The sequence below is a fragment of the Pseudonaja textilis genome, chromosome Z, assembly GCF_049901715.1.
Source record: "Pseudonaja textilis isolate UNSWEBS1 chromosome Z, rPseTex1.2, whole genome shotgun sequence".
Lineage (NCBI taxonomy): Eukaryota > Metazoa > Chordata > Lepidosauria > Squamata > Elapidae > Pseudonaja > Pseudonaja textilis.
Window position 1 is genome coordinate 39,315,879 of NC_142008.1, and position 144,179 is coordinate 39,460,057.

A 144,179-nucleotide genomic window follows, 5' to 3' on the forward strand; every position below is an offset into this window, starting at 1 on the left:
ACCTGAGTCTAAACTTATTAGAATCTGTGCCTCAACAATGGACATAGAACCCAAAGTGAGCAAAACCAACTAAAAAATTCTCAGATTGCCACAAAGGCTAACATATTCATTATAACATACACTTTGTCAATTTTTACATAAAATCTTTTGAAATATTCTGTTGCTTCTGATACAATTTAAGCAATGTTTATATTAGGGACATTAAAACATCGAGGATCTTCTTAGATTGCATTTCAATTTTTCATCTTTACAGTGCTTGTTCTGAAAACAGATGGGGCCAATATATGGCCACAGACTGCTTGTCCAAGAGCAGTTCCCTCTCTGGATTCCTTTGTCAAATCTAGAGAATGTTTATCTACTTATTTTAGTATTTAGTATTTATTTGATTTGTCAATCGCTTACAAGATACAGGTATAAGAATAAACATAGTTTTGAATACATGAGATAGATACTTATAAGAAAAATAAAAAGAAACCAGAGGACAGGGACGGTAGGCACGATTGGTCCGCTTATGCACAGCCCCTACAGGCCTCTTAGGAAGGGGATGAGGTCAATAGTAGACAGTCTAAGGTTAAAGTTTTGGGGGTTTGGGGAAGAAACCACAGAGTCAGGTAGAGAGTATTCCAAACATTGACCACTCTGTTGCTGAAGTCATATTTCCTGCAATCAAGTTTGGTGCGATTAACTTTGAGTTTGTATCTATTGTTTGCTCTTGTATTGTTATGGTTGAAGCTGAAGTACTCATTGACAGGTAGGACATTGCACTGTATGATTTTATATACTATATTTAGATCGGACCAGAGGCGGCGCAGTTCTAGGTTGTCTAGGTCTAGAATTTCAAGTCTGGTGGCATAAGGTATTCAGCAACAAGTAGAGGAGTGGAGAACTCTTCTTGTGAATATTTCTGGACTTTTTCAACTGTGTTAATATCAGATATGTAATGTGGGTTCCAGACTGATGAGCTGTATTTGAGTATTGGTCTAGCAAATGTTTTGTATGCTCTAGTTAGTAGTGTGGTATTACCAGAGAAGAAGCTACATTGGATTAGATTAACAACTCTTAATGCCTTTTTGGCTATGTAGTTACAGTGAGCTCTAGCACTTAGATCATTAGAGATGAGTACTCCAAGGTCCTTGACAAAGTTTGGAGCCTCAACAAGGTCTTGATTATTTAGCTTGTATTTTATTTTCTGATTTTTTTTGCCGATGTGTAAGACAGAGCATTTATTTGTTAAGATTTTATGTTGTCACTTGATTGACCATTCTGATACATAGTCAAGGTCTTTTTGGAGGGTAGTAGTATTGTCTGTGGTGTTGAATAGCTTTACATCATCAGTGAAGAGAATGCAGCTGCTCTTAATATGATCATAGAGGTCATTTATGTAGAGTATGAAGAGAGTTGGTCCTAGAACACTGCCTTGGGGGACACCACTGTTGACAGGTACAACATTTGATAGGACGCTCCCAAGTTTGAACATTTGTTGTCTATTTGACAGGAATGCTTTTATCCAGTTATGTAGGTGTCCAGAGATACCATAGGATTTTAGTTTTAGTAGTAGTTTGTTGTGTACCACTGAATCAAAGGCTTTACAGAAGTCTATGTAGATTGCGTCTATTGCTTTGCCCTGATCGAGTTGTGTAGTCCACATGTTTTTGCAGTGTAAGAGTTGTAGATTGCAGGATATATTTTTTCTGAAACCAAATTATTTATTAGAGTGTAGGTTGTTTGTCTCTAAGTGGAGGATAATGGATTGATTAATAATTGATTCCATGACTTTACAACTGATGCAGCATAAGGAGATTGGTCTGTAATTTTCAACTAGGCTGGGGTCTCCCTTTTTGAAGATGGGGATGACTGTGGCTTGTGGCCATAGTTTTGGCAAGGAGATGGTCCCAAAATATTTTTCAAAGATTATGCTTAGAGGTTCGGCTATGGCAGTGGATAGCTTTTTAAAAAAGTAGGCACATATTCCGTCTGGTCCAATAGATAGGGATGGTTTTAGGTTGCGTAGTGTTTTTTCAACATTGTCTTATGTAAAATCAATATGTTTTAGATCATTGTAGTTTTCTGTGGTTCGACTAGGAAATACTGGGCTTGATCCATTGCTGTTTACAAATACTGAGCCAAAGAATGTATTAAAGAGATTTGCTTTGATGGTGTCGGCATTGCAGTCTTTGCTATTAGGTCCATTCAGGGGTGGGATGGACCTTGAGACTTTTAGTTTGTTGTTTACAAAATTGTAGAAAGCACAGGTGGAATTTGTGCGTAGATTTAATGTGATAATTAGTGCATTCAGTTTTTATCTGGTGGCATAGATTTTTGTATCGGCTTTTGAAGGTGGCAACGTGACCAGATTTGTTTTTCTGCCAAAGTGATCTCTTTTTGGACTGAAGCTTCCTTATTGTAATGGGTAATCTGTTTTTCCTGGTTTTGGGAGTTGTTACTGGTACATATAGTTTGGTGGCTCTTTTGATTTCTAGTAAGAATATGTTATAATGGTCTTCAACAGTATCGCATCCAGTGAATAGAAATTGCCAATTAAAGGAAGAGAGATTGTTGATTATAGGATCGTAGTTGTCTTTTTTGAAGTTACAACTGGGGATTGTCGCTGTGATGATTATTGTGTGGATGTATGTTGAGACAGAAGTCAATCATGTTGTGGTCACTGTTGGAAAAAGATTCTTTAATTTGTATTCCATAAATTGAATTCAAACTTTTGCAGAAGATGAGATCGAGGCAGTTGTTAAGCCTAGTATTGTTGGTTACTAGTTGTTCCAGTTATCATTTATCACTTATCATTTAGCCTTACCTGCATCAGCTGAATGCAGAGATAGACCTACACCTATGTGATATGAACATAGTTTAAATGCAAGTTTACACATAAGGACCTACAATACATATAATTAGGGAGTACAATTTAAAAAGTACAATTAAAAATTAATCAGTAGGTAATCCATGGATTTCTTGAATAGCAATAGACTTATATATCACTTTACAGTGCTTTATAGCCCTCTCTAAGCAGTTAAAGAGTCAGCATATTGCCTCCAGCAATCTGGGCCCTCATTGAATGTCAATTGCTTGCTTTTCCTCTCTGTACCACCACTGTAGTCTGTTTCTTTCAGGTTGTATAAATCCCTTGTGTGCTACATTTTGATATTTCAGGCAAAAATGCAACTGCTGTGGGGATCCAAAATCTTATCTAGCTATCAGTTTGAGAGGAGTCCATATTATTCTACCAAGGGGACAAAGGCTGTTCTGAAGCAATTTTCTTGAGTGCCACTTTCCAGTCGTGTTTTTAATGAAGGCATTTTTTGAAAATAGCAAAAACTAAACTAATGGTACATATGGCTCACTTTTATACTGATATTGATATTCATCTATTGTTAATACATTAAATCCTTTCCTACAAACTGTAAAATGTGCACACTTTATACTCACATGTGCCATCTATCAAAAGTACGTAACTACTACGGTTATCATATGGTGTAGTTTCACCATATTATGCTCCTTGGGAATTCTAGCAGATACATTGTCCAAATGCATTTAGTCTGGAGGACACCTTCATAGTAAGGTTTAGGATAGAACCTCTTATGTTGAAGGAGTCAATTGGAGAGCCCCAAAGAAATGTCAAAAGAATTACATTGGATTTATATTTAGATGCTGAAACTACATGTTATTCCTATTTCTTTATATATTTATTGTTGTAAATCTAAATGAATGGGGCAAGTTGCCATTAATATCACCCTGGATTTTCTATTTAATGGAACAAAAATATCAGCTTTTAATATTCATATTTTATATATTTTACATTTTTAATATTTATGGGTTTATTTTAATTATATTTTTGGTTTTCCGTTTTCCTTGGTTTGATCTAATGAAAGAGGCATAATTTTTTAAAAAAATCACCATGCATGTGAGCAACAGCCGTCTGAAATGGCTGAATGACAAATTTAGTAAATACTTTCCTAGGATTATTTGAGCAAGGTGAAAATGGGAGTTAGAAGCTTTTGCATCCCAGCTATTAGCTCAGCAGGTAACCATTTTCACTTAAAGATACTATTATCACTGGAAATTATGATAGAAAGTCCCTTATTTGTAATGGTTTTAATAAACTACTGTAGATCAGTGTTTCTTAATCTCAAGAATTTTAAAATGTATGAATTTCAACTCCCAGTATTTTTCAGCCAACTAGAGTTGAATTCCACGTATCTTGCTGAGGTTAAGAAACACTAAACTACTCATCTCTAATGATCTAAGTGCTAGAGCCCACTGTAACTACATAATCAAAAAGCCATTAAGAGTTGTTAACCTCATCCTATGTAGCTTCTTCTCTGATAATACCACACTACTAACTAGAGCATACAAAACATTTGCTAGACCAATACTCAAATACAGCTCATCAGTCTGGAACCCACATTACGTATCTGATATTAACACAGTTGAGAAAGTCCAGAAATATTTCACAAGAAGAGTTCTCTACTCCCCTACTTGTTGCTGAATACCTTATGCCACCAGACTTGAAATTCTAGACCTAGACAACCTAGAACTACGCCGCCTTCAGTCCGATCTAAGTATAGTATATAAAATCATACATTGCAATGTCCTACCTGTCAATGAATACTTCAGTTTCAATCATAACAATACAAGAGCACACAACAGATACAAACTCAAGGTTAACCACCCCAAACTTGATTGCAGGAAATAGACTTCAGCAACAGAGTGGTCAATGTCTGGAATACTCTACCTGACTCTGTGGTTTCTTCCCCAAACTCCAAAAAACCTTAACCTTAGACTGTCTACTATTGACGTCACCCCTTTCCTAAGAGGTCTGTGGGGGGTGTGCATAAGCGCACCAACATGCCTACCACTCCTGTCCTATTGATTCTTTTTATTTTTCCTATTTGTATCCATTTCATGTATTCATAACTATGTTTATACTTATAACTATATCTTGTAAGCGATTGACAAATCAAATAAATAAAAATAAACAGGTATGTATGAATTAATCATTCATCAATCAATCATAACCAGTTTCTACTCCAAAAAAAAAAAAAAAATGTAAGATAGAAGGAATAAAAATAAAGCAGACTTTTTAAAAGGTCTGTCATCCCATAATCTTCTGAGTGTTTTATAGAAATTCACAATATACAGGTACACAATACACAGATTCAGATTCTGGACAATTTTCCATTGTTCTTTTAAAAAAAAGACATTTATTCTCAATACATCATGGGATATAAAGAGAATGATCAGTCCAGTTATACATTGACTTTTCATGCCTAAGTTGGATCTAGAATTCAAAGTCTTCTGGTTTTTACTCTGGTCATTTAATCATAGACCAAACTGGCAATGATATCATATACAAGTGATTTCTTGTTCATGGGTAGGGGATATAGATCTTGGTGAGAATAATGAAGTATTTCAACAATTAGAAACAGAACATGAGTTTATTTTAAAAATGTTTCCAGGTTTTTTTAAAATCAAATCAAAAATCAACAGAATATATTTAACTATACCAGCATTCTCATTTAAATTCTCAAATGAACAGTAGAAAAAGTAAAACTAATGTAATGATATATTGTAAATAAGATGTGAAATATTCGATAGTGTTATCCTTTTTCTATACCATGGCAAGATAACTGGTATTTTTAAAAGTCCCTTCTTACTGAATCGGACAATAGCTTTTTTTAAAAAAGCTGAAAAAGTAAAATTGGGGGCACCATTTTCTGTGGTAGGTGTATTTCTTTTGCTTCTGTTTTTCAATGAAGAATATAAAATGTGCAGACTACATGCCATTTCAATGGGGAAGATAAAGAAATTGCTTAGCTTGGTTCTTTATTATGGTCACTGAGGTGACAGAATGAAACTCTGTCATTAGCTAGCTGATAGGTATGTTTCATACAGCTGTTACTCTTTGCATCAAAAGAGTTTTTCATTGTGCTAAAAAAACACATTAGCTTCTATTTCCAAATCCCAACACAAGCACAGAAGATCAAAAAGACCAAATAGAAATATTCTTTTTTTAAAAAAAACACTGGAACATGTGAGTAAAATGGAAAGTAAACAACTCTTGTCTTAAATATGCCTATTTAACTTTGAGTGTAATTACCTAATGGACATTTTTAGCTGACGGAAATCTGCAGGACATTGCACAGCTTGTTGAGGCTGGCCAATAGGCTAAAACATACTGCTTTAAATAAAGTAAATCAGAGCTACTGAGTGTTTAAAACTAATCTGTTTACAAACCAGCACAGCTGGACAGGCCTTGGCAACTTCCTATTAAAGAAAAGAATCCGCTTTTATGGGCATCTGGTTGTTTCTGAAAGGGCAGTTTAACCTTGTACTGCTGCTTCAAAGAAAGATCAAAAGCATTTATTACTTCTTTTCAGGACCTAATGACCAATATATTAAACTTTTTTGGTACCATGTTTGTATGACATTTTTCTGTATGTTCAATTACGTGCTTAATTTTTAAGGTAAAGACTGCAGTATAAATTTAAAGTATGCAATCTAAATGGCTAGAAACCTTTGCCAGAGTTAGACTTGTTTAAAAATTGACCTAAACTAAGTTATCTTTCATCTCTGTATCAGACTACTGTAGTAAAAGAGAATGCAACATTTAATAGCCCAGAGTCTTGGTTTTATGCATATTTATTTTATGAAATGAATATCTCATCTCTCATCTTGTATTTAAGAATCTTTTAGATTATTTTAGAATCTAAAAGCTTCCTTCATGTGTACTTGCTTGGTCCAAGATCTTTATCTCTATATAATAATGTGCCTGGAATCTGGACTGCTCTTTGTTTCACGATATGTTTTTTCTGCTCCTTTCTCTTTCAAGAAACTATACCAGAATTGAGTTGTATGATGTCCTGAGATCCTGCTGATGACAGGAACTCAATTTAATTGATCCAAGGCAAGTAACTGGAAAGTAATTATGATTCACTAGACAATATTGGGCTAAATTGGCAAATAGCCAGGCTATCATAAAGCAAATTATACTATAATGCTGTGAAGTTCAAATATTCTCCACCACCAGTTTAAGAAGCTCATTTCAACCATTTCATTTCACCTTGAGGTTGAAGTTCAATTTAACTTAGATTCATATCAACTTGAATGTGATGTCCTTCCTGATTGAAACATATATGAAATTGGGTTGAAATGAAAACAAGCATTACTACTGTAACAATCTGAAAAAGAGTTATTGTTATTCAAGGCACTTACAACTGCTGGTTCTATGGATACAGTATACGATTTTTTTAAAAGATATCAAACTCAATTTGCACTGTCCAGTACTGCTTAATGACACTTAGTGTGAAATATAGCAGAACCATGTGTGTGTGTGTGTGTGTGTGTGTGTGTGTGTGTGTGTACACATTTGCACATTTTATACTGGTCTGATCTAGATTTTTCAAGTATGATTACAAGACAAAGGAAAACAATGCCAAGTCCTGCAAATATTGTATATTTTCCCCCCTTCTCCACACTAAATTGCATTGCAGTGTAGGTGAAGAAGCATAATTCTGGTTTTTCATAATTGTAAAAAAAATCAGAGAAATACTAATATCAAAATATTGCTGAATCATATGCAAACATAACTTATCATGCAATCTTTGTGGGAAGTTTACTTAATGATACATTATTCACAAATTACATCTCTATTGAAAAAGAAAAAAGACAAAAACTTGCTCTTACTCATATCTGAACAAGTTTTCCCATGTATCTTTTATTTTCCTTTGAGGGGTCAGAGATAATTTCTTAACAAGTTCTCACTGATCTTTCCATTCTTTTGGCTCACAGCAGATTGAGTATCAGCCATTTCCCTGCCTGTCAGAGCTATACAGTAAGTGTCCCCTTGTCTGTTCAGTCATATAATATGCAAAACAGTCAGATAAACAAATGTCAGCTCAAGTGGAAACCTGGAGAGCTACATTAGGTCATAAAAGCAGAATTTAACCAACCACCAGGGCCCTGGCAATAAAACTACAAAAACCACACTGTGCTGCCAAAAACAGAGCCTCAGGGGGCTTCTGTCAAATCTGGACATATTGGCACAAGGATTTGATATCTCAGATTGCAGTCCTAGTTGGAAAGACTTTTTTCTTTTTCTGTCTGATTCACAGAATAGCCCACGTGTGTTCTCTTGCAGTAAAGAAAAAAAATAGTAAGCATCAGCTTTCTTTGTTTCAGTAGAGCAAGAGATGTAGTCTCAAAAAAGTGGGTTTTTTAAAAGTACCCTTCTATATATGCTTTAAATCTTACATACTGTTTCTAAAGAGATTACTCCTAGATAAGCAGAACAGAATTGTAGTCTTATTTATAAAAGTCCCAGTATATATAACTTTCTAATATATGTAATCCTTGATTTATAATCATTAATTTAATGACTGTTTGAAGTTACCACAGCACTGAAAAAAGTGACTCATGACCATTTTTCACACTTACAACATGTTATTATCCCCATAGTCAGTTATCCAAATTCAGACATTGGGCAACTGGCTCATATTTATGATGGCTGCAGTGTCCTAGGGTCATATGATCCCTTTTTCAATCTTTTGATGAGCAAAGTCAATGGGGAAGCCATTATCAATCATGTTACTAACTAAACAACTGCAGCAATACTTAACAAGAAAGTGTGGCAAGTGTGGCAAGAAAGATCATAAAATGAGACAAGTCACTTAACAACCATCTTACTTAGCAACAGAAATTTGGGTTCAATTAGTTGAGGACTACCTGTATATCATTAATTGTTTATGAATAACCATTCATGTTAAATGAATGAAAATCACTATTAAAGCTGTATAAAGTACATAAATTTAAAATATAGACTTTATGCACAGGAAACATATATTTTGTTTGTATTGAATTAGAATCTGGAAATGTTTACTTTTAGATATGAAATTATTCTGAACAACAAAGTATATTTTGAAAGCTTGGTTGTCCATTCTTCCATAGAGTACATGAAACATTCTTTCCAGTAAGATATATAGTATTAATGCAGCAATTACTATATACAAAGCCAATAATTTAATGTTTAAGAAAAATTTAATTAAAATAATACAAGTTGAAATGGAACCTGAAATTGATTCATTCTGGCACAAATCATTTTCCAAAACTGAGCTTTACAATATTGCTTCAAAGTATGAAGGAATGATCTAACCTGCTAGTTACATTTCTAATATTTAGATAATGAATTATTTGTTTTAGCAATATAATAATGAATGTATTAATATAACAAGAGATCTTACTGTGTTTGCCCCAAAATAAGGTCGGGTCTTATATTAATTTTTGTTCCAAAAGACGACATTAGGTCTTATTTTCAGGAAATACCATTCTAAATGCATCCGTCTGGCTGACAATCTTAACTGAGGCTTATTTTCGGGGAAGGGCTTACATTATGAGCACCCTGAAAAATCATGATAGGGCTTATTTTCAGGGAAATAGGGTATTTCGATTTACTTTAAATATCACATTTGGACTATTCTTCTTCAACTGAAATTCCAGTTGCTGCGTATCTGTTATTGCATCTAAATTCTTTATCCATGCAATCATACAATTTTTGACTTTTTGGTTTCCAAATCATACACTATCAACAATTTATAAATAATACTTTTATTATGTCGTTTATTTGAAGATAATGAAACCAGTCAGTTGAACTAGACTATTGTGTCTCAAAAGACACAATGGTCTAATTATTAACAATCAAATCTTGCAATCTAACCTATTATCTATCTACCGAGTAAATTTCTTTACAAAGCAGGCAAGAGGAAACATACTTATTTCTTTTCTTATATTTATCCTTGGCATTCAATACCTTCCTTATTATTTCATGATCTTTAATAGTTTCTCTTTGCATTAGATATATTTATGCAGGCTGCCTGAAAGTCACTGTTTATATAAAGGTAACCAAAGCATGGGATAATTATCTTTTCTATGCTGGCTTTCCCTTTTGAGAGATTGATTTAACAAGAACTTAAGCAACTTAATAATTTCTATGTAAAATTTTAATTGAATGGTGAAAATGTGAACTTTCTTTGATTATATACCACATATTTTGGATTTGCTTTGTTTTATTTCTTTCTTGATTTTGTTCAGTTACTATGATTTTAAAATTGTACAGCTTCCTTGCTAAATAATGCTATTTATCAAGTGTGGTTGATAGGTGGTTATCAATATCATGAATAGTTTGAAGTGCTGAAGCTGTTAAATTGTTGATACCTCATAAGAAATTCTCAAATAAGAACCACAACCACAATATTTAAGACCATTCCAATGATATACAGTACTTGGTATCTCTTGGTATCAGATTCGTTTCCAAATTATATCTCTTCTCCACCTGAAATCTAAATGTAATACACATGCAGATTTAACTGTACTCTTAACTCTCCTGTAGGATATAGACCACATAATCCCTACCTTCATTTATAATCGGTCTCTTTTTTTCAGATGTTCAACAGTCATGTGAAACGAGAGTGACTGACTAAAGATCCTTTCTGGTTTTGAATTTGAATGACATATCCTTGATCTTCCCTCTATGTAATAGTTCCCCATATGTCATGTTGAAAAAGCAAGAAAATATTTGCAGAGGTTTATTCTATTCCCAGATAATATAATCTTTCTCAACTCTAGTGGAATGGTTGCTGTAATTCAGCAACTGATGAGTTCACCTTTATTTTCTGTAAGATTAGGTACATTTTCTAATTACTGGTTAGTTACTCACAAAAGCCTAGCTTTTTCTAGGAACTCAAGACTTAACAAGTAGACATAACTTAATTAACTCTGACTGTGTTATATTATTTGCAAGAAGATGAAGAGAAATGAAAAATCTTTTCTTTAATTCCATCTACGAAATTCAGTTGTCAAAGCATACTTTTTACTCTAGATATCAAGAAATAAACAACATGGTTAAAGAAATTGCAGAAATAAGGACTAAGATTTGAAACCTTCAATATAGTTTTATATATTTAATAAATCATGTGCTTCTGTTATGATACAATTTTTGATAAATTATAAAATCAGACACAAGAGTGATAAATCTATTACAGAAATGTTCTATTTTCTGAGTGGTAGCCATTTTAAGTATTAATTTCACAATTTAGTTTAGGTTTCAAAGAGCTGTTAAGAGATTAAAGTCATCCAGTACACATTTTTATAATATGACATGCTTAAAAAAAACTTCAGAAACTAATTGCTCACAAAATGTATAAAACTTCAGACAGAAATAAAACCATATTCTCTACACTGGGATAAACAAGATGGCATCTCCAGATATTTAACATAACAATTCACACAATTTGAAACCACTATCATGCTCAAAACAATTTTGTTGCTTTAAATTATGGATTACAGCCCCTTTTTCTGAAAGTGACTGCCAGCCAACAGAATACTTTGCAAATTTTATCTGCTGATTTATTTAAACTTGCCATCTACACAAACTGCTTTCGTAATTAAGTAATGACAAGGGGATTTTTTTGTTTACATATTCCATTCCCCTTTAATTCTGCCTATAGGGCCATATAAAACATTGTGTGATGTTATACTAGGTAAAGCACTGAAATATCATTTTTTTCCTAGCATTAGTTGGTGTTCATATATCAACACTAATATTTGGGCTTTTTCAGTTTTTGTTCACCTACTTTTTCTTTAGGTAGAAAGAAAGGAAAGGTAGATAGGAAAAAGTCCTATTGCCACAAAACTGATGGGTGTTTCAATTACTAAATCGTGCAATTGCCTATATTGACCTGGGACGGAAACACAGAACAGAACTCAAAGAAATTTATGTGAGTAAACATCCCAATTTACTTATTAGTGGACATAATAAGACTATTTTTTTTCATGTTAAACTGTTTAGCAACAAAATCTATGCTATGTAACTAACTGCAATTATCCCAAGAAGGCTTCATAGCCATTTCTTTTAATGAAACAGTAATATATATCAGGATTTTTTTCTGGCTCTATTCCACCAAATGGCTTTGGAAATTTTTTTCAAACTCCAGAAAAAAAAAATGTTGACTGGAAGACAAACTCTTAATATACTATTTGTAGTTTTTGTTTTTTTTATCATACCACTGTAGAAAATTAAGCACTTAAACTTTATTTCACGTTTATAGCTGATTGTGTAGAATGCCTAATTATAAAAAAAAAAAAAGAAACAATCCCACGTAGTGCTTGGGAAATGAAACCTAGTACTCCAATCTAGTAAGGAATCCACTCCATGAAAAGTAAGTCATCTACCTCTGTTCTAAGTACCTTTAATTAACAGGCTGTATTTCCCCCTTATAGCCTTGTCTATCAAAATGAAAGAGGAAGCTTCACCCATTTCATATTTCTAGCATTCTTAGTTGGAACATTTTGACTGCTTACTGTCCAGTATGTTCTATGTGTTTATGTGCGGTCTTTATCAAATCTGCCCTATCATCTGTCAGATCTACAGAACCAGCAGAGAACTTTCTTCAGTCTTTTTGACTCTATATTTTAAATTACCCAGCAAATTTTCTGCTGCCATATTGTTCATTTTGACCACACATAAACCCTCACAAGAGTGATCTGAAATCAGCTGAATAATTATAGCTAATTATAAAAAGGATTATATAAAAATGTATTACTTCAGTTCTAGGACAAATACTAGTTTTAGGACTCATGGTGACAGTAACAAAAAATGGGGAACATGTTCTAAAGGGATCCAATTCTGTTGGTAATTCATTACATTTTTATAGGAGTATTCATAATTTGTAGGTTGATCAATTGCCCTGTTAAAAGCTATGGTGATCAGGCAATTCTGATAAATGTTTATTATTTCTCTTCATGCAGAGTTTCAAGAATTACTGTAACAATAAAGAATGGTCTTATATATTCTCTATCATAGTTATCCACTTTAATAGTTTTGACTGCATTCTTAACAAACCAAAATTGAAATTTAATAACACACCAATCAACAGATCTTTACACTATGTGTTCTTGTTTAGGCAAGACAGGTCTTTAATTCTCTTATGTAGTTTTCAAATGCATTTTTATTGGTAGGACCATGCATAGAATCTGATCATAATAAAAGCAAGAGAATACCCCCTCACAATAAGCCCATATATTTCTTCTTGTGATCATTACCTTAGATTTCAAAGGATTTATTTATTTAGATGTATAATAATACAAAGATATCTGCATGTCAGTAAAGGAACTAATCATGAATGTTGAAAAGATGACAAAAATAAAAATATATAAAATTAGGCTATTGAGGAAAAAATGTGAAACATGTTATTTTTATTATGCTATTTTTACTATGACTTTCCAAAACCATAAGCACCAGATTTCAAATAAATTGCAACCATTAATTAATACAGATTTTTATCATTAATTCTTGATTATAATAATTTTGTTTTAAAGTAAATTGGAATATTACTTAGGAAGTTCAGGATCTCTTTAACCATTATACTTATTCAGTTCAGAAAAACTGTTCCCAAACTAGAAGCCATGTCCATTTTGCAATCCAACTTAAAATTCACCCCAAATTCGTAACAAGTTTAGAAAAGGATTATTTGGAAGTAGGTAAGTAAATAGAAATATACTGAGTTTTCTTTAAATCTTGCTACTGCACTTTTTAAAAAGCAAGATATATAAATTATTAAAAAGAATTCCACAGTATTTGAAATGATAGGAAACCTTGGAGTTAGCTGTGACTTTAGAATACAGAAGATGGGTGAGATCATGATTAAATTTAATCTTTGATTAAACTCATGTATTTATTGATTAATCTGAAAGAGGCTCTAAATACATATTTTTTTAAACAATGTCTCTAGTTAAAAGTCAATAGAGATTTCACAAGTTTTCTTCTTCCCGTAAAAACTGGAATACGGATGAGAAGTCTTTTTGGGCATAACCCTTGGCACACATGATCCTGTAAATCTGATGGGCTAGGGATCCAAGTGGGACTGGAGATTTAGTGTTGGTGGCAGAAATCTGGGCCAAGCCAAGATCCTAAAAATAAGGAAAATATTTTGAGTGAGAGAAGAAAAAAAACATGTATTCATTACAGAGTAATATATATTACCAAATAGGATAGTAATATTGAGGTCCACCATTCCTTAGAAAATTATTTTAAAATGCATGAAAGGACTTAAGTTCAATATGTAGCTAGAAAAATTCCTACTAAAAAATTGAAAACCTTGCTCATGGCCACTTCTATATTAGATGAAATGAAATATATTAGTTGGATGAAAACGAAATTAGATTAGTTGGATTACTGAAATGAATTCTACGTGGGGATACTTCTGAAGACAATCAGATGTGCAAACTAATCCAGAATGCAGTGGTGCATACAGTTTTTGGTACCTTGTAGTTTGTCCAAGTTATTTTCATGTGAGTTGCACTGGCCCCTGGGTGCTTTCTGCATTGAATTCAACATGCTGCTTATCATATTTAAAACTGTATATGGCATTATTTGCCAGATTACCTTGCCTTCAGAATAATGGCACATCCTATTATGTCAGACAGAATGGATATACTCCATGTCCTTTCCCTTAATGTTAGTAGATATGTGCCTTTTTTGTAGAAAGCCCAGCTTAGAATAGCTTCCAACCAGAGATATGTCTAGCTTTCCAGAAGGCAATGGAAACTTGAATTCGCTAGTTCTAACTATGCCATTTTATCATTTCTAGAGAAAGCTGGAATAATGAACATATCTCTGAAGGAAAGCAATGTGATTGTCAGCTTCAAGGTAAATCAGACTAGGAATCCAATGTCATGTAAGCTAATACCACTTTTATTGTAAAACTACAGTAACTGTCTTTATCTTTGTGAGAACCAGGGAGAGGCTTGTCTGAGATGTTTATTCGGGTTGCATTCTTATCCTTAACCCAATCCTCTTTTACTTAACTATTGTTTTGATAGAAGCTCTTCGGAAAACCAGCAGAAAATCTACAGAAGACTAGCATGACAAACTTTACCCAGTTAGATCCCATGGAATTTAAGTTAAGACTTGTAATATCAAAATGGAGTAAATTTTCTCATGTTGAATGTGTTCAGAAATTAGGTTGGTGTAGCAAAACATTCCCATAATTGCTATGTATCATCAATATATCTGTATGTATGTGTGTGTATATCTATCTATCTATCTATCTATCTATCTATCTATCTATCTATCTATCTATCTATCTATCTATCTATCTATCTATCTATCCACACAGAGATATACATACATAATACATACACATGAAGATCCATTACTATGATCATTTTCTTTTTTTAAAAACGGTAATTTTTCAACATTCTCTAATGAGAATGAATTGCACTAATACTGGATATTTTTGTGTATATGAGATATACTAAGCAGAATAATGATGGGCCACAAAATATAAAGAAATAGATATTAATTCATCTTAAGTATGTCAGCATAGTGGAGAAAATTCTACATATTAACTTGAAGTTCAGAAGGAAATACTCAAAGGAAACATTTGTTTGAAAAAAGCAACTCTGTTTATTACACAATATGTATTATTTTTGTATAGATATAGATACATACCTTAGCCATAAGGGTTGTTCCAAAGCCACCTTGATAATTATTAGCAGAAGGTACCCCATCCATTACTCCTGGCACAGGGTTGTATGTATCACTTGACCAACAACGGCCTGAACTCATATTTAAGATTTTGGCCAGAAGCTTTGGGTCAAGCCCTAACCTGTCAAAGGTCAAAAGAAGAGAAGTGTTCATGTCAAAATTCACATGTCATGAATGACTTCTTTTTATATGTTGACACTATGTTGTCATTTCTCTACATTCATTGGGAGACTTGAAAAATGATCTAGAGGGATGATATTGAGAGGAAGAATCTTCTTTAAATTAAAGGTCATCAATCCTCCATACTGGTCATGCATGTTATTAGATGAATTGCCAGACACAAAATAAAGATTCTTCAGAATTAATAGCTCCCTTTGGTCATTCTATATAAGAAAATATGATTCAAAATATATTGTCAGAAGCATAAGCTACTATATTAAGACAAAGGGAAATTCTCCTACAGTAAGCTTCCTTTTATCAAACAGTTATTATATTCAGATGTTCAAGAAATAAGTCTCTGTTACATATGTTCCCTATCTATTCAGAGACATGCATTACAGTTCTGGGTCAACTGCTGAGGTTACAGATCCTAATAAAACAAAACTTGTCCAAGCAGAAACATCATTTGTTCTATTGCTCTAACCAACTGATGGCATAAACCCCAGAGCAGTTGAAACAGACTGAAAATATAGTGAAAAATATTTCAGCAGATTAGGCTATTCTTTTTTTAAACAATCAGGCATGATGGTGGCTATCAGCTTAACTGTGTGCAATTTCATACGAATTATACTTCCTATAATGAAAAGCAAGAACATTTTGAAATTGAAATATAACCAACTATACAAATGTAAACATTTTTAAAGATGGATATAAAAATAATTATAGAAAGGAAATGGAATAGGATGCAATTGAATATATAAACTTGGGAGGAAAGTAAATTAATTAGGAGCTTATTTCTAAATCTACACATTTATAATTTACTTCACAAAAAAGCAATGCATTCATATCATTAATGTGATATAGTAACGAATGGAAGTTACAATGAAAACTTCTTCCACTATTATACTGCTTGAAACAAAATAATGCCCTTTTCATTTTAAAAGATGGATTTTTCAGTGACTATGTTTATAGGATGCCATATAAGAAGCAGCAAAGCTGAAACACTAGAACAATAAATTATATTACCCCTTATTCTAACAATTTATTTTTCTACCTTAAATGTACTTATCGCTTGATTTCCAATTATTCTTTCCAACAGAAAGAATATTAATTATACCTTGTTGCTATTGTTCATAATGAATGATATTGTTCATTGAATTGTTCATTTACAACAATTATCAATATAAAATATAAAGAAAGTCACGATCCATAAGGAAAAATAAACACTATGCAGAAAATTTCGGTCATTGTCCCTATCTGTTCTGAAAAACATTCTGAAAAGAAATCACTTCTGGAATTTCTTTCAAAAGAGAGAATTTCAGTGAATTGAGTGGAACATGGTATTCTCATGCTTTTTATATTATAATGTAGTTGAAGAGTATGCTTGTATATTACTGTTCATTATAATCTAAATAGTCTGAAGCTTCCCTTGCAGGTCATTCTTCAATTAATTCCCCAAAGAAAACATTTCTTCCATTGGCCCTTTTCATATTGGAAAGCCATAGAGATACAGTATGACAGAAAGATCTATAGCAGATAATATCAACAGTAGTAGTGTTCTTCACTACTGCTACATATTTACTAAATAAAAGTCATCACCATTAAATACTTCATTAAAAAAAAATCAGAGAATAAAATAGAAGTCTTCTTTATAGAAAACTTTTCAGAAATTGCAAGACAGATATAAAAGCTCTTTATCAAATGTCAGAAATGTTCCAGGAAATCCTTCCTTGTGTAAGAAAATTCAATGAATGAAGCACTAGATTTGGCAAAGTTTCTTCCCCTTCTTCATTCTGATAAATAGAATTCTGAAAGTAATCCTTGTGAAGATTATCTAAATGAATAGGAAGTATGTGCTAGTCTTGATGGATATACCTTTCAAGAACACATTGAAATGGACTAGTGCATGTGAAATGCAGTCTTAAATGTTCAGTTCCAGTAACACAAAACAGATGCCAAGTTAAGGATGGATCCCACAAAAGGAGTCTTATCTTAAATGTATATAACACCACAATGCCTGTAAATGGCTTCCTGTTTACATTTTATTTATTTATTTAATTTATTGACTGCCTGGCTCCAAAATGCTCTGCACTTAATAATTTATTAAACTTGTATGGCGTCAAACTTCTAATGACTCCATATCAACACAGTTCAAGGATCTCACAAAATTAGAAATATCTAGATACCCATAGTTAGATTAATGGAATATAGACTTGAATGCTAACAACAACACTTGGAGATATCAGGATGCTTTTACTCAAGTTTGCAAGTTCAGAATTTAACTGTTTGGGCATTATATTTTTCCCCAGAACCAAATTCTATTGTAAAAAGATTTAAGACACCAAAGACTCTTTACTGAATTTCAGGACTTAGCAACATTATTTCCAAGATCAACAAAATATATATATATAAGTCTGTCAATAATGCTTGTAAACTCCATATTTTTACTGAGTTTTAAAGAAGGATATGTTCCATGACATGATCAGATCTCATGTTAAATTTGGATTTATTTTTCTGAGATTTTGTATAAGATTGAAATCTTATGAGATTTCACAGGATAGGAATCTCATGAGATTTTGTTAATTGGAGAGGGAGGAACAAAATATACCTAAACCATATGTGAAATCATGCAATATACCAATACATTCTGTGCACAGTCTAAAGTTCAGAGTACAGTGAAGCCCTCACTAGAAATATGTAGTCCTCAGCCAAACAATATCCCAGGTACACTTTTATAAGTGAGGTTAATTTACACTTGAAAATAACAGGATGATCTAGATATAGTCAATATATTTCTAATATTTGTTTCTAGAAGAAAAGGTCAAAAATAAAATCACCCAATGCAGTTTCCTTCAAGATATTCAAGACCCTTCTTCTTCTCCGTCCCCCTCCCTTTTATCTCTTGTAGCAAGTATATCATTAAAAGGAGCAAGTTGGAGATGTTTTGCATTTTATCTTTCTGAGGATTCATCTACTGGTGCGTAGATAACTGACAGCTAGAATTAGACACATATAAATCTGTTATTGCAGAAGTCCTCTGTCTTCCACTGTGCCCATAGCTGGTAATGGTTTGAAAGCAGATAGAATATACCGTAATTGCCATTCAGTAAGTCTATCCTCAAAAGTCATGCTTCAGTGGAGAAGACTGAGTTTCCATTTGAAATCAACAAATTAATCCAAGACAGGTATCTGAAAGGGCAAGCTTAATAGGAAGCAGCTACGGGGCTCTCAACCATGATAAAATGTTATTGCTGTTTCCCTGTAAATTGGTTCAGAACATAGAATACTTTCTGCATAAGAGCTCTATTCCTGTTCAAGAGATATACTGCTCAAACTATCAAAACAATGACAGTCTGTCAATCTACATAATAACTTGCCATTGGACATGGCAACAGCATGAGCATGCACACATACATTTTGCAACTGCCAAGGTATTCCACATTTTGGCGTGAGGAGAGAGAGTCTGGAGAGAAAGTAGGAATTGGGACACAAAATCAACACTCACCTTTTAAATGCTTCACAGGACAATTTCCCCCCTCCTTCAAGCTTCATGTTTTAGTTGTAAAATGTCAAAAAGCATGAAACACCAGATAAATGCAGAAGTGACCAGGTTCAGACATTTGTGTTAGGATAAGGCTTGTTTTAATCATGGGTGGTTTAATAAGCAACAACTGGATTATTTTGAAAAGAGTTATATGGACTCATGCAATACCTTAGCCCAAATTAAACAATCTTTTAATAGGTTGTTAGCATAATGTAGGAATTTAAATATTATGATTTAAAGTACAATATGGATTATTCAATAGATTATTCAACAGAATTTAATTTGACTGTGTTTATGTCTTTATGCTAGTTACTTCATAGCAAACTTTTGATGATTAAGAGACATAATTCATACATTGGGGGCAGGAGGGAGGAGAAACAATGAAGGTAACCATAGTGAAAACTGAATATATCACATATAAATAGGCAGGTCTACAATTTTCTTTTTAATATATTTTTGAAGGAGATAGGAAATTCTATTTTCTGTGTTTGTTCAAATTTTCTACTTTAGACATGCCCTATCTCAAAATGATGGAAGCAATATCAAAACAATGAATCAAAATTTTTATTGTAAACTGCCCAAAATTTAGATGAGACAGGCAGTATAGAAATGTGGTGGATGGATGGATGGATAGATGGATGGATAGACAAACCGAGATAATAGATAGATTAAATGTATATTATTTACAATGCCATCCACCTGAAGTGCAGGCCATCCACAGTAAAGAACTAAGCAGTAGTAAAAATCATTTTAAAAAGAATAAGATTAATATATACTAATATATTTATAATATCAGTGAAAATACTAAAAAAATTATCATAGGCAATGGTAAAGGTATTTTCTTATTTTACACAAATTTTTATTAAAATAAGACAGATCATAATTCAAACTATTTATATATACTTATACGCCTTAATTTCTGCCAGACATGAGCAGCAGAAAATATGTTGGAGTATCGTAGAAGGTTCACAGAATTATAAAAGAAAGCATGCTAAATAAAGATTCATGGTTAACTATAAACAGGAAGCTGAACTGCTTAAACAGATAATAGTATGTTGTGACTTGGAGGTCTGAGCCTGCCTTGTTAGAAGATACAGACTTAAGCAATGAGGAAGAGAGGGATCTGGCCTCGAGGTTTGAGCCTGCTTTGCTGGAGGACACAGACTTGAGCCAGGAGGAAGAGGAGGATTTGGATCTGAGGTTTGAGCTTGCTTTGCTGGAGGATTCGGAATCATCTTCCTCCCCAGGCCCTTCCTCCCTGGTTGTGCCTCAGGTGTCGGCAGATAATCAGGAGAGCGTAGCGGAGCCTCTGGCTGAGGATCAAACTGAGGAATGTTGGTTTGATGCAAGGCAAAGACGTAGACATAGACATGAAATGCAACGTAAAAGGAAATGTCAAATCAGGGACTGAGGTGAGAGACTGACACGCCCCTCAGGAGATAAAAGAGGGCATGTTAGCCCTGAATCCTCGTTTGGGACAGCTTGTTTATTTGTGATAGAAGCTTTGACAAATTCTCTGTGTGCCGTTTGCCTTTGATTTATGGTCTTGTCTTGTTATCGGACTTGGCAGGCAGCTTTTGGAAGACTGCCAAGGACTTCTCCAGCCAAAGGAATTTAACTCTGTCGTTCCTGGTCCTATCTGTTTATTTATATTCCTTTGGAAACTTGGACTCTCACCCCGTGGACACAGGTGAGACAGAACATTTTTGTCCCGAACCTTGCAAACACCATCTTCTGAACAAGATGGATAAACAACAACAGTAGCAACAGCAGCAGCAGCAGATTAATCAACTTTTAAATGATAACCAGGTTTTGCAGCAGCAAGTTACTCAGCTGGTAAACCAACTTACGCTGCTGCAAGCTCATGCTGCTCCTCTTGCCCCTCCCCACAGCCAGGTGGCTGTGCCGGATAAGTTCTCTGGGCAGCCTGAAATGTTCCCGGATTTCATGGGACAGTGCCAACTGTTTATGGCTCTGAGGCCCGAGCATTTTCCTGATGACCGGGCTCAGGTGGGGTTTGTTTTCAGCCTTTTGTCAGGCCCGGCTGTCAGGTGGGCCACTTCTTTGTTGGTGCAGGATAGTCCCTTGCTAACGGACTATCAGGGGTTTTGGCATCACCTGAGACTCATGTATGAGGACCCCATACGGGCTCAGACAGCAACCAGACGCCTGAAGGAACTTCGCCAGGAGAAACGCCCATTGCAGGAGTTCATTTCAGAGTTTCGACTGCTCTGCTTGGACTCTGCGTGGAATGTGGCGACTTAAATGGACGCTTTCCAAGATGGTCTGTTGGAGGACATACAAGACGAGTTGGTGCACGTGGAGCCGGCCCTGACCCTCGATGCTCTGGTGGTGCAATGTTTGCGCATTGATGCCCGGCTTCAACGGCGCAAGACTAGACGCCCAGTTCCAGAGCAGCCATCCACCTCAAGGCCACAACATCCTGTACAACCAGCGCCCCAGGTCTCCCACAGTGCTGTGGCCAGGGCCGAGGAGCCGATGGAGTTGGGTGCGGTCCGACCTCATTTGATGGCCCAAGAACGTACCCGGAGACTTCAAGGAGGCTTATGCCTGTATTGTGGGGGGCCTGGACATTTTGCGAATTCCTGCCCTGGTAAACGACGGGGGGCACGCAAACCAGTGCCCGAATCTAACCTTATACAGTCGGGAAACGGGGCAGGCCCGGCCTCGGGGAAACCCTAGGTCGGGCAGGTATTAACCAACTGCCCGAAGTAGTTTCTTGCAGTCCCGGTCAGAGGGCATTCCTGCAGTTGCATTGGTGGACTCGGGGGCTACTACCAGTTTCATGGACCAGGCCTTTGCAACTCATTTTGACGTCCCTTTGGTTGCGGTGGAGCCTCCAATCAAGGTGGAAACGATTGATGGGCGGAAACTTCGTGCTGGGCCCATTCGTTTCGCTACCCAGCCGTTGCGCCTAGCTATTGGGGACCATGAGGAGGTGATTAGTTTTTACATCACTGCGGACCTCCATCTCCCCTTGGTCCTTGGTATGGCCTGGCTACAGTTACACGATCCTCTGGTGGCTTGGGCGCAGAACACCATTTCGTTCCCGAGCCACCAGTGCGTGGATCATTTACGACACACCTGTGCTAGCCAGGACATTGCCGCCCTGCCACCTCCGTACCTCCTGAATTCTCTGATTCGTCGATGTATTTAGCGAGAAGGAGGCAGATCGGTTACCTCCGCATCGACCCTATGACTGTCCTGTGGACCTTCTATCTGATGCCCCACTACCCATGGGACTCCTGTATTCTATGTCTGAGCCCGAATTGGCCACCCTTCGTGATTTCTTAGACAAGAATTTGGCCAGGGGGTTTATTCGGCCATCGTCATCCCCTCTTTCTGCTCCCGTTCTTTACATTAAAAAGAAGATGGGAGATTTGCACTTGTGCTGCGACTACCACTGGTTGAACGCCATTACGGTGAAGAATAGTTATCCCCTGCCGCTCATTCCAGAATTGATGGAGTGGTTGCGGGAGGCCACTATTTTCACCAAGCTTCGAGGGGCCTACAACCTGGTGTGGATGCGAGAGGGGGTTGAATGGAAGACGGCGTTTGGCATCCGATACGGTCATTTTGAATACACCGTAATGCCATTCGGATTGACCAACGCTCCCGCAGTCTTCCAGCACCTGATGAATGATGTGTTCCAGGACATGCTCGATTGGTTCGTGGTAGTGTACCTGGTGACATTTTAATTTATTCCAGGTCTAGGGACAGCCACCTTCAACATGTTCATTTGGTTTTACAGCATCTTTGGGAGCATTAACTCTATGTGAAGCTGGAGAAATGCCTCTTTTTCCAGACTTCCATAGAGTTCTTAGGGCACATCATCTCTCCCGAAGGCATTGCCATGGACCCGCATAAGGTGGAGGCTTTGTGTAGTTGGGAACCAGCTCGTTGAGTGAAAGATGTTCAACATCTCTTGGGGTTCTCTAATTATTATCGGACCTTATCCCGGGTTTTGCCAAGCTGACGGATCCCATCACTCAACTCTTTAGAAAGAAGGTCCCGTTCCAGTGGGGGCACCTGCGGCAACAGGCCTTTGAAGCTCTCAAGAAGGCCCTTGTCGCAGAACTTATCCTGAGGCATCCTGATCCACATCGTCCGTTTGTGGTGAAGAGGGCTGCGTCCAACGTGGCTATTGGGGCTGTGTTGTTGCAAGCCCCAGCGGATAGCACCCCTCTTTTTCTCTGCGCTTACTATTCTTGGAAAGTCACTCCTTCCGAGCGCAACTATACTATCTGGGAGAAAGAGTTGCTGGCTATCAAGGCTGCGTTTGAGACCTGGCGACATCACCTTGAGGGGGCTCGGCACAAGGTGGAGGTTCAGATGGACCATCGTAATTTGAAGCACTTGTCCACTGCGAGGAAGTTGAACCAGCGACAGATTCGGTGGTCGTTGTTCTTTGCTCGGTTCATCTTTTTTGTGACTTATATCCCCAGTGGTCAGAACCGGAGAGCAGATGCCCTGTCCTGTAAACCAGAGTATCTTTGTCCCGAGGACCCTCTTCCTCCACGTACGATGCTGCCACTGGAATCTTTGGCCGTTATCCAAGAACCCGTGGATTTGAGGACTCGGATACGAGAGGCGCAGCATTTAGACGCTTGGTCGCAGCAGAGCATGGAGGAAATTGGACCTGACTCCCCATGGACTCTGGAGGAGGGCTTACTACGACATAGGGCCAATTGTATGTGCCAACAAGGACACTTAGAGCCCTCATCGTGACTCAATGTCATGACAACCCTGCTGCCGGCCATTTTGGATTCTTTAAGACACTTCATCTGGTCACACGGACTTTTTGGTGGCCTCGAGTCCGGCATGATGTCTATGCTTATGTCGTGTCCTGCGTACAGTGCAGGCAAGCGAAAGCCGCAACGGGTGCGCCTCCTGGTCTTCTTCAATCACTGCCAACTCCGGACAGACCATGGGGGAAATTTCCATGGACTTTTTAACGCATTTGCCCTCTTCGTCGGGGTATACGATGGTACTCGTGTTGGTTGATATGTCAACTAAGATGGCCCACTTTATCCCCTGTCGGAAGTTACCATCGGTTTGCACTACTGCCCAGTTATTCTTACAACACATGTTCCGTCTGCATGATCTGCTGGACAGGGTAGTTTCGGATCGCGGTGTCCAGTTTACCGCTCAATTCTGGAAGAGCCTAATGACCGCGGTGCAAGTGCAGGTGTGCTTGGCGTCGCCGCACCATCCGGAGACTGATGGTGGGATGGAGAAGGTGATTGGCATTCTCGCCCAATATTTAAGATGTTTTGTTAACCACCGACAGAATGATTGGGTGACTTATCTCCCTTTGGCAGAATTTGCCTTCAATAACTGTCAGCACACCTCCACTCACATGACACCTTTTTACGCGAATGTGGGTTTCCATCCGAGGTTTTTCCCATTGTCGATCTTGGATTCCCTGGTTCCCGAGACGCGGGACTTTTTGTCGGAACTGCATTCGGTTCATCAATTGGTTTCACAGCAATTGGAACGGGCTAAGGCAGACTACAAAAGGTTCGTGGATCGTTCTCATCGGGCGACGCCTCCGTTGGCTGTGGGAGACAGGGTGCGGTTATCCACGAAACATCTATGGGTCGACCGTCCGGTCAAGAAGTTGGACCATCGCTTCATCGGTCCCTTCCCTATCAAGGCAGACATCAATCCCGTTGCATATCGGCTCACCCTACCACGCTCTATGCGCATTCATCCTGTCTTCCACCGTTCCCTTCTGGTTCCTGACGCCCTATTGTGTACTCTCTGTTCCACTGCTGGTATGATTTCTCCATCTGTACCCGGCGATGATTCCGCTGCTGACGACATGGTGGTCGGCATTAGGGGTTCTCGCTGGTTGAAAGGATTATTTCAATATTTCGTCGAGCGGCTAGGGGATGGACCGGAAGCTCTTTCCTGGGTAGATGATTCCATGATTCAAGCCTCGGACCTTATCCGGAGATTCCATGTGCAGTTTCCATTGAAACTGCATCCGGATCGTCAGACTCGGGGGAAAGGCCCTGTGGTGAGGGATAGTGTTGTGACTCGGAGATCTGAGCCTGCCTTGTTAGAAGATACAGACTTAAGCAACGAGGAAGAGAGGGATTTGGCCTCGAGGTTTGTGCCTGCTTTGCTGGAGGACACAGACTTGAGCCAGGAGGAAGAGGAGGATTTGGCTCTGAGGTTTGAGCCTGCTTTGCTGGAGGATTCGGAATAATCTTCCTCCCCAGGACCTTTCTCCCTGGTTGTGCCTCAGGTGTCGACAGATAATCAGGAGAGCGTAGCGGAGCCTCTGGCTGAGGATCAAACTGAGGAATGTTGGTTTGATGCAAGGCAAAGACGTAGACATAGATGTGAAATGCAACGTAAAAGGAAATGTCAAATCAGGGACTGATATGAGAGACTGACACACCCCTCAGGAAATAAAAGGGGGCGTGTTAGCTCTGAATCCTCGTTCGGGACAACTTGTTTATTTGGGATAGAAGCTTTGACAAATTCTCTGTGTGCCGTTTGCCTTTGATTTATGGTCTTGTCTTGTTATTGGACTTGGCAGGCAGCTTTTGGAAGACTGCCAAGGACTTCTCCAGCCAAAGGAATTTAACTCTGTCGTTCTCGGTCCTGTCTGTTTATTTATATTCCTTTGGAAACTTGGACTCTCACCTCATGGTCACAGGTGAGACAGAACAATAGTATATCTGAGAATCTCTTTCTGTTTGTTGGAAAATTGCTCTAAAATGGCCACTGGGGTCCACTTCTGCAAGTGTAGCCCCATATAGAGTGTACTACAGTAGTTCAAATTGAGGAGGATCAGAGGATGAATGATTGAAGAGCTTCCTGACCCAGGAAAGTTTGCAGCTTGTACACACACAAAGTAGAGCAAAGGCCCTCCTAGCCATGATTGCTTGAGGAGGATCTCCAGATTATACACTGTATCTATCTGGGGCATCCAAGACCAAAGAGAAGAACCCCAAATGACAAAAGTCCGCTACCCACAGCCTTTCTATCTCAACCTGGGTTCAGTTGGAGCCGCTTCCCCATCTAGAGCAATGCCGTCTCCAAGCACTATAAAAGAATATCCACAGCATCACTTAGTTCATCCAAATTGGAGATGTACAATTGGGTATTGTCAACACACTGATACCTCAAACTGTCGTAATGGATGATCTGTGTCAATGTAATGGTATGTAGTAAGGAAGTAGATTCCCAGGAGGCAGAGATACATTCCAGAGGAGTGATAGGTAACTATGTCTGGATGTTACATGTGAGAGAAAGAGGGTTAAGACAGCCCCTCCCTACTTTAGATTGTAGATGAAGACCATACAGTCTTAAGTCTGGAAAGTTTTGGTCTATAGGTGTGAAAACAAAGAACTCAGTTGGAAAAATTATAATGTATCATTCTTGGTTTTTGGGCCCAACACCAGCAGCCTCATGTATATGTTAAAAAGGAGTGGGAAGAGCACAGAGGTCTGTGGCACCCCTCAAAAGAGGGCCACAGACTGGACTTCTTCCTATCAACAGTTTGGGACTGGCTTCGGAAAAATGAGGTGAAGCTGCACAAAACTGTGTTGTTGGATGGGCAGATAGAGGCCTTGGCTGAAGGGCTTTGCTCTATTCTGCCTGGTTCACTAGTTACAACTTTTCCTATAGCAGGAGGACATTACCAGACATAGCAATGTGCTGTATCTGTATGAATGTGTTACTGCTTTTTTCCCTTATATTCCATGTCTTGTGTATGTGTGCAACTGGAAAGCACAAGGTGAGTTGCATGTGGCTGAGTCAAACTACCAGAAAAAAAAGATAAATTAGGAGATAATTTTCTGGAATGTTTTCTTCTTCAGCCCCAAGTCATTTTTTAACTTGGTATTTATTTTGTCAGGTTCTCCCACCATGCCAAATTTGGTTTTGTTATGTTTTATTTTTAAAGTTACTCTGCTGAAAGACAGTTCTAAACCCTTTCCTGAATTACTTTCCACTATTCTGTTATATTGAAAAAAATACAAAAGGAAAGTTGCTATATTGCATAGTGAAATGACAATTCCTAGAATAATTTTTATTTGAAAGAATGCTTCTGAGAGCCAAGTGGGCCACAGCATCATCCTTAGAAAATAAACATGGAGGGTGGTTACAGCTTAATGCATTGTTTAGAAGTATATCTATCCACTTGCCCAGAAAAATCACAGAAGTGGCAGCATGAATATTGCTGTTGATTAGGGAAAAGAATATAACTAGTAGTATTCTGATAAAATATTATATTAGCACTTGGTGGATTTCCCCCCTCCAAATGACTTTTTTTTCTGGACACATCTCCAGCATATTCTCAAAATTCTAAATGTACGTGTTATGTTGTGGCATGTAATTATGATTATTTTTATAATCTAAAATTTATCTCACAGAAGAATGCAGCAATGCAAATATGATATTGGAAGTTCTTTTGTTTAAAGCAGCTTCTGAACCAGGAAATTAGGAAATGATGAGACAGCCACACCAGTTTCACCAGTTTGTCTTTTGCCAAAGTTGGGATATTGGCTGAACCTACTTTGCAACAGCTGAGATTTTAAAAGCACCAGAAAATACTCTAAAGGGGAACTAGGAAAAATATGGGAACAAAGAGGCAATTTGAGCCCTATATACAGGTAATCTTCAATTTATGACTATAATTTGTTACTAAGCAAGGCAGTTGTTAAATGAATTGTGCCTCATTTCCTGACCTTTTCTCACAGTTGTCAATTAAGTGGATCATACCCATCTGGCTTTCCCCATTGACTTGGCTTATCAGAAGCTGGCTGGGAAGGTTATAAAAGATGATCACATGGCCCCAGGACAGTGCAGTTGTCATGAATACATGCCAGTTGATCATGTGGACATGGAAATGCTGCAACAGTTGTAAGTAGGAAAAATAGTCATGACTCACTTTTTTTCAGGATTGTTGTAACTTTGAATGGTCACTAAACGAATGGTTGCTAGTCGAGAACTACCTGTAAATAACTTCTTACTCTGGATTAATGGAGCCAGAGGGGACTATTTACTACTTTACTATAAGTTGCCATAACTCAGATATAGATATTCTCTTTACAATTATTTGTTCAGTGACTGTTCAAAGTGCTGAAAAAATACACCTACAAGTCCTGAAATTTACAATCGTTGCAGTGGCTTCATGGTCATGGGATAAATGTCTGGCTGTTTGGTAGCTATCCACACTTAATGAACACAAAGGCACATCAATTCTCTCCATCCCCATCAATACCCTTTTAGCTTTCTGCACTCTGTGGCCCTTGCTGTCTTAGCTGATCTTTACTGCCTTTTTACTCTAACTGGTGACCAAGCATACCTGGTCTGGCAGTTTGTTGATGCAGTTATTGATCACACTGGGTCTTTCAGAGGCCACGTGCTTGAATTGGATGCAACATACAAAGCCTCATGAGACAGTCACATGCAATTGCAAAAAGGCTGCACATTATTTGGAAAAAGTGTTGGGGCTTCCCAAGCCTTTGATGCTTCCCAGCGTGAAGGAGCTTTGCACCTCAGCCAGGCTGCAAGCCAGCTGTCAGCATTGAGGCCTATAGGGTCATAGGTACTGCAACTCCTGGGCTCCTTGCATGGCACACCAAAAAAGATCCCAAGCTGCTGTGTATTCTTTCCCTGACCTCCATGTGCTTATGCCACACACCTGCAACTTGCACCCAGGTTGCACTGCATGTCCTAGGACCTCCAGCACTCATCTTGGTTCACCTATGTTCCTTACCTGGGATATCTTCCACTTTCCAGTTAACAACCTGCATGTCTAGAGTTAATATACCAATCCAGAGTGCCAGGATTGCCATTGTTATGCAAAGTGGTCATATGATATCATGTGTTATGATTGCATTACTTAGTGATTAAAATTTTGTCTCAATTGTAGTCATAAGTTGAAGACTGCCAGTACAGAAATTACTTGCTGTTTAACCTGAAAGGCATAAGGATTTTACTAATATGTTGTTAACTTCCTGAATTACAAAGTGCTCTTGGAATACATTGCAGATGCAAATCAAACTGTTCTTTTAACTTTACAGGTTGCTAATAATTATGGATTTAAGAAAATAGTATACAATGCAACTAAAGAAATGGAACTACTAGAATTCAAAGACCATTCCACTATAGCTGAAGAGAATAGTATTATTAAATTATAAATATATCTACCCATTCATCTGTTTTGTTATAATCTTAATAACTTTAAGATCTTGGTAACTTCATTGACCATGTTTTCCATCGACCATAATTTTTTGCTCTATGAAGTGTTTTATTACACCAAAGGAAGGCAGGAAAAATTATTTTGAGCAAATCTTTCTTAAATTGTTTTATTATGCCAAATTCACCATAATTACTAGCTCTATAACCACATCAATTATTTTCTTGTTGATGGAGGTCATTTCCCCCCATTTTAAAGCAATTTCAATTTTAGTACCCAGTTTCAAATTCATAATCATTTCCCAATCTTTTTGTAGTAACAAAATTAACAGTGAAATGAAAACTGTGCATCAGATGATAATTATTTTATTTCACTGATAGTTTTTCTTCAAATTGTATCATTTGGATAATAAAGATAAACAAAATTATGTATTTACATAATTAAATCTTAAGATGTGTATATTTACAACTTAATTTTTAAAATTAAAAAACAATTCAAAAATAAATACCTACGAGTTCTATGGAGATACATCAAATTCTCCATAAACAAACTTCTGATTTTCTTTGTTCTGTCTATCAGAGCATCCTAAAACTGCGCTGAGATGTCCCAAGCTGTAAGTTGCATGATGGACATATTCATAAGACTCCTGTTCTTTTAATAGACGTTGTTCTGTAGTGAACAAGCGTTGCAGGATATAACCTTCACTTTTCAAAGGAATACTCTCCTAGCTCCATTTCCAGCACTTCCTGTTCTTATTCCCATATAAGACCTGTGAGGATCTGCCATTGGACAGAAATTTCACCATGTCATGGGTTCATGCAACAACTTTCAACTTTCACAGGCTAAAAGTATGTACTAGCTGCCATAATTTATTATATGCATCAGCAAATCTTATGCTGACAACTATATCACTCCCTTCTTTTAAAAACACAATGCGTTAAAACTGTGTTTTAAATATGAGCCTAAATATCCACAAAAGGTATAAATGCTATGTTATGTTTATAAGTGACAAAAATAATACATTACACTCTTCAAATTTTAAAATTAAAAAAGCACACATTAAAGATGAAAAAACAAAAATGATTCTAAAAAAGTCTAATTTAATTAAACAGTCTACTGACATAAACAGGACTGAACATGAATATAGTCATATGATAATTTATTCATTCCAGAAAGAATTTACTACAGAGAAATTCATACTTGCAAATACAATTTTCTTTTTTCAATCTTGTGAAAGCTCTATAAATTGTAACTGCTACATGAATTTTATTAGAGGAGAATTCTGTCACTTCAGAAACACAGTTGTCAGACTGAAAATAAATTGATAGCAGAAGGCTTCATTTCTCAGTGGGCTTTGAACTACTTGAAGAAAGTAGGTGAGTGCTCAACTTACTGGTATTCATGGGCATAAATGCACATTAAACTTTTTTCACTATTTTTCTAGCAAAGAACATTATCACATAGAGTGCTTTCTTAGAATTAGAGTAAGGTGCGGAATCAAAGTAGTTTTTCTAACATGGATCATTTGTATAACACCATTCTTTCTCCTCATTAAGGCCTACTATTGAATTCTGAACTTTAATTCATCCATGCTTCTCCTCAGCTGACACTACCATAAAAGAGGTATTTGGCATTTTACAATGAAAAACAATGACTGCATGGAAAATGCACATAAATTGGAAGAACTATTACTCAGTTTTGCAGAATGGAAAACATAGATTAGTTTTGTAGACTGGGAAATATAGATTAGAGATGTTAAGTTTTTATGTAATAAAAAGAAATACATTAGAAAAATTACAATCACTGGCATTGCAACAATTTCAACACAAGTGAATTCCAATGTGAAAATAACTGAGGAAAGCAGAATTTAGATTTCAGAAAAGATTCCTAGTGATATAGATAGGTTCTATAGCATGTGCGTCACCTAACACTGGGATGAATAATTAATCATTTAATTCATTCAGAATTTTAATAGACTGTTGAATTCAAAGCATTAATTTAGATAATGGAGAGGGAAAATACACCTCAAGTTAGAAAATTAAAATCAAGAAAGATCCTGCATGTTGCAGTAGCTGCAAACATCAATTAAGATTGCATATGAGGCTGTCAGATCTTTTAGTATTCTGTGCTAGCTGAACATTTTCTTTTATAGCTGACAATATGAGTTTCTACTTCAGTTAAATACATTGAAGTCATAGGTGATTGATTTTTTTTATTAAGCAAACTATGACTTAAAACTATGATACAGCTTTGCAATTCTCAATTACAGCAGCAGTAAACCATCTATGGGTTTTGTTATGGCTTGTTAAAGATACGTTTTCCTATCTTACAGATGCTCAATTTTAAAATGTAAATGGTACAGGATATTGATAAACCAATTAGCACTGATGCAAAGCAAATTCCTCTTTTATCTCAATTACAACATGACAACTTAATAGGTCAAGATAGTCTAACATCTGAGACAAGGGCAATTCAATAAAACAACTGCATCTTGATATGGTAATTAAAAAGAAATGTGAATCCATTATCCTGTCTTTTGGGTGCATGTCTGTTTCCATGTATTTATCACATTCATGTATCTTTTTAAATAAACAAACAAACAAACAAATAAAACCAAACCAGATATTTATTCTTTAGTATCAGACTTCACAGTGGTGGTAATGTGTTAGTCTCTAGCAAGTGGCTGAAAGGATGCACTTAAGTGTACTAAAATCATGCTGTGAAAATTCAGAGACACAAAAACTAGGGCCAAAATGTCCAACAACAAATTTCAAACTGAAATGTATATTATGTGTCTATATACAAATTTATATGAAGAAAAAGTAATTATTTTTTTCAAATATAACCAGCCTTTTAACAACAATATAACTTTTTAATTAAACACCCAAAAGTTGCTTTTAAGAGTAAGAACTTATTATAGCACGTTTCTTTTGGTACAGTCTGTTAAGTCTATGGTTCAGACTCTATATGGCCTGTGAGCTATGTTTTTTGGCTCAACTGGGTACCTGCTAAACCCTGATCTTGCATTCAAAAGATTGGTTCCTGATGAATTATAATACATGAATAAACAGTATGGGACCTAAACAGAGCTACATGTTTCATCTGATAATAAGAAAAAGGAGTTACTACACATGCCATATTTTCTGGTGTATAAGACACACACACACACACCCAAAAAGAGGGTGGAAATGTTTCTGCATCTTATACAGCGAATGTTCTGAAGCCCAGCCCACCCTTCGGTCCCCATCCTTCAGCCTCTGCCTCCCAGCAATTTGCCTTCTTGCAGCAAATAGCTTTGTCAGCTTCAGCACAGCCCGATTTAGCACAAGCAGCTGATTGTTGGTTGGATCTGCCTCCAGACAATCAGCTGTTTCAGGCTGCAAGGATTCAGGCAGCAATCACCTATTGCTGCCTCCGCATACACCATTTTTTGTTTCCAAATCCCATTTTTGGCTTTCATGTGCCCCATTTTCGGCCCGTTCCGATCCCCACCATCTGGAATGGGCTGAAAATGGGGCATGCGAAGGCTGAAAAGGGGCACACAGAGGGGGCAATAGGTAATGACAATCTCTGCAGCCTGAAACAGCTGATCGTCGGGAGGCCGATCGAATCGACAATCAGTTGCTTGTGCTAAATCAGGCTGTGCTGAAGCTGACCAGGCTGTTTGCTGAAGGAGGCAAATTGCTGGAAGGCAGAGGCAGTTTTTTTTTCTTGTTTTCCTCCCCAAAAGCTAGGTGCAACTTATACTTCGGAGCATATTCAAAAAAATACAGTATTCTATCAAAATACACTTCTATTTTGTAGCCCTGCAAAGAATGTCCCTGTTCATTAAAATTTCTAAGTTAACAATGGTTTTAAAAAAACATTAAATACTGAACTTGTGCTAAGTTTGCTACTCTAAATTTTTGAAACATTATTGTACCATTATAAAAGGGCCAGTCACTTAAATGTAATCAAAATAAAGCAAATGTAAAATTCAACACACCTGATTCCAAGATTCATGGTCTCAGCAGTTCCAATCATGCTGATGGCTAACAGCATATTATTGCAGATTTTTGCAGCCTGAAAATAAATGCAATAACTCATAAATTTCTCTACTTTACAAAAATGATCCATCAGGAACCTAATTTTATTAGAAACTAGTTAACCTAAGCTCTGATGCATCATCATTTTAGGAATATTTTCTTACCCAGACAGAGAAACAGAAAATCCAAGGGTGGAAAAAAAATTATGGGAGGAGAAGACTTCCACTATCCTACTGACATCCCTACTGTGCTTCTTTATGGGAAGCTGCCAGGGACCATTGGAATCCTACCTTCCTTCCCATTCCCTCCCCTTCTCTTCACCTGCCCTCCTCTTCTTCCTATAATTTAAAATTTTCATGTTGAATTCCATCATTATAGACTATACTCATTCTCAATTCTACACCATCTTAAGAATCCATGAAGTAATATGAATAAATTTGGGTTGTTGATTGAGGTCTGGCATTAAATGTTCAATATAAAGAAGGATTTTCCATTGCATAGTCACAGAAGGATTCTATTAATTCCTTGCTAGAAGGGTTATTGGCACCAAAGGATGTCACTTGGAAGATATAGTTGTATTGTCTGATATTTTTCTTGAACTAGTTTGCAACAGGTAAATTGAGGAGTTCATTAGGTAAGTTACAAATTGTCTGTCCTTTCCCTTAATACACAAAAATTGGCATTTTTGTCCAGGGACCAGGAAAGCATGAAAGTGAGGACAGATTTTGGCCATGGCACCAACATCAGCAGAAATATTACATAATGCAAGTCATGCATTTTGCTGTGCTCATTGTAGATATTGTAGCATTGAAGATTTTTTGCAAATTAGTGTTCGCCACATATTCTTGAGCTGAAATTTTCGTTCAACTTTTCTTGTGTCTTCATTCTTCCTTGTGATTTTAGAAATGTACAGCATGCTCATACTTCATTTCTCGTTTTCCTTGCCACATCCTTGAAGATAACTTTGATGTCATCTTTTGACCATGACGTCCCCCTCTTTTTCCCCATGACATAATTATGCTGATATTTCATTTTAATTTAATATTCCTGTCACAATGCTGTATGTTGTTGCTCTCACCAGAACAGTTTAGACTCCCTGCCAGATTTTCTATTGAGTTATAAGAAGCTGTTAAAAATAGGATCACATGACCTCCTGAGGGCTGGGATAGGACCAGTCTACCTGATCTCTAGCACCTGAAAGAAGGGTCGGTTTAGATTTAATTTCAGAGTAGGAAACAGTTGGAAAATGAAACAGAATGAGCAAAGATTAAAGTATAGTGACTACTATATTTGTCTGATATGAGAGAGAGATTCGGTTTCTACTTTATCACAGCACCTCACTTAGTGACTTTCTGCCCAACCTACTCCCAGGGTTATGAAGAAATGTAAGAGGTTGAAGCATTATATTTGTGCCTTGAATTCCTGAACAAAGATATGATATAAATACACGTACATGTTTGTGTGCCTGTGAAGGGAACAATAAAAATATACAAGATTTTCTATTGGCACCTTAAGGTTGTTGCTTCTTTTACGAGACACATGATGCATCTATTTGTTGATGTTGGATGGGGGAGGAAATAAGGGATAGCAAGAGTGGCTAGGAAACCATCACATTCAGAATGAAGATAATTTTACCAAACTGAAGATTATTTTAGTAAGATAATTTTACCACCAGCCCACAAGTGTAGCAACAGCCTGAAGCAGCCACAACTTTTCCAAATTTCATTTGTTCAGGACTCATGGATCACAGATTTTGGATGAACTATCTATGTCATCCCATCTGAGGCACTTCGGTACACTAATTATTTCTATATGAAGGACTTTTTTTCCCCCAGTTAATGCTAATAACAGCAAGATTTTTAATAATATATAGACGTTTTTGTTCCATAACCACTCTTATAGAGCACAGATTGACAATCTTTTGGGGGTCACATAAATGCTCACCTGCACTCAATTGCTACTTTTCATAGATTTGGGGAAGTTATGTGGTCTGGTTTTCAAAACAAAGTAGTTTTTAAAAATTCTATGTCACTTAAATTAACCAATAATACTCATTGAAACCACAACTATTATCTTTTTGTAAGGGCTGCCCAGTGCAAGAGATTTCCATGGGTTATCACTACTAAACATCTTAATTTAGAACCTTCTACATATGTCTTCAGCAGACTGAAGCCACTAATACTTGTATTATTTGGGCAGGTGAGGCATTTGTGTCGTGTCGTGTCTCATCCTGTTCTATTAAGCAATTTATTTTTCTTCTAATCTGCAGTGCTGGAATCCTTAATTCTTGCATTTGTTTTTAGAGTTTAGTAATACATTTCATAATCAAACAGAAGTATACAAATAATTAAATATTCAGTTGTACCAGTTTCTAGTAAAAACAGCTGTTCTGCGTTCAAAATGATTTGCAATTGGTGCAATTTTAAACAAAGAATACAAAAGCATTGTAATCGTCCCCATCTCAATGATGGAACCATTTACAAACCAGCCTAAAAAAAGTAGAGTTAGCAAGTCATAACAAAATAGTATTCATAAACTAAGTTGGGATGGATACCCTTTGGTTATTACAACTATGTTTAAAATGTTTTGGGGGACAAAGCCATAAAAGCAGTCGTATGATAACACAAAGCAGATACATACACAAGAACTTATTTTCTACCAGGTTTTAGACAATGTAGTTGGATAATATTCTAGGGGGAAATACACACACACACACACACACAAATTTGGTGCTGCATATGGCCTTGGGGTACAAATTTCCTACCTATTGAAAACCCAAGGAGTTGAAAATATTATGAGATTTGATGAAATGAGTTCAGTTGTATATAATAAAAGGGACTAAGTAAGGCAGAAAGAGTGCATTTTAGATGTAATGTTCCATATTTTTGTTCTGGTAACTTGGTTTATTTTTCATTTTATATTATTTCAGGTTGCTGAAGAAGACGGAGACTTTTTCTTATGACAAATTACTTTGCATAAACTTGATTTATGAAGTACTTTAGGATTTTCCTGTTTTTTATTCATTTAGAAATAGTGTGCTTTTCAGTAAATCTAAGCAAAATAATTTTTAAGATAAGTTAACATTCAGAATACAGATGAGTGACATGTAGCCCTCCAGAGGTTGCTGCACTCTAATTTTAACACAAACAATTTGATGGGTTTGAGTGGTTAATTTAAGTAGTTGCAATCAAACTTCTAGAATACCACATCTACATACCTACCTTCTAAACAACTAAATCACAAATACAACTGAAAGAAAAACAATGTGATACTTGCCCGCAGCACACTGAAAAAGACAAAAATGTCTGCAAGAAAATGCAAAACTGCATTTTGTATATGAAATTTGCACGTGAGTCCTACAAACTCACAAGAAAAGTTTCAGTTTTCTTACCTATGCTTCAGATAGGGTGGCATTTTAAACAGGGCTACAGTAGTATATCTTACTGGAAGTGGAGAGAGGATAGAACAAATGTCAATTAATTACCAGTTTAATGAAGAATTTCACTTATGAAAATAAATTTCAATAAGTTTGGAAGGTATCTGGCTTACGAAGCACATTAATTCAATGTGAATGGGGAGTACACTAAAGCTTATAACATGGCTAGGAATGATCTGCATTTACCTGTCCAGTTCCAACTTCTCCACAATAGACCACATTGGAACCCATACATGTGAGCAGCTCTTTTGCAGCATCAAATTCCTGCTCTACTCCCCCGACCATGAAGGTAAGATTTCCTGCACGAGCAGCTCCAACACCTACCATTAAGAATAACATAGTCATTAATGATTTTTAAGCTTCTTTTCATATCACTTGAATGTGAAACTTCCTTTGTGCTTATCATCTGTATAGGAATGAAATTAAACATTTGAAACTTCCTTTGTGCTTATCATCTGTATAGGAATGAAATTAAACAGCTCTCACTACTTCCTTTTCCAGTCCTATCCTGTATGTATTTATTTGTTCATCTTTGAATTCTCTGAGGCTTACAATGATATACATCTCTTCTGTTAGTATAATGGTCTCTTTCTCTCTATTCGAACACACACAAATACATGTATATGCATGCATACATGCATACACATTTACATACATACACACACACACAAAGTTGTGCATTATTTGTTGAGTTTTTAGAGGAAAAATACTAATTAGATAAAATATCATAATGTATATAAACTGGAGTTCAGTACAAAATAGTGATCCAAGATAGAGAATACATATTCTATAGCCACCACAAAAAAGTGTCAGGATATCTATAGATTAGGAATTAGTTTTTTAGTCTCAGAATTGAAATTAATGTCTTTATATCTATCGAACCATTGCTTTCCCACAAAGTTTCTGGATTCTAGCAACTTAAATAAGGATAGAAAATAGGGCTTTTTGATGTATCCAATGTAGTGTTAAATCACCAACATTCACAAACCTGCATAGAACTTTTCCAATCATTCTGAATCTAGATGTCATTCAATTATCTACTGCCAAAGGCATTGTTCTACTTCAAAGTGCTGCCAACCTCTTTCAAGCAATCCTTCTTAACCTGACAATGGAGTGTGAGAAGGAATAAGGTCAGATGAAAAGAACCTAAGATGATAGGCCTGCTGCAATAACAGTGCACAGTTGTCAACTGGCCCTCCTACAGAGAAATGAACAGCTCTCAGTCTGCTGAAGCACATAAGAGTCGATCTAAGATATGAACCTGGAGATAGACAAGCAGATATGGCTTGAGTCTTATAGTTGGCAATTTCCGGCTCTAATTAGGCTTTCATAGTATCAGTAATAAAACTAGTTTATCAAAGAACTGTGTACCTGAATCTTCTCTTGTTTGTCTTCACATTCAAGTAATGGTCTGGGTGAATGAAGCCTGATAGATAGTATGCAATTTCCAGAATTTTAAAGGAAGACCAACACAAGGTATGCTATTTGATGAAAATGCAGCATTTCAGCTTTGAATTTATCTTTATACTACATGCCTGTGTACTGTTTCTTTATTATAGATCTTGCTATAAACCCTCTTCCTATCTCAAGTTCAGTGGCTGAAGTATTTTTAGTTGTGGCATGCTATCATCAAGAGGGAAATGAATATACTGAGCAGGACTGGAAATGGAAGAAATGACATCTGCAAGGAGGAAAGTTTAATCTTATCTCTTTCTAAGTAATCAAACATAAAAAAACACTATTCAGCTCTGCTCACCAGATTCTCCATAAAGTACATTTTCCCTGTAGCCACTGGTCTTTTTCTGATCATAAGACATGGAGACATCAAATAGCATTGGTGACTTTCCATAACTAAGCTCCTTTTGCCTAGTCCTTGGGCAAAATCAGTCCAGATGTCCTCTTTCATATTATCTGGTAATGGTGTTTACTTTATAAAGATGCTACCCTAATAAAATTTTTCAATTCATTTTAAAGTTAATGGGAAACATTTTTTAATATATGTGACACAGACAGGAAGAGAGAAATAATGATAGCATTTATAGAATAATTGATCAAACTGTAGAATAAATGTTATGGGTGTCTAAGTGTCTATTTAACTATAAAAATACTAATATAGTGGTCTTTCGTTAGGTTGGTAACTCTCTCCCCCAATTTCATCCCCCCCCCCAAAAGACTGTCTATTTTACCAGTCAGAGGGGGGGGGAAGGTACAAGAATCACAGAAACTGAATGGAAAGGGATGGCCTTACAACAGGTTAATTAGAACCTAGTAGGTTGTTGACCTCTCAAAGATGATTCCTGCATACAAAATAGGATGTCCACATGGGAAGTATTACATTTTTTCCTATGGAAAACACTCCCATGGATAACTTTGCTCCCTCTTCAGGCAAACTCAGCAGCAGCCTGGCATTGAGAAGGGGATCTCATAAGAGTGACATATCTCCAACAAATGGTATGTGGGCTTTGTAATGTTCTCAGGAACATTAAGCAGAATTTTTAAAAGAACCATCAAATTGTATTTAAAATTAACATGTCAAGTATTTTAGCCAGTTTTAGGAACAAGTAAGCTTGTCAAATTTAATCATGGCAATCTGCTTATGTATTTTTTAAATAAAAGTCCACATTAAAAATAAATTGGAATGATTTCCTGATCCAATCTTAAGTCATACTGAGATCTGATTAATTTTAATATTAAAAAAGAAGTTACGTACATTCTACCTAAACTGTTTTCTTGGGAAGACAATATCCATAGGCCTCTTTTGAAATGGATTACAAACTTAATGTTTAGTCTAGTTTTGACCATATATTTGTTATAGGAAAAATCAAGAAATTGAGATAAATTTTAATTCTTTCCAATCTTATAAAAAAGAAAGTTAAAGTAGTTCTCTTTGCTATGGTTGTGGAAACAAAAAAAGCATATGATTGTTATAACACATTTGTAAACAGTTTATTAAAATTAGTATGACATTACTGTTTATAAATAACAACTTACTCCTTTCTAAGTGAAACTGCAATAATCCCATTACTTATCCAAACATTTTGCACAAGGAAATCAACAATGAAACATGAGATATTTAGAATTATGCTTGAGGAATTAATATGTAATATGGTCCAGATCTAATCCTTCATTACACATTACTATATGTCCATAAGGTTTTTTTAGATTTAAATGTGTGATGCCTTTCATTTTGTGCTGAAAAGAAGCATGCTACAGAACATGATTTAAAGGTTTTTCATTCTTCCATTAAATCATTAAGTGTACTAACATGTACTAATATATGGTTAAATGTTTTAAACAGTCTATCCTAAAATGAGATAAAGGAGAGGCTAAGGGGACCAGGCTGCTGGGTGTACTACCTTGAAAATGCAATTGTTTTAATCATTTTCTACAGATGCAGCCTCATAGGGTCTGCTGTCACAGGGACCATTTACGACTTGTTATGGTGTCTCTATTGTTCACCAAAGACATTCAGCTAAAAAGGTGACAGCTGGGACAGAAAGCTGCTACCCAAAAGAACAATATAATCCTGTGAAAAGTAATCAACAAATTTAAGAGTGTTAATTAACTTTACACTTTATCATGTTCAATTAGTTGTCTTTTCTCAGAAAAGATTGCCGTGCACAATTGGTTTAGAGCATGCCATGTTTGATTTGTAAGTGATCACTGTTTCGGTTTCAAAGTCGATATCAGCCACTCTCTTGGGTTTTGGTGACACAGATGAATGGTGCTACACATGTTTCAGAGGTGATTTGGTTTAATATAAAGTAGCACAACATAACCTCTTGTTAATATATGGTGGTTTCACACAGAAAAAAACCCAGCAGCTTATGCTCCTTCTCATCTGGGTATATGCAAATTTATTTTTTACACAAATACAAAAATGATGGCTCTCCCAACAATAAAATCAAAGTTAATTTTCCCCTGGAACAGAAAGCCTCTTAAATGAATAATTTTTCATCATTATTTCTTAGAGAAAAGTTTGGCTTTTTGGGACACATTTGAGATCACTTCTTCTCAGCAAGATTTCTAATTTGGTTGTATTATGTAGTATGCACAAACATGCTTTTTACATTACATATAATGTGTGCTACCTTTAATGGCAGCTGAAATAAATGTTACATACCTGCAGTAAGTGCTGCAGGCATAAATATGATGATGGTACAGTGGGATTTTTACATTTCTAGGATAAATTTTTAAGTCTAAAGTTCTTCTAAGAAATGATTATAGTCTCTTTCTACCTATTTCCTTTACTATGGTCTTGCTAATGGGACATGGGAAAACATGACAAAGTGATGATGTATTTTTAATGAACACCATAGCAGTTTTTCAGTAATGACAAGCAGGGTTGCAGATTATAATATTTCTCACTTCACTATTATACCCAAAACCTTAAAGGAAAAAGATATCTTCAGAGTTTGTACTAACACTGTGGAAATATGTTGTCATGTCATTAAAAAAGTCACTAGTTATTGCAATTAGCTGGGACACATTTATATTCCTAAATATAAATATAGAGTATTTATATACTCTAAAACAGTGCTGGAATTATCTACAGAGAAAAAAGTAGCCAGACGAATATTTCCATTATATCAAAATATATAAACACAGTAACATGCAATTATAATTGTTGATCAAATCTTTCTCCTGGGAAAAAAAAGTAAGTTTCCAATCAGAAAAAATAAATTCTGAAAGCTAACAATTGAATAAGTTAAAATTTTAAAGAAGAAAATTGTAGCATATTTCTACAAGACCTGTAGTGACAAAACGCAACATTAGATAGTATTACATTTCTGCAGATCTATAGAGAAAAAAGAGAAGCAGTCAATAGATCTTTAAATTGGGTAGCAATAACTATTCTTCTATCCCAAGTTGGCAGCTGCTACATTTTCAGGCTTGGTTCATTATTTTCCCATAATGACCATCAAGCTCCAGTCAACGTCAGATCACAACAACTGTCAGCAGCTCTTTTAATTAGCCTTCTTTGAATTCAGATAAATATCACAATGGCCCAACTTTTGCTGAAAGAGCAACACAGCACTGTAAACAATGAGCTATTCTGGCTTGAGATCTATCCACATGGAGAAGATGTCTAACGAGCTATGCTGTACAAGCAAATTTAATTAAATCCCAGATAAAAACAGCGAACATCACATTTCCAAAATGGTTCTCCGTTTTCAAAAATACTTATGTCTCAATCTCTTTTCAATAGAGATCTTTAAGTTACAATATATTGACAATTTCCCCCAAAAGTACAGTATATCTTTAAATCTAAATACTCATAAAATTTTCTTTTAAAAAGCATAATTATCAAAATTAATCAAAAAATGAAATATATTAATTTCATCTTGCTAATTCTGTTCCTTCTTAGAGATCATAATCTTCTACTGTATGATAAGTTCCCTTTCTTTGTGCTCATGCCATCAGAATAATGATTTCCTTACCAGTGGTGACCCAACTCAAATTACGACTGTGTCACCACCAAGACCTAGAGAAAACAAACATTTGCATAAAAGTATCAAAGGCAAAAAAAGAACATTATATGTAAGTTCGTGCATATGACAGATTCCGATGTTAAATTCACTGAAAGGTGCTGAAGCTTGACAATGTAGCCATATAAATTATTTGCAGTAATAATAGCACCAATATATTTTCTATTTTAAAAATTCCCTTTCTTACCAGTACTGGTGTTTCTCTGGGAATTCTGGGGCATTATCTACTCTATTATATAATTGCCACTGTAAAACACCAGCTTCTTAATGATGATAGGCTTCTATGTCACCAAGATTTTGTGTCCGGATATAAACAGTGCTGTAGGAAACCACCTACAAAGTAAAAGTGTAGCCAAATTTTTAGCAAGAACCAACCAGAATTTCATTATTGATTTTCTAAGTAAAAAATTCTGGAGTATATTGCTTTAAGTCCAGCACCATTTGGTGTATTTTGTATTCCAAGAATAATTTATATATGATTTAGATTACCATTTTGCAATGGGTAGCTCAAATAGGAAAGTGCCAGCTCTCATTATAAAACCACTGCTGCAGAATCCCTAAAAGCTGCATAAATGTGCACTCCTATTTTATACTTTTCCAGTATATTTTTCTAGTCTCAGGGGGGGAAATCTATGAGACACTTCAAAGAACTAGGGAATTTGCTTTGCAATCATTACACCATATAGCCTAAAAAACCATGAAACTTGTGATTCAGTACAGCGCTCATGGGAGGAAATTTCCTGACCCATGAGGAACAAGAATATAAGGATTTATGCTTCAAAATAAGGTGATGAGTGTTTGTAAGAGTTTAAGTATTTGAACTTGGCCATGGGCATAAGTGGGGGGAAAATGTAGAAAGGAAAGCCAACAAAGCTGCACGGGAAGTTAGTTGCATCTTGATCCCTGGAGACAGAAAACAGATCTAGGGAATGAAAAATTCCAAAATTAACACGAGACAAAAAAAATAATTCAGCAGACGAATCAACTCTTTATCTTTGTTCTAATCTATCCTAGTCATGTCAGATAATGGTAAAAAGAAATTGTAGCGCTTGAAGTTACTGGATAAGTAAAAGCCAAGAGAACTGGATATAAAATTATTTTGACTAGTAAAGAAAAAAAATCTGTCTGGACTAGAATAATATGCTATTTTAGAACTGTAGTCCTTTGTATCATGCCCTTGTTGGAGTCTGATTCTGAGGGGGGAGATTGAACAGCTGACAGGGAGTGTGAGTGTGGATCCGGTGCCTACGGAAGAAATGGAGGAAGGGCACTGTCTGGCTGGGCATTCAGAGGAAGACCCAGAGCCATCCCCTCTTCATTCTAGAGCACGCAGGAAGGAACAAAGAAGGGAGCAATGTGGCTTACGGGAGAGGAAAGGGCCTTGATCCCCTTCATGGGCTGCAGCTGGGAAGACTGTTTAAAAGGGCAAACTGCACATGGCAAAGTTGCTGGAAGCAAAGCAGGCATTATCTTTGTTGAGGATTATCTGGGTTTGGTGGATGCTGCGTTATTTTTTGAAAGCCTGTAATTTATCATCCTGGCCTGTCGTGTTAATTACTTCAGCATGGTTTGTGCTGGGTTTTTTATTTCTAATTGGTACGTTCCAAAAGGTCTTCACTCTGGTCCGTGCTTCCAGCAGGAACATGGACTGCTCCTATTGGCTGATGCCGTTTGACAGCTGACTATAAAAGGGAGCTGTCAAACGGCATCAGCCATTGCCCGCCAGCTGGCTGCCTTGTTAGCGCGGCAGTTGCGGCAACCCTTTATTGTTTCAATAAAGTTTAAAGCTGAAGTTGCTCCGCATTCACCTCAGTCATTCCACCTCTCACACTACACTAATTATCTTTACTTTGGGTTGTGACTGCATTTCTTCCCTTCGTAGATTGTTTTTGGAAGAGTCTGACCTCCAGCCAAGGATAACTAAACATTGGGGGCCAAGTTGGAGGCATTAAAGGGAATTTATCTACTTTGGTGACTTTGTTATTTTTGTGCCACACCCCGGGTCATCACACCTTTGTATTCCCCAATGTTGGAAGTTGATCCTAAAATAAGAAAAACCAAAATATTTTCAAGATTAGCAGAATTAAAATATATATTTCTCAAGATAAACATTACCAGTTAAAGCTGGTTAAACAAAAATATTTTAACAAACACATGCAGTCATCCAGAAATATTCAAGGACTAGATATATATGCATGTTGACAGCTTTAATATTTTTTTCAGCAGTACTTCTACAAATTATTTTAGCAGTACTTCAAGGATTTAGTAATAAGAGTGTCTGAAAGTGAAACTGATAGAAAAAAAATTACAATGTAAATCCAGGTAGTTCTTATCTAACAACCCTAATTGGGACTGGAGTTTCTATTGCTAAGTAATGAGGTGAAATACCACATGATTGCAATACTAAGCAATGGCAGGTAAGATAGTGTTAGTTGTGGTTGTTAGGTCAGGACCCGGCTATTATTAGCAAGGGCCTCATACTTCTCTTACCTTGTCATCTTTGCCTCAACTTCAATTCCCCCACTCATCAATTCTCTCTATCTCTTCCCTCAGCCCTTTCAGCCACCTAACCCTCTGCTCATTCACCGTTTTTATCCTTCTGCTACTGCTGCTGAAGCATGCCTGGCCCTTTGTGAGGTAGCTGCTGCCTTTAGAAGGTCTTTTTGAGTCCTTTGTAAGAATCAGAAGGATGCACCCCATCATCAGCAGGGAGAGAATGACAAATGGTTGGTGGATGGTGGTGGTGTGCAAAATGGCAGAGGGCAGGACAGAGTCCAGGACACCAAGAACAGTAGAATGCAGGGTGATCAAAAGAGCAGAGATGGGGAGGACACAGGCAGATGGGGGAATTGAAGTGTATCCTGTCTATGGAGATTTTCAGTCATCCATGTTATGGTTGTCCCAAAGGTGCTTTTTTTAAAAGAGACAACTGCACTTTCTGATTTTTCTTTTCAAAACAAGCGCATTCTGTGGTCATAAATGTGGGAGGCTGCCAAGAGCCCAAATTCCGATCATGTGACTGGGGGGGTGGGGAATACTGCAATAGCCATAATGTTGAGAACCAGGCAAAAACAACATTCATTCAGTGCCATTATACAACTCCTGCAAGTGGGAAGAACCTCACCTTATACTGCTTTTCACAAATTTTGAAGACATTTCCCATTCCTGATACTCATTTACCTTTCTGACCTGCCTTACACCTTTTCCCCTTAGCCAATGAATTACAAAGGAGGGATTGTTTGTTGTTTATTGAAAAAAGGCTTTGGAGAGCTGCATTTTATTAGATAGCTTGTTCTGCAATTTGTACATATGATCAATAGCATTGTTTGACAATAAATTTTGATGGTATTATTCACTTAAAATATGCAAGATTCATAGAAGTGCTTGTTTATCCAAAGCTTTCATTAGTTTAGGGAGCAGCCCTACCCTTTTTCTCATATAATAAGGCCGAGTCTTTTTTTTTTTTTGAGCCCTGAAAAAATGGCTAGGCTGTCTTTTCGGGGGTGACTTAATTTCTCCCCCCACTTGCATCTTTGGGCGGGAGGGCAGCGACGGCTTGGATGTTGACCTCGGCATTGGTGGGGCACTTCGTATCGGGGTCAACGCAGGCAGCACCATATCTGGGTGTGCAACAAAAATACTTCCTAACGGCAAGCCCCCCCACCATTCCCCCCCATTTCGCATGTTTTAATATAGGCCTTAATTTGGGGGGAGGGGCTTAATTTCATTTCATGCCTATAAAACATGCTGGGACTTCGTACTGGGGGAGGCCGTATTGTTGGAGAAACAGGGTATCATCTAACAGATATTCTCGTAAGCAACTGCAGTGTTCTTAATGAATTGTAACGGTTCACTAATTTCTTTTCTGAATCAACTTTTAAACCATTTTTGTGTGGGTCTGAATTCAACTGAGCTTACTAGCATTATGTATACTACCAAAGGCTTGTAAAATAATTTTTTCTTCACAGATGCTTACATAAGATTACTTGTCAAATTATCATACACAAAATTGTATTTTTATGAATGGAAATGCTTTAGTTCTATCTACTCAACTGGAAAAGAAAGAAGTTTTTATAGTCCAAACTTATTTAATTTGTGTATCTTTCCATATTAATTTTAATCACAATATTGAAAAATTCAAGTTATGGTTCATCATTTGAAATCCAATCTATCATTTCCATGTATCATACTGAAGATATTTTTTGTATCTACCCCATCATGTTTTTATTTTGTATCTATTTTATTACATTGTTTAAAAGTTCCTTTTATATCAAATGTTTTATTATATAAAAAAATCTAGTTTGTTGATAAGGTGAATGCTTTTTTTGCTGGGAACAGAATCAAGAGGGTAACAAAGTTAATTACTTTCCATAATAAGTAATTATGACTAGATAAGAGACTCTTTGGTAATGACCTACTATATGATTAAAGACCCACCTCTAAAGAAATATAATAATATATGAGCATAACTATATATGCAAAGTACATAGGACCTACTGCCTCACTTAACTTGTCAGTGAGTGATTAAATAGGAATTCATAATTAGGAAAGTCCACTGTGTAATTTATTACCTTTTTTGACAGTTCTGGTTCGTTAAAGGTTGATTACTAAAGACTGACCTCTAGTGGCAAAGTAATCTCTGATGGTAGTTTGCATTTCTTTATGGAGAAACAACTCCATATGGAGTTAGCATTTATCCCAGAGGGAGAATACAAATTGTTCAATCTGTATCTTTTCTACTGAGCAGTGAGATCAGTTTTTGATACTGCAGTCATTCAATGAAGGCATCAAGTGTATATTTCAAATAATTTTTAAAATCTATAAAATTGAGTCATATTGTTTGACTTCCAAATAATAACCGTTTTCCAAAATCCATCCATCCATCGTATCATAAGCAAACCAATTAAGGCTGTTAATTTGTTGTTGTCTTTGTTCAACATAACTTGCTATGAAGTCACATGTATATATAAAGCACATAAAATGTGCCCTTTGCTGATGGTACTATTTTTCTTTTACCTATTAGATTGAGCTTCAAACATCTACTTCATGCACTAGTTAAATATTACCAAGAAATTCTAGTACAAATCAACTCCAGTATGTCAAAACTAAAATTCTGGTTTTTGAAAAAAAGAATTTAAAAAAGTAGAGCCTAAAATTTCAATTTTATCTGATAACATGGAACATTTTAGTTATTTGTGTATTTTATTTAATCATGCCTATCCTGGCAACATAATTGCAGTGCAACACTTCTGATAGCAACATCTATACTATGATGGCCTTGCTTCAATATTTTTATTCAAAGGGAGATTTGTTCCTGCAGCAATATAAGTTTTTGATGAAAAAATTGCACCTCAAATTCTATATGGAGCTCCAATTTGGATTATATTTGCTAATACAAGCAGTCCTCAATCAGCAATGAGGAACCAGAATTTGCATCGTTAAGCAATGTCACCCTAAAATGCAATATCACAAGATTGCATTGTATAGTTTAAAATCCCTGTATTTTCCAAAGCTGTTGCTAATTGAGGACCTCTCTGCAACTCCCTAGCAGCTTCCAACAAGCAAGGTCAGTAGGAGATTCAGCAGGAAGTTGAAAGTCCTAGATGACTCGCAATCGGACTATTGGGTCTGCTGCCAGGTGCAGAAAAGTGTTTTGAGGGGTCAGTGTCCCATGGCATGAGAATGGTGCAGTCTTATAGGGGCTACTTCAGGTGGGGTGTGTATGAAGAGCTAGTGTGATATGACATGGGCGGCTGCTGTAAGGAGCCGGAGCAAGACCATCTTATGGAGGCTGAGGCAGAGTGCACAAGGAGCTGAAGAGGTATAGTGTGAGAGTGTCTGGCTTGTGCAGGAAATATAAGGGTATGACACAGCATAGTGCAAACATGGCGGGGCTTGTGGTGGCTGTTGTGGGATGCAGAAGGTTGTTCAAGTGGGTCAAGAGATATAGTATGAGTGCGGGGAGTTAGGATGGGTGGGTGGGTGGGGCAGACTTACCCAAGCAGTTTGCAACTTTCCCTGCCAACTTGATCACTGACTGTGGAAAACTGGCAGAGAAGGATGAAAATGATGATCAGGTGACTGCAGGATACTGCAACATCTCTTAAGTGCAAATTAAGCACCTGATTGTCATCACATGACCAGGGGGTGCTGGGACAGTCATAACTTTGAGCACCGAGTGTTAAGTACCACTTGTTTAACACCATCTAACTGAACGAGTGGTTGTTAACTGAGGACCCCCTGTAATAACATAGCAAACTACAGGTGAAACTTTAAAGATTTTTAAAAAGTATATTAAGGCATGTTCCAAATCGTTATTTTCCTGGAAAATGGGCAATGCCCTTTGAAAACAAAAGCTTAGCTAAAGACTATTAAGTTTTGTTACATATATACGTTTTAAAAACAAGGAAGGTTTGTTTCAGGAAATATCAAATGAATCTTTTGTAGATGTGTGGGACAGGTATTCAGCGATATACAACCAAAACAGAGCCGAAAATTTCCATTGCTAAGCAAGATAGATAGATAAATTTATTGTCATTGTACTCAGAAACCTGAGAACAACGAAATAAGGTGCTATAAGAAATAAGACAATTGCTAAGTGAGCATTTTATCACATTTCTTGCCCCAGGTGTTAAATGAATCATTGCAGTTGTTAAGTTAGAAGCACAGCTGTTAAATTACACTGACTTTCCCTTTGACTTTGTCGGAATTTGCAGAAGGTAATTGCATGACCCAGGTACACTGCAACCATCATAGATACAGGCCAGTTGCCAAATGTCTAAATTTTGATTACATGACAGTGGGGCTACTGCAATAGTTGTAAGTCTGAAAGATGGTCATAAGTCACATCTTTAGTTGCATTGGAACTTTGAATGGTTGTAAGTCGAGGACAACCAGTAAAAATAGATGGTCCATAAAATCAGTCAGGTATCGATTCTGGTAATTTATTTTCCAGAGCCATGACATCAGCATTTCATTATAATATACAAAGTTTATGGGATAATTCAATACAGGAATTAACGGCTAAAGCTAAAGCTCCATGCTCATCTATAGCTTTTGAAATTAATTACAGATATACATTACAGCTCCTTAAGTAACTTAATAGTTCATATTTAAGTAAATACAGAATAGTCTTTGTACCATCCAATAGGCTATATGGTAGATTTCAAAAACTTCCCATCTGTCAAAGATTTTATCTCTATAATGCTATTAACCTTGAAACAATGGGATCTATTTTATTGTACTGTGAGTAAGAGTCTTCAACAGAATATTATTTGGCCTAGTTTAAAATCAAAACCAGGAAGTGGTATTTCTGAATATGTCACCATTTTACTTATAGATGATAATCCAAAAATTACAGATGCAACAGCTGTATTTTTATCTTTTAGTAACACATCAATTTGTTAGGTTTTTTTTAAGTGTATTATGTAACATTCTTCAAATATTTTGTGTTTTATCTAAAGCCAAATTTTAGATTACATTTGTAATTTGCTATTTTATCCTTTTGCATAATAAATATATTTATTAATAAGTTAATAGTATACAGAATTATATGTTGGAAATCCAATGTAAGATATTGCAATATATATTCCCAATTTACTAAAAATTAACAAAAATTAATAGAAAATATAAAATTTATATTAATAAAATTAACAGAAAATTAATATTGTTAAATATTAAAAATTAATAGAAGTAAAATAACTTTGTATTTTCCAACCTAATTCTATTTAGCTTAAGACTTATTTGTATAAGTATTTATACAAATAATTCTTCATGCAAGAAAAGATTAGCTTGGTTTAACTAAAAGAATTGCTATTGATAAGGCAGTTCTGATGTGTTCTTAAAGATGGAAGCAAGATACAGATTCAATGTAAACAGACACTTGTTACTTTGGAGGTGTGCAAAACAGATGGGCAAAAGTTCCAGTTGTTTTTCATGATGATTTAATGCACTGGCTGAATAATGAGTGCTGCTTTCCACAGCAACCGAATCACCATTTAATACTATTATCCTACATTCATGACCCACCAGCATGAAATGTCAACCTGATTAATCTCAGCTCAACATGTCTGACCTCAGGAGAGAGAACGAAAGCCTGCTAGCAGAATATTGTTATTAATGATCACTCTTGTGTTCATTTCTGATGATCTCTCTTATCTAAAATAATGAAATTGGTAAAGGAAAACTCTAAATATATAACTGGTATTTTCTTTTAATTTTAATTAAGTGGTAACACAACATATTGTAGATACTGTAAATTAGTTTGAACACAATGGTTTGTGAATTATTACTCACTAAAACCAAATGCATGAAAATGTGAAAAAAAAACAGAACTGTAGCTAAAATTAAGAGTACCGTACATTTTTTCAGCTGAAGTTATCTCAATAACTCATTGTAAGTTATTTTGCACTAACTATAGTTAAATGGATGCTATCATGACAGTGAATATCCTACTACTTAGTCACTGTACAAGATCCAAAGTGAAGGGTACTTGTGCTCTCTGAGTCCAGTGGACATTTCATTAACCAAACGAAGTAACATTATCAGTGCATTGTAGCCTATAATTTGCATGAATATCACAAGAACTGAAGGTTTTTTTTCTTCTGTCTCTTGTCTGTCTATACAATTCAATCTACAAATAGCTCAGCTTTGTACTATGAGTGATAACAAGCTTCTTGATTTATATCTGGAAGTCTATTGGAAGGCATAATATTCATGAAATAATGGTATTATATGGGTATACCATACTGAAACCATAACTATCTGTTCCGCTACATTTTGGATCAATTGTGGCTTTGGAAGATGTTCAAGGGTAGATCACATTGCAAGGGTAGGAAATGACAATGGCACAAGTAGCCATGTCCAGGCTTTCTGGGAGATCCAGGAATGTACATAACTGGCAGACAAGGTAACAGTTTGACAAAGGTCTAGTTCATCACAGCTGTCACTTGGTCTTTAAACAGCAGTTGTGATCACAAGACAACACACCAATACAATACACCAATAGTGATCCTATAGAGAACAATGGTAGAAAGTTGCTAAAACTCTGAAGGGTCTTCTTCAGTTTTGTTTGGGTTAAACTAAAACGGATTTATCCTCATTTGGATCCCATAATACCAAACATTGAGAAAAACCCTGATGCATCTCTTGGTCATCCTGGATACTAGACATATAATTAGTACATGTATAATATCTAAGTGCATATCTGTGGCTTAATGTAGCTGTTAAATAGAAATGGCTATGGAATTTAGTAATAGAAGTAGAAAGAACGCAGAACTTTAAGGAACCCCACAAAGAAGGGTCTAAGGCTTAATGCTTTTCTATAGGAGGGGACGGTGACCCAGCACTTTAAGGAGGTTGTGGTCCACCCTCTTCTTAAGAAACCATCACTAGACTCCACCTGGATGGATAATTTCCGACCTTCTCCAATCTTCCCTTTTTGGGGAAGGTTGTTGAGAAGGTGGTCACGCAGCAGCTCCAGAGGTTTCTGGATGAAACGGATTATCTCGACCCCTAGTCAGGATTCAGACCTGGATTTGGGACAGTAACAGCATTGGTTGCACTTTTGGATGATCTCTGGTGGAAGCGGGATGGGGTAGTGCATGCATCCTTGCTCTACTTGACCTCTCGATGGCTTTTGATACCATTGACTATGGGATTCTCCTGAGGCAGCTTCAGGGGATGGGAGTGGGAGGCCTTGTGCTGTCTTGGTTCACTTCCTTCCTCTGCGGCCGCTCTCAGTCAGTGTTGATAGGAAGGGAAGAGATCCAACCCTCACCCACTGCTTTACAGGGTTCTGCAGGGCTTGGTACTTTCTCTGTTCCTGTTCAACATTTATATGAAGCCGCTGGGTGAGATCATCCATCATCCTGGACTGAGGTATTATCAATATGCTGATGATACTCAGCTGTATGTCTCGGCCCGTGGTGAATTAAGTATTGCTTGTCCTTTCTTTCACAATGCCTGGAGGCTGTTAGGGGCTGGATGGGGAGCAGCAGGTTGAAACTAAACCCTTGCAAGACTGAGTGGCTCTGGGTTTGGGGTTCATTGGCTCAGGGAGAATTACCACCTTTAGTCTTGGATGGGGTGGCACTATGCCAAACAGACCCTGTGCGTAATCTAGGGGTTTTTCTGGACTCACGACTCCTGTTCGAAGAGCAGGTGGCAGTTGTGGCCAGGAGGGCCTTTGCATAACTGAGGGTTGTGTACCAGTTATGCCCCTTCCTGGATCAGCAGTCCCAACTCACAGTCACTCATGCCCTGGTCACTTCCCGTCTTGATTATTGCAACACACTGTACATGGGGCTCGCTTGAAGAGCATCTGGAAGCTCCAGTTGGTGCAAAATGCAGCGGCCGCATGGTTTTGTGCAGACCCTGGTGTGCACGTTTTACCTCTCCTGCAGGAGCTGCATTGGTGGCCGATTCGCTTCTGGGTGCAATTCAAGGTGCTGGTTGTCACCTTTAAAGCCCTCCATGACTTGGGTCCGGGTTACTAAGGAAACATTTCTTGCCAGTCACATCTACCCAACCCATTAGAACGAGGAGGCAGGGAATGTTGCGGGTCCCACCCCTGTGAGAGATACTGTTAGGAATGTAAGTCACCTAATAGTTGGGTTGGAAAATAGATAAACCAGGGTAGACATTTTAATACTGTCTCTTTAAGAAAATGCTAAAACTGTAATTGGGTGTGGTTCCTCAAACGGCCATAAGATGGAGCCAGAAACCTGGCTTGTTCTTGTTCTGTTTTTCTGGAGAGTGTTGCCGTTCCTAATTGACTATTGACTGATCATAGGTCTTCTTGGATTTGATATAAGTCTGTTACTGAACTGTTTTTGATACTGGACTTTGTTATTGGATTATCCCTGGACTGAAAACTGACTGCTTTAACTGTGAATGACTTGGACTGCTTGTTGGACTTTGCTCAACCGTTTTTACTGGAAGTAAAAACCTACATTTTACTATACAGTGTATCTGTGTGCTAGTTGTGTGTTATTCTTCACCACTCTCACTACGTCTCCCTGTGTGCACTCATTCTCCTAACGGGGAATTACCTCAACAGATACACTTGGTGGGACCCAGAAGAAGGGCCTTCTCCGTGGTGGCTCCCTCTTTCTGGAATATCATTCCCCCAGAGATTAGAATGGCCCCCTCACTAATACTCTTCCAGAAGGCATTGAAGACCTGGTTTTGCCAGTGGGCCTGGGGAACCCAGAGAGGGGTAAAGCCCATCAAATGGATAGTGTGATCTGCTGTCATCAGGGCAGGGGAATGGGAGTTGGTTTTTGTTTTGTTTTTTTCTTTTCCCAAATTTGGTTCTATTGTACTTCACTAATTTATTTGATTCTTTTTGTTAGTTTTTTTGTTTTTTATTTTTTGTTTTAAATATGATTCTACATTGTGTAAGCTGCCTCAAGTCACCATGGGCGAATAGGCGGCAATATAAATTAAACAAATAAATAAATCTCTCCCCATTTACCAGTCCTTGTTGGAACTGTCTCAGTAGGAAACAGAAGAACCAATGTATCCCTTAATCCTAGCTCCTAGAGATATGGTACTATTCTTGGTAATATTGAAGACAGCTGAGACATCAAGGAATGTTATACACCCCAATATACAAATGAAATGAATGCAGTGATACATCTGGTTTGAAAGCTGATTGAAAAAGATTCAGTTAATTTGTTTCTTTTGCATTCTTGGAGCTGTAAACCAACTATCTTGTCAAAAACTTACACTAAAAGGAGAAGATTAGAGACAGGGTGATAATTGTCTAGAACCATTAGATCCAGAAATGGTTTCCTGGAGAAGGGATAAATTACTATTTCTTTAACAGCTGGTAATACCTCATGTTCCCTCAAGGATCAAAGCATATACCAACACCTGAGAGATCGTAAACAATCAGGAAAGTCATGAACCCAACAAACAAGTTACCAGACTTACAGTCCCCAAAACACTTCCTGCTTTATCAAGACTATAAGGCTTGAACTTTTCCCAGGTAACTATACTAATCTATATCTTGTCAACTCTGAGGGACCTAGACAGTCAGAGTCTAATTCAGAATGGATCTGAGCAACTTTCTGACAAATCTCTTGAGTAGTACCCACAGTGGCTCTGTAGATTTTCCTTGGGCCGAAAACGAATTAGATAACCCTGAAAGGACCTCTGGCTATCTATCTACATATGTGATAAAGAGTGGAAAAATAATTATGTTTTGCAGTGTTATTACAATGAAATAATCCTCAGTGAAGATCCTCATTTGTGTACTCCAGGTGTCTCTTCTGCCACTTCGCCTTAGTGAAGTTTCTCTCAAAATTAGAAGGCTTTGAATCCAAAGCAAATGTTGCACCTTCATTTTAAGCAGCAAGCAAATCCTCACTTAAAAGATTTATCGGAGTCTTAAGAATGATTCTAGGTTTTCTTTGGAATACAACAGAATCCACCAGGCACCTGCACAATATTATCTGATGTCTGTTAATACAGTACATGCTTTATCTTAAAGGTGCTTTTTCAGGAGGCAACTGGACTTTCTTGTTTTTTCTTTTGAAGGCGTTTCCCTTCTCATCCAAGAAGCTTCTTCAGCTCTGACAGGATAGTGGGAAATGTGCTTTAATAAAATCTATTCTTTTCATATTGCCCAAGTTTTCATGTTCTTTTGCTCAGGTGAATTTTTAAATATGTTTCCTGTTGGGTTTAGATCTTGTTTTCCAGTGTTAGAGCTTAAAAGAATTATTCTTAAAAAATTTTTTTTAAAAAGGTGGTAAAATACATGTTCTGCATGGAAACAACTTGAAGACAGAGCATTGCCATCTAGATTTGAGCACTAAAAAAGGTCCCAGCAATGAAAACATTATATAGATGTAAATCTTCATATCATTAAAAAGCAGAGGATTTATTGTCTATTGTAAAAGTCAGTCCTTCTGTTCAGCAAAGTATAATTATTCCCTCAAAGAATATAAGAACCAAGATTATAAGTAAAATATTAGGAATTCATGTTCATATCGATTGGCTAAGCTTCTAGAAGAGTAGTTTTACTGAACAACTTAAACAAATTGCTTTATTTGGCAAGCAGGGTTGCCAAATTTGCCCATTTTCAATAATCCCCAAGAATACTACACAGAACAGATGTCCTAAAAGTTAACTTTTAAAATGACTTATAAGAGGACAGTTTGAAAAATAATCACCACCACCAAAGAAAAGAATCTCAGTTCTAAACTTTGAAAACTATTTATGGTTAGTGTTTTTTACAATCTTATTCCACATCCAAGACTTTCATTTCCAAAACATGGAATTTACTGAAGAGTAATAATAAGGAGGTTAGAGAGGGAATAGTGTAGCTTGAAAATAAAACAGGCACTATATGGACTTCCAAAATCACATAATCCAAATTCAGCATGACTACAGATTATTCCAGAGCGCTGTAATTCTAAACCAGGGGTCCCCAACCACCGGTCCCTGGACCGGTACCGGTCCGTGGAACAATTTCTACCAGGCCGCCAGTTTGCTGGGCGCCGCCATCTTGTTTCGATGAAAAAGTGCTTCGGTGAGCTTTTCCAGGTAGAAAGCGGCGTTTAGGTGCTGAAAGAATCCTCGCCTAGTTTCATTGGGAAGGCAGCTTGAACAAAACTAAGGCGCGAGGATTCTTTCAGCACGCATGGCAAGGTTAGCCGAGCGACCGTCCCGAAGCCGTCGCGAAGCCCATCGACACAGGTACAAAGGAGGAGTTGAAGGTGGCAGGGAGAAGCAGGGGACGGCTGGCTGGCCGGTCGCTCGGCTCGCCTTGCCATGCGTGCTGATGCCGGTACCGGGCCGCGGATGATTTTGTGATGCCGGTACCGGGCTGCGGCACAAAAAAGGTTGGGGACCACTGTTCTAAACCACCTGGAAGTTATCGATTTAGGGACTTCTGCAATGCCGAAATCAAAGAACAGACACATAATAAATGACTGCACCAAAGAAACATATATTGATAGTTATAATCATTCGTTCAACTACTTTCGGAAATTACAACAGCACTCAATGAAGGGATTGATGACCTGTACCTGAGATAACAACTGCTGCAGCATCCCACAGTCATGTGCAGAAAATTCAGGTGCTTGGCAAACTACCCACCTTATGACCAACTAGCTGCCCCACCCACATATCTTCTCCCCCATTCTGCCCCAATAGATCCTTTGAGCCTACCTCCCATCTAGTAGGGTCCCCACAAGCCTTGGGCCTGCTTTCTGCCATAATTTACAACCATAATTTTGGGCTCATAATTTTGTAGTTGTAAATCAAGGACTATCTGTACACCACAAAGTTGGACTGCCTAATTTCCATTCTATCTGATAAAAAACAACATGCAGGCTTAACAATAAAAGATGCTCTCTACAAACAGAGATGGCACAAGATATTCTGCTAAATTATATAAGAAAAAAATTGATTTAAGCAGAAAGTACATCCTACTACTTTATAAGTTGCTTATATTATATTATCTGTTGGATTGGATAACAGAAATGTCCTTACTCCCCTGTCTGATATGGTGAACTGTCTTTGAATTCTCTATGTGATATAGATTAAAACACTGCATTAGAATGTTTTCTAACACAAACCAAATTGTCAAACTGATATCAGTTCTTGAAGAGTTAAAAACAACATATTTTAATTTAAATGTCTAAATTAACCTGTATTCAAATTGAGAATCTAAAATATCAATATACTAGCTTGATACTATGTGATTGGGCTTAGTTTTTGGGAAGGAAAATAAGGGGAAAATTCTGCCTCTACCTACCAGCATCCATCAGTATTCATCTGGCTAGCGTCCTGACAGTATGTGAGCGAGTTGAGGGCTGTTTGGAAAGTATTAGCTGTGTGAGCAAGAAGGAGACAGCAAGGAGCCTGGGCATGGCTTAGTTCAACTGTTCTGAACTAAAGCTGGTTGCTGCTGTGAAACTGAAACTGAAATTGAAACTCCTGTCCTGTGCTTATGTTTTGCATTTGGAACAGATTTCTTTTCAAGTGGGGAGGGGGAGTAGAACTCCTTAGCATCAGAATATGTTTATAATAATATACAAATGCTGATGCTAATGTATTATATGCAAATGCTAATGTATTATATGTTTATAATTATATACAAATGCAAAATATTAATGTTCTGATAGTCATTTTGAAAAATCCTTTCTTAGTGAGCACCTAGAAGCCAAGATATATGCCAAATTTTAAGTTTGTAGGCTTTACGGTTCTGGAGATTTTGTGATGATGCATGAGTGGTATTTCGCTTTTATATAGATTCTGCATATTTTTTCATTAAAATAATGAAAAATAAGAGGTACAAGACATTGTTGGTTTCCTGATTCTGTTTAATCTATACGTTTTCATGCTGACTTAGCAATAAAAAAGAAATGAAAACTATTGATGTGTTGTGGCTCCGGGCTTGGATTCAGCTCCTGTGACTGATATGAGTTCAAGTGAAGAGGTCATGGCAGAAAAATATGAGCCGGCCTGGCTTACTGATTGGACTGATAACCAGGATGAGGAGATGGATGTGACAAAGGATGACAGACCTGATGTATTAGAATTGTCAGGACCTTTGACCTCCTCTGGTTCCTTATCTGATCAACAGCCGGGAATGGCTGACAGGGAAGTTTTGAGAGAGTCTTCTAGTGGAGATGAGAACTTGGAAAATTTGTGGTTAAATGTAAAAAAATAGAAGATGGTTGAGAAGGCAAAATCAGCTGGAGCGAATGAGGAGAGCGAGTCAATAAATTAGCACGTTGCCTCAATGAATATAAAAGGACACAGCTGGGCTGGTACATTTTGCCAGGAACAAAATGACTATTTGAGTGAGGACGTTACAGCAAGAAGCTCTGAGACTGGAGATTTATTGCCAGGACTGGTTTGCCGGACAGAGTAAAGATTTATGCTGTGGTTTCTGCCAGCCGTTATCTTGTAAGACTTCTTTCCATTTGATTTAATTGAGAAACGGCTGCTTTCTGTTTTGTTCGTTTGAATTTTGAAGGGAAGTCATAACATTATTGTTCCTGGCCCAAACAAACCATCTTTAAAGCAAGATGGATTCAAATCAACTGCAGCGTTTGGTAGAGCAGCAACAACAACAAATTAATCAGCTACTGCAAAGCAGTGACGCTTCAGAATCAGGTAACACAATTGCTGAATTATGTTTCCAGCTTATCAAGCCCTGCTGCTGTTCCCCCTGCCCCTCCTGTGAGGAAAAGCCCAGTATCCATGCCGGAGAAATTTCTGGGCAAATGGACAGGTTTCCGGCATTTATGGGTCAATGCCAATTGTTTATCTCTCTGAGGCTTGAAGACTTCCCAACCGACCGGTCTAAAGTAGGATTTATGATCAGTTTATTAACTGGGCAGGCGGCTAATTGGGCTACTCCCTTGTTAGTTCAAGATAGCCCGTTGTTGAACAATTTCCAGGGTTTTCTCCAACAAATGAGAGCGATGTTTGAGAACCCAATTAAGATACAAACTGTGGACAGACGGTTACGGGACATTAATCAGGGGAGATTATACTCCATGTCGGAGCCCGAGTTGGTTGCACTCCGAGAGTTTTTGGATAAAAACTTAGCTCGGGGATTTATTCGACCCTCGTCGTCCCCTCTTTCGGCTCCCGTTCTTTATGTTAAGAAGAAGTCGGGAGAACTGTGTCTCTGTTGTGATTATAGACGACTAAACTCTATCACCGTGAGGAATAGCTATCCGGAATTGATGGAGCAGTTGCGGGAGGCTACTATCTTCACTAAACTCGATCTGCGTGGGGCTTACAACCTGGTTCGGATGTGCAAGGGGGATGAATGGAAGACGGCGTTTGGCACTCGTTATGGTCATTTCGAGTACACCGTCATGCCATTTGGTCTAACCAACGCTCCCGCTGTATTCCAGCATTTGATGAACGACATTTTTCGGGACAGGCTGGATCGGTTTGTCGTGGTGTATCTGGATGATATTTTAATCTACTCTCGGTCCAGGGATCACCACCTTCATCAGGTCCGTCAAGTGCTGCATCGTCTTCGGGAGCATAAGCTCTATGCGAAACTGGAGAAGTGTTTCTTTTTTCAGTCGTCGATAGAGTTTTTAGGGCACATCATTTCTCCCGAGGGCATTGCTATGGACCCTAAAAAGGTTGAGGCATTGTGTAGTTGGGAAGCCCTCGTCGAGTCAAGGACGTCCAACGCCTTTTAGGATTCGCCAACTACTATCGGACTTTATCCCGGACTTTGCTAAAGTAATGGACCCCATAACTCAGCTCCTCCGTAAGAAGGTCCCGTTTGTGTGGGGGCCCCGCAACAACAGGCTTTTGACATTTTAAAGAAAGCGTTTGTAGCCGAGCTGATATTGAGGCATCCTGATCTGAATCGTCTATTTGTGGTCGAGACAGATGCCTCTAATGTCACTATCGGAGCGGTACTGTTACAAGCTTCGAAGGATGGCGCGCCTCTTTTCCCATGCGCATACTATTCTAGGAAGCTCACAGCTTCAGAGCGCAACTACACCATCTGGGAAAAGGAGTTGTTGGCCATTAAGGCTGCTTTTGAGACCTGGAGACATCATTTAGAGGGGGCTCGGCACAAGGTAGAGGTTCGGACAGATCACCGAAACTTGGAACATTTGACCACAGCTAAGAAATTGAACCAACGTCAGATTCAGTGGTTGTTTTTTGCCAGGTTCAATTTCTCCGTTACTTATGTTCCGAGTGGACAGAATCGGAGGGCAGACGCGTTGTCTCGGAAGCCCGAGTATATCGGTCCCGAGGATCCTCTTCCTCTACGAACGGTGTTACCACCAGAATCCTTGGCCGTACTGCAAGATCCAGTAGACTTGCGGGCTCGCATACGAGAGGCGCAACAATTGGATGCGTGGACGCAGCAGAGACGGGGGGGGGGCCTTGGACCTGATTCTCCATAGTCCATTGAAGAGGACTTGCTCCGACATCGGGGTTTATTATACGTACCTACCAGGTCGTTGAGAGCTCTCATCATGACACAATGTCATGATAACCCCGCTGCTGGCCATTTTGGATTTTATAAAACCTTGCATTTGGTCACCCGGACTTTTTGGTGGCCTCGGGTTCGTCACGATGTGTTCTCTTACGCTGCTTCTTGCGTCCTTTGTAGGCAAGCGAAAGCGGCGTCGAGTGTAGGCAAGCGAAAGCGGCGTCGGGTGCGCCCCCTGGACTCCTCCAACCATTGCCGACTCCGGGCAGACCATGGGGAGCGATCTCCATGGACTTTCTCATGCATTTACCATCCTCATCGGGCTTCACGACGGTGCTCGTGGTAGTTGATATGCTGACTAAAATGGCTCATTTCATTCCCTGTCGGAGATTACCTTCATCCCGCACTACGGCTCAGCTATTTTTACAGCATATCTTTCGTCTGCATGGACTGCCAGATAGAATGGTTTCTGATCGTGGGGTTCAGTTTACTGCACAGTTTTGGAAACAGTTAATGGCAGCGCTACAAGTTCAGGTGTGCTTAGCGTCAGCGCACCATCCGGAAACTGATGGCGGGACTGAGAAGGTGACTGACATTCTTACCCAATATTTGAGGTGTTTTGTTAATCAGCGACAAAGCGATTGGGCGAAATACCTCCCATTGGCAGAATGCGCTTTTAATAACTCACAGCACACCTTCACTCGGGTAACGCCATTTTTCGCGAATGTAGGTTATCATCCGCGCTTCTTCCCATTAACTTGGATGGATTCACCGGTTCCTGAGACACAAGATTTTCTGGAGGAACTACAAGCGGTCCACCGTTTAGTAAGGCAACAACTTGAACGAGCGAAAGAGGACTATAAACGGTTTGCGGACCGGTCACGTCGAGCACCGCCTCCGTTAGCTGTGGGTGACAAGGTGTGGTTGTCCATGAAACACCTTCGGATCGATCGCCCAATTAGGAAATTGGACCATCGTTTCATCGGTCCATTCCTGATTGAGGCGGTTATCAACCCTGTGGCATACCGGCTCACCTTACCACGTTCCATGCGTATTCACACTGTATTCCATCACTCTCTTTTGGTTCCTGACTCCCCGGTCTGTCCTCTCCATGCTCCAGCTGGTACGACTTCCCCATCAACGCTCCGTGAGGAGGCGGAGGTTGATGACACGGTGGTCAGCGTTACTGATTCGCGTTGGCTCAAGGGTCGTTTCCAGTATTTAGTCGGGAGGAGAGTGGATGACTCGGAAATTTGCTCATGGACGGAGGCGTCTGCAGTTCATGCTCCAGACATCATTCGGGACTTTCATGAATGTTTCCCTTCGAAACCGCATCCGGATCGTCAGACCCGGGGGAAGGGCCCTGCGGTGAGGGATAGTGTTGTGGCTCCGGGCTTGGATTCAGCTCCTGTGACTGATATGAGTTCAAGTGAAGAGGTCATGGCAGAAAAATATGAGCCGGCCTGGCTTACTGATTGGACTGATAACCAGGATGAGGAGATGGACGTGACAAAGGACGACAGACCTGATGCATTAGAATTGTCAGGACCTTTGACCTCCTCTGGTTCCTTATCTGATCAACAGCCGGGAATGGCTGACAGGGAAGTTTTGAGAGAGTCTTCTAGTGGAGATGAGAACTTGGAAAATTTGTGGTTAAATGTAAAAAATAGAAGACGGTTGAGAAGGCAAAATCAGCTGGAGCGAATGAGGAGAGCGAGTCAGTAAATTAGCACGTTGCCTCAATGAGTATAAAAGGACACAGCTGGGCTGGTACATTTTGCCAGGAACAAAATGACTATTTGAGTGAGGACGTTACAGCAAGAAGCTCTGAGACTGGAGATTTATTGCCAGGACTGGTTTGCCGGACAGAGTAAAGATTTATGCTGTGGTTTCTGCCAGCCGTTATCTTGTAAGACTTCTTTCCATTTGATTTAATTGAGAAACGGCTGCTTTCTGTTTTGTTCGTTTGAATTTTGAAGGGGAGTCATAACATTGATGTATATATAAATCCAAGTGGAAAAGGATTACAAATAAAATTATGGAAGTTTCTATAGATTAGGCAACATTTTAAACATTTAAAAAACATTTTAAATCACATAGACAAATGTTCTGAAAGTACTTAATTTCCATTTGGAAGTTGATGAATGGAATGGGATAATCATTTATGCAAGCAACAGCTTTATTAGCAATAGCACTTAGATTTATATACTGCTTCATAGTGCTTCACAGCCCTCCTCAGTGGTTTACAGAATCAGCATATTGCCCACAACAACCACCTTGAGCCTGGTGAGACCAAACTGCCAAAGTGCTGGCAGCTGGTGATCAGCAGAAGTAGCCTGCAGTACTGCAATCCAACCACTGCGCCACTTACTACCTGTAATTTCGCAGGAAAGTTGTATAAAGTTTTACTTGGATGGAGCCTATTATATCATTTACACATTACCATATAATAAGGGACCTTGTTAATACTATCTAATAAGGGACCTTGCAGTCCTAGTGGATGATCACTTAATCATGAGCCATCAGTGTGCGACAGCAGCCAAAAAAGCTAATACAATCCTACAAAACAAAACAAGGATTGTGGGGGCATGATAGCAGTATTCCAGTATTTGAGAGTCTGAAACAAACAAGAGCAGGTCAATTTATTTTCCAAAGCATCTGAAGGCAAGACAAAAAACAATAGATGAAATTAATCAAGGAGAGAAGCAACCTGGAATTATGGAGAAACTTCATAACCATGAGAACAATTAACTAGTAGAACAGCTTGCCTTCAGAAGTTGTAGATACTTCATCACCAGAGATTTTTAAGAAAAGACTGGATAGCCACCTGTCTGAAATGGTATCAAGTTTTTTTTTTTAAGTTTGCAGAGCAAATACTAAAACTCAAACAATTTGGGTGCTTGTAATTTGCTTGTTAGATTTCACTAATTATAGTTCTCTATTGAGTTTATTATATACATCTAATTAAAAACACTGTATATTGATACAATTATAACTTACATGTTACATGTCACTGGAGAAAGCAATTATGCTTGGGTAAGTTAGAGGTAGAAGGCCACCAAAGAACACAACGGTTAGACACCATCAAAGCTGACACCAGCCTGAGCATAGAACACACTCCAAAGAAGTAGTGCAAAATCGGAAGGCATGGAGAGACCTGGCTCACAAAATAGCCAAAAGTTGATATGACTGAATAGATAACATCATCAATGTTACATCATCATCAAAAATACATAATGGCCATATTACTTCTGAAAGCATGCCAAGGATGTTAGATGATTCCCTGTAAGTATTTTTGTGTAAACAAGAGAAGAGAGGGAAATTTCCTCACTTTGCAGGATTAGAGGAAAGCTTCTCAACTTGCAAGAATCTCTTTGTAGACTCAAACATGACACATTACAGGTAGTCCTTGACTTACAACTATAACTGAGTCAAACATTTATGTCGCTAAGTGAAACATTTGTTAAGTGAGTTAGTCCCATTTTATGACTTTTCTTGCCACATTTGTTAAACGAATCACTGCAGTTGTTAAATTAGTAACACAGTTGTAAAGTGAATCTGGTTTCACCATTGATTTTGCTTGTCCGAAGGTCACAAAAGGTGATCACATGAGTCCAGGACATTGCAACCATCATAAATGTGAATCATTTGCCAAGCATCCAAATGTAAATCATGTGACCATGGGGATGCTGCAATGATCATAAGTGTAAAAAATGGTCTTAAGTCACTTTTTTCAGTGCTGTTGTAACTTCAAACAGTCACTAAGTGAACTGTTGTAAGTCAAGGGCTATCTGTATTTGGTGGTAAAATGAAAAAAGAAGTCTCAAGCAGTTCTTCTTATTTGTATCAAGAAAAGTGATTAAGAACTTTTCTTATCCACTCATTATCATGGGTGATAATCCTTTTGGGATGACACATCATACTTACTTCCTTACTTAACTTTCTGCACTTTTTAAACACATTTCAAATGAAAAGAAATAATAATCTGCATACCTCACAGTGAACTACTCGCCTACAGCATTAACTTAGTTTCAATAATATTTGGATGATCCAAATGTTCTTGAACAATAAAAATAGAAATACATCCCCCAGCCTTAAGAAGGACAAAAGTAATCAAGGACAGCACAAGTGATGCTTATTATTCTAATAGAACTATGCTTCTTACTATTTATCTACCTTCTCTGACAGCTATTTTGTGAGACTATCCACAACATATCCTGATAATTACAAGTGGGTCAGTATCTACAGCATTGTTATAAACAATTTAATACACTATAACTGAAAACATTTTCTTGATGTTATGCCTGCTTCTTCTTTAAATTGAAAATAATAATTTGAGATCGAATAAGAAATCTGTTTACACAACTTACAGATTACTTACTAGTTGAAAAGTGGAAAATTCACACTGTCACATTTTTAGATTATCATTTAAGATGAGGAGACAGGACAATAATCTTTTAAGTGAATATGTAATATCTAATAACATGAACAAACTTTAAATTGGCAAGGCTGCCAAGTAAAGAAATCTATATCAAATTTAGTAAAATAGACTAGGAAAATCACACATAGCAATTTTGCAAAGCGTTATGCACTCAAACGTCTTTTTCTTAATTATACAAAAAGGTGGCTAAAACTGGCAGAGTTCTAAACTACGTGGGAACTGAGACATGTCACAGCACTGCTGTTGCTGTTGAAGATAACGGATATTCCTTTTAGTTCGTCCACCATGCATTCTTTTATGGATGTGCTTATATATTTATTTCATTTGCTTGTTTTATTTGCATAATTATTCTAAACACTGTACTTGGTGTTTGAATTGTTTTCTGAGTTTTCACTCTAAAAACAGTTGAATGTTAAATACAATTTCATATTTATATTCATGTTCATATCTATCTTTAATCTTCAATTAGTCTACAGTTACGCATATAACTTTTACTTTCTGTGCCATTAAATTTTACAATTACTATGTGGCAATAACTTTTCAAGATCACCATAGGCTTTGGAAGCACTGATTACATATTTTTGTTTTACTATAAAATGTAAGTTGAGAATACACTAAATTGTACATACAAAGTATGTACCTTAATTTCCATTTGAAATGACACAATACTGAATCATGGCCCCCAAGACATATGGTAGATGTCCCACACTATATCAGTAATACAAAACATGTATTTGGTCAGAAAATAAGGTTATGCAAATACCATCAATAGGTGTGCCTGCTACCAGAAAGACCACAAATGTATTCTATTATCATACCATAAGAATGGAAATTTTTATATAGCTAAAGCAGTTAGAAGCTAAATATGTGAAGTTCTTTGATTTTAGATGTCACTGTTGGAACAGAATTGAAATTTGTTCAAGGTTATAAGGCTTTTTAGGTTCAATTCTTCCTTCTTGTACTGGCTAATTAGTTGCAGTGCATTTGAAAAAACGTCTTCAGTAATGTTTCACTGAAGCTTTTAAAGACGCATCTTAGAGAAGGATGATTGTTCAGGACCAAATACTGAAGAAATAATGGCAGAGGAAGAAATGGATAGATATTTTAGCTTAATTGTTATAGCGAAAATGTAATATATTTTCATTTTTCTTCCTTTAAGAGAAGATTGATTTAGAATTTAAAATATTTCTTTTTCCAAGTCAGTCACTAGGAAATAAGTGATTGTCTTGGGTTAGGGTGTCAAACTAAATTTCAATGAGGGCTGTATCAGGGTTTTGTTTGACCTCGGAGGACTTAGAGGGGCGGTGGCCGGGGGGGCATGGCCAGTTTGACATCACTCATGCCAGGGGCACTGGTGGTGCACTCTGAGCACTCATGTCGGGGGCACCAGTGGGGCATTCTGAGCACTCTGCCAGTGAAAATGGGCTCCCGATCTCCATTTTCAGCTGCAACGGCCTCCTGCAACCCTCTGGTGATGAAAACGGAAGTCTGGGGGGCCTCCGGAGTCAGTTTTTGCTGGCAGAGGCACTGTGGGCCAGTCCTTCACTGTTTCCAGGGCAGTCTCGTGGGCAAGTTCTAAGCACCATACAGGCTGGATCTGGCCAGCAAGCCTTGAGTTTGACACCCCTATCCTTGGTTGATTTCTGAATAAAAATATTGGTCTCACTTATTTAGTTATTTGTATTTATTTATTAAATTTATTTCCACTCATCTTGCTACAAGGCAATTCTGGGCAGCTTACATTAAATATGTACCAATATTAAATGTTTGATTTCTTCTTACAGGATCAAAGTTGACTCAACTTTCCATTCTTTCTAAGGCCAGTAAAATGAAGACCCAGATTGTAGGGCAATATGCTGAGTCTCTAAATCATTTAGGGGATACAATAAAGAGATATATAAGTCTGAGTGCTTTTGCTATCACAGAGAACTGGCTAAGGAAGGAGAATAATTTATCTCACTCAACTGTTTATCAGGTTAACCCATCTAAGATTGGGGACTGGAAAAGAAGAGTGACAACAGTCAACAGAAATTCCAGCTTATTAGGGACTTCCAGCTGATGTTGCTGAGAGATCAGATGTGAGGAGCAGGTCTCCACTCTCCCACGCTGAGATCTCTCCACTGGAGGCCTCCAAAAGGAGCTAAAGCCACCCTGTAGGGGTGAAGAAAAGAGGGGTGCCCTGCAGGTTGCAGAAAACAGCAACTCTCCAACTTGACCCAGGGCTTCTTCCCTCTCATCCACGACAAGGAGAAGAGGCAGCCATCATGGCTGCCATGAAGCTGGGACAGCCAATGCAATAAAGAAATGTGCAGAAGCAGTATAGATGAACAGTGACTGGAGCTTGGTGACAAGATTCCTTTTTTATTTAGACCCTAACCTTAAAGGAAAAATAAGAGGAAAATCCAGGAAAAGAGACCCTTAGAATTATTTCTTAAAGTGGCAAACAAACACAGAAAAATCCTAGACCCAAAAGAAAGGAACTAAGGGGGGAAAAGTTAAAGACCTTTAAAACATAAAAAATGGATTTTTAAACTGGGTAGGGGTTGTTTTGGAAAGATATTATAAAATGCTGGAATTATTTATTTGACTCTACTTGAATAGACAACTTTGCTTCCATAAATTGAACTAAATTTGGATTAATCAATTTATCAGTCTTGAAACAAAGCTGAAACCTAAGCTGAGGGTGTCACCTACTGGTGAGTGGAAAATATACCATACCTCTACAAGTCTAAAAAAAATTTGATAAGAGAAATAAACAACACTCATCTGGAGGACTGTGGTGATACTTACTGATCTATAACTAGCTACTTTATGATTACTGGACATTCTATTGTGAGAATAAGGAAGACTCTTAGGTAAAGTAAGACTTAGGTAAAATGACTTGATTTGTGGAAGTTGACTGGACTACTTAAATGGAACTGATTAATAATCCTGAAATGTAAAGAACTATGACTATTGAACTTTCGGAGGAGCAACACTGGACTTGAATATATTGTTTTTGGACTTGAGTAAGAGCAGGACTTATTAAAATAAGACAAGATGCTCTATCAGGGAGAAATGAGTGAGATTTCAAGAGAAATGGGGTTGACGTTTCAAAACATTAGGGGTACTATGACAAAGAACCACAGAGAGATAAAGAACCTAATGCAAGGCACCAATGAGAAAATAGAAAAAAATATGCTACAACCTATAATGAATAAAGATCAAAGAGTCCAGGAAAGAGAGGAGACAACAGAAAGAATGGAGAAAAGACAGATCAGACAAACCAGCAAATAAAGCAAGAAAATAAGAAGGAAAAGATGATAAAGATAATAATGACTGATGAAATAAACTAAGGGAAAAGTACTTTAAGAGATTTAAAAATGGAATCGGATTACCTGGAAGATACTTTTGAAAGGAAGATAGGAGTTTGGGTGGACACTCTGGAGACCTGGCAGCTTAGGATAGAGATGGGAGAAATATTCTGACCGAATAGGGAACATACAGATGTTGATAGAGACGAAGATCCAAGAGAGTAATATGGGAGACAAGCCAAAAAAAACAAATAAGAATTGAGTATTAAAACAGACAAGAGATGATGGCTAGAAAGGAATTACTATCTTTTCATTTTTTCTAATCTAATGATGGCATGATTAAAAATTAGAATACAGGTAGAAATAAGAACATATACATCACCTTTATATAAAGCAATAGTTAGATGGAAAGATTGGAGGTTGAACAATAAACATGGTATTATTAGGTATATTTAAATAATAGGACTGGTACTGGAATGGTGTATTGTGACTTTGAACAACAAAATACTGAAGAGCTATGTCTTAATATAAACATGTGTATTAACACTAGGGTTACTAATAGTTGCTGGACTAGAAGTTAAATAGAGGTAAAAATAAGAAATAGGAGAAATTTTAGCAGATATAATTTTTATATAATAGAATATAAGTAATAATTAGATGGAAAGATTAGAGGTTGAAAGATAGTACTACTATGTATGTTTAATAATAGAATTGGCATTAAAATGGAACATTGAAATATTGAATAACTACTCTAAAACAATCATGTATATCAATACTAGGATTATATAAGTTTGATTAATGTAACAACTATTATTATTGTTATTGTTGTTTGTATTCAAATGAATTATACCCAGAGGCCACGCTGTTCATGTATTGATATTGATGTATACTGATGTATTTAAACATAAAAAATTAAATAAAATCAGGAAAAAGAAATTCCATCTCATTAAAAAGATTAGCAAATTGTTGGGAAACTGTCAAATGTCTTTTGGAAGCTACCTTGATCTCTTAAGATGCCTGGGATAAATCATCTTAAGGGATTCTGCAGAGGTCTTGAATAGCCATAACTGATATCTGGACCTGACCATGCCACAGAATTCAGTCTAATAAGTTTCTTCACTCAGATTATAATTCAAGCAATCCAAAGTAAAAATGAGGGCTAATATGTGCTCATCTCTGTGTTGATTGGAATATTCTTTGAACTCTTGTAAATTCATTGTTGCTATGGAAATCTCCTACTTTAGCTTCCTACTTTTATAGTTACCCACAGTTTCTACCCTGATATCTTCTATCACTCATTTATTCGAGTGTTTTGTAAGAACAGCATGCAGAATGAAAACAATTTTTAAAAGCATCTAACTATTGATAAATGGCAAAACCGTCTGATAATGAAGATTGGTATTTTACAAATTACGGATCTTGGGACTGTGACTCTCAAATGTGAACCCAACACATATAGAAAGCACCATGATTGCTATATACAAATTGTATGGTTCTGTCATTTCAATGCATACATTTTATTCCTGGATCTTAGTATCTCAAATATACCTGGTAACTCAGTTATCTTAAATTAGTCTTACATTTGTTGGTACAGTTTTCTTCTGCATAATAAAAAGGGGGAAATGAAGAGGTGCTTCTAACAAGAGGAAGAGAAGGAGGAGGTAAAGGAGGAAGAGGAAGAGGAAGAGAAAAAGAAAGAGCATTTAAAAAATAATAGTTTTGCTCAATGTTCATTAAAACTTTACCCCCACATTTACAAGCTGGAGAAAGATCCGAGTCTTTAACATTATAATCATAAAAATATCATCATCATGAAAATGAGAGGAACAAATAGTTCAGTTTTTCAAAATTAAACAGCAAATGAAATCCTTTTCTTGAGAATTAAAGTATTTTTTAAAAAGTATAAGATATTTATAATAAATCAGAAGTGATATTTAGCATGCACACAAGGAGTTTTCTTTATCTTTGTTAAAGCATTAAAAGCATTTTTGGAAGGTTGTCTCCACTGTAAAAACTGAACCAAAACAGATTTCCGAAGCATGTTAGCAAACCTCAGAGGCAATGTGTTATGGTTTCTGCAGGTTTTCCCTGCAGGTTCTGTAACTAGACAAGCAGTGTACAAAGAGCAGTAACAGGGATATAGACTGTCAGAAGCCACCAGCTGCCTGCCAGAGCTCTGCAACTGAATGGGGCAACTGACAACGTGGGTGTTGCTGACCATGCTGAGCTACATGCCACCCAGCTGCTGTGTGGTCATGTCCATCTGGAGATCTCTAGCCAGACAAATCTCTATGACTGTCAAATCCTCTCTGGGAGCCTTGTTATGCAAATTCAATTATTCAACCCCATTAATGCTCCTTCAGCCAATCTCACTATGACAGTGGTGGTCACCAAAAGATCTCATTTATTTCTGCACAACAGTGAGCTTTTATCAGTAACAGAATAGAAGTTTTATCAAAGGCCACAATAATGTAACATCTCTGTATTGAGTAACTGTTCTTGGGAGACATGTAAAAGAAAATATGATACTATCTTTCTAAAATGACATATGATATTATTACAGCTGCTAAGTCCATACTGTTATTTATTTATTTATTTGTTTGTTTGTTTGTTTGTTTGTTTATTTAATATTGCCGCCTATTCACCCATGGTGACTCGAGGCGGCTTACAGAATGTAAAACCATATTTAAAATAAAAAATAATAAAAACTAATAAAAATAATCAAATAACTAAAAGTACAATAGAACAAAATCTGGAAATAAATAAATCACCCCTAACTCCCACCCACCCCGCCCCGACAACAGCAGATCACATGAGCCATTTGATGGGCTCCATCCCACTCTGGGTTCCCCAGGCCTGCTTGCAGAACCAGGTCTTCAGTGCCTTCCAGAAGAGTATTAGTGAAGGGGCCATTCTAATCTCTGGAGGAATGATGTTCCAGGGAGAGGGAGTCATCACGGAGAAGGCCCTTTTTCTGGGTCCCACCAGGTGTATCTCCCTCAGGGTTGGGACCTGCAGCATTTCCTCCCTCCCCGCTCTAATGGGTCGGGTAGATGTGACCGGCAAGAGACGTTCCCTCAGATAACCTGATCCCAAGCCATGAAGGGCTTTAAAGGTGACAACCAGCACCTTGAATTGTACCTAGAAGCAAATCAGCAACCAATGCAACTCACACAGGAGATGTGAAACATGTGCACACCAGGGTCTGCACAAAACCATGTAGACTGCTGCATTTTGCACCAACTGGAGTTTCTGGATATTCTTCAAGGGCAACCCTATGTAGAGTGTGTTGCAATAATCAAGACAGGAAGTGACTAGGGCATGAGTGACTGTGAGTAGGGACTATTGGTTCAGGAAAGGGTGTAACTGTGCAAAGGCCCTCCTGGCCACAACCACCAGCTGCTCTTTGAGCAGGAGTCTTGAATCCAGGAAAACCCCTTGATGATGCACAGGATCTGTTTGAGGTAGTGCCACCCCATCCAAGACTAAAGGTGGCAATTCTTCCTGATCCAACAAACCCCAAACCCAGAACCACTTGGTCTTGCAAGGGTTTAGTTTCAACCCATTGCTCCCCATCCAGCCCCTAACAGCCTCCAGCCACTGCAAGGAGGAGGACACAGATACTTAGCTCACCACGGCATACAGTTAAGTTTAATTAGCATGTTGGTGATACCTCAGTCCATGGTGATAGATGATCTTACCCAGCGGCTTCATATAAATGTTGAACAGGAGTAGAGAGAGTACTGAACCCTGTTAGATTATTATATATGTGGATTTAAATATACACACATTACTAGCAAGAATAGCAATAGCACTTAGATTTATATACCGCTTCATAGTGGTTTACAGCCTCTCTAAGACTTACAGAGCCAGCATATTACCTCCAACAATTTGGGTCCTCATTTTTCTGACCTCAGAATTTACCATTGGTTTATTTAATGTAAAAAAAACTTAAAACAATAGGATGGTACATTAATTACAACAATTCAATTTCAAACCATCTGCTTAGAAACAAAACCTTCCAAATTAAAAAAAAAAAAGCACACACACACACACACACACACGCACACTTCAGACTAAAAATATTCACCAAGTCCTCCCTGAATCTATTTCATTACCATTAGAAGTAGTCCTCAATAATAGGACTGTAATGAAGCCTGCCCATCAGTCACATAATGCAACACTCATTAAACAAGGCAGCTTAACCAAAGACTTCTTCATTGTTGCTCTCCCCAATGAATTATTAAACAGATGTGCAAGTTGTTAAGGGGGTCACAGGGTTCCTCAGGGTGGCAGAGGCTTTTGAAAGCTAGCACAGGCCCAGACCCATCTGCCCTGGCCCTTCTCCCACCTCCAAGATGCCCCATGCTCTGTTTCCTGCCCCTGATGCCCCACAAGCCTTTATTCACTCCCAGTGAATCCCTCCTAACTTTTGAAAGGCTTCAAGGTCTTCCAGGTAGCTGGAATATATTGCTTCATTGCATAGTGCCTTGAAGGTTTAGGCCTACTTTCCCACCTCCACAAGACAAACATCCTCCTCCTTACTAACTTTTGAAAGGGGGGGGGGGAGAGGTGAAGGGATGCTGCAGTGTCCCTGTGGGCTAGTTGTAAGAATGATGACCACAGGGACATTGCAGCCATTGTAACTTTGAAACAGGGTTGTATGCAATTTGGGGGCACTGACTAATGGCATTTAGCCAGTGTGTCGATTCTGATTTGGAAAACAAAATAGGCCATTAATATTAGCAATATATCAGAAGACAAAACATTTTCTCTATTATTTGTTTACAATGTATTTGTTTAAATGGCTAGCTAGAGCTTTTATTATTAAAAAGCCAGCCAAATAAGTATGCAGAGATTGTGTGTTTTTGTGTCTGTCTGTGTGTGTGTGTGCGCGCACGGGGGGCGGGGGGGACAGAGAGAGGCACAGAGAGAGACACAGTATGTTTCAAATCTTTAGAAACAGACTCAAGGATACCAAAGCCTGAAGCAGATTATGGATGGGAAAGGAATTCTTGCTTGAAGCAACATTACTAATTTTTACTCAGCATGCTCATTGATTGTGTAACACACCATAGTGGATTAATCACAATGTCAGGTTAGGTTTGTAGAAGTAAGGCAACCTCAAATTTGTGTTACAAAGTTAGTTTGTGTTAACCATATTGAATCTGAAATCTGCTGTTAATTAAAATGTGAAAATATTCCAGTTCTAAATTGTTCTGATACTTTCTATGCTCATGTTAAAAACTCCATCCTGGTATACATATATTCTGAATACTCATAGATTACATTTTCATTTGCCAATTCATTCCTGTTTTCTCCCAGTTGTAAAAACACACATTTTTTCCAGTTTTTCAGAAAAGTTTCAGTAATACATTTATTAGCGAGGAGGCAAGAGAGTGCTATTAACAATAAACAAACAACTGATGTGGTAAGAAATCTGAAAATAAAGTTTGTAATTAAATCAGATCCCTCCTAGACTACTCCACTGAAATTTGGCAACAGAACTGCCAAATTTGAGGACCTATGCAGTTAGAAAATAGTGTGTTAAGCCTTATCTTTAATCCCCTCAAAAGCTTTTAAAAAAGCACACAAAAAGGCTAGGCTCACTCACCTGTGACACCACTGTATAACCAATCAACATGTTCCTTTCAAAGCTCGGGAAAAAAAGCTTCATTACTAAACAAAATGAAGCTATTTCCCTGCTGTCAAGGTAAAACCAATGGAGTTTAAATGAAGAAATATTGGATCTGGACTTCTAAATTGGATTCATAGTCTATATGGTAATGATATTCACTAGGTAACTTTTGGGGCTATCACTGTCTCAACTTTACTTACCTTACAGAATGGAAGAATATCCTATACAAAAAAAATTAACATTTTTTAAAAAGCGGAAAAGTATCTGAGGTTCAGGCCTGGGAGTCAAATTAATTTAAAGAGTTATTAAACAAGCCCAAGCCCCACCTAAAAAACTTGAAAGAGTACTTGTTATATCACACTGTACAAAGACGATGTTCTATTTTAAGGTCTTCGCTATCTGAAGAGCTATTTTTCGGAACTTTAAAAAAAAATTATGTATCATATTTTAAAATAGTCTATCCCCAGGTGGAGTACAGATAAAATATCAAACCATAAAAATAGTCTATAAAATGCATTGGGCAAGGATAAATTAAAAATCAGTTATGAAGTTTAATAAAAAGACAAGGGAACCCCCATATCTGCATGCTAATATGTGCATCCTAAGCAAAGCCAGGAGGATGGGGACCCACCGCACTTCCTGGGGGAGAATGTTCCACAGGCAAGGCCAATAGCAGAGAAGGCTGTTTTCCTAGACCCGCCCAGTTGAAATTCTTAGACAATGGGAACAGCAACAAGCTTTTCTTGCCTCACCCTATGGGGTGGGTTGATGTAATGTTACACAGTTTCATAGGCCCCATGTCATGTTACTGAAAGGCCCGGTGATATTGTTTAAAATCTGAAAAAGTAAACCTATAGCATTCCTTTAAAAGAACAATTCTTGGTGCTGAACATTACATTAAAAATCACGATTTAATTATCTAATTATCTAAAGTAGCCAAATGGAACCAACACAGGCAACATGTTTAAGTACATACCAATATTAAAGTTTTCTTCATTTTCATGTATTTTATGGGTATAATCAATTCACCTGTTAAGGATACCTACTTTTATAGCTTATGAGATTCAAAGTACGCAAATGCCATATACAAACTAACAAAACAAAGCAGAAGTAGGTGTCAGTTTAAGAATTTGTGCTGGTAAATGAGAGAATCCAAGCATGAAAATCTGTCCCTTTACCTCCTTGCAGTTCCCCACAGACCTAGAGTTTGTAGCTAAAGCAGGTTGCTTTGTTAAGTAGCATGAACCTTTACTTGACTCAGGTAAAAATGAACCAGCTATTCTTACAAGTACCACCAAAATTTACATCAATGTTAATCAAAGGCAGACAATTATAGCTTTAGATATTGGAATATTCTAAAAACAGAAAAGCTCAGATACATGCTAGTAGGTTTGGACTGCAGTATATCATGTTTTCCTGAAAACAAGACAGGAACTTATTTTCTTTTGACCCTCCCCAAGTAAGTGCTTGCCCTATTTTTCAGAGAGGTCTTATTTTTTCCCCATGTACCAGGAGATGGTGGGGAAAAGCTGCCCGTCTTACCAGCAGCTTGGTCTGCGGAAGAGCTGATCAGTGGGTGACCTCCTGCCACCACCTTGAAGAATCCCGGCCACTCTTGCAGCCGATTGAGGCTGCAAAAGCAGGAGGCCCCACGTGCCTTGTGCCCCCTTCAAGAACAACTCAATCGGGTGGGGGGGGCATGGAGTGCAACCATCAGGGTTGGCGAATCCGACAACAAGTAAGGCGGGGGTGGGACACATCAGGACAGCGCCAGCCAGCTGGTCATCAGCAGGCTGCTCTCCTGGCTGGGTTTGGCCACGAGAGGCACTGGCAGGCAATGAGGTGTGCAGCTGGCATGAACAACAGGGAGGCAGCGCCAGTGATAGTACATCTGGTCGCAGTGACATGACCAGGCCAATGGCATGGTGCAGAGTCCTGGGAAGCATGGCTGGAAGCGCGTTCACAGCCGCAGAGGCGAACAGGTGATGAGTGGCTGTGTTGTGCTACTGCCGGATGTCCCATCACCATCACCTCCCTGTTCTTCCTTGTTGCTTACCGGTGCCGCTCGTGGCCTGACTCGGCCAGGAGAGCAGTCTGCTGACAACCTGCTGGCTGGCACTGTTTTGATATGTCCCGCCACCATCGCAGCCTTGCTCGTCGTTGGGATTCACCAGCTCCGATGGTTGCAGCTCTGTCCCCACCCCACTCCCAAGTATGGCGAGTCCCTGATCGAGACTCAACAAGGTAAGTACCAACACTCTTTCTCCCATGAGCTGCTCAGAGCATCCAGTAGTGGGACATACTAAAGCTTGGCCTGTCCTATGGGAGGACTCCGTCTGTCTTGGGATCCCCTCCTGGTCCCTGTGGACCCGTTGTAGAATCCTTCTGCCAAAGGAGGCCTCGGCTGATGGAAACACATCTATTTTATAATGCCTAATGAAAGGCAATGGAGAGACCCAGGTTGCGCACGGCAGATGTCAGTGATTGGTGCCTGCGTGGCCCATGCTGCTGATGTTGCGGCGCTCCTTGTTGAATGAGCTGTTATGCCCCGGGCACCTAAAGTGATTGAGTCTGATACGTTTTCGCTATTGCAGCCTGTAGCCAACGGCCCATTGTGGAGGATGAGACCTTGCATCCCTGATCGTTGGGCTGAAAGGATACAAATAAAGCCTCTGTTTTTCTAAAAGAGGCTGTGTGATGAATATATATTCGTAACGCTCACCTCATGTCCAGCCGATGCCATTGGGATGGCCTGGGACAACAATTAGGAAGTATCAGTTCTTGTGCCCTGTGAAAGGCTGAATTAACTTTGGGTATGAACGTAGGTTCAGGACGAAGGACGATCCTGTTGGAATGGAAGATGCAAAGATCTTGTCTGATCGACAAGGCTGCCAGTTCCGAAATATGACGAGCAGAACTGATCGCTACAAGAAAAACTACTTTATAGGGAGGGGAGGAGCTGGCGTCCGGACGGTACGGTCTGCAATCGAGCTCCAAGATTGCAACCGATATCTCAGCGCCTGGTCGGTCCAAACGGACCTAAACCGTCCCGTAGAGACGGTGATAGTGAAGGGCACATCCTGTGGATCCCAGGGACATCGCAAAGTCCCTGGTTGATCCAGGAGCCCTTTTGCCAGCGGCTGAGAGGCAGCTTTAAAGCTGCTGAAGCTGGGACAGCTCCGGAACGGAAGAGACAGTGTGTCGGCTTGGGTGAGAACTTTTATTTTACTATTACTCTGAGACTTAAAGGACACCCTAAGAAAAAGGGAAATCTGTAAAAGTTTTGACAGAACTGAGTAAGCGGCGGTTTTTAAATGGAAATGTCAAAGTGAGGCTTGGCTTTTTATTTTTTTACTTTTTTTTTCTACTGGACTTCTATCGTGATTTAGCCCTGTTAACTGGACTGGTTTTTTTTTCATATATACAGTTATTCTTTCTTCTCTCTTTTGATTTTTTAATTTTTTAGATTAGAGGCTCCCTTTAGCAATCCTTTTTTCTTTTCTTTTTTATATATACATATATATTCTTTCCCTTTTTAAACTCCTATTATGTTCTATTTGGGAAGGGGGGGGAGTGAGAACAAAGAAACTTTGTAACACTGCCAACTAGAGGCTTGAAAATATTCTACTTGAAGTTGAGAGAACTGTGAAAGATTTCTCTTTCAAGGACATTGCAACTTGATAAGATAGAGGGAAGAACATGAGAGTGTTATTACAGGTGTTCTTCTGGGCTCCTATCAACAATTGAAGTTTGGCTTTGAAGCTTGTGGAGAAGAGACTTTTAATAAGAGCCTTGGATAACTAAACAAAGTGCAGTGTGTTCGTTCTTATTTTATTTTTAGCTGAGCCACTCCCCCTCACCAGTCTTACTGTACTCTTTTCCTTTTTTTTTCTCCTTAAAGGAAAAAAAAATCTTTATTTTTGTAATATTTTTATTTTTGCCTTTTGCTTTAAAGGGAAAGCCTCAGAATCTCTCCTTTCTTCTTTTTCTATTGGGATTTTCTTCTTTGCCATTCATATTTTTGGTTCATCTTTATGGTTTTTCTTTGTTTTTTTATTTTTCACCTTTGAGACCTCCCAATTGGATTAAGGTGTGAAGAACCTGAAGAATTTTTTTTCCTTTCTTTTGTTCTTTTTTTATTATCATTGGGCTTTTTCCTTCTTTTTATTTTTATTCTTTATTGTGGATTATTTCATAATTGGATTAGGGTCCAGAAGAACCTAAAGAATTTTCTTCTTCTCTTTTTCTTTTTTCCTTTTTACCATTGGGTTTTTCCATTTTGGATTATAATTGGCTATCTTACCAGTTGGATTAAAGTTTAAAAATAATTTGAAGGTCTTGAATCGTTTAAAATGAGTAGGAAACTCATACCTTCTGGCGTCTCTACCTCTACTTCTGCCTCCCCACCATCTGTAGGACAACGTTTAATCCAGGCAATGTTAAAGCAAGATAAAGAACAAGAAAAAGTGACTTTACAGATGATTATGCAAGGAATCCAAGATCTCAAGATAACATCAGATACTATTGAACAAAGAATAGAGAAGACTGATGAAAAAGTGGAAAATATTCAACAAATGATGGTAAAGTATGATGAGAGATTCCAAAAAAAATCGAAGAAGAAGGTAAACAAAGAGGGGAGAAGATTGGAAATATTGACAGCAGATTAACAGTGGTTGAACAAGATAAAAGGGGGATGCTGAAGTGGGAGATGGAGAGGTCAGAATTCTATCTCAGATTTCAAAATATAGAGGAAGAAAAAGGACAAAATTTGGCTGCGATGATGATAGAAATTTTGGCTGATTCTTTGGAAATAACAGAGGAAAAAATGAATGATGGAATAGATGAGGTATACCGAGTTTTCACAAGATAGGCGATGAGAAATAACTTACCAAGAGAAGTCCACATCCGATTTACCAAAAAAATCCATCAAAACACAAATATTACAAGCGATAAGAGAAAAGACGTTGAAATACAAAGGCAAAGAGATCATGGTTTTAAAACAAATACCCAGAAGACTGAGAGAGATGAGAAGAGAATATCGATTCTTGACCAAAATGCTTTTGAAAAAGGAGGTGAATTATAGATGGCTGATTCCAGAAGGACTAATGTTTACGTGGCAAGAACAGAGACATAGAATTGATTCAATTGAGAAAGCAGAACTTTTCTACGCAGAATTTTTCGGAAGGAGAGAGGAAGAGGCAGAGAAAGAGGTCTCATTAATTGAATTCCAAGAGGAACAAATGGGGACTGAAAAAGAAGAAGACGCAGTAAGTGGACAGGTGGATATCAAAGAACAATGTGAACCAAGATCTACGAGAGCTGTCAAACCTAACTACAAAATATAATCATGGAAGAGAAAAAACAGATTACAATGAATATAAATGGACTTAATTCAGCTGTTAAAAGAAGGAAAATTTTTCATAAATTAGGGAAATTAAAGTTTGACATAATTTGTTTAAAAGAAGTACACATTAAAAAACAACATAAACAATTGTTAGTACAGCCAAAATTACGGAAAATATTTAGTTCTTTGACTCAATGTAAGAAAAGAGGAGTGGTTTTATACATTAAAGAGGCTACCCCAGCAAAATTGATTTATACTGATGAAGATGGAAGAGTATTAATGGTGGAAATAATGGACAACAATATAAAAATACTCTTGATGGCAATTTACGCTCCGAATGATAAACAAGAAGAATTCTATAAAAAACTACACATGAAAATAACTGGACTGGACTATGCCAATATAATTATGATGGGAGACTTTAATGGAATTGTGGACAATAAACTGGACTATATAGCAACAACAACAAAGCAAAATAGAAAGATTCTCCCTAAATCCTTTTTTAAAATGACAGATGAATTAACCTTAAAAGATATATGGAGAGAAAGAAATGCTAAAACTAAACAATACACTTTCTATTCAAATAGACATTTATCATGGTCCAGATTAGATATGATTTGGATCTCAACAGAATTAATATCTAATATTCAAGAAACAAATATTGAAACAAGTACTTGGGCAGACCATAACCCAATGACAATTAAATGGAAGGGACAAAAAAAGATCGAGATGGACGCTGAATAATACTATCTTAAAGGAAAAAGATTTTATACAATGGATTGAGAAAGAACTGGCTTTTTTCTTTAGAGAAAATAAAAAAGAAGATACCTCAATACAGAATGTTTGGGATACAATGAAGGCATATGCCAGAGGCTTGATAATAGATTACATAAGAAAAAAGAATATCAGGAAAAGGCAAGCCACTAAAGCCTTGGAAGATGAGTATAAAAGACTTGAAAAAGAATTACAGAAAATGCCACAGAAAAAAGATATTAAATTGAAATTGGACATAACTAAACATAAAATGGGTTTAATAGAGAAAGAATAACTGGCACAGAAAATTAGAAGTGCTAAACAGAATTATTTTGAAGATGCAAATAAACCAGGTAGATGGCTAGCATATAAACTGAGAAAGGAAAAATAATCAAGGAAAATATTGCAGTTAATAGATGACCAAGACCAAGTTTGTCATGGTAATAAGGAGAAAAAGGAAATTATTCGAGACTTCTATGGGCAACTATATAAGCAAGAGAATATTGATGAGGAAAAAGTCAAACAGTATTTACAGAATGCTAACCTACCTAAGATATCTAAAGAGACTGAAGAAATGCTAGAAAGCAATGTAACAATGATGGAATTAACTGAAGCACTTAAGAAACAAAATAATGGGAAAGCACCAGGTCCAGATGGGCTTCCGGCAGATTTCTATAAAACACTACAAGAATCATTGAGCATTCCATTGTTAGAAGTCATGAATGAAGCTATGTCAAAGAAGATGATACCTAAAACATGGTCAGAGGCTTATATTACACTTATTCCAAAAGAAGAGGCTGATCCACTGCAAATTAAGAACTATAGACCTATTTCTTTATTAAATGCAGACTATAAAATCTTTGCTTCAATTTTAGCAGAAAGACTTAAAAATATTTAAATAATTTCATTCATCCAGACCAAAATGGATTTCTGCCAAAGAGACAAATTAGAGACAATATGAGAGTAATCCTGGATACTCTGGAATACTATGAGGCACATCCTGAAAAGCAAATGGCTTTGATATTCCTAGATGCTCAAAAGGCATTTGATAATGTGAACTGGAGATTTATGTTACTACTACTGGAACAGATGGGTTTTGCCAGAAAATTTATTCAAAAAATAGAAGCCATATATCATAAGCAAACGGCAAAGGTAATGATGGAGGGAGAACTTACAGACTTTATTAATATAAGAAAAGGCACAAGACAAGGATGTCCCCTATCTCCTTTGCTATTTGTATTGACCTTGGAAGTGTTGAATAGAAATATTAGAGATGATAAAAGCATAAAAGGAATGAAAATCAAAAAGGAAGAATTCAAATTGCAAGCCTTTACGGATGACAGCCTTTATTTTGGAAGACCCTTTAGAAACAGCTCCAAAGCTATTGGAAAAGATAGAGACATATGGCAAGGTGGCTGATCTGAAAATAAATAAAGATAAAACGAAGATCTTGACAAAGAACATGCTACTAAGACAAAGAGAAGAACTGGCAGACCTGTTGAAAATCCAAGTCACAAACAAGGTCAAGTATTTGGGGATATACTTGACATCAAGATGTAGTACATTAAAAGAGAATAATTATATTAAACTTAAACAACAGATAGCCTTAGATTTGAAGAAATGGGAAAACTTACAATTGTCATTAATAGGGAGAATTTCAACAATCAAGATGAATATTTTATCCAGAATCTTATATTTGTTTCAAACAATACCAATTAGGCTCAGAAAAGACTATTTTGAAGACTTAAATAAAATTGTGCTGAAGTATATATGGCAAGGTAAGAAAGCGAGAATAAAGCTAAAGCTTTTGCAAGATGCTAGAATTAGAGGAGGTTTTGGCCTGCTTAATTGGGAGTTGTATTACCAAGCTGCAAATTTCATGTGGGTCAAGGAATGAATAATACTAAGAAAGCTTAGATTGTTGACATTAGAAGGTCATGATTTGCTGTTGGGTTGGCACGCTTTCTTATGGTATAAGGGAACTAAAACACAGGGTTACTTTAGAAGACATTATATACGGGAGTCTTTGTGGTTAAACTGGGAGAAGATAAAAAGACAATGTTATTTGAAAATTCCAGTTTGGTTATCGACTATTGAAGCATTATCCTATCCTATAATTTACAAGAAGGAACAAACAGTTAGATATGGGGAACTATTGGATGAAAAGGGTGAACTTAAATCGATACAAAATCTAGAGGAACAAGATATAAAGATGAATTGGTTTTCATATGCGCAAATACACTCAAGGTATGATGAAGATTCTAAAACAGGGATTTTATGATAAACAAACTGATCTAGATAAGATTTTGACAGGTACTGATGAAAAGGTGATTAAAAAATTATATGGTTATTTACTGGGAATTAAGCTAGAGGAAGAACAGGTTAAAGAAACTATTATTGTTTGGGGGAAGAATTTTGGATATGAGATTGATTTAGAGAAATGGCAAAAACTATGGTCGCAAAATTATAAAATGACAATGTCAACATCTTATAAAGAAAATCTGTATAAGATGTTTTACAGGTGGCACTTTCCCCCGACAAGGATAGCAAGAATGTTCAAGAATAAATCTGAAAAATGCTGGAAATGTCATCAGATACCTGGCTCATATTACCATATGTGGTGGACTTGTGAGGATGCTAGAAAATATTGGACTAAAATCCGCATGTGGTTGGAAAAAATGACAAAGAAACCCACAGATTTGAAACCGGAGTTTTTTTTTATTGGGAATCTTACCAGATACATATAGTAAAGACTTGAAATATCTGATTGTAAATGTATTAACAGAGGTTAGGATTGTATTTGCTAAAAATTGGAAAAATGAGAAAGTACCATTGCAGGAAGAAATTATCAAGAAAATATTGGAATGTGCTGAGATGAGTAGATTGACATTTGAAATTAGAGAGCAAGAGGATAAACAATTCTATAAAATTTGAGACCTTTTCTATCAATGGTTGGATGATAAAATATAATAATAGAATATTTAGAATGTTAGATAACAAGGAATATCTTTGTTTTTTCTTTTTCTTTGTTACTTGACATCATATCTATAGTGTTTTTAGGATAGATTTGGTATGATTATATGATTTGTTAAAGAATAAACTACCTAAATTATAGTTATCTCATAAAGTATGAATGAATAAAATTATAGTCAAATGATTTTCTAATAGTGATACTAGGATATATAAGTTTGGATTGATAATATGAGTTATTATGTAACTGTAATTGAGACTACGAAATGAATGCACAAAACTGATGAACCAACCAACACACTGTTTGTATATATGTATGGAAGAGAGCTGATGTTTTTATGTTTTGTTTGTTTTTTAAAAAATCAATAAAATGGTTTTTTTTTAAAAAAAGGAAAACTACTTTATAGGTCAGAAATTAGAGACTTGACGATTGCAAAGGCTCGAAAGGGCACTTAGTGAGTGCAAGAAGGACCTTATTATGGTCCCAAGTGGGATAACAGTGAATCGTTGGCGAGCGTAAGTTTGTGATTCCTCGAAGGAAACACTGTATGCGTGGATGATGGGAAAGAGATAGGAGACCTTCATAAGTGACGACTGACGCCAAAGCCCCCACTTGTCTTTTCAACGTATTAGGTGATAATCCCGTCAAGCCACTCTTGTAAGAACTCTAGAATCTGAGCCACAGATGGAGAAATGGGATCAATTTGAGACTCGGTACACCATTTGCAGAAACTAGACCACATGGCATTATAGATGCGAGTTGTTGAGGGGCATCTGGCAGCTTGGATGGTGGCGATAACTCTGTTGGAAAACTTTTCGCTCTTCAGATGACTCCGCTCAACCTCCAGATGGTCAGGTGCAACCATTGAGGGTCCAGATGTTGAAGGGGTCCTTGGGTTAACAAGACCCTGTCTGGAAGAATTCTCCATGGTAGTGATACAGATAGATTGCGGAGGTCTGCAAACCACGACCATCTGGACCAGTAGGGAGCTACCAGAAGCAGTTCTGCCCTCTCGTCGAGCAGCTTCTGGATGACCTTGGGGATCAGTGGAAGTGGCGGGAATGCATACAGAAGCCCCAGGGGCCAACGGCAATGGAGCGCATTGAAATTCTCCGCTCCCTGCGAGGGATACCTGGAAAGAAATCTCGGGAGCTGAGCATTGAGGGGGGAGGCGAACAGTCTACTACTGGCTGCCGAAATGTCCTGACTGCCTCTTGAGAGTCAGGTGGAGGCACCACTCCGATGGATCTATCGTGGCCCTGCTTAGCCAATCTACCTGTGTATTTGACAGTCCTGAAATGTGTTCTGCTCTGATGGAAATCAGGTTGCTCTCTGCCAAATGACACAAACGCTCCGCTTCTCACATGAGGTGTTTCGACTGAGTTCCCCTGTTTATGTGAGCTTTCGTGGTTACGTTGTCGGTCAATATTAATATGTGTTGGTGGAGTACCTGTGGAAGGAAGCTGTGGAGAGCGAGGTGTACTGCTCGAAGCTCCAGCCAGTTTATGCTGAGTGATCATTCTGTGGAGAAGCAGCGGCCTTGGGCTGTGAGCATTTGAAAATGAGCTCCCCATCCAACCAGGCTGGCATTGGTGGTGATGGTAAGTCTGTAGGGCTCTTTGAATAGGCAACCTTTGTTTATGGCTGATCTGGTCCACCAAAGGAGAGATATGAGGACCTCTGATGGAACTTTGACCTTGTATTTGGAGTTGCTTCAGCTGGATCGCTGGTACGGGAGCAGGAACAACTGGAAGGATCTAGTGTGGAGCCGGGCCCAAGGAATAATAGATATACATGAGATCGTCTTGCCTAACAATTTTGATAGATCAGCCAGGGACATCCTCCTATGAACCCTTACCTCCTTAACTAATTGACGAATGCTGTTTTGTCTATCTGGTGACAGGAAAACTTTGCCTTCCACTTTGCCTTACCCCCAGATGGATTAATCGAGTCGAAGGTGTTAAATGACCCTTTTCCCAATTGATTGAGAACCTGCGTAGTTGTAGGGAGTGTAATGTGGTCCGAGTATCTAGAACTGATTGATGAACAGAAGATGACAAAATTAAGATATCATCGAGGTAACATTGCAGTCGTATGGGGACGCCCCGGAGATGAGCAGCGAGGGATGCAAGAACCTTTGTGAAGGTCCTGGGTGCAGAGGCTAGTCCGAAGTGAAGAGCCATATATTCAAAATGGAGATTATTATAACAGAATCGTAAAAGTTTATAGTGGGAAGGCCGAATTGGAATATGTAAGTATACCTCTGTCAGATCTATAGATGTAAGGATGTCAGCTTTTCTGATACCAAGTACGATAGATTGTAAGGTATGCATTTTAAATTTGCGATATACTAAAAATTGATTAAGGCGTTTCAAATCCAAGACTGCTCTCCACCCCCCTGAACTTTTGGAAACAATGAAAAGATGTGAATAGAAATCTCGCCCTCGTTGGTCGGTAGCTAGTGGTTGGATGGCTCGTATGTCCAGTAGGTGCTGAATAGCTGTTTCCATAAGATTTCGTTTAACCGGATCTCTGGAAAGAGGGTACGACATAAAGAAGTCTAGGGGAGCGGATTGAAACTTCAGCGCGAGGCCGAATTTGATCATGTCTCTGACCCAGGAATCAGACGTTGAGGGGTCCCATTAGTCCATGAATAATTTAAGGTGGCTGCCAATGGGAGCCAGGTCCATGGGATTACCTTGGATGCCGGAAAAATCTATTTCTCGCTCCTCGGAAGGATTTCTTGGGTTGGCCACCCCGTATCCCCAAAGTCTGACCTCTCTGGCGGTTGCCCTGGTTGGAAAGGTGGGGATCTCTGGTATCTGGTTGAGAATGATCCCTGATAAAAGGGCCAAAAGGATCCCCTCCGAAAGGATTGAGGGTTTCTAGGGTCTGACTTCCGAAAAAGGGAGGGTAAAATTTTCTTTTTGTTTCGAGTCTTGATGAGTAGCGGATCGAGGGAAGGGCCAGTCTGTCTCCCGCTAGAGGAGATGAAGCAAGCTTGCATTTATGTTTAATATCCGCTTGCCGATTATTTAACCATAGCAAGCATCGTGAAGTGATGGCTCTGGCTGAAAACTTAACTGCATGAAAGGTTGCGTCAGCTGAGAATTCGGCAGCTGCTATAAGCGTGCAATTTCTTGGTGTGCTCTGGTGTTGGAATTGGGGACATGCTCCTGTAATAGCTGGAGCCATCTAAGGGAAGAACAGGTAAAGAAGGAAGCGGCCGTGGCCACTCTGATGGCCCACGCATCAGATTGATGGGCCCTGCATAGGGCTAGCTCAGCCCGTTTGTCCTCCGACTTTAATGCCTCCAGCGCCTCACTGGGAATGGGGGACAAGGACGCTAATCCCACAATAGGTTGATCTACCTCAGGAGTATTCAACAATTTTAAGAAATCTGGGACCAAATTAAAGAACTTCCTGTCGTAACCAGTGGGGGCCAGGTACACTGCTGCAGAAGCCCAGTTTCTTTACCAGGTCTGCAAACATGTGAGGGACTGGAATCACGTCTGCCTCAACTACAGGTTGGGTGAAAATGGCCCCTCGTCTGACAGAGTTGGAATGGTAGAAGGGGCCAGCTTGTCCAGTTGCGCAGTGTTTTTGGCTTGAACAATAGAGATTTGAAAAGTTGTGGCCGGAACACGCCTGTAAATACAGGTTGGTCGGGAATGAGGCCCTCATCCTCAGACATCCCCCTTTCTAAAGGGTCTGCTTCCAATATGGCCAAGTCAGTATCATTCATTGATTCTGATTCACTCTGGTCCATGTGCTCAATGTGTTCCACCTCTTCTGCCTCTTCCTCCTGCCCCTTCTCCTGCGGCTACTGTAGGAGCATACCCCCTTGACACTGTACCTGGGTATAGTGTAGCTCCGACCTGGCCAATCATCGAACTGATTGCGAATCATACTCAGCGGGTGAGGGATGATCCCTGGTCAGAACCACATGTTGCAGGCGTGCTGAGATTCCCTGATGGATAGCTATCTCCATCCAGGTCTTCATATGCTCTGGCACATCATCTGGAAGAGATTGTTCCTGTTGAAGACCAGCAGTAGCTTCGGGGATTCTTCGTATGGTTGGTGATTGAGCTGACTGGGCCTGTTGACTCAGGGGAGCCACGCTGCGCCTGGATGAGAGGGAGAGATCTAGTGGGGTAGGAGGGAGGAAAGAGGAGGACGACTCTGGACTGTGGGGTGAGAAGGCTTGAGAGGTACTGTGTGCCTCCCATGTGCACTTATCTATTTGTTTTTCCAGTGCCTTGTGGCGCTTGTTGACATCCTTTTCTGATGCCTTAGAAGTCTCTTTTTTTTTGCTTAGGGTTGTGTTGAGATTTGGAATTGCCCCTTGAAGTTGTGGAGTGTGAACCACTACCCCCTGCCATTGTGATTGTGGAAGGACCAGTGCGCCCGTTATTTAATGCTATATTGTATAGGCGGTTGGTGCACCCAGGGACCTGGTCAAGAATAGACAAAGTGCCCTGAAATCAAATCCCCTGGGGTTTTTTTGTCTTTGTTTTTTTTTTTTTAAATATGGATATCTGCTTCAAAATTGAATCGTATCTCAACAAATAATTTATTGTTATGAAATTGCAAGTATTATATTGGTATGATTAATATTATCAGAGTGTATGGGTATGCAAATATGTATCAAATTTGGATGTCCCAATCAGCCAAATTGAGAACGCCTAGCAGACCAAATCATCACTCACAGGCCTTCAACAGCTTCCCTGCACAGGCAGACACTGGCCTAGGTGCTCGCTGTTGTGCCACTGGATAGGGAGAACTGTGAGGGTTGAGCCAACAACACGAATTAACCAAAGCCTCAAATATGTTGGAAATGAGGTTGTAATGATTCCTGGGGGTATTGTGTGTAAAAAAATCCCTTCAATCCAGAATAAGGATTACCTCACACAGTCTATTGAATTAGCACTCAACGCGGCCACGCGGTCCCTTCATAGTAAAAAAAATGGCGACTGGACGTTATTTGTGATGCGCGTGCCAGCAGCAATCTCCCGCCGAGAAAAAGAGATAAGCTCCAACAGCCTTCCCTTGGGGCTAAACCGGCGGGGAGGAATGAAATAACGAGGCGATTATACCTCCACCCATAAACGGCGTTCTTGGGGGAAAAAAGAAACTGTGATACGACTCGGGAGAGAGCGAGAGAAAAAAAGGCCTCACCGTTTAAATGATAAAGCGGCTCAGCGATTGTAATGGCAAGGGTAGGGCTAGCTGTTGGTGGGGGCGAAATGAAATCGAAGCCTCCCTGTGCTTAGGAGCACAAGGAGCATTTCCTGATAATGTGATCCCAGACAGCCAGATGGCAAGGGCAGTGTCGGTAAGAAAAGAACAATTGACTATCTGCAAACCTTAAAGAGAATTCTCTTGTTTCGGCCAAGGATTAACGAGAAGCACTGCCTATCTCTTACGAGGCTGAGCCAAAACTGGGGAACGCTGGGGAGGAGTCCCATGGAGGAGGAGGAGCGTTCCGCAAATTAAGCCCAGCCTAGACAAGCAGAGACTGAAGCACCTCCCACTACTGGATGCTCTGAGCAGCTTGTGGGAGAAAAATCTATACTATAATACTCTATTCTATATAAATGAAATTTAACTTGACACTTCTTACCCTAGAGTACTATTTTAATGAAGTCAGTTTACTTTGGAAATCTTAAGAGAAAACTCATTTATACCAGGCCTTAAGCAACATTTTAAAAAATTCTGTGTATGTGTCATTAGCTCCCAACATCACTAAAGTTTCCAAGACCCAAATAGTTTAATGTGTTGATGAACTGAAAAGTTTCTCAAGCAACATCCCTGTTGCATCAGATGGGATGAAGACTAATTAATGTGCTAACTAAACTCTAGTTTATTAAGGAATTTCTGAGAAAATATGACATGTTAAAACAATGAATAGTTAGTTCAGTGACAACAGGATACAGCACACAACACATATTCCAGCACACAGGCAGAATCTATAAAGGAAACCACCACAGCTTTTTGATACTAAACAACTAACAACTATTTCACATGTACCAAAGTTTAGGAACAGATGGTTGTATCTTATTTAAAAGATTAGCACTCAGGATCAAAAGTCACAGCTGCCTTATATTGTTGATGTCTACCAGTGTATATGTCTGCTTTAAGTGAAAAGCATTAACAAAGCAAGTATTTAATTATAACAACTTCAAGAAGTTTAGAGTTTTAGTATTTTGAGATAGAAAATATATTTTTTTTTAAAAAAACCAGGATGACCAGAAGATGATTCTTGGTTGGAGGGCAAGGTTGGAGGTCAGAGACACTTACTTTGAAACTGTATACATTTTGCAATCTATTACACACATTAAATACTTGAAGAGAAAGAGTAATGGTGTACGATGAATAGCACTTCATAAACCTGTTGAGAAAACTATCCCCACCATGAATTAAGCAAAGATAAAACCTGAACAGGATAATAACATGTAACCAGAAAACACTTTCTGTTTATTCATTTTGCATATGAATTAATAAAATGCAATTTCTCAAATTATACAATATATGTTTTTTAAAAAATGATACGGAATTTATGAAACAATAAATCTAGCCTATTCTATATTACAATTAGGGCATTTTTTTTAAAAAAAGTACTTTATCCTACTCAAGAGAAAAAATAAATGATATGGATTTAGGCTTGCAGCCGCCAATCTTTTGGGCACCTGGGACTGGTTCCATGGAGAGTATTTTTTTTCAGTGGATCAAAGATAATATGGTTTCAACTGCTGTCTGTATCCTGCTGATGGCACTTCACTGGTTTGCATGGCCCGGTTTTTGGTATGCTGTGGCCCGGTTCTGGTCCATGGACTGCAGGTTGGGGATCCCTGAATTAGATTGCTTATTTCAATTACAAGAGATGAAGTTCAACATCTTTGGGATGACAGGCCTTTGGCTTAAGATAGGCTGATGTAACAATATCTCCCTTTCAAACAACTGGTTTAGTTTTGATGCAATAGCCACATCCAGTGAATTGATACATATAGAGATGTTAAATTCAAATCTGTCCTCTGCATTTTTAATGGAGAATTGATTAATTAATGTAGGGTGCACATAATCTGTCTAACCATTCAGATATGGTCAGTAGCATTGCTTTCCGTATATTAGTTATCCATCTGCAGTAACATCTTGCACTATATGTCCTATATTCAAGACTCAAATAATGTAATATTTTTTTCGCTTATAACAGTGTTCTGTACAATGTTAGACAGAACTTTTGCATTCTCTCACATACACACATCACACTGTATAGGTCTTTACTGTCTGATTTGGCAAAACACTGGACCAACCTTATATTGGATAATTGCAGCATTTCTTCATCAAAAGTAAGTTTAAAGAGAAATCTTATTTTTACACACTAAGTATTCATTTTCTATACCAACACATTGTTACTTCACATTTTACCTCTCAGTCCAACAATCAACAATTATACTCTGCCTATATACGAATGTGTTCAGATGATGCTTCAAAAGTTCTTATCAGAAGCTGCAATAAGGATTTAATTTTAAAAGAATATTTACTTTTTTTGTCATTTCTTTCAATTTATACTTTTCTGCTCCAAATGTTTCTACAAATAAGAAAACTAGCAGCTATTTTAAATCAGGCTTGGTTACAATGCCACCTAGTGGTGCAATATATGAATGAATTTCTTTTGAAAAGATTGAAACTTCCAAGATTGGAAAGAAAAGAAAAAAGCACATTAATCTCCATTACTTACAATCTAGAAAAATGTCTGTATATAGGAGATACTAGTACCAGGAATTCCCAATTAGTTCAAACCTTTTGAAGTGGAATACCTGGATCAAATGGGGAAAAAACGTATTTTTTTTTCTTCATTTAAAGGAAAAAAATAAAAATGCTGAAGCCTTAAAGAAGGGTTCCTGAACGGCTTTGTAAAATTACATTGGATAATTAATTCCATAGTAAGAATGTTTTTATGGTGTGTTTTGGTGACCCCTTATACCTTCAAGTTCACAATGCTGGTGGGCTGCCTTTTAATCCTTTTGCAGACAAAGACCCTAAATAAACACAGATCCCTTCCTGGGAAAAAAAGTCCATTCTGGTTAAATGGTAAGGAAACGAGTAAATCATTAGTAATCTTTAAAGCCAAAGCTATAAACTCAAGTTACCTTAACTTAAAATGAAAGTGTCCTGCAAGAGTTTCAAAGTTCTGTCACAGATAGAAATCTCTAGCTTTTGACTCCAGACTAGGCGCCAGCTGATAAACAAATAATTTAAGAACTGGAGAATTCCCAGCTTTTGGGTTTAATGGCTTTGACCAACAGTATTTATTGCTTTCAGTTTTATTCTCACTTAGCTCTAAGAGGAAATTTAAACTCATCATCTTAAAATTCCATATGGGAAATGGTGAATTCACCTGATATAGTACCTTTTACCATGTGACTTTTAGTCATCAGTTGAAGTGAGGTAATAGTGTAAACTAATTAACTGCAGTTTAAGGCTGACTTTTTAATTAGTTAAATAAATTTTGTTCAAAATGGTTTAACATCACTTTGGGGCAATATTAATGCTGAAGAATGTAGCTTTATCTAGCTTTTCAACCTAGCTTTCTAAGCTTGAGTAAGTTCTAGCAGTAGCGGCTCATAAGCCTTGGCTAGGAATAACCAGTAGATTATATTTTGGTCTGGAGATAACCCGGTTCAAAGACCTTTCTCACCATAAGACTCACTGAGTGCCTTTGAATAAATTTCTGGCTTTCAACCCAATCTACCTCAAAAAGGATTATTTTGACAGAAAAATTAAAAAAGAAATAGGGGTGAAAATAGCTGTAAGCTCCTTAGAAAAATCCTACTTTTGTATGTTAGTGTGAAATCTTGTATCTGTATCACAATTACTTCTTTGTTGTGTCTTAATATTCATTATATGTTGACTGAAAATACTGGTGCCTTGCCTTTCTTTTATATACACATTAAGGCATTCTGCAACTAACATAACTGAAATCACCAACTTCATACAAAGCAAGTCAAACAAACAAGTAGAAAAAGATAGATATAATGCATAAATGTAACTTTCAGCTGGCTGATTCCAGGTTATTTTGCGTTTTAAAATATAATGATAAATACTTCTGGTTTTGACCTGGGATGTATCACCCATATAATTCTGGATTGACTGGGAACAGTGAATGCACTGGATTCATTTGCAACTATGTATATCATAATAACTATAACTTGCAATAGTGGCTTTATTTATTTATTTATCTGGAATGATAGATGGTTTTCTGCTCCAGAAGTCAGTTGGACTAGAAGACATCCAAGTCCTTTCCAATCCTGTTATTCTATGTTCTAAATTCTAAATATGGCCATACAGGTAATGCTTGGCTTCATCAACTTCAAGTGATAATACTTGACTAATAATCAAGAATTAGAATCAATTTCAATACATGATGGTCAGCAAGTTGCCATCTATGATTAAACACTACTAAGTGTTACAAATAAAACCTAATGAACATTTATGGTAAAATGTACATAAATTGTTAATATTGATAATCTTCCCCAAGAAAAAAAAAACCAAAGTAACAAATGCTACTATAGCGTGCGCACACACACACACACAAACACACACACACGTGTGTATGTATATATGTATGTGTGTGTGCGCGCGCGCGTGCGTGCAGATATAGATAGATAGATAGACAGACAGATAGATAGACAGATAGATAGACAGATAGATAGACAGATAGATAGACAGACAGACAGATTGATCGATCTTAATAATCTTTAGTTAATGCACTCATGTTTCGTTCTCAAGACTGTGGTCTACTATAAAGAAATGACAAAAATGGAATGGTGTTTGGCATTCTAGTTTAAAATTTTGGCCATAAAATGTTGAAAAGGATGGGATTTTGATAGATACATACACACACACATCTGAAAATTCAACCATTTACTCCGCTATACAGAAATCAATCAGCCTGACTTAAGTATTGATAAAGGATAGTATCCTCTACAGGCGGTCCATAACATCACTGATTCAGAGACTATTTCAAGTTACAAGGATGCTTCTGTGCTCGAAGTTACAGACCTTCTATGCAATCAAAACGTACTTACTGCAGGCTCTGAAATCTCCCTATCCTCCTTCCTTCCCCCATGTATGGCTTTTGGCTCCCTCCCACCCTGTACTCTATCCTCCCAACTTACTTTTTTCACCATTATCTGCCAGGCTGTATAAGACTGGCTTTGCATTGTGAAAAAGAATAACAAGCACAAAGCAGTTCTTCTGAGCCAGAGTACATACCTGGCTACCAGGTACAAAAATGCTAGGAGCTGCAAAAAAAAAAGGAAAAAGCCAAGAGCAGAGTGTCTGTCAGCCCCATACAGCCCAGCAGTTACGCTGGGCACGCCTCAGCCGCAGCAAGACCAGGAAGTTGGCAGTGAAAATCAGCTAGAAGGGAGGAACATAGGGCATCAGGGCCCTCAAGACTGTATGGTGGCAAAACCGACTGGGACTGGGCTAGAGGTATGGCATGCTGTCTCAGGGCTATACAGGGGCTGTTTGCTGCCCACAAGGCAGAGTGTAGGGCAGTCCAAAGGGCAAAAAAGGGGGAGGGAGATAGGCAGGTGGAGGAGACTGGAGGTGTTGCCTTATTTTGAAGCTTGGGCTTGGGAGGGACTAGACTAATGTGGATTGGAGCAATTCTTTGGCTAACAATTGATAAAGTTCACTTAACAACTGCAATGGGAATTGCCAGGATTGCAGGCATAAGCAATGTAATAACATTGCACCTTGTTTTATGATTGTATTGCTTAAGGACTGAAATTCTGGTTCCAATTGTGAGAGTAAATGAAGGACTACCTTTACTACAGCTAAAGTTAACAGTCCAGATTTGTGATGCAAGTCAGGGCACATTTGCAGGTAGTTCATTCTGGCCCCTTTAAAGAATGTATCATGCAAGAGTGGAATAAAATATAATTATTGCAATGTTCTGAATATCCATCCATCCATCCATCCATATAGCTGCCAACCTACCCCAATGAATTCTGGCTGATGAACAGAATAAAAATAATTCTAAAAACAGACCATTTAAAATAATAAATAAGGAAAGGCCCTGCTATGAGATATAAGATTTTGAATTCAGCAGTAAATTGATAATTCATGTTACATTAGTGAGCAAAGTGAGGAATCACACAATTCGTTTAATATTTTTTCCTACATTTGACAACTATGATTGCAGTATGTTACATGTAACAGTACTTTTGCATAAAGAAAGAACTATATTTTAAATGAAGCTCACACACAAGCCTGGATAGCCTGTTTTTCACTGATCTTTTTATTTGTCCATGCAACCATTACAAGGTTTATAAATATCATATAGATATATATTCTCAGCACAGAATGTTTTCAGCAGTTTCACTTCTTTTCTCAGAAGTTTCCAATATTTAAACACAATTATGTACACAAACTCAAAATTAAGGTCCACTGAGTTCAACAGACTTTGCTCTGAGGCAGAGATGCCCAAACTTTTTCAGTTCATAACACCCTTAGTATGCCAATAATTTTTGTCACAGGACCCTAATGCTCTGCAAACAATGTACAGTGGTACCCTTAGGCACCACAGCTACCCTAATAACAGTTCATGTAACTATTAGTAAAATATTATGCAGCACCTCTGTGAGTTTGCTAAAATGCCTTGTGGCATGTAGTTTGGGAATTAAATGGGCTTATGTTTTCTGCTAAGGTGTAACTTAAAGACCAATCCACTTGAGTGACAATAACTTGAGAACTTAAGAAACTAATTTAAAACTTAGAATTTGAATTTCATTTAAAAATGCTCACCATTGGCAAAATAATATTTTACACTTTTATTCGTGACAAAATGTAAAATTACTTTATATTAATGAAAAAAATAGTTGCATACAGATATCATTTTCAGTTTTCCAGGAAAAAGCAGAACTTGTTTTAGATAAATCCAATTGATCTTTCATGTATTAATATCTATAAGCATATGGTTTGTTTTCTGAAACTAATATTAAAAATGGTTGTTTGGGATATATGTATGTATCTATGTATACACACACACACACACATGCAAATATACAGTTAGCTTCTTTAGACTACAATATTGCATTTCTTACAAACACTAAATAACTTCCAAAATATTAATCTGTCATAATAGGAAATATGATTCCATCTGAACATCTTAAATTTGTCAGATAAAACTATTACAATATTTCCTTCTTATCCAATGGTTGGAGAATGAGAGAAATAAGCAAATAAAGAAAAATTGCCTAGGCTTCCATTAATAATTTTCCCCAACCTAATTTCCAAGAAACATTTATTGTATCAATTGACTTTCATTTTACTTGTGCACCATGAGAGTAATGTAATACCACTTTAAGGCATTATGGAAAATTACAGTGGCAGTACCCTCTGATCCAGTCTCTACCATTGCAATTATGTCCATCAAAAGTACAATTTATCAGACTTCCAGCTGACATCGCAGCAGGATCGGTCACGGAGAGTGGGATTCTGCGCTCCCATGCCGCGTTTTCGCTGTTGATGGGCTCTGAAAGGAGCCAAAGCCACCCTGTAGGAGCGGCGAAGCAAAGATGGGCACCATGTGAGGTTGCAGAGAGCCGCATCTCTCCTGCCTGACCCTGGCTTTCTTTTCCCTCTCAGCCATGACGAGAAGAGGCAGACTAAAGATGGCTGCCATGAATCTGGGACAGCCAAACAACAGTTAAGACTGGTGCTGGAGTGTTAGTGAACAATGTCTGGAATTGGATGAGAGGATTCCTTTTTACTCAAAACCTAACCCCAAAAGGAAAAATCCAGGACAATTATTTACTCAGAACAACTTGTTAAAGCAACAAGTGAACATTTTGAGAAAAATACTAGATTGGAAAGAAAAGATAAAGGGGAAAAAAACAAAAAAAACCTTTAAAAATACAGAAAACTGGATTTTTAAATTGGGAAGGCGTTGTTTCGGGAAGGCATTTTAAAATGCTGGAACTATTTACTTAAAAAGTTAATCCTGCTTTTATAAATTGTATTAAAATCAAATTGGATTGAAACTGGTTGGTTTCATTATAATATTGAAATTTAAATTGGGAAGGAATTGTTTCGGGAAGGCATTAAAGAGCATTACCCGCTGATGAAAGGAAATACAACATATATTTTACAAGCCTGGCAAGATTTTTGACATTGAATAGCCAATACTTATCTGGAGGACTGTGAAGATATTTACTGAGTTATATGCATCTACCCTATGACTACCAGAGATTTAAATGTGAGAACAAGAAAGATGTCTAATTAAAGTGGCCCCTGAATGTCATGATACATGATTGAATTTATAAAGGGGATTTAAAGAGATTTTGAACAACTTCCTGGACTCCTTAAAGGGAACTGAACTTAATTATGGGACATAAGGAATTATGATCAGTGTATTTTTTTTGAAAAGCAATCTTAGGCTTGAATATATGGTTCCTGGACTACTGGATAAGAGCGGGACCTATTAAAACAAGAAGAGATGCTCCATCAGGGGAAAATGAATGGAATTTTGGAAAATATGGCATTGATGTATCCAAGGATAAAGGATAAGAAACCACAAGGAAATTAAGAAAACAATGCATGGCAATAGAGAGAAGGCTAGATAATATAATATAAGGGATAATGAGTAAAGATCAAGATGCCCAGGAAAGGGAGGAGCCAACCAAAAGAATGGAGGAAAAAAACAGAACAGACAAACCAACAAATAAAAGAAGATAAGTAAAAGACAACAATAAAAATAACAATGACTTTTGAAATAAAATTAAGGGGAAAATCCTTTAAGAGATTTAATGAGACCTGGAGACGCAGGAAGATATTTTTGAAAGGGAGACAGGGGCATGGGTTGATATTTTGAAAGATAGACAGTGGAAGAACGTAGAGATGGGAGAAATATTTGGATCCAATAGTCATGATGTGGATGCAAACAGAAACAAAGAACTAAGAGAAGAATATGGGAGGCGAGTAAAAAAATGAATAAGAATTAAAATACTAATGCGGACAAGAGATGATGGTTATAAAGGAAATTTCTTTTAATATAAGAGTGGCATGATTAAAAACTAGAATAGAGATAGAAATAAAAAATGGGGAAATATTAGTATATACACTTTTATATACTAAAATAAAATCAATAATAAGGCAGGAAAATTAGAGATTGAATGGTGTTATGTTTAAATAATATTGTGATTGGCATTGGAATAATATATTGAAACACTGAAATAATTAAATAATGGAATAGCATAACTTATAAACATAAGTATGTGTATTAATATTAGAACCATTAGCTTGATAAATTTAATGAATATGATTAGTATTACTATTATTTCTGTATTAAAATGAAAGCTAATAAGAATTAAAGTATTAACAGGGGTACAAGATAAGGGGTAAAAAGCAAATTATTTTTAAATAGTGGCATGATTAAAAATTAGAATGGAGATAGGAGATTATTAATATACAGATTTTTATATGAGATAAAAGCAATAATTAGGGGGAATTGAATAATGGAATGATCATGTATGTTTAAACAATATTACGACTGGCATTAGAATATATTGAAACATTGAAAAATTAAATAATGAAAGACTATACTTAATACAAATATGTGTATTATTAGAATTACATAAATTTGATGAATGTAACAAATATGATTGTTATTATTTGCACCAAAATGCATTATACCCAGATGCCACTCTATTCACATATTGATGTGTATATCTAAAATAAATAAAAAACTTGACAAAAAAAGGTAGAATTATCAGAGCCTTCCTTCCCACCAGAAGGTCAAATCTTTTTAAAGAAACCAAACTCCAATTGGATACTCCAAAAAAAGAGGTTAAATTTAGCATTTCTACTTCCCAAAGCTGCTAATAGCACTATATGCTTTCTAGAAGTTCCCATCCAAGTTAAAATGTACATATCAAAACTGTCCTAATATTAAAAATACACTCTATCCTTTTAGGGCAGGGGTGTCAAACTAAACTTTTTTTCTTACTAACAGACCCCACACTGTTAGGATTGACAGCTATTTTTCCTCCACTCTTGATCTCAGCACTGGTTCTCCACAGGATTGTGTGCTGAGCCCCCTTTTATATTCACTCTAGCCCTATGACTGCACTCCCTCTTGTCCCACTAACTCTATAATAAAATTTGCAGATGACACCACATTGGTGGGACTCATATCAGAAGATGACGAAATGGCCTATAGGTCAGAGGTTCTCAGACTGGTCTTGTGGTGCAAGAGTCATAACCTCGCCCTGAACATCAAAAAGTCCAAATAATTGATTATAGACTTCAGACGATGCAAAGCAGAACCTCTCCCACTATATATCAATGGAGATTGTGTGGAAAGAGTTCATCGTTTTAAATTTCTAGGAACTCATATTTCCGACAACCTTACTTGGTCAGTCCACACTATGGCCACTGCAAAGAAGGCCCAACAGTGCTGCACTTTCTGAGGCTGCTGAAAAAGAGTAGTCTGGATGAGAAGTTGCTGGTTACTTTTTACCGTTCTAGCATCGAGAGCATTTTGGCATTCTGTGTAACGATGTGGTATGCTGGATGCTCTGTAGTAGATAAGATGATGCTCCAGAGAGTTATAAACATAGCACAAAAAATCATTGGTTGCTCTCTTTCTTCTTTGGAAGAGATTGCGAAGACCAGACTCCTGTCTAGAGCACTAAAAATCTCCACAGACCATTTTCATCGTGGGCATTCATATTCGAATTGTTACCATCAGGGAGACATTATAGGTGTCTTAAAATGAGGACTAATAGACTGAGAAACAGTTTCTTTTCCAAGGCATTAATTGTCTTGAATCAAACAGTACATTTGTGATTTAGTTCTATGTATAAAGTGGCATTTTTAAACTATCTAACTTAATATATGTTTTAAATAGGTTTTAGACTATGTTTTTATTATTATTATTTTTATTTATTTATTTATTTATTTATTTTAATTATTTTACTTTTTAAATACTGTGTAGTGTGATTGTGATGTGCTGTTTGGGGCACTGTGCTGGAGTAACTTTCAAATTTCATTGTATTTTGAATGCAATGACAATAAAGGTATTCTATTCTATTCTATTCTATTCTATTCTAAAAGCCCACAGGCCAGAACCAGCCTGCAATGTGATTGAGGGGCCGTCCCCGTGTACCCGCATTGCTTTAGCCCACTCTACTTGCTTCGCTTTGGCCTGGTCTACCTGATGCGAAGAGGAAAGATCAGGCCAATGCAGCTTTGGCCCGGTCTATCTAATTAGGCCAGCATGGCTTCAGCCCAGTCTTCTCAATGCGAAGAGGAAACCTGCCAGCAGTTGGGGAGTGGTGTCAAGCTAGCCACGCCCACCCAGCCAGCTACATCCACCCAGTAGCCATGCCCCCCGAGGTCAACCACAGCCCTGATGCAGTCCTTAATGAAATTGAGTTTGATACTCGTTTTAGTTTTTTTTTTTTTTTAAGAATCTACCTTTAAAAATTTTCTTTCATTGTGATCTTTCTAAAACTATATTTGCAAAAATGCAATTCTGTGACTATTTAACTATCTCATATAACTGCATTACAGGTTGAAGAGGCATACATAAAAGTCAGCTATTTAGTAAGGATGGCACTGCTATGTAGATTCCACATTCTCTCTATTTGGAAGGATAGAAGCTGAAAGTTTCACAATGAATCAATATACAAATGACACAATATTTCAGGAGACCCGTGTTAGGCAATGAGTTTTGGCATTAATTCTCAGATTAAAACAGTTGTTTTCTGAACTTGGTAAGCTTGAGCAAAAAAGGAGTTGCAACTATAGTTGTTTACCAAGTTCTATAAGTAGGAAATTATTTCAATACGTGTGGATAAATGTTGCTTTAAGTCAGATAATTTAAAGCTACACTGCTACCTGTTCTTAGTTATTTTAATATAAAATCAAATTCACTTCTTTGCCAAATTTCTTTTGATCTGGATTACAATTAATAATGCTAACTATCATTTTTTGAGATACTTTAAGCCAAATAATTATTCTAATAATCTGGAAATGGCTGAAAGTTTAGAGCTGATGTTAGATTTACAGTACAATTTTACTGCTTTTCAAATTTGATTATGAATCAGATCTTCTTGTAGAAAAGTGAATGTTGTTGACTCAACTGCAATTTCCTGCTATGACTATGCTAGATATTTCGAAGACAATAAAACAATCTGGATCTTAATCAGAAATTATATTTTCCTCTTTTGGGGGGAAGGTATAAAATAATTATATTACTTCAATTGTTTTAATGTTTAAGATAGCTACATTGCAAGCTAAATACCACGTGAAACAGTAGAAATACCTTAATTCAAATGTAAAAGGTGGATGGAATAAAAAGTCCACAAAAAGGCACCTTCAGATACTTCCCCCCTCCACATTTCATAATTGTTACTTTAAAAATTTACTACCCTGGGCAATTGGTTAATTAAAGAGTGAAATATGAGACCACACTAGGAAATGTATCCTCTCTTTCAATACTGTAAATCTAATCCAATTTCACAGCTGTTAAGTCAGTTTAAAAACAGAACATAAGAGTAGAAAAAAATTATTATCTGAACATATTCTTTGTACCTGGCATCTAATAGCAAAAACTCCTTGGAGCATGGACAGAAGATACAGATAACCTCTTATTGCCATTATAGCTATGTGACAAACATGTTTAAAAATATAACTGGTTTCAGATCATTTGTTCCCACGGGGAAAAGGTTCGATTTTCCCCTTCACTTATAGCTGGGAATATTAGACTTATTGAACTTAACACTGATCCTAACACCATAGTTTAAATATTTCTAACCATCTTGTTCTAATATATTATGTAAAATCCAGGCCCAAGTTTATGAGTATATAGTATCTCTACTTGCAAAATGTGAAAACAAAGAGGCAGCACTGATTTTCAGGGTGAGCAGGTTGCAAATAGGTGATGAAAAAAGACAGGACAGGAAGCAAGAGTTATACAAATCATTGTTCGTTGACCTGAGAAATCCAGAAGAGCAGATTTGAACTTCAAAATGCTCAGATATATCCTTGTTGTCTGATGAATTTGGAGATTTGAACAAGTAGTGTTCAACTTAAAACTGATCATTTAAAATTATGACAGATTTCCCAAAGGGTATTTATGACCCAGTTTCTAAGTTCCCATGACTGCCCCCTTGAACTCATATGACTGCATTTTGGCACTTGGCAACTGGCTCACATTTACCACCATTTACAATATGACTATCTCCAGAAGATAGAAATAAAATAATCTTGATAGGTTAGAGATAGGGGCTGAAAATAATGGAATGCAACCTACCAAGGTTTAAAAATAAATTTTACTGTGAGACAGGAGTCCCCAACCCTCAGACTGTGACTCACTTTGGGGCTTTGAGCTGATTGGAATCAGGCTGCAAAAGTGGAGGAATACGTAAATGCATGCATGCATCACCTCTTGTGCGAGCAGTGGGCAAGTGCACACTCCATTTGAACAAGTGGCAGGTACTCGTGGCCGCCACTCATATAATGGAGCAATTGTCAACATTCCAGAAAACCTCCACCCCCACTAATAACTCCAAGTCAGACATCCTCTTCAAATTTCTTTTTATTAAACTGGCACATCTGGGAAATCCCGAATCTGAAAGCTTCAGGTTTCCTTGTAATAAGTAAAAACTACAAATCAACCCGCTTCACACACACCCCATAGCATCACATGCCCCAATCACCATCCATCCCAGCTTGAGACGTCCTCTCAACCAGGTGCAGAAATAACATGACCTTGACTTAGAAGAAGAATGCTATTATGTCTAACCACATACACTCCAAGAAATTCCCCCCCTCCCATTTTCCCAGGCTCAAGAATGTAGCAGTGTGGAAGCATCTGATGCTAATATGGCTTCCAAAACTGACAGCAGCAGACACACATCCGCTTCCCCGCTGCTTGCAGAAAACCATCCCCTCTCCCCCCGCCAGTCCACAAAGGCAAAAAGGTTGAGAAACTCTGTTGTAGAACATCAAATACACAGTTATAAGAAACGATTTGTAAATGGTACTTGAAAAATCAATCTTAAAATAATAGTTAATTACAAACTGCATTATGAATCAGGGGCATTTGACTGAAAAAAAGGGAATTACAGATTCCAAGGCAAAGAAAATTATGCACTAATCAGATTCCAATTTGAAATTTGTGTCCACTTCTGCAAACCAACAATTTAAAGAAAGTTCATATAAACTGGAACTGGTTGACAGGATGGCTAGAATGACAGGAATCTGAAAAATAAGTCCTGTGCAGAGAAGTTGAAGGACTGAGCATGTTTAGTCTTCTGTAGCATAGATTAATGAACAGAATTCATTAAAATATCTGAAAGGACATTATAGAAAAAAAGGTAAAACATGTTTTGTACTTTACAAAATGCAAAATACAGAATAAGATATTCTTTTTAACAGATTTTAATGGAACATTAAAATATTATTTTGGATGATATCTGAACCATTGTTAATATGAATGTGCAAAAAGAAGGCAGTTTAAAGATAAATATGTTGAAAAATATACTGAAAACTTGGGATGTATCAGGAAAGATGTTTATACTTGAAGTATAGACAAACAGATTATTTTATTTTCTTGGAAAGAAAATCCTTATTTACAATCCTAGACTGAAGATTTGCAGTTGCTTTCAGCTTTGAATTGGCTCTCTGTCAACAAACTTTGTATGGATAAGATTTAAGTTATTGTTTAAAAGCAAGATCACCACTTGTCAACCCTTCAAATTAGGCCAGTCAGGAAACAGACCGTGTAAGGACTACAGTAATGACTATTACTATGGATATAATAATAGAATCTTGAAGCCTGTCAGGGCTTCTATCTGATTTCTTATACCAAACAGAATCAAGGGAGAGGGAGAGTAGGTTGTATCTGCTTCTTATTATCCTTTTTTCCCCAGAACTGAGTGGTGATTTATTCTACCTCAGCAGTTTATCTAACAATTCTTGAATACTTTTATGAAGGCTACCACAACATCCCCTACACCAATATGTATAATATGTATACAAATAGTCCTCGACTTACAACAGTTCATTTAGTGACTACTTGAAATTACAATGGTACCAAAAAAAGTGACTTACCCATATTTTTCGGAGCATAAGATGCTCCAAAGTATAAGACACACCTAGCTTTTGGAGAGGAAAACAAGAAAAAAAAAATCTGCCTCTGCATACCAGCCATTTGCCTCCTTGCAGCAAACAGCCTGTTTCAGCTTCAGCACAGCCTGACAAGCAGCTGATTGTCAGTGGATCGACCTCCCAACAATCAGCTGTTTCAGGCTGCAGGAATTGCCATCACTTATTGCCACCTCCATGCGCCCAATTTTTGGCCTCCGCATCCCATTTTCAGTCTCCAAACGCCCCATTTTTGGCCTCTGCGCAGCTCATTTTTGCCCTGTACTGGGCAAAACCTCCCTTTTACTAAACCTCCCTTTTATTAAAACTGAAGAATTTTAAAATACTTCTTTTTTTAACTTTGCAAACGTTCCCCCAAGTCCACACTTTGAAAACCAAACTACTATTTGATTAAATAGTACTGTCTATACAAAAATCTATCTGGACCCTTGGGTATATATTTGATGTATTTTTTAAAAAATGAATTCATTTTAAATTTAATACTTATTAAGGTACAAGGCACACCATGCCATAGATCAAAAACATTTTGGAAGCTTAGAATGCAGCTTCTGAGATCTGCAACTAGACATCACACTCCACCCAGATGCTATCATATGAGGACAAATTATGTACTGTAAAGATCGCTTGGAAGTGGAAGATACTTCCAATGTAATCTACCAAATGACCTGCATGGATTGCCCCTGTGACTATGTAGGACAGGCTGGGAGAAAGCTAACCACCAGATTGCAAGAATACAAGTGAACAGTCAGACGAGGAGACCCGAACTCATTCTCACACTACAATGACCAAGTACACACATTCAATTTTGCAGTTACTAAAACTGTTCAACGAGCAGGCACAAAAACAGCCAAGGAAGTGATTGAAGCCTGGGAAACAGGCTCCTTGTCAATCTACAGGAAAGCTGAGTTACCACCAGCCTATCAATAGAAGGCAAGGGCTGGGCAACACAAGCAAATGACAGCTGACAACTTAAAAGACAGCCAACGACACAACCCAATCAACATACATCTAAAGAGCCACATACAAAGGCACTATAAATACCACACAAAACACACACTCTGCTAGACAGAAGTTCCCTTAATATGCACAAGCCTGAAAAATCGGAAGACAAAACCCTCTGGTCCTGGTTACCGATCCATGTTGGATGCTGCAACATTATCCTGAGACATGTATATTTGCCTTCATCCCTGAATACTTATTAAATGTGATTTCCAAGCTTAAAAATTTATCCAGAAAAATGGAAATGTTAAATTGAAATGTTTTCCCATAAAAAGTGATTACACAAATAACTATGCCATTTTGCAATTCAGGGAAGGTTACAATTATTTTAGATAGCTACAAGAGTTAATCAAATACTTACAATCAGTGCAAATTAAATCAGCAAGATTTGTGTCAAATATAGAAGTGACCTAATCTTACTGAAATTAAATTTTGAAACAAAACCAAACCCACAGCTATACTTGGAAACAGCATGCCTAGAACTTGAAGCTAAGAAAAAAACATGCCAACTTATAAATTTCTCCAAGGGAAGGTTTATAATGGAAATGGCAACAGACTCTTAACTACAGTGGTGCCTTTTTATGCCAACATATAAATAATTTTAGCTTTTATAGTCACATCATAAATTAGATTTAGTGCAAGTAGAAACAGTAGAGTGCTAATTCAGTAAATAGAAAGACCAGGAGCACATGTTGGCATTTTTAAAAGACAGGCACTGACTTGATAGTGAGTCTGAAATGAAGTCTGTAAACAGGTTTGAGTTCTTTTTTTTAAATACTTTACTATAGACAAGCCATGAGTTTTTTAAGCTTATAAAAATAAGCATCTTTTGCAAGTTATAGTGTCTGTTTCAAATATTCTAAGAATCATTTAAGTAGGTTAGTAAAAATGACTCCATTCAACCCATAGTTTCTCCACTGTGGAGAAAAATACACACAAACAATTATTCAATGTTTTTCAACCATAGCAATCTTGTATGGACTTCATGGCTGGCTGGAGGAATTCTGGAACTGAGGTCCACACAACTTAAAAGTTACCAAGGTTGTGAAACACTGCTTCAATCAAAAGGAATTAAGTATAGTTTGTGGATAAGGTGCTTTAAAAAAAAATGAAACAAAAGCCCTGATGACTTTTCTTAAACCATAAATAACTGTCTCCGTTTCTGTCTCTGTCATAACTTTGAGTGGTTGCTAAGTAACCAATTGTAAATTGAGGATTTCTGGCCCATAGGTAAAGTATAATAATAAAACAATAACATATAAAAAGTACATTTAAAAAAAATCAGAAGTAGGGTTCTTAAAAATTGATTGTTTCAGCGCCATCGCAACTTTTGAAAGCTGAACAAATGGTTGTAACACAAAGACTAACTTGTGAATTCATACGAATTTGTAGGTGGACTTGAAAAAAATGTTTTAAGATTGGAAAGATTTTTTTTTCATATTTGGCAAGCTATACGCCTCTTCACAAAGAACATGTTTGGCCAAACTAGTATTCAAATAGCCAAAAGGAAGCAAGTGAGAAAAAAATGAGAAAGACTTACCACCAGAAACCGGGGCATCCATAAAAACAGCTCCCATTTTTTCAGTTTCTTTAGCTAGTTCTTTTGAAACTTCAGGGTCAATAGTACTGGAATCTATTAATAAAGAACCTTTCTTCACTTTCCTGAAGCAAAGGAAGACAAAAAAACAAAACCCAGAGGTATAATCACAAAGTAGGTAATTACCTCTTTGATATTGCTACAAATTTGCTCATAAAATTTAACTCCAGAAGAAGTCACAATATTCAAGCCAACTTGTAAAACTTTTTCATGATACTTTTTGATACTGATTTCATACATTCACAATAAATTATCTACACCTTGCAAAAACATATACTTAAGTTATTTTTACAATTATTGACAATTTTTTCTTTGAGTAAAGGCTTTATTACCAGGAATGGAAATGCTGCACAGCTTTGTAGAATTTTTATTTATTTATTAAATTTATATGTCACCCATCTTTCCAGTGAGAGATTCTGGGTGGCCATTTTCAGCCAGTTTTTCTCTCAGCTCAAATTTTCTCACAAAACTGTTATAGTGCAGATACACGTAAGTCCTCAAATTGTGGCAATTCAGCCCAAAATTTCTGTTGCTAAGTGAAACAGTTTTACAACTTTTCTTACTACAGTTGTTACTGCAGTGGGTAAAATAGTTACATGGTTGTTAAGTGAATCTGGTTTCCTTATTTACTTGGCTTATCAGAAGGTTTCAAAAGGTGATCACATGACCATGACACTGTAACCATGAATCAGTTGCCAAGCATCTAAATTTTGATCACATGACCAGGGGAATGCTGCAATCGTTATTAAGTGTTAATAGTTATCACTAAATAATGGTTGTAAGTTGAGGGCTACTTGTAAAATTAAGCATGACCTCTATATATGAACTCTCAGAAAAAGTAGAATATAAATGTAACACAAAACAACATGACAGATCTAGATAATGTTAACTCCAATCCCCAAGAATCCTAATCAGTATAGTCATTAATAAGGTATGCTGGGACTCGTAAGACATCAAGTTGCTCTAGAAAACTGTAACAATAATTAACTATGTACAATGAAGCATGCACACTTCTCCATGATGATAGCTGGAAACAAATTCAACATATTTGAGAAATTACTGAACTGCTACAGGATTTAATAACATTCAATAAAAATACAAGTAGAATATTAATATAAAGAAAAAAGGGGAATCTTACTTGAGAATTCCATTGGTACCTATGTAAACCTCTATTGCATTAGGATTAGATGGAAGCATTGTAATAATCCTATCTGCTTTATCTGCTACATCTGCTGGAGAATCAGCCACCTTTAAAAAAAAACAAAAAGGAAAGAATGCTTTTGAAGAAAGATTTGAAAAGAAAAACTAGCGATTCCGAACAAAGAATTGTGAAAAGGGAAAAAAGAAAAAAGAAACCTAAAATATAGTTGGATAGTTACACTTAAGTTTCACACAGGTTACATGGCAACACTGACATAGATTGAGTTTCAGATGAAAAGCTTTCAAAAAGAAGAAAAATGATCTGAAAATGTATTTAAAAAAAGAGATGTACTCAAAATACATGTTTTAGAACTACTAGTTCAGAAGTAATTTGTCATCAAGATTATGATGCTTAATTCTTAATTATAAAACTAATTGGACCCCTTCCGGTCAGGTTTCAGGTCAGATTATGGGACAAAACAACACCTATTAATCATCTCTGGCGTAGGATGGGATAATGCATCCATCCTTGCTGTCCTTGATCTCTCAGCTTTCAATACCATTATACCCTTATTGGTATCCTTATTAGGTTAACCATGGTATCCTTATTGGGTTGAGTTCAAAATTTGGGGGTGAGTGATGCAGTTTTGTACTGGTTACTACTGGTTTTGTAGAAGTAAGAGATCCAGTCAATGGCTACTCCTTTGTGGTGTGCTACAGGGCTCTATACTCTCTCCACTCATTTTCAGCATCTACATGAAGCTGGATGAGATCATCCAATACAATGGGATGAAGTATCATGAATATGCTGATGATATCAACTTTGTATCTCCATGGTGGCCCAAGTTTAGTTTACTTTATTGTCATTGCACCTCGTACAACAAAAGCATCTTCCATGCACATCATGACCATGAAAATAAACACAAACATCCTTCACACTCCACATTGAATTGAAAACCCTGATACTGCACCAACACTGCACTATACAGTAGAATTCAAAAGCTACTGTCCTGGGATAGAAGCTATTTTTTAGCTATTTGTCCTGGTTTTTATTATTTTGTACCATCTGCCAGATGGTAATCGTTCAAAAAAAGGCTTCCCAGGATGAGATGGATCTTTGAGAATGTTTTGAACTTTCTTAAGGCAGCGGGAGCTATAAAACTACAACGCTCTTGCAAAGAGGGGAGAGGGCAACCAATGATCTTCTGGGCAATGACATTAACCCTCTGGAGTGCTTTCTTATCTGCCACTGTGCAATTGGCAAACCATACAGAGGTGCAGTAAGTTAAAATATTCTCTATGGTGCAGTGGTAGAAGGTCACCAGCAGTTTTTCATTCAGTTGTTGTTTTCTGAGAAGTCTCAGGTAGTATAATATCTGCTGGGCCCTTTTGACCAGGGCTGCAATGTGGGCACTGCAGGTCAGGTCCTCTTTTAGGGTAACACCCAGAAACTTAAAACTGGCCACCTGCTCCACTCGGTCTCCATTGATAAGGGCTGGATATTTGATCTGTTCCTTCTATAATCCACTATAAGCTCCTTGGTCTTATTGGTGTTGAGGACCAAGTTATTGTCTCCACACCACGAAAGTAACCGGTCCACCTCATCTCAGTAGGCAGACTCACACACACCCCTGGAGATGAGTCCCACCACTGTTTTATCATCTGCAAATTTAATATATAAACCAAGTATTGGTGTCACTGCACTGTCATGGTGCCTGGAGACTGTGGGGCCTTGAACAGGGACAAAATAAGTCTGGTACTCTGGAACTCTGTTAAAGACAGTAGCTATATGAGTCTCAGGATCTGAGAGTTCAACATCTTTTACTCTTGAATAGGGTTGCATTGTCCCAGACAGGCCCAGTCTTCAACTTGGGAGTTCTCCTAGACCAGGGGTGGACAAACTACAGCCTGCGGGCCACATCCGGCCCGTTGGTCTTTTTAATCCGGCCCGCCGAAGATTGGTACAGAATTAAGGTTTGATGTGAATGATTGCATTCATTTGATTTTGACTTGTAATGACAGGCATCTTGACATCAGGTGGTGCATTAGGCGCAGTGACTTGATTTTGCGGAGATTTTGCAGTTTTTTATATGTATCATATCTTGTGCTGACCCGGCCCGTCTGTCAAATGTTAAAAGTCAATGAGGCCCCCGAGCCAAAAAGTTTGCCCACCCCTGTACTAGACTCATGATGAAGAACAGGTAGCTGTCATGGCTAGAAAAGCCTTTGTACAACTTTGTGTTGCACTCTGTCCTGCATCATGAGACCCTGCGCCGGTGGTGGGATTCAAATTTTTTTACTATTGATTCTGTGGGCGTGGCTTGGTAGGTGTGGCGTGACTTGGTGGGCATGGCTTGGTGGCGTATCCAGAGGAAGGATTCTGCAAAATCTCCATTCTTTCCCCATCCCACTAACCTGCTTTCCAGCTCCATTCTCCTGCACAGGGCAACAAAAGAAGACCCAATCAATCAGCTGGGACTCAGGAGGCAGATAATAGATGGGGGTGGGGCCTGTCAGAGGTGGTATTCTGAATTACTCAAAATTTCTACTACTGGTTCTCTGAACTACTCAAAATTTCTGCTACCAGTTCTCCTGAACTGGTCAGAACCTGCTGGACACCACCTCTGCCCTGCGCTCAGTTACTCATGCCCTGGTCATCTTGCATTTGGACTACTGTAATATGCTCTATATAAGGATCCCCTTGAAGAGTATTCAGAAGTTGCAACTCGCATTGATGCAGTTGTGCAGATAGTTCTAGGGGCCCCTAAGGTGACCCAGGTAACACTACTATTGCACAAGCTGCACTGGTTGCTAGTTCACTTGTAGGTCCAATTCAATGTTGGTTATTATCTCTTAGGCCCTTTATGGATTCAAGCTTATAGCATTCAAAGCAAGACATAAAGTTATATACTATCTGCAATTAAAGATAAGAATGAGTAGAACTGGCACAGAATTGTAGAATTTTCATTGTTAGACCTATTAATCTATGACCATTTAAAGATGATTCAAAGTGATGGTGGCCTTGGAAAAAGTGACTTATGAACCATCCTCAACTGTCATACCATCTCACTCTAGCGAAATGATCGCAGTGTACACACCTGGTACCAGTTCACATTTACGATGGTAGAACATCTTGTGGTCACATAACAAAATCAATTGGGCAATGTGATTCACTTAACCACCAGATGGCTCACTAAACCAGTTATTTGCTTAACAACATGGTAAAATGGTCATAAAATTGGATCATGTCACAACTTACTTGATGACTATTATCACTTAGTGACTAAAACTGGTGTCAATTGTGGTAGTAAAGGACTACCTATATCATCATACTTTACATCAGGGGTCCCCAAACTTGGCAACTTTAAGACTGGTGTCAATTGTGGTAATTAAGTAAAGGACTACTTATATCATCACATCAGGGGTCCCCAAACTTGGCAACTTTAAGACTTGTGGACTTCAACTCCCAGAATTCTCCAGCCACATTATTGTGTTTTTATAGATAGCCGTTTATAGTTTTTAATTCCATATTTTCATCCTCATACATATTCAAAACAATTTCAAATAAGGCTCAGTATACATCATGTGGATTCAAAATCTGTAAATTTATCAACTTAAAGGTGGTGAATCTCTGGCTTCCAAATTATTTTGAAATGTGAAGCTAATAGAAACTACTGTGTTTTTCACAAAATAAGGCCGGGCCTTATTTTTGATCCCTCCAAAATGGCTAGGCCGTCTTTTCGGGGGGGTGACTTAATTTCCCTCCCTTGCATCCTCGGACGGGCGGGCAGCAACGGCTTCATATCGGGAGACCTTCCTCCACCGTTGCTTTCCCTTCTCCCTGTGCTGCGCAGCATTTGGCGCAGCCACGCGGGGCCGGCCAGGGCTCCTCCCTGCAACCGGAGCCCAGCGGAGACACTCAGCTTCAGGCACTCCTGTCACCGCCTTCCCGGGCATCGTTTGAAGGCAAAGCCCATTCTTTTAAAAACGACGCCCTACTATGACAAAGCCTCCCCTGCCCAACCCCACGTGGGGAGGCGAATCTCCCGGGCCGCAGCGCAGGAGCGGCCCACCCCGGGAGAAGCACCCAGCCGCCATCACTGCCTGGCTCTGGGCAGAGCGCGAAGAGCTTCGCCTAGGGCACCCAGCTCAGCTGACAGGCAGGCCCTCGTGCCCGGCGGCGGACCTCTCACCAAGGCAGCGAGCGCCTCCCTGCCGGGCCCTCCGCTCATCCCACCAGGGCCATGCTGGAGCCAGGTGGGCTGGGCAGAGCCAGGAAAGCGAGCTGTGGGTGCACACCCGCCTGCCAAGCAAAAGAGCCGGGCCGACCCAAACTTGGCTTCCTTCGTAAGTCCCTCCAGCCCAACCCCGAAGGGGTCAGCGGAAGAGGCCGCCCAAGGCAATGATAGTGCCCACCCATCCATGGATAGGGAGGCGAGGCAACAGCCCATGCCACGTCCTCCTCTGAGCTGAGCCCCGCCAAGTGAGTGCCTCTGCCTGATGCCCATGTCGCTGCAGCATTTGGAGCTGCCAGCGCGTTTGGAGATGCGTGGGGATGGGGACGGGCTGGCCGAGGGGTGGAAAGGACCGGACAGCTTCGGGCTCTCTCTGCCGGACCCGCCAGCCAGGAAAGCAGCGCTGCCGTCACCTCGCCTCCCTGTCCGCGGATGGGTGGGCGATATCACTACCTCGGGCAGCGTCTCCCGGTGGTCCCTTCGGGTTCCAGCTGGAGGGACTTGGGAAGCCAAGCTCGGGTCGGCCCAGCTCTTTCACTTGGCAGGTGGGTGCGCACCCACGGCTCGCTTTCCCGGCTCTGCCCAGCCCTCCCAGCCCTGGCATGGCCCTGGTGGGATGAGCGGAGGGCCTGGCCGGGAAGCACTCGCTGCCTTTGTGAGAGCTCAAATTGTCTATAGCAAAGGCACAAAATCAGGCTCACCAAGGCACCAAAAAGTTTTCTATTAGTGTTTCATTCCCCTTTGGTTAACATGCTATTTAAAAAATTGGAGGAAAGAATAATTGGATTTTTGTGGCCTCTTTCCATCATAACAATGACGTTTCTTATATTTGGTGTCCTAAATAAAGGGTGATTTTAAAAAACAGTAATGCTGATGATGATAAGGGAATTAAGAAATTTCACCATCACATTTCTTGCAAATTTCACAGTCACTTTTAAAAATTAAAATAGCAATGAAATGTTATTATACCTGGGTACCCAGCTCTTGGAATTCCTTACATGCTTCTGGAAATACATCACATGCGATAATGGGATAACCATGTTTCACAAGGTTTTTTGCCATTGGATTTCCCATATTTCCCAAACCAATAAATCCAACTGGAGTTTTGGAAGCCATTGCCCTAGAAGACACTAATTGAAATGCAAATATTTCAGTTAAAAGTTTTCTAATCTTACATCAACTGCAATATACACTTTTCTTTTCTGCTAGTTGCATGTCTTAAGTTATACACTTTTCTTTTCTGCTAGTTGCATGTCTTAAGTTATACTAACAGCAGCTTATATTTCAAGAAAGGTAAGAAAATTGGCAAAAGCAGAAACATTCACTGTTCATTTTATTAAGTAATAGATAGTAAAAATGATCAACACTGAATTCATCAATATTGAATTTCAGTGTGCTCGCTCAAATAAGTGTTTGGTATCTGTAATCCCTCTACAGCAGAGTCCCAAATCAAAAATAGTACAACTACACAATAATTTAAGACTCTGTTAAAAATGCTTCAGATAATCAAGGGGAACCAATCTAACATATATCTCTCTGTTTTAAAGCAGCTGTGTATTTTCCTAATATTGAGAACTCCAAAGCACCAGTTTTAATTGAATCCAAAGCATTTCATAGCTATAATAGATTATGCAAAGGAGCTGACGCAAAGAAGATATAAATTTGAATGGGATACCACAATAAAATTGTATGAATGAAAATTTGCCCTATTTTGTGCTTGAAATAATTAGGGCAAAATAAACTTTTACATACTTTGGTCTTTGCTTTTTTATAAATTATCAAAAACTGCACTACCAAAAATCACCATTCTTCCACTGCAACTTACAAAGCCACAAAAATCAATTGGTGAAAATCCTAAGGTGTTTTTGTGGTGCCTTACCTTTATGAATTCAAAATCAGCTTAGAATTTAGTATTCCTTTTAAATCTGAATAGTTTTTTTAAATAAAAATAATCACAAAAGGGATGGCTTGTTTAAGCTATTGCTTCTTCATTTTAATGGAAAGCCAGTTTGATCTTGTGGTTAAGACCAGGCTGGAAACTGAGAGATCATGAGTTCAAGTCAAAGCTTAGCCATGAAAGTCAGTTGGGTGATGTTACACCAGTCAGTCTCTGTCAGCCCAAGTCACTTACAGAGTTGTTGTTATGGGGAAAATAGGAGGAAGGAATGTTATATATGTTAGACATCTTTCTTGAATTGTTTATAAATATACAGATGGGATATAAATAAATACATTAAATAAATAAAAGTATAATTTAGAAGTCTAAAGAGCCCGTGTCTATTTTAGTTTCACAAAATTTCAGATTTACCCTTTTATCCATTGTTTTTGCTTACAAAGCAAGAAGCATATATTCAAAGAAAATTTAGAAAATCAACTTTCCTAAAAAGGAAATTTAATAAAGATTCAGATTCCTTCTTTTCCTGTCTACAGATTCAGCCAGCTGCCAACAGCTGCAATCAAACTAACAGCTGTCTACCAGAAATTGGGATGACTCAAACTCTTATCACATGGCAAATTTCCTGAATCTAAAGATGATATTTAGGGAACATAATGGAAAACCTTCACCATAGTGTGATTTGGTCAGTTTGTCCCTGTTCTGAAAATTATCCTGATATTTACCTGATTATTTAAGCAGATGTTCATTAGAACAGACACTTGGATGTGAACAAAAGAAGAAACTAAACATAATCCCATCTATACTTTGTAGGGGTTGTATACATATATGTTTTAAAGTTAATCATAAGCTATCATGCCAGGTGCAAGAAATGGCTGGCCTATGAGTTGAGAGAAGCACATAGCATTTTGGAATCTAACTTGTAGCTTCTTTGGGGGAAGAAAAGACTTAAAGGGGGGAAAAGTGTTCATTGTCATATGCCCTGCCTCAACAATCAACAATTATTTAGTTTAGAATGAAACACAGGAAAGGAATATAAAGTAGTATGCAAAAGATTAAAGATGCTACTGTAGTAAAAAATATTGCATTATGCATTTTTGCTCCTTTAATAATCATTCATTTCTTGTATCAGTCCACTTTTGCCCCTCTTAAAATTTCTCTATCTAATCTTTCACTTTTAATAAACATTCTACAAGATAAACATATATTCATATAGTTGCTCTAGTATTTTTACCATAAATGAACTTGTGGACCAAGCACTAAAGGTAGCCCATGACTCTTGAGCACAATTGGGACCAGAATTTTGATTGTTAAGCAATATAGTTGTTCATTGTATCACCTCCAATTTTATGACCTCATTTGCCATGGTTGTTAATGCAATAAATATATATTGGCAATTATATGAATGTGTATTTATTATGATAGTATCCCAGAAAATCACTGTAGTTGCTAAATAAATCATGCAATCATTAAGCAAATCCAACTTCTTTTGCTGATTTTGCTTATTTTGGGTGATTTTGGAAGCTAGATGGAAAAGTCGCAAATGGTGATCATATGACCCCAGGACACTATAACTGTCCATAAACACATGACTAGTTGTTGAATGCCCACATTTTGACCATGTGACCATAGGATTCTGAAATGGTTATTAAATGCGAAGACTGGTTACAAATCATTTTTTTCAGTGCTGCTGTCATTTCAAATAGTTGCTATATCAACAGGTCAAGGGCTACCTATATAGATCTGATATACAAGATCATACTACTTTCATCCTTACTATGTCTCACACTCAATCTATCTATTTCTCTTTCTTTTATTCATTCATGCTGTATAAAATGATTGAAAAAGTAATTTGCACCAGTCCTCACTTATGGATCCTGCAGCACTCCCATGGTCATATGATTGTGATTCAAATGCTTGGCAACCAATCAATATTTACTACAGTTTTAGCATCTCAGGGTTATGTGATTGCCATTTGTGATCTTCCCAGCCAGCATTCAACAATCAAAGCCAATGGTGGAAGCCAGGTTCTCTTAGTGACCACTTAATTCACTTCATAATCATGGCAAGAAAGGTAGGGGGTGATTCACTTAACAACTACTCTACTTACCGATGGAAATTCTCATCGTAAGTCAAGAACTAGCTGTAAAAAAAGATCCATCATAATACGGTATATGAAAAAAGAGTTAACTTGGTCCTGGTGTGCAATAACAATATGCTTTTTTATATGGATACCAGAGAGGACAGTTTTCACTGCTATTTTTTTCTGGCAAACATAAGAAATATTTTTAAAAGATGAATAATACTAGGAACCAGAATCAATAAAGTTTACTGAAAAGATATTTACTGCGCTATTCATGCTCAGCAGCTAAGCTAAATAAAAATACTGTAGACATGGCAGAGACAGAACATTTAGGAAATATTCTTCAACAAATTGGTTGCATCTGATGTTTTTATAGAAACTATGATTTTAAGCTTTTTGTCAACATAGATATATCTGCTTTCCACATAGGATTGTTAATGCCATAAGTAATGCAAATAAAAAAGTTTCATCGTGATAAATTAGGCCACTGAAATGAAAAATTCTTTATGTAAACCCAGAGTTCTTTGAGGATAAAAGATTGCTCGTTCAGTTATGACATTAAAATAAATACTATGAGTGAAGCCATGCTCAGAGGTACCACCCTGTTCATTTGCTACTTCTAAGTTTGGTATCTAAGATACTATTTTTAATGGGTTCAAATGGTAGATCTAAGAGAGATACAGAGAATAAAGAAATAGATCCTTTAAGTCTGTAGTCAGGTCCCAATCCAGAAATGTATATACAGTATGAATAAAAATCAGTCTGCATGAGTGGGTACACCTGTACTAATTTACCCAGCAGATGGTTTGAGTTATTGAACAGCAGCTGTACTGTGCAATGTCTCAAATTATGTGTGCAGTTTCCAGGGTTTGGGTTTCTAGAACAGAAATACACATGCAACAACTTTCTCAGTAAAAAGAAAAAAATTGCAGCAACAGATTGAAAAGATGAACCATCTTTTTAAATAAGCGGATAAATATTGTTTTTTATCAAAAGGAAAAAAAAATCTTAGTATAACAAAAATTAAATATGCTTAACAACAATTATGTATTGGCTTATATTAATGTTAAGGAAATAACATATTAATTATAGATGCTCAGAGTCACTTAGATGAGTGACATATAAATTTATTAAGCAGAATATTTAATATTCTATATTAAAGACTAGAAAATGTGACACTGTAAATTCAATTTTCTGTCTTAGCCCAACTCATCTCACAGGATTATTGTGGGGAAAATATCAGCGGTTGGATATGTTTGCCACCTTGGGTCATTTGTGAAATAATAAAGATAGAATATAAATAAATAAGAATAATTGAATAATTTTCAAATAAGAAAATTGCTTAATTTATCGCTATATATGGAAATTATAAATCATGGTATTAGTTTTTATTAACCTTCAAAACTGATGATTACAGCATTATTAACAATAGAAAAAAAAGTAACAAAGTACCCAGCAAAGAGCTGAATTTATCAACCAATGAACTCTGAAATAAAAGGTTGCAATAAAGAGCACTATTTCCAAAATCTTAACACTCTATCCCTTTTTTAATTCAGAGAAAAGTCTGATATGCTTACTGGGACCAATATTACCAATTATATTTGATATTGCAATATAAGCAGCCATAATAATTTTATTAATAATTTATTAATTTATTAACTTGTTAATAGAAAGGGCATAATTTGGATCTATTTAGATAGCACAGTGGTTAGAATGTAGTATTGCAGTTAACTCTGCCTACTGTCAGGCGCTTGATTCTCAACACCTCAAGCCTTCCGTCCTGCTGAGGACAGTAAAGTAAGAACACAGATAGTTGGGGGCAATATGCTGACTCGGTAAACCTGTTAGAGAGGGCTGTAAACTATGAAGTGGTGCTATTGTGCTATTACTATAAAAGGTATGAGTAGATTAAGACATTTAAGACATTATAATTTACCTTAAGTAATCTAATAATTATGTAGAGTTTTTTCTTCAGTTGTAGACTGCACTAAACTATGTGATATATCACCTTGAAAAACACATTGATGCATTTGGACAACTAAAGGAATTAAAAAAAACCCTTGCTTATACAGCAGCTTTGCAATGCTTCTTGTAAATTTCTAGATAGCCCTTACAAAAATGTTAGTATTACTCTTCACGTGCTTAATTTTTACAAGCAGATGATGTATGCCACCCAAAACAGCACGTGATTTTATATCACAGATTGCATTTGAATAAAAGTCATATTTTTCACTCTAAATTTTTTTATTGGAAAACAAATTTACTTTATTGTAACCAAATAAAGCCAATTGTTTTAGTTTTAAAAGATTTAAGATCATTTGGACTACAATACTAAGAACCATCAGGTTTTGAAAAATAATAGCATTCCCTGCTATTGAAGAGATTAATATACAGCTTTTGATGATATAGAAATATAATCCAGGGTATTGCTTTTAAATTCACCATCTGGAAGCAAGATCCATTAAACGTAGTAAGGACTATTTTGTGAATATATATATGATTCTATTTCAAACTAATTTATCCCAAACAATGAATATGTATATTTCAACCCGTTTTACATAGGCAAAATAATTTGACTTTCCAATTAACCAAAATCTCCTTTTCTTCTTAGAAAAGAAAAAAGTATTATGGGGAAAAGCAAATATGAACCGAAGCTAATATTAATCTGCTACTTTAGGATAAACAAACTTTTGTGACTTCCATCTGTTGTTTTAGACGAACAGCATTTAGCACCCAAAAAGGTCAGGTATGATTCCTGTATAAATGTTACAAATGGCATGGCTTAAATATATATGCAAAGACTTAAGAGTAGAAAACCCGACTTCTCTGAAGGCATTACATCGCGTGCCAAGGCATACTTGATATGAATATTTATTAAAAGCAGGCAGATTTTGAGAAGCACATTCTCTCGCCCTCTTATTTCATGAGATGCCCCTTGCCTTACGGTGATCCAATTCTCGCCCAGGCGGATATCTACATATTGAAGGGCTAGCTAATAAGTTTGGCCACGGGACAGGAACCCCAACTTTTGCGAAGCGACAAGGAAAAGGGTTAACAACTGCAACATGTTTGTCCTCCTGGAGGGCCGAGCACCTTTTGGATTCTCCTACAAGACGCCACGAGCCAATTTACGCCTCCTCGTCCGGCGGCGCGAGCTCAAATTGCCTTACCCCAAGCGAGCCAGTCTGCACAGACTTTCCCATGCCTGTGCAGCAAACTAACGGAGGCTCGGAGCATTAACGCTGCTGCCATGCTGCTTGCCCGCCTCCGTTCCGCGACCTCTAGTAAGACGCCACCACCTTCTTCGCTCCCTTAGCTTGGCTCCACTGGCTGTGGCGAAGCACGGAAGGAGGCAGAGAAAAAGAGTGACATCCAAAGCCACCAATCACCATTTTCGATTGGCAGCAAATCCCCCAATCAAACCAAACGTTCTCCAGTCGGTGACCTGCCGCAGCTCCTCCCTATCCCATGATAGGCGTTGTTTTCTCCAGAAATATAAAACTAGTTTGTGGTGCTGCGTTTCTTCTTGGTTAACTAAAATCTTTGCCCCGAAATTGGTGTTGGTGGAATGCAGACCTGCCGCCGCAAGCAGGATTGTATTACAATTCCTATCAATCCCAGCCCTGGGAATTATGGCAGTAGTAGTTTATTGCAACTATTCGTGGACAGCTATATAATTAAGTGGCAAGAAAACAGAGAAAGTGATTTTAAAAAATGGTTTAACTGTTCTCTGCTATCTCAATATGTGTACATTTTTTAAAAACCCTTTCATCTCCCGCAGCTGAGGCACTGCAAGGGGAAAAAGTGAGTCCAATGCTTTTTATATAAACCGCCACTTTTACATGCAATTATAAAATATTACATTGTTACATTATATTACATAAAAACTACAAAAATGTAACTCAGAAAATGACAGGTAGGGAATTTCTCATCTATATATTCATTGTAAAAAAGCAATCCCTAAAGCACAGAACAATACAAACCAATGCAGGTGTGAACATATTTCAGAAGGAAAAAAAAATAGAAGGTGCCGCAGCAATGATTTACTCAAAATTCCAGATGTCTTAAGCAAGTTCCAAGCTCCCAAGGATAACACCAACCATAACTGAATAGGGAAGGTATTCCATTCTAATAGCTGTAATCCATTCTTAAGATTGCCTGTAAAAATTTTTTTTACTAAAGCCAGGTTAATGCTATCCAGAATAAGAGAAAAAAACACTCCTTGCATTTTACTTCCATTGAAAGTTAAAACTTCTTAGGAACACTTGTACTTACTGTGCATGCTAACCCTAGCTGTTAAGTTTGGGAAAAGAGAGGCTGAACCAGAGCATGAGTGCAACAATACTTTATTATAACAATAAAGGGCTGACCGTGCTTGCCAAGCCGGGAACTGGCTCGCAGCGATCAGCGACTGGTCGGACCCCGCAGCCTGCTTTTATAGCTGGCTGCTGGGGTGAACCAACCAATGGGTAAAGGGGAGAACGCCCCCGCAAAGTGAATGGACCTGAGTGAGAACTCCTAGAGTCCTCAGGACATAACACCCCTTCCCCCCAGATGCGAACACGCATAGTCTTTGAGGTAGGCAGGAGGTTTATGTTGGCGCCCGGAACGGCGCAGCTCTGGAACGCTGACTGTCCGCTCAGAGTCTGTCTGGGAAGGCAGAGCCGGGTAAGTGTCACCAACGTGCCCCTCGGTTCGGGCAGGCCCGGGACTCGTAGGGTTGGTCGCTGGGGACGTGCTCCCGTAGATTGGATCGGGCTGGTCCACCGTCTGGGCGCCGCTGTCCGTGCTCGGGCTTTCTGGACTGACTGTTGGTGTGTACTGGTCGCCGGGAAGGATGTGGATGTGGGGTTGATGCTGAGACCTCCCGTCGCTTTGTGATTCTGGGTCCCTGCTAGTGTGGGTGCTGAGGCGCCTACGCAGCTGGTCCAGGTGCCTTCTCCAGACCCGGCCGTCCTCCAGTCTGACCCGAAACGACCTTGGTCCGGTGATGGCCACGATCTCGCCCGGGATCCACAGGGGGTCTCCAGCGAAGTTCCTCGCGAATACTGGCTCCTGTAAGATAAAATGTCTAACCCCGATGTGGAAGCGAGGGAGAGTCAGGGCAGTATTGTGGGTGAAGTCTGTCCAATACAGTCCTCAGACGCCTGCCCATCAGGAGCTCAGCTGGGGACTTGTTGGTGACTGAACATGGAGTTGAATGCTGGCTCATCAGGAAACGCGAGAGTTTGTGGTGCCAGTCATCCTTACTGAACCTAGCCAGGGCTTCTTTAGTGGTCCTGACGGCCCTCTCAGCCAATCCGTTACTGGCAGGATGAAATGGGGCTGTGAAAATGTGGCGGATACCCAGGTTGGCAGCGAAACGGCTGAACTCGGTTGATGCGAACTGTGGGCCATTGTCGGAGACAATGGAGTCGAGTAGCCCGTGTGTAACAAACAGGCGTGTTAATACGTTGGTGATTGCTTGCGTGGTGGTCGTGGATAGCTGTGCAACGTCAATCCATTTGGAATAGGCGTCCACGACCACTAGGAACATTTTCCCATGCAAGGGGCCGGCCAGGTCTATGTGAATTCTGGACCACGGAGCGCTGGCGCTCTCCCATTTAGTAGGGGTGGCAATAGGAGGAGCTGGACGGGATTCCTGGCAGGGGTTGCAGGAGCTTACCCATTTAGCGATGTCCTCGTCGAGGCCCGGCCACCATACGTAGCTGCGTGCTAATGCCTTCATTCTCACGATGCCAGGGTGTCCCTCGTGCAACGCCTCCAGGACTCGGGTACATAGTAAGGTCGGGATGACCACTCGAGTGCCCCACAGTAGGCAGCCCTGCAAACTGGACAGTTCCTGCATGCGGGTCTTGAAAGGCAAGAATTTGTTTTCCACATTGCCACCCGGCCACCCCCTCCTCACCCAGTCGAGCACCTGGGCGAGCGTTTTGTCTGCCTTGGTTTTAGCAGCAATGTCAAGGGCAGTGATGGGGAGGTCCAATTGGGTTACCTCGAAAATAGTGTGGACAGGAGCAGGGTCTTCAGCCGGAGCCGGCAAGGGACAGCGGCTGAGAGCGTCAGCGTGGGACAATGTTTTACCTGGCCGGTGTAAGAGTCTGTAGGAGTAGGCTGCTAGGAAGAGGGTCCATCTCGTCATCCTAGGGGAAAGGACTTGAGGGGTCTGTTTGTCTCCGGCTAGTAGACCCAGGCGGGGCTTGTGGTCTGTGACCAGCTCGAAAAAATGGCCAAAGAGAAATTCGTGAAATTTTTTCACTGCTGCAACAGCTGCTAGAGCTTCCTTATCGCATCTGGCTGTAATTACGCTCTGTTGCGGAGAGCGTCCTGGAGAAAAAGGCAATGGGAGCCTCGGCGCCATTGGGAAGCCTGTGGCTTAATACTGCCCCAATTCCAAAGGGGGATGCGTCTGCTGCCAGCACTAAAGGAAGGTTGGGGTCGAATTGAATAAGCACCGCCTCTGACGTGAGTAGTGATTTCACGGCGTGAAAAGCATGGTCTTCTTTGTGCCCCCAGTGCCAAGGTGACTTTTTATCCAGTAATCTGTGTAGGGGTTCAGCTACTGATGCTTTATGGGGCAAGAAAGACGCGTAAAAGTTTAATAGCCCCAAGAAGGCCTGTAGTTCAGTTTTGGAGGTTGGAGTGGGTGCCTCGTGAATTGCCTTGACCTTGGACTCCAGGGGGTGAATGCCTGAGGTGTCAATTTTATAACCCAGAAAGTCCACCTGTCTAGTGGCAATGGCGCATTTTTCTTTTTTCAATTTGAGGCCATGCTGTCTGAACCTCTCTAACACTGCTCGAACTCTCTGGAAGAGTTGGGGTCTGTCCCTGGCCGAGACTAAGATGTCGTCGAAGTAGGGTACTACTCCAGGGAGGCCCTGTAAAATCCGCTCCATGAGGGATTGAAAGATACCTGGGGCAACACTTACGCCAAATTGGAGACGCTTGCATCGGAAAGCACCCCTGTGAGTGACGATGGTCTGGAGTTCCGCTGTTTGGTTGTCAACAGGGAACTGTTGATACGCTTGAGACATGTCCAATTTGGCAAAAATGCTGCCAGGTTCAAAAGTGTGCAATAAATGCTGAATGACGGGCACTGGGTAAGCGCTAACTTGTAAAAACTTATTGATTGTGGTCTTGTAGTCCGAGCAAATTCTCAGGCTACCGTCTTTTTTTAGGGGTGTGACAATGGGCGTCTCCCATTTGGCGAAATCTGTTGGCTCAATGACCCCTTGTTTTAATAATTTATCCAGTTCCGCATCTAATTTAGGCCGAATAGCGAATGGGACTCTACGAGGTTTTAGCCTGATTGGGACCGCCTGGGGGTCGACTGAGAACGATATTGGGGTACCGTTATAACACCCCAGCTCATCGATGAATACATCTGAGTAATCAGCGAATAAGGAGTCAGTGTCTGAGGTTGAGACAGCGTGGACTCCTGTTAGCCCTAGGCCGAGATGGGGAAACCAATCGAGCCCCAATAAGGTAGGGAGATTGCCGTTAACTACCACTAGAGGTAGGTGACCTTTAAAAGCTTTAAAACTGACAAGGAACTTGCCTCTGCCGATTACAGGAATGGTCCTCCCCTGGTAGTCCTTCAGGCTAAACTGGCACTTCTGGAGCCGGCTAGTTGATAGGCTGGGCTGGAGCCTCTTGAGGGTGTTCCACGAGATAATTGAGAGCGCTGACCCTGTGTCAACCTCCATGCGGCACGGTTTACCTTCTAAGTAAACGGAGAGAGAGATTTTACTAACAGTGTGGCAAGTGTGCTTGGCACGGTGATGTGTGCGACAGTTCAATACTTGCCTGTGCGGCCCGAGTGTGAGACGGGGGGTGCCTTTGTGTTGAGCTTTGAGGGGCTTGGCAGACTCTCGCGATGTGCCCCCTTTATGGCAGTTATTGCAGGTGGCTCCTTTAAACTTGCAGGTGGCCCTCAGATGAGATCCACCACAGGCTAGGCACAGGGTGATGTGCTTGGGTGGACCGATGTTTTCTTGTTTGGTTCCTACCTGCGGCCGTCTGTCGTTGGAGAGGCGGTGGACGTCGTTTTCATCACTCAGGGATTCCTCTGCTACCACCTCCTCGGAGTGGACTGGAATTGATGTCCGCTTGGCAGTCGGGCCATGGATTTCGGTGGCTGAGTGCGCTGCCAGTTCTGCTGCTAAGGCCTCCTCGACTGCTTGTGCGAGATTGAGGTCTTTTTTCGCGAGGAGGCGCCTTTGAAGGTGTAGGTCCTTGACCCCGCAGACTAGTTGATCGAGGAGCATGTCCTCCAGGTAGGTTCCAAACCCACAATGCAATGCTGCTGTTCTGAGAGCGGCCATATACTGATTAACGGTTTCCTTGTCCGCTTACTTCCTCATACGGAAGGTGAATCTCCTGGCAATCTGTGAGGGCCTGGGAGAATAGTGGTTAGTGAGGATTTCAAGTAGCTCTGACCAAGGAACGTTTTTCAACTCACGTGGAGCCACGAGGGCTGTGGCAGTATCGAAGACGATGGCTCCACAGTAGATCAGGAAATACGATTTTTTCCGATGTTCTCCAGCATCAGCAAGCCCAATTGCATCGATATAATGGTTAAAACGGTTCTTGTATGATTCCCACTTCTCCTCATCCGGTTTGAACGCTGGGAAGACTGGATTGGAGTTCATGGTGATGGGGCTGGTAGAACAACCTGTGGAAAAAATCTCTCTGGGGCAGCAGAAAAATGTTCTAGTGCCTGTGGCAGGCAAGTGATTTCAGCTCTGGAGAGGCTTTTCGCAATCCTCTCTCTCTCTCTGGGTTAGCCACGTTTGGCGTCAGCCGTTGGCGGCGTTTAAATTTGCGCCTGTGTGGGCGTCAGTGACTTGACTACAGCACCGTGCTGTGCCTTTTAGGTTTGAAATTCAAATGACAGCCGTTTGAATTTCGCGCCTAAACAATGAGCGGCTGCGGCTCGCAGCGCTTCACTTTCCCTGTAGCTGGGCTAACAAGCGGCTACAGACGCTTCTAACTTTCGTTCTGACCGCTCTCTCTGGCTGCGGATCAGTGTTCGCTTTATTGCTTGCTGGCCGCTTTCTCTGTCAGCGGACCAGCGTTCGCTCTTTTGTTTGCTCTTTTTGCTTGCTGACCGCTCTCTCTGGCTGCGGATCAGCGTTGCTCTATCGCCGGCCGATCGCTCTCTCTGGCTGCGGATCGGCGGCTAGTGACTCAGCGGTTGCATGGTGCTTCTGGTAGCCATCCCATCCTCGTCGCCAGTGTTAAGTTTGGGAAAAGAGAGGCTGAACCAGAGCATGAGTGCAACAATACTTTATTATAACAATAAAGGGCTGACCGTGCTTGCCAAGCCGGGAACTGGCTCGCAGCGATCAGCGACTGGTCGGACCCCGCAGCCTGCTTTTATAGCTGGCTGCTGGGGTGAACCAACCAATGGGTAAAGGGGAGAACGCCCCCGCAAAGTGAATGGACCTGAGTGAGAACTCCTAGAGTCCTCAGGACATAACACTAGCCTTTTCAAAACAGGGCATCTGCTTAATTCACATAGGAATTACATATTCATCATACCTCCATTTTGTTGAGATTTAGCCTCAGTTCATTGATTCTCATCAAGCTTGCACTTAAGCAAATAGAAATGATGTGATTTGATATCCGAAAACATCCAACTATACTCTATAGTATTTTATTTCTTACAAAATGGCTTTTTGCTTGATATTATTGAGAGCTCATTTGCAAATTTTAATACCAGACAACACCCAATATTTTTGAAGATATGTCCATGTTTGGAAGTTTAGGCATGGGGGCGGGGGGGACAGGAGAAAAATAAGCCCATATTTTGCTACTATGACATATGGTATCATTGTCCAATTGACATGAAGCATGTGATATCATTTTACTTTCTCCACTGAAACTAAATGATTGGGACTTCCCTTTCCAAACTGAATCTGAGTTAAAAACAAAAAATCCTGGATATATATCTCTTGTTCCTAGGAAATAAAAACATAACTGTTATAAGTTGAAAACATAACTTATAAGTTATAAATAACAATTCATTTTCATATTGGCTGCCTTGTTTTGTTTTCCTTGCGTCACTAGCCAACCTAGTGACTCAGAAATGAAGCTTACAGCATAAACTCTCAAAATTTATCATTTTTTTACTTTTTAAGTTTCAATTTTATTCTCAGTGAGACTTATAAAGTTGGTCCTTGGAACTTGAGTTTCCTAACTTGAAAATTATAGTTCTGATCATTATTTCCAGATTACTGATTTTATTTGATTTCATATTTCTTTTGTGACAGTTTTGGCCTCCACATATAAGATACTGTATGTGAGAAATTGAGTCAAATTATCCTGACTTTTTCATTCATGGATGTTTTCCTGGCCTTTTGCTGTTGTTTTAAGCAAACCGTATCTCATGAAAGCTGTGTGTTAAACTGACATTACAAACATTAAAAAAATACACAAGAAGGGTCAAGATAATTATTGTACTGTATTGGTAAGGTTGCACTGGTAATAAAAATTCCCTAACAAAGTCGTTCAATTCTTTTCCCAGAAATTGTAGGATATTAAAATTAGAACAAAAGAATTAACTATTAATTGCACATCTTTTTCCACATTATAACATTTCTGTGTCCCATATATTAAATACTAGCCAGATACCTGTACTTCGCAATGACACAGTGTGATTGGGCTATGCAGGAGAAATCTGCATAGACAATCCATTGGCTCAGTAGTGGTCAGTGATTGAAACACATAAGGGAATATGCTCCTTGAGTCTGGAAGCAGTTCCATAGTGCAGTACTGACATTTACAGCTGTGTGAAAAAGTCCTGCACGCTTTACGGTTTCTGCTTTATGACATTTTTTGGAGAAGCCACTGATTTTATGATATTTTATGCTAACTGCTATGCAAATATTGTTATATTTAAATAAATACTGATGGTTTTTAAGTGAAAAGCATAAGATTTTTGCAATTTGGTGCTATTTGGATGGTGATTGTGAATTTTCTTGCATGTTTACAATGCATGCTTACAATGACTATGAAAACATTAACTGATGCATACACAGTGGCATACATGTTGCAATTACTAAGGCCGATGCTAGTGTTCTGTTAATATTTTTATTGTTTGTGGCACTGAAAAGGACCATTCAGATACCCAAACATGGCTACTAAAATGAAATTGGCCAGCTCTTATTGCTTATCACCAGGCAGCATTGCTTCAGCATAGACTGTACTAGCTTTGGCACGTGATCTTTGGTGACAATGTGGTGCCAGGCTGCAATAATGGATTCAGTCAGCTCCTGCTTGGTCTTCGGATGCTTCTTGCTTATTTCGTAACCAATCTTGGTCCACAAGTTCTCAATTGTGTTCAAATCTGAGTTCTGAGCTGGCCAATCCAGGAGTCGAACAACATGCTTCTTCATCCACTGCTAGACAGTTTTGGCTCAATGACAAGAGCGTTGTCATCCTGGAAGTAAAAGTCCTTCCCCTACCAGTTGCTGAGCTGAAGGAAGCATGGTCTTTTCCAGGACTTCAACATACTGATTGGAATTCATGATTCCCTGCATGATTTGTATCTGACCAATACCAGAAGCAGCGATACAGCCCCAGATTATCACGTGCAATGGATGCTTCACAGATAGATTCAGGCAGTACAGCCTAAATTCTTCAGCTGGCAATCTTCTGACATACTTATTGCACTGCTTCCCAGTCAAGTAGAAATTGCTCTCATCACTGAAGATTACCTTGGCCCACTGTTCGTTGGTCCACTTGGCATACTTCTTTTCCCACGCACATCGACAAGAGCGGTAAGCATCTGTGAGCAAAGGTTTACTTCAAGCCCTGCAGCCTTTGAGCCCTCTGGCAAGCAGTCTGCAATGCACTGTGCTTCTGTGCACTTTTACATTACATGTTTCACCCCAAATTCTTGTAATCTAAGGTGAGGTGAGCTTGCTGTCAGCTATCGAAATGCATTGCAGAGCCCAATCTTGTCGTTTTGTCGACTTTCTTGGTCTTCCAGAGCAGAGCCTTTTATCAACTGAACCAGTTATTTGGTATTTTTCAACCACTCTGCTCATTGTGATGAAATGGCATTTCACTTTCTTGGCTATTTTTGTATAGGAGTAACCCTCTTCATGAAGCACAATGATGCAATGCTGCTGCTCAGTACTGGTGAAAACAAAGGCCTTCATTCTTGCCTGCAGCCAGAGCTAAATTAAATTTCTTGATGCTTTTCAGGCCTATTTATAATCAGAGAGTATGACAAAGCTCACTGCTGATTGGCTACTTTCATCCTAACATTCTCAAAAATGCAATGTGTTTGTTTTAGCACATAAACTCACTCAAAACCTTAAAAAGACTTTGGTTATATTAATAAAAATTAGGCATATCAATCCGACTACAGAAATTTTCATCGAAGTACTAATTTTGCGTGGTTTCTATGAGTGAAAAGTTGATTAAACATGTAAATACAGCTTAAAACTGAAAGCATGCAGGACTTTTTCACACAGCTGTAGTACTGTAAGGAGCCCCAGATCGCTCCTGAGCTCTCCAATACCCTCTGATGTTCTGCCATGGAGAAGATGGCTATTACATCAATATACCTCTGAGACGCAAAGACCAAGGGTTCTCTCAAGAAGACCATGTCTGCTGCTGACTTTTACAGCTACAGGATAATGGAGCATGATGGCAAAGAATGCTACCCACTGCTGTTCCGCAACCTTGTGAGGCAACTGGCAGTTGGAACTGAGTTCTTTTTAGGTGGGGCGGGGGAGTAGAATGCCTTAACATCAGAGCATGTTAATTACTGTATTAAGAAATAGTAATGATCTGATGGTCATTTCGGAAAATCCTTTCTTAGTGAGCATCTAGAAGCCAAGAGAAATATATGTGCCAAATTTCAAGTTTGAATGCTTTATGGTTCTGGAGATTCATGATGAGTGAATGGTACTTGGCATACATACATACATACATATATGTTTTCGTAGATTTTCACAGGGACGGGTATGTAGGGCTAGGTATGTTCGGGTCTTTTCCCGTGTAAGATTAAGAGTATCTTGGTGACGTTTCAACGAGGTCCTACTCACCATCCTCAGGCTAGTGCTTTTGGCTTCGTGCCAGTGCAAGCAGGAGCTGCCGTCTCTCTACAAATACTGGTGGTGGGGGCTGGTATGCTGGGCTGGTTGGCTGCGCTGCTGCCTCTTGATTGGTTGATGGAGTTGATGTTGGTATAATGGGCTGTGTGATGACCTTGTGAATTTTGTTGTGGAGATATCCTGGATCTTGTGCTGTAATCTCCTGGGTCATTTGTTTTGTAGTGATCTTTCTTCCATTAACCTCTCGTGTTTTAATGGCTTGGGTAATGGGTTGTGTGATGGCTTGCAAGTTCTTTTGTTGTGGTATCCTGGGTCCTGCATTGTAATCTCCTGGGTTGTTTGTGTTTTGATCTCTTTTCCATTAGCCTCCTGTGTAGTAACGGCTTGGGTAATGGGTTGTGTGATGACCTTGTGAGACTTATTGCTGTGGTATCTTTGGTCTTGTGCTGTGATATCCTGGTTCATTTGCTGTGTTGCAACTTCTTGAGTTCTTGTGGTATAATTTCCTGAGTTTTCTGATGTGATATCCTGAGCAGGTGGCTGTGATGTAGCATTCTGGGTTTTAGTCTGGCTTCGAGTTTGGGGTCTGGGTCTGTGTTCTTGGTGTGTGTCAGCTTGTTCAGTTTTGGGGTCGGGAGGTGCGACAGCTGTCAAAGCAGCCGTGGTCTGTTTTCTGGATAGTGGTTGTCCTTCGTTTATAGGATGGGCTTGGGCCTGGCTCTGATGAGGGGGATTGGCGGTGGTATCCCGTGTTGTTTTGAGTCTGGTGTTGGTTTTCATGGCTGGGACTCATTTGTTGGTGAGGGCTAGCTTCCAGATGTCTGGTAGGTGGGAGGTATCATCCCGTCTGTTCATGTTATGGGGGTATTTCTCTATCTCAAAGGCTTCCCTGATTATTCTCTTGCTGGAGTGTTCAGTGTTGGATATTAATTTGGTTCCTTCGAAATTAATTTCATGTCCTCTGGCTTTAAGGTGCTGGAAGTGGGAGGAAGTATTTTCTTCTCTTCTGACTGCGTTTTTGTGTTCTGCGATGCGTGCATTTATTCTCCTATTGGTTTGTCCAATGTATGTGGCTGGGGAATGGTTGCATGGTATTTCATAAACTCCTTGGTTTTCTAACTGGATCTTGTCTTTGGGGTTTCTTAGGATGTTGACTATTTTTGGGTCAGTGCCAAAGGCTGTCCTGATATTGTGTTTGTGGAGAATTTTGCTGATCTTGATTGTGGTGCCTTTGATGTAGGGGAGGAGTGTGATACAGTTGTCTTGTTCTGTGTCTTGTTTTTTTGGGGGGTATCTCTTTTCGGATTAGATTGGTGATAGTGTTTCTTTGGAATCCGTTGGAAATTAATATGTTAGTGAGGGTGTGTAGTTCTGTTCTCAGGTGGTCTTTGTCAGCTAGGCATTTGGTTCTGGAGATGAGGGTCTTGGCTATGGATTTGATCTGTGCAGGGTGGTGATGGGATTGTGCATTTAGGTAGCGGTTGGTGTGTGTTTTTTTCTGGTAGATGGTGTGTCCTAAGGAGCCATTGGGTTTTTTGTAAATTAGGATGTCCTTTGGTATTCAGCTTTGTTCGGATATTTTCCCACGTCATTATAGTTGTGCTTTTAAAGTTGTAGCAACGTTTCGGCAGAATCTCATCTGCCATCATCAGGCTTCTGTATAGCGTTCGTCTGTGACTTGGGTTTATTTGCATCTTCAAAGTAATTCTGTTTTGCACCTCTGATTTTCTGTGCTAATTCTTCTTTTTCTATTATTATTATCTATTATTTCTAATATTTTTCTATTATCTTTTTCTATTCCATTTTATGTTTAATTATATCCATTTTTAACTTAATGTCCTTTTTCTGTGGCATTTTCTGTAGCTCTTTTTCAAGTCCTTTATACTCATTCTCTAATGCCTTAGAGGCTAGTCTTTTCATGGTATTTCTTTTCCTTGTATAGTCTATTATCAAGCCTCTGGCATATGCCTTCATTGTATCCCATATGTTCTGCATTGATGTATCTTCTTTTTTGTTTTCTCTAAAGAAGAAAGCCAGTTCTTTCTCCATCCACTGTGTGATGTCTTTTTCCTTTAATATAGTATTATTTAACGTCCATCTAGATCTTCTTCTTTGTCCTTTCCATTTAATTGTCATTGCGTTATGATCTGCCCAAGTACTTGTTTCAATATTTATTTCTTGAATATTAGCTAACAATTCTGTTGACATCCATATCATATCTATTCGGGACCATGATAAATGTCTATTTGAATAGAAAGTGTATTGTTTGGTCTTAGCATTTCTTTCTCTCCATGTATCTTTTAAATTTATTTTATCTATCATTTTAAAAAAAGATTTAGGGAGAGTCTTTCTGTTTTGCTTTGTTGTTTTCTGTGCTGTGTAGTCCAGTTTATTATCTACAATTCCATTAAAATTTCCCATCATAACTATATTAGTATAGTCCAGTTCAATTATTTTCATATGTAATTTTTTTATAAAATCCTTCTTGATTGTCATTCAGGGCATATATTGCAATCAGGAGTGTTTTCATATTATTGTCCATTATTTCCACCATTAGTATTCTTCCATTGTCATCAGTATAGATCAATTTCGCTGGGATATCTTTAATGTATAAAACCACTCCTCTTTTCTTGCATTGTGTCAAAGAAGTAAATATTTTCCCTAGTTTTGGCTGTATCAGCAATTGTTCATGTTGCTTTTTGATATGTACTTCTTGTAGGCAGATTATATCAAATTTTAATTTATCTAATTTATGGAAAGTTTTCCTTCTTTTAACAGCTGAGTTAAGTCCATTCATGTTAATTGTAATCAGTTTTTTTCTCTTCCATGGTTATATTTTGTAGTTAGGTTTAGCAGCTCTCATAGATCTTGGTTTGCGTTGTTCTTTGACTTCCACCTTTCCACCTACTGCACCTTCTTCTTTTTCAGTCGCCATTTGGCAGTCCTCTTGGAATTCAATTAGTGACATTTCTTTTTCTGCCTCCTCCTCTTTCCCTCCAAAATATTCTGTGTAAAATAATTTAGCTTTCTCAATTGAATCAATTCTATGTCTCTCTGTTCTTGCCATGTGAACATTAAATCTTCTGGAATCAGCCATCTATAATTCACCTCTTTTTTAAGTAGCATTTTGGTCAGAAATCAGTATTCTCTTCTCATCTCTCTCACTCTTCTGGGTACTTGTTTCAGGACCACAATCTCCTTGTCTTTATATTTCAATGTTTTCTCTCTTGCCACTTGCAATATTTGCATTTTAATGGCTTTCTTTGTAAATCTGATGTGAACTTCTCTTGGTAAGCTATTTCTCATTGCATATCTTGTGAAGACTCGATAAACCTTGTCTATTCCATCCATCATCTTCTCTTCAGTTATTTCCAAAGCTTCAGCCAAAATTTATATCATTGTCTCAGCTAGCTTTTGTCCCTTTTCTTCCTCTATGTTTTGGAATCTGAGATAAAATTCTGATCTGTCCATCTCCCATCTCAACATCCCACTTTTACCTTGTTCAACCACAGTTAATCTGCTATCAATATCTCCAATCTTCTTATCTCTCTGTTTATCTTCTTCAATTTTTTGGAATCACTCATCATACTTCATCATCATTTGTTGAATGTTCTCCACCTTTTCATCAGTTTCTCCTGTTTTTTGTTCAATGTTCTCTGTTCTCTTTTCAATATTCTCTGTTCTCATTTGAATATTTTGAATTCCTTGCATAATCATCTGCAGGGTCACTTTTTCCTGTTCTTTTGCTTGCTATAACATCATCTGTATTGAACGTTGTCCTCCAGATGGTGAAGAGGAAGAAGTAGAAGTTGAGGAACCACGGGCTGTTAGTTTCCTACTCATTTCAGACAATTCAAAATCTTCAGGTTCTTCTAGACCTTAATCCACTTGTGAAATAACCAATTGTAATTCCAAGTAAAAATAGTGGGGAAAAAGAAACCAAATAGTAACAACAACAACAGCAACAACAATAAATTCTTCAGGTTCTTATATACCTTAATCCAATAGATTGGTTAAATAGCAGTAAAAATTCAAAAATGGAAGAAAAGACCATAAACACACACAAAAAAAGAAAAAATGGTTAAATCCTGAAAAAGGCAGAAAAGTAAAAAAAATAAAAAAATAAAGAAGAAGAAAGAAAAGTTCTTCAGGTTCTTCAACACCTCAATCCAATTAAAAGGTCTCAGGTATAAAAGGATGCATAAGAAAAAAAAAGCCACAAAGATTTTTAAAAAAACCAATATGGAAGGTAAATAGAAAAAAAAATACAAGGGAAGGAGAGAGAAAAAAGAAAAGAGACTACTCCCTTAAAAAGAAAAAAAGGAAGGAAATCATTAATACTAAAGCTTTTCCTTTAATATAAAATATTAAAACATAAAGACGTAAAAATTAGACTTCAAAAGACAAAAAGAAAGAGAAAAACAAGTTCCAAAAGGCCAAAAATCCAAATAGCTATTACAAAAAGTAAGCTAGTAAGGAGGGGGTTTGTTAAAGTAAAAAATAGCCCATCTAAAAATAAAATAAAAAGAGCACACGGCACCTTGTTTGGTTATCCAAGGCTTTTGTTAAAATTTATAACTCTCTTCTCCAGAGGCTTATCACCTTTTTTTCTATAAACTTCAACACCAGACTGCAGTTATTGATAGAAACCCAGAAGAGCACCTGCAATAATACTCCCCCATGCTCTTCCCTCTATCTTATCAAACAGCAATGCCCTTGAAAAAAAGTCTCAGTTCTTTCTCAGCTTTGTCTGGTCAAGAAAAAAGAGGCTCTAGTTGGTAGTGTTACAAAGTTTCTTCTGCTTTCACTTTCCCCCTCCTTTTCTAAACAAGATATGATAAATATTAATTAAAAAGGGAAAAAGTTATTTAAAAAGATGACTAAAAGGGAGTCTCTAGCCTAGAATATTATAAAGTCAAAAAGGAGAGAAAGAATAAGTGTAAGAAGAAAAAAACCAGTCCAGTTTCAAAATATAAAACCATGTGTAGAAAATCCAGCAATGAGAAAATAAAAATAAAAATATTACCTTGACTTCCTGTTTAAAATTGCCGCTTAATCACTTCTGTCAAAACTTTTACAGATTTTTCTTTTCCTTAGGGTGTCCTTTCAAATCTTAAAGTAAAGTTCTTACCAAACTGGCACACTTTCTCTTTCTGTTCTCTTTCGTTTCAGAGCTGTCCCAACTTCAGCAGCTTTAATGGCTGCTTCTTTGCCGTTGGCAAAAAGAGCTTCTCCTGGATCTACCAGGGACTTTGTGGTATCCCTGGGATCGATAGGATGCACTCTTTACATTCACTGTCTCTTCGGGACGGTTTAGATCCGATTGGACCATCCAGGAGCAAAAATATCAGCAGCGATCTCAGACCGTCAAGATCGCATGCTGTATCGTCTCGACACCAGCTCTGCCCTTAGAGAAGGAAAGCCTTGGGTCAAAAGGAAAGAGATCAAAACTTTTCTATTTATGAAGAAGGATGATGTTTTTATGTTTTATGTTGTATGTCTTATGTTGTTTTGTTTGTTGTTAAAATAAAAACTTTAAAAAAAAACTAAAAAAAACCCTTCTCTATTACATTTACCTGATACATTGTTTGTTTTAAATATAAATTTTACTCTCAATATGCAGAGATAAGGAAAGCTAAAGTTCATATCACAAGCTCTGTCTTTTTCTAGATTTCTACTAATAGGTATTAAAGCTATATCACAAACTTAGATTTGAAAAAGAATAACTAGTAATTGTTTCAATAATAATGTTTTAATATTCAAACATATTAATTAAAAAATTTTTTGGGGTACATTTCTATACATATAAATCTCAAATGGTCTGGAACAGGGTTGTCAAACTCGATTTAATTGAGGGCCTTATCGGGGTTGTTTCTGGAAAACATTAAACTCCAAATTAGATCATCTAGACAGCATGGCCTGTGTTGAAAAAAAAGGAGGAAACCATAATCAAACAACAGCTGGAAAACCTCATGTTGCATACTCTCAGCTGAACTGTTTAAGAGGATTGGACTAGGACATAGGCATTTGCTTCCCAATCCAAATTAAGCTGTTTTGTAACTGATACTATGAAGTCTTAGATAACTCTTATCTGAGAGTGAGACTATGGCTGATGAGTCTACTATGGTAAGACTCAATAACAAACTGTGATTTATTGACTATAACAAAAATAGGTTATGTCCATCCCTGTTATTAGATTACTTTTGACACACTAGTCCTCGAAGAACAAAGTGAGCAAGCAACAAAGTCATTGTCTCCTCCATTCCTGTGAAATGAAATGTGGAAAAAAGATGAGAGGGAAATTTTCAGTGACTCTGCACTCTGCTCCAGTAACTGCTTTTTGGAACTGGAATACCCTTCTGAAAGATAAAATCAGGATGACAAGAAAGGGCCAGTCCTGAAGCCTGAATATTGATCATTGTCAATAGTATGGACACAAGTTTTCAATAAATGGAATGACCCCTATTGGATACCATATAGACTACAATTTATAAAACTGCAATTTTGTGGGTAACATATGAGCCTATTACTCAAAACAGTGATATATATTTTAGTACTATTTTTTTCTTTGATACATAAATGGCAATATGTTTTTGGGTTAATAACATTTGGCACTAGGATAGTATGACTTTACATATTTCCTCTAAGCATTCACACTAATCTTGCTTAACAACATTCCTTTGAAAGGAATGCAAGTGTACTAAGAAATGAAAGTATACTAAGCATTGCTTGCGTTGGAACTATTGCAAAATATTATACGAAATACTCGTCCAAAGGTTTAAAAACCTGATTGCTAAGATTATGATTTTTCAGATATTGTAAATTAATTTGCAGAATTATGTACTATTAGGTCTAGGCTTTACTTCAATATCAATGTGCATAAAATTTGTAAAAATGAGTTTGTAAAATGAACTAAATCATACTAAAATTGGCATTTTTTCTTATGTGCCTTTATGAGTGCTTTCGTGCAAATATAGGATTGTTATGGAGAATTTATTTGTTATAGGAAATGTATCAACACAAAGCTTAAAATATGAATTTCCAGAAAAATAAACAGCAATTTGGAAAAAAGAATAGTTTATTGTCAGAAAATGTAATTTCTTATATGTATTGTAGACTACAAACATTTACTCTACATATTGTTTAAGATTTCTGCATAATTTCCTGAAACAAGTTATCAACCTATCATTTTTGTGTTCATACTAAACAATCTGTGCCCAGATAAGTTATTTCAGAGGTATTTCCTTTCTTAAACAAAATAAAATGAACATGGGCCAGCAAAAAAACCAGTGGGGGAGTGAGGAACTTCCACCTGGCTTCCCCTTCCTCCCGCCCTCCCCTTCTATATGTTTACATGAGATTCCTGGGTAAGATGATCAATATGCAGATATCATCCAGTTTTTTATCTCTCTTAGTTCTGGATGGAGTTGCATTACCCCAGACAGGTCAGAACACAATCTGAGGATCTTCGTAGTCTCATGTTTCCTGCTTGAAGAGCAGGTGGCACCATGATGAGAAGACCTTTTGCACACTTCTAATTGTGCCCATTCCTGGAATGGAAGGCCCTGCTCAAGATGAGTCATGCCTTGTAATCTCTCATTTAGACTATTACAACGTGTGCTACGTAGCTCTACCTCTGAAGAGCATTCTGAAACTTCAACTGTTGTAGAATGCAGCTGCATGGATAGTAAATAGTGCTAGATATATAGCACATGTAAAGATCTGTACTGTGTGAGCTGCATTGGTTACCAGCATGTTTCTAGGTGCAATTCTGGGTGTTGGCTTCACTTATATGGCTTGGAATTAGGTTATGTGAGGTACCATCTTTTTCTAAGAGCCAGCGCACAATCCAAATAGTCCAATTTGATCTACCAGATTGGGCTGCAGATTCCATCAGCCAAAGGGCTTCAGCTGATAGGAACTAGAAGACAGACTTTTTATGCAGTAGCCGCTGTTCAATGCAATATCCTCCCCTCTGAGTTAAGAATGGCTCCAGCTCTGGTAAAGTTTCGTAAGATTCTAAAAGCCTGGCTAAGAACCTGAGCTTCTGGTGCTAAATGTATCATAGGCCCCATTTCCTGGCTTTATTTTAAGTGGCCAAGTGTTTATTTATTTTGGGGGTTTAAAATTTTTTTTTTTATTATTTTAACTATAGTATAGTTTTTTTGAATTATAAGCTGCCCAGAATCATTGAATGAGATGGGTAGCTATGGAAATTATTAATTGGTTGATTAAATAATAAATAAATATTATACTTCCAGGCTATTTTGATAATTCCACATTCTTCAAAAGGAATAATTCCAACACTCTGTTTTGCCAGATGTCGCATGATCAAGACCCTTGTTCACCTTCAAAATTTCTGAATTCTGACTCATTGCCTCGATGATATAATATCATCAACTACTGGTTAAGATGTCAGAATGCTGGATAATCTTTTCCTAATCTGGTTTACCAATAATCATCTCATTTCCTGATTGTTCCAGTTGGGAATTCTGTAACTGAAATCTAAAGCCATATTTCCATATAAGGAATTAAAAGGAAAAATTACAAATTTGAAGCTGTGCTTCTCTTTTTCAAGATAAACCTGGGGGTTATAATAACCCTTAAAATCTGGCCATATTAAAGATGCCTCTAAAACGTTTCAATTGTATTACAAGACAGATAATGGCTACCCATAGTTTTAATCCAAACTGTATAATGGAACAGATAGTTTTGCATTGTTAAAATATAAAATATTTCAAATACCCAGTAGAGATACTGGAAAAAATGCGAGTAAACTATTCCTCCCCTGTTTAATAGTCAAACCTTCAATTATTAACAAGGGTACTATGATTTTTAAATTGTTTTTTAAATGCTCCCAGTTACTTTGTTTCATAATACAAGGTCTTTAATTAACCCCTTTCACGCAATTCTGGACTTTCTCATCTACAAATAAAAATAATAATCTGAATGACAATCCGGGTTCTTTGATGGTTCGGGTAGGAATGAATGTTTAAGAAACAGTTGATAGATTTTTTGTTTTAAGGAGGTGTGCCTATTTGGTGTTTTGCTTTGTGGAAAGGTGTCAAAATGCCTTTCTTCCTAGGATTCGATTTTCCCACTGGGAGAGCTCTGGCGCAAGGATACGGACAACTGCTTGAAAGCTGGATCTTTTTATTTTTCAGGAAGGCAGAGAACAGCGAGAAGTCTGCGTTCCTGGGCTAGCTAGCTTCTTATGGTAAGTCCCTGGTTTTTTTATACCCTTTTCTCCCTTTGTAAGTTGATTTTGTGTGAGTTTTTTTGTGCTTAATGTTTCAAATCCTGTTTGAGTTTGTCTTTATTTCCGCCGGAGGGCGAACTCCGCTGGGTGGCCAGATTGTATTATTGGCTTTCTGTAATCTCTTTTAGCTTTAAGATAGTTTTTCATATTTGTTCTATGGCAATCTCCTGTCTGTCCCTTTTGTAATTTATATTTTGTGTCTTTTGTCTGTTTGTTTTGCTTATTTGGTATGTCCTGTGTTTGTAAGGGTTTTCTAAATTATCTTTTATTTTCCTTTTCCTATTTGTCTAGTTTTCTTAATTACTTAGGCTTTTGTCTGTAGGGATTCTTTAATACTTTTTATTTGATTCCTTTTCCTATGTAAGTTTGTTTTCTGGCTGACCTGACCTTGGGCTTTTCCTGTTTTTTTGTGACACTACGGCCTTCGTGAAATTCCCTTTCCACAGTTTTATTATTCATACAGTTATAGTGACATATTCCAAAGCTTTTTCGGGCTTCATGACCTCTGGGTGAGTACGTCACAGCAGGGACTACAGATCTTGTCTAAAAATACGCAACGAGCAGATTCCATTTCGATTCGAAACGTCAAAGTCGGAATGTCCAGATAGGCGGAGTCACTGCGGCCCTTTTACGCGCATTGAATCTGTGGAGAAGAAGCGGAAGTGACTCCTGTCTGTGAGATATAATGGCGGCTGTGTGGTGGTGCAAATACTAAAGTCTCCGAAGTCTTCCTGGGTAAGAGGCCTCTCCGGTCTCTTTCTTAACCTGTGTTGATCGGAAGGTAGGTTGTAGAGGTTTGATGGTGCTATCTGGACCGCGCCGATCGCGTGTGGTAATACGCTAGCGCTCCCATCGCAGTGGAGGGAAGCAGGGCGGAAGGCCGTTGAATGTAAACAATCGGCCCGCGGAGGGAATTTAGAGGCGAAACTTAGGTATTGAGTCGTGGGCTGAAAGTACGCGTATGTAGCCTGGATGTGGGGAGGGGTGGTGGGAAAGGTCGTGAGGATGGAAGGAAACCGGATCCCGAACTAAACTTGGAGTAAAAGTGGGTGGATGATCAGGCTAATCTTGACTGGTGAGGAATTACGTAAACTGCGTAACTTGGGGTTTTTGAAACGGAGCGCTGGTTTGGAGTGGTTAAATCGGAGAAAGGTCGCGTACTGAAGGAGATTTGTAGATTTGCGGATTAATCATCTCTTTAGGTCGCGTGGCACTGTGGCGAAAGCACTCGGCAAGTAGGTGCCTCTTCCTCTGCTCCTGGTTTGGAATCGCCTCAGAACCCGTTCCTGTCGGTTTGTATTTCGGCTGCACTGGGGAAGAATCGGGTAAACCAGATCGCCATTCCGTCTTGTTTAATCATATCATGGTTTATTTGTTTGGGCATTGTACTATGTGACCACGGCTGAGTTTACTTGGGAGTGGGAGAAAGGGCAAACCGGATTTTTAAAACGATTCTTCACACTTGTTTATAGCAAGCAATGACAAAACTAGTGCAGAGTGATAATATTTTGTCTGAAGTTCAGCTTCACCTTTCAAACCTGCTAATTGTATGTAACACCCTAAAGACATAGGTTTTATTCTTCACCGCAGCCTGCTTTGGCAAGCAGCTGATGGCAAAATCCACACAAACCTTTAGATAAACAACAGATAAAAGATAATCACAGCAAACAAGAATCATGTGATTTGTAAATGATTATTGCATGGAAATCAATTATTTGTCATTGGAATTAGTTTTATTATGCAGTTCTCATATAGTCATTAACTGTAATAAATGTAAAAATATATCAAGTTTGTTAATTTTCAACAAAACTGGAATTTTTCTCTGCAGTATTGCAGTTTCTAATCAAAAACAAAACTTGGTGTTATATATGCAAGTCTTTTTACATGCTATGTAGGCCCTAATAGGATTGAGCATGTGTATAATGTGCATTTCATAAATAATTCAAAGCTCTAGTTACTGGAGCTATAGTAATCTATGGGAAACAATTATTTCTCTATATAGAATGTATAAAAAGTAGTTATTGCTGGTCATGCTACATTTTTTTGAAGACCATGTCTGTAATAAACCACAAATCTTAATAGACAGGTAGAATTGTAATTTATGTGCACCAGTTATTTAGATAAGCACTTGCTAATCACCAAGGCCTGATGAGTACAGTCTATTAAAAACTTATTTATCAAGGGGTATGCTCTTGAATTTATCTTTACTCCCCCTCTTGAAGCGCTTCTATTATTTTTAATTTATTTTATCCTTTTTTTTCTTGATGGATATAGTTTCCAACATAATGTTGATTGCAATCCTTTATTATTTTCTAAAGTTACTTTGAAATTTCTGAATACCAAAGGTGTTCTTATAAATGAAAATGTTAAAGGCTATTTTTGCTTAATTTATTATGAGTAAAAAATATAAAATTAGAAGTTACATAAGGCAGAATTTGATGAACATCAGAGAGAGTTCTCCATAGATGCTTCATTGACCACCTCAGTTATGTTAAACATATTGTAATGGATTTCTGAATATGGATGAATAGAGTTACAAATTCTGTTACTGAACAGTAGACCAAAATACATATTGTTAGAAACTTATTGTCTTCTAATTACATTTATGGTAGTGATTTTAATATGAAAAAAAAATCAGAAAATCTATAATACTAGAAAAAGGAGTTGCTTGATTATGGTTTTTATTTGCCTGATTAAAGGAAGATAGAATAATGCAAAGTATTTCTGAATAAATGCAAGATAGCTAGTCATAGAGTTTAAGGGGAGAGATAAAGAAGTACATATTTATAAATAAATTTTAAATAACACAATAACAGCAACACAGAATATGTATAGTTTTAGAAATAACATTTCTCAGTATCCAGTGTTCCGATACTATGAACTCAAGCCATTTATAATTTATGTTGCAATTCTAAATCTTATCTGGAAATAACCTGTTAGTGTACTTATTTCTGAGTAAATTATAAGATTACATTGCTAAGCCTCTAAACCAGCATTTCATATTAGATCTTGAAATAGAAACGTAGCCCTTAATATGAAGAATATTTCAATCCATTATAGTTTCTAATGTAATTTTCAATTTTTACATGGTTGCCAAAGTCATCTTTAGGCAAAATGCCAAGATAGCACTCTAAAGAATAAAAATACAATATGTTTCCTGCTGAAGCCTATTGTTAGCCTCTTCTTGCAGTCTAAAGGTAATAGAAGAAGACCTTGCAAAATTAATTACATTGCAGAATTACTTTGTTTTGCACTTGCTTTAGAGAACTATATGATGAGAAGAAAGTGGTTTCAATGAGAAGATAAAACAAAAATAGATATTGGTTTTGGGTTAAATATTAAAAGTGTTATAATGCACTTTATAATAAAAGAGCCTCTTGATAAATGGAAAGCAAGAAACCTACCTTGTTTGTTTTTCCTTTCATTAAACTAATGGGTATTTTGGAACGCTTTATTAAACAAAATTGGAATGTAAGATTTCATTATAACCTACTGTTTTAGAATATGTGGATTATTGCATTCTCTTGATATGCAAGAGAAAGTAAGATAACTGTAATTAATAGACCAGAATGCAAAGTCACTAGTTTAATGCTGAGATTAATATGCAGAAATGCAATCTAAGGCCAGTCAATAATATCAATAATCATTAAGAGAACAACATTGGTGAGGTATTTTGATATTTTAATTTTTATATCATTTCCTTAAAATTATTGGTAGGAATATGTTCAATGCCGTGAGTTAATTGCAAAAATAATAAAGGTGAATAAAAAGCGAAGTTAAAAGATTACCAACAATATATTTTAATTAAATACAATGTTGTGTCTTTCTATCAATATCAGTGGAGAGACCAATTTCTTCTTTTGAGACACTGGCTTATTTAACGTACAAAAAGTGGAGTGTCATTGTAAACAGATGATGCCTTGTATCACATTGGAAAATATATTGCTAAGAAAGTTTTCAGTTTAGCTGAATCTTCTTTCAGGAACACTAGCACTTGATGTGCTGCAGGGGTCTAATTTGAGGGACTATATTACCAGGAATGAGTAGATTAAGACCAGACTTAGGTTGCTTTTCAGTGCAGCAGAAAATAAACCGTTGCTGCTGAATAAGCTTAAGAAAGCAAGGCATCATAGCGTGAAATGATCTGAAAGACAAAAGACTGATCAATGGTTGCAGTGGGATAAATGAGATATGTTGGAATAGAAATGTGCATTCATGCTAATTTGGGGATTTACAGCAATTCTGTGTATTATGGATGTGTAAAAATCTGGATTTAATTTGGATTCCTGAATGCTCAGTCCAGGGAAAAGCACAGTTCTCCTTAGAGCTGCTCGGATCATCCAGAGAGTGGGAGGTGCTTCAGTCTGTGTTGTTGTAGGCTGAGCTTAATTACTGAGGAACGCTCCACCTTCCATCACGTGGCTCCCTTGCAGCGTTCCCCAGTTTATGCTCAGCCTTCATGAGAGTTAGGATGTGTTTTTTTCCACTCTCCTTGGCCGATTCAAGATTTTTCCAATAATTTCTCAGGTTTGCCTTACCTATTATTTCCTTAGCCTCTGCGCATCTGGGGTGTCTTTAGAACACAGGGAGCGCGTTCCTTGCCCCCAAGGGGGAAAAAGAGCTGGCGGTTTAGCAGTGCTCCTGCGCTAACCCCCACCCCACCCCTCCCTCAATTTGGCTTGTTTTTCCTGCTGCCTTTCCACGCTGTCCTCATTAGCGGCTTGAACTGATTGCGCTGTAAGCGCTGCTGGTTTTCCCCCCACCACGAATGCCAAGCGCCCCAGGAAGGGGCGAATTTCTCTTCGCTGCCCCTCTCGGCATTCTAAGCTTGCCGGAGGAGCCTAGTTCCGCCCTGAGCAGCCCCGACAAGGAGATCTGTAGGCGGCCGCCATTTTGGGTGCTGCCTCGTACTCGGGCGCCAATTTCCGGCCTCATCAGCTGCGAGGGTGCTAGCTCATTACACAGGCCTCCCAGCCCGTTGGAGCTATTATTATTCTGTACTGTTATTTTGCTCAAAATTTCAGAATTGTTGGCTTTCCGCAGCAGCGCTCAGGGCGAAGTAAAAGCAGTCACCTCCTCCCGGTTGTTGTCTGGGAGCTAAGCTGCTAGAGGCCTTATCTCCAGGCTTGTGCTTCGACCTCAGGCGTTCATTTGGCCAATTGGATAATAATCTCCTGGGCTACTACCCTCCTTGGAGCTCCAAACCTAGCTATTCAATTATATATTTGTTATTTAAATAAATAAATAGATAGATAGATATTATATATATATATATATATTAATAATAATAATAGTAGTAAATAAATTTATACATTCACATATATACATATATGTATAAATAACAAAACTAACAGATACGTATATGTATTAATAATAACAATAATAATAACAATAACATTGATTATATACATCTAAATTCCAAAAGGGGGCGCGGGCCAGCTGAAAGGACACCCGGCCTTTGCTGTAGGCCGAACCCTTGGTGAGCCAACCGCCTATAGTATCTTTATATACGTTCATTACTTCTGAAAATGGCAGATGACAATTCCACTAAAGGCCCTTCTGTGAAGGCCAGACCCAAGTCTTACTATTTGCGCAGACAGGCTAAGGAAACTTCTAAGGCCTCTCAAAGAGACGCCTTAAGACGCCATAAGGCATTGGAGGAAGAATTCGACAGGCGATCCAGGGAGTTACAACTGGTGCCTCCAGCCCTCCCACCCTCCATTCCTTCTACCTCTACACACACACACACTCCTCCAGATTGCTCTTCCCTCTCCAGGCACAGCTCATCTCTGGAACATCAGGCCCCTGGACCAATAACCAGATGGACACCCGAAGCTACCTTTACTCCCACGGCCGCTGGTATGTGCCAAGAGGAGCCCGCCACAGTCGAGATCCCTGAACAAATGAGGGCATGGATGGAGCTGGCTATCCGCCAGGGGATTATAGAAGGTCTCCAACAGATGTCCAGAACCAGTCTCCTCCCGATGGCTCCCGAACACGAGCCTCTATCAGTCAGGTCCTCGACTAGATCGGACCCTCCCCACGGTCAGGTACCTTTACAGAGGGACCTCCCTCTCCCAGAAGGGGAACTGGAGGAGGAGATAAGAGGGCCTGGATGAATTCAGGGGGGAGGAAGAATTTGAATGGGGGTCTACACACATGGTGAGCCCCTATCGGAGATAGATCCTATGGAGGGGGAGATGTCCGAGGATGAGGGTCTCACCCCCGATCAACCTTTCTTTGTGGGCTTGTTCAAGCCACACCTGTATAAATCGCTTCTCTTTAAGGCCAAAAACATCTCTGGCTTGTCCACACAGTCTCCCTCTGCCCACCCTTCCCCGGCGGAGGGCCCAGAGGACGCCATTTTCAGGCAGCCCATTGTGGAAGCTGAGGTTGTTCCAGCTCCACCCATCTTTCACAACCTAGTCTCAAATCAGTTGGCTTCCACAGGGGCCCCTCCTGCCCCATCCAGCCAGGACAAGAAGTTTTCAACCTCGACTCAAACTTCTGCAACCTACTTAATACTCTCGAGGTCGATGAGCCCATCGTTGGCTTAGCATCCTCCTCCTACCCTAGTGATCCTCTGGAGGCTCTGAAACCCGAGGACAAGAGGTCTGAACTAGCTTTACGTCGGGCTCACCAAGCCGACGCTTGGGCCATTAGATCGGCCATGGTCGCCTCCTTCTTCACCAGGTCCTCGATCCGGTGGCTCCGCCAACTAAAACAGCATGTTCCCCCCTCTAATACAAGGGTGCACCGGGACATCGCCAAACTGACGGCAGAATTCTTGGCCGACACCACCTACCACGTGGTTAAGTTCTCCACCCGAGCCATAACCTCTCATGTTACAGCTCGCCGCCTGCTCTGGCTCAAACACTGGCAGGCGGATGTAGAAAACAAAGTTAAGTTGGCCATTGCCCCCATTAAGGGGGACAAACTATTCGGCAGGGC

General features: G+C 38.3%; 2 protein-coding genes across 3 annotated transcripts in view; one reads left to right on the forward strand and one right to left on the reverse strand.

Annotated features, from left to right (window-relative positions):
- Positions 1-13,240: 13,240 nt before the first annotated feature.
- On the reverse strand, positions 13,241-118,227 carry HIBADH (3-hydroxyisobutyrate dehydrogenase). The gene is made up of 8 exons (XM_026708130.2): positions 118,070-118,227; positions 111,892-112,052; positions 106,686-106,795; positions 105,491-105,612; positions 37,084-37,217; positions 33,422-33,498; positions 15,515-15,671; positions 13,241-13,971 (listed from the first exon to the last, which is right to left on the reverse strand). The coding sequence occupies exons 1-8, from the start codon at positions 118,149-118,151 to the stop codon at positions 13,813-13,815; spliced, it is 1,002 nt and encodes a 333-aa protein (XP_026563915.1). The 5' UTR covers positions 118,152-118,227; the 3' UTR covers positions 13,241-13,812.
- Positions 118,228-137,881: 19,654 nt separating this feature from the next.
- Positions 137,882-144,179, forward strand: part of TAX1BP1 (Tax1 binding protein 1) — a 54,321-nt gene continuing 48,023 nt past the window's right edge. For both annotated transcript variants that reach the window (XM_087918372.1, XM_087918373.1), the window contains exon 1: positions 137,882-138,009. The gene's annotated coding sequence lies outside the window, so the exon portion shown is untranslated. The remainder of the gene's footprint in view (positions 138,010-144,179) is intronic.

What these genes read in the sequence shown, in the direction of transcription:
- HIBADH (XM_026708130.2), bottom strand. Translation starts at nt 118,151, where the DNA reads ATGGCAGCAGCGTTAATGCTCCGAGCCTCCGTTAGTTTGCTGCACAGG. An exon ending in TGCAGACTGGCTCGCTTGGG is followed by an intron (nt 112,053 to 118,069) that starts GTAAGGCAATTT and finishes CATTTCAATTAG; the next exon opens with TGTCTTCTAGGGCAATGGCT. An exon ending in GGTACCAATGGAATTCTCAA is followed by an intron (nt 105,613 to 106,685) that starts GTAAGATTCCCC and finishes CCTTTGCTTCAG; the next exon opens with GAAAGTGAAGAAAGGTTCTT.